General features: G+C 36.8%; 1 protein-coding gene across 2 annotated transcripts; it reads right to left on the bottom strand.

Annotated features, from left to right (window-relative positions):
* Positions 1-52,700: 52,700 nt before the first annotated feature.
* Positions 52,701-112,911, bottom strand: NOX5 (NADPH oxidase 5). Of its 2 annotated transcripts, none has more exons than XM_074234496.1 (17): positions 112,714-112,911; positions 95,735-95,858; positions 93,079-93,229; positions 90,301-90,511; positions 88,328-88,562; positions 86,437-86,590; positions 81,292-81,470; positions 80,305-80,487; positions 79,162-79,294; positions 61,645-61,787; positions 60,361-60,540; positions 59,702-59,746; positions 58,577-58,701; positions 57,146-57,230; positions 54,119-54,218; positions 53,632-53,798; positions 52,701-53,094 (listed from the first exon to the last, which is right to left on the bottom strand). In XM_074234496.1, exons 1-17 carry the CDS (start codon positions 112,725-112,727, stop codon positions 52,963-52,965), a joined length of 2,361 nt encoding a protein of 786 aa, XP_074090597.1. In that variant the 5' UTR covers positions 112,728-112,911; the 3' UTR covers positions 52,701-52,962. The 2 variants fall into 2 exon arrangements, with proteins under 2 accessions (XP_074090597.1, XP_074090596.1); XM_074234495.1 differs by lacking the exon at positions 112,714-112,911 and adding an exon at positions 100,741-100,968.
* Between the last annotated feature and the right edge of the window lie 15,693 nt (positions 112,912-128,604).

Here is a 128,604-nt window from a genome sequence, read left to right as displayed (position 1 = left end):
GAATTCTCAGAGGTAACCAGATCAAACCATAAGACATCTGGGTTTTTTTTTCCCGAATTAAAGGGAATAGTCCTTGTACTTTGTTCAAACTCCACAGCTCCTTATCTGGATACAGATGGTACTCTCCTTTGCAGACAGCCCAAAATTGTTCCCAATTGTTGCGCTGATGGAATGAGCAAGTCCTTCAAGGTTGAACATCACTCCCATGTTGCTGTTAGGGTGTACAGTGTTTTTCTGGTTCTGCTCATCTCACTCAGCATCAGTTCATGCAAATCCCTCTAGGTTCCCCTGAAATCCCATCCTTCCTGGTTTCTAATAGAACAATAGTGTTCCATGACATACATATACCACAGTTTGCTAAACCATTCCCCAATTGAAGGACATTTACTGGATTTCCAATTCTTTGCCACCACAAAGAGGGCTGCTATAAATATTTTTGTACAAGTAATGTTTTTACCCTTTTTCCTCATCTCTTCAGGGTATAGACCCAGTAGTGGTATTGCTGGGTCAAAGGGTATGCACATTTTTGTTGCCCTTTGGGCATAGTTCCAAATAGCTCTCCAGAAGTGTTGGATGAGTTCACAGCTCCACCAACAGTGTAGTAGTGTCCCAGATTTCCCACATCCCTTCCAACAATGATCATTATCCTTCCTGGTCATACTGGCCAATCTGAGAGGTGTGAGGTGGTACCTCAGCAAAGCTTTAATTTGCATTTCTCTAATAATTAATGATTTAGAGCATTTTTTCATATGGCTATAGATTGCTTTGATCTCCTCATCTGTAAATTGCCTTTGCATATCCTTTGACCATCTGGCAATTGGGGAATGGCTTTTTGTTTTAAAAATATAACTCAGTTCTCTGTATATTTTAGAAATGAGTCCTTTGTCAGAATCATTAGTTGTAAAGATTGTTTCCCAATTTACTACTTTTCTTTTGATCTTGATTACATTGGTTTTATCTGTACAAAACCTTTTTAATTTAATGTAATCGAAATCATCTAATTGGTTTTTAGTGGTCTCCAACTCTTCCTTAGTCATAAACTGTTCCCCTTTCCATAGATCTGACAGGTAGACTAGTCCTGGATCTTTTAATTTGCTTATAGTATTGTTTTTTATGTCTATGTCCTATAAACATTTGGATCTTATCTTGGTAAAGGGTGTGAGGTGTTGGTCTAATCTAAGTTTCTTCCATACTAACTTCCAATTATCCCAGCAGTTTTTATCAAAGAGGGAGTTTTTATCCAGGTGGTCTGACTCTTTGGGTTTATCAAACAGCAGATTACTATAATCCTTTCCTGCTTTTACACCTAGTCTATTCCACTGGTCCTTCACTCTATTTCTTCACCAATACCAAACAGTTTTGATGACTGATGCTTTATAATATAATTTTAGATCGGGTAGTGCTAAGCCACCTTTGTTTGTATTTTTTTTTTCATTAAGCTCCTGGCAATTCTTGACTTTTTATTTCTCCATATGAATTTACTTACAATTTTTTCTAGCTCATTAAAGTAATTTTTTGGAATTTTGATTGGTAGGGCACTAAACATATAGTTTAATTTTGGTAGAATTGTCATTTTTATTATATTAGCTCTACCTATCCATGAGCAGTTGATATTTGCCCAGTTATTTAAATCGGATTTAATTTGCGTGAGAAGTGTTTTATAATTGTTTTCAAAAAGATTCTGAGTCTGTCTTGGCAAATAGACTCCCAAGTATTTTACGCTGTCTGAGGTTACTTTGAATGGAATTTCTCTTTCTAGCTCTTCCTGCTGTTTCTTGCTAGTCATATATAGGAAAGTTGAGGATTTATGGGGGTTTATTTTGTAACCTGCAACTTTGCTAAAATTGCTAATTGTTTCCAGTAGTTTTTTAGATGATTTCTTGGGATTCTCTAGGTAGACCATCATGTCATCTGCGAATAGTGAGAGTTTTGTCTCTTCCTTCCCAATTCTAATTCCTTTAATTTCTTTTTCTTCTCTAATTGCTGATGCTAACATTTCTAATACAATATTGAATAGTAGTGGTGATAATGGGCACCCTTGTTTAACCCCTGATCTTATTGGGAATGCCTCTAGCCTCTCCCCATTGAGTATAATGCTTGTTGATGATTTCAGATAGATACTGCTAATTATTTTAAGGAACAGTCCATTTATTCCTACACTCTCTAGTGTTTTTAATAGGAATGGATGCTGTATTTTGTCAAAAGCTTTTTCAGCATCTATTGATATGATCATATGGTTTCTGATAGATTTGTTATTGATATAATTGAGTATACTAACAGTTTTCCTAATATTGAACCAACCCTGCATTCCTGGAATAAATCCTACTTGATCATAATGTATTATCCTAGTGATGACTTCTTGTAGTCGTTTTGCTAAGATTTTATTTAGGATTTTTGCATCTATATTCATCAGGGAAATAGGTCTATAATTTTCTTTCTCTGTTTTAACTCTTCCTGGTTTAGGTAACAGTACCATATTGGTTTCATAGAAAGAGTTAGGCAGAGTTCCATCTTTCCCTATTTTCCCAAAGACTTTATATAGGATTGGAACCAATTGTTTCTTAAATGTTTGGTAGAATTCACTTGTGAATCCATCAGGCCCTGGAGATTTTTTTTTAGGGAGTTCACTAATGGCTTGTTGAATTTCTTTTTCTGAGATAGGGTTGTTCAGGTATTTAATCTCTTCTTCATTTAACCTGGGCAACTTATATTTTTGTAAATATTCATCCATTTCACTTAGATTATCAAATTTATTGGCATAAAGTTGGGCAAAATAATTTTGAATTATTGCTTTAATTTCCTCATTGGTGGTGAGTTCACCTTTTTCATTTGTAATACTAGCAATTTGGTTTTCTTCTTTCTTTTTTTTAATCAAATTGACCAGAGGTTTATCAATTTTATTGATTTTTTCATAATACCAACTTTGGGTTTTATTTATTAATTCAATAGTTTTTTTGCTTTCAATTTTATTAATTTCTCCTTTGATTTTTAAAATTTCTAATTTGGTATTTGATTGGGGATTTTTGATTTGTTCTTTCTCTAATTTCTTTAGTTGCATGTTTAGTTCATTGATTTCCTCTTTCTCCAATTTATTCATATAAGCATTTAGAGCTATAATATATCCCCTGAGAGTTGCTTTGATTGAATCCCATAGGTTTTGGTATGTTGTTTCATTATTCTCATTATCTAGTATAAAATGGTTAATTCTTTCTATAATTTGTTTTTTGGTCCACTCATTTTTTAAGATGAAGTTATTCAGTTTCCAGTTTGCTCTGGGTCTATATCTCCTTGGCCCAGTATTGCATATGACTTTTATTGCATTGTGATCTGAGAAAGATGTATTCACTATTTCTGCCTTTCTGCAGTTGATCATTAGGTTTTTATGTCCTAGTACATGGTCAATTTTTGTATAAGTTCCATGTACTGCAGAGAAAAAGGTATATTCCTTTCTATCCCCATTCAGTTTCCTCCATAAGTCTACCATATCTAATTTTTCCTAACAATCTATTTACCTCCCTAATTTCTTTCTTGTTTGTTTTATGATTTGATTTATCTAGATCTGATAGTGGGAGGTTGAAGTCTCCTACTAGTAGAGTTTTGCTGTCTATGTCTTCCTGTAATTCTTTTAGCTTCTCCTCTAAGAATTTGGGTGCTGTCCCACTGGGTGCATATATATTCAATATTGAAATGACTTTATTGTCTATGGTACCTTTTAGGAGGATAAAGTTTCCTTCCTTATCTCTTTTAACGCTATCTATTTTTGCTGCTGCTTTGTCTGAGATAAGGATTGCTACCCCTGCTTTTTTTTACTTCAGCTGAAGCAAAATATATTTTGCTCCAACCTTTTACCTTTACTCTATATGTATCTCTCTGCTTCAAATGAGTTTCTTGTAAGCAGCATATTGTAGGATTCTGGTTTTTAATCCACTCTGCTATTTGCTTACGTTTTAAGGGAGAGTTCATCCCATTCACATTCAAGGTTATGATTACTAATTCTTTATTGCCCTCTGTGCTATCTTCCCTCTGTTTGTATTTTTCCCCCTTTCCCCCCCTTTTATCCATATTCCCCAGTATTTTGTTTTTGAATACCATCCCCTTCAGTGTGTTTGCCCTCCTATATCACTCCCTACCCTTTCTTTCCCCTTTCCCTGTTCCCTTCCCTTCCTTTTGTTATTTCCCCTTATTTCCTTCACTCCCCTTCCCTTTCTCTGTCCCCCCTCCCCTTTTCCCCTTTTACTTCTTGTAAGGTTAGATGTTTTATAAGTTAACTGAGTATGTGTAGGTTGACTTTAAGCCAAGTCTGATGAGAAGAAGATTCAGGTGTTTGTCCTCTACTCCCTTCTTCCCCTCTATTACCATAGGTTTTTTGTACCTCTTAGTGTAATGAGATTTGTCACATTCAATCCCCTCCCTCCTCCCATCTCTTTCCTGTCCCCCTTTTTAGGGAGGTAGTGTATTTTTTTTAGATCATTCTATCTAAGTCATAGAAAATTCTGAGTGTCTGTCCCTTCTAGTTCAGTATATTCTGTTGAATAGAGTCCAAATTCCTGAGAGTTATTAGAGTCTTTCTCCCCAGTGGAGTTAAAGCCAGTTACATCCCATTAGATATCAGTCTCATGGATAGGTCATGGATGTCCAGCATTTCTGGCTAGGTATATTCTCTCTGTTAGAGTTACATTTCTCAGGATTCTCAGGATTTATGAGAGTCTCTACCCCCCCCCCCCCCCCCCCCCCCATGCTGGGATATAGCCAGTTTCAACTTGCTGGATTGCGTTTTTTTCCTTTTACCGCCCCACCCCCTTTTTACCTTTTCATGTGTCTCTTGAACCTCCTGTTTGATATCCAAATTTTCTGTTTAGCTTTGGTCTTTTCATCAGAAATTTTTGGAATTCTTCCATTTCATTAAATGTCCATCTTTTTCCCTGGAAGAAAAGGCTCAGCTTTGCAGGAAAGTAGATTCTTGGCTGCGTTCCAAGCTCCCATGCTCTTTGAAATATCTAGTTCCAGGCCCTTTGATCCCTTAAAGTTGATGCAGCCAGGTCCTGCGTGATCCTTACTGTGGCTCCTTGATATTTAAATTGCTTCTTTCTGGCTGCTTGCAGGATTTTCTCTTTTATCTGATAGTTCTGGAGTTTGGCCACAACATTCCTTGGTGTTTTCCTTTTAGGATCTTTTTCTGGTGGGGATCGATGTACTCTTTCAATAACTACTTTGCCCTCCGATTCCATGATGTCAGGGCAGTTTTCCATCACTAGATCCTGTAATATTAAGTCCAGGCTTTTTTTCTCTTCAATGTTTTCAGGAAGTCCTATAATTTTCAGGTTTCCCCTCCTCGATCTATTCTCAAGGTCAGTGGTTTTGTTGATGACGTATTTCACATTTGCTTCTATTTTTTTCTATTTTTTTATTTTGTTTAACTGACTCTTGCTGTCTCGTGGAGTCATTAGTTTCTGTAGACTCCATTATTTTTGCGGGGGAGGAGTTTTCTTCATTAACCTTTTCCAATTGGTAGATTCTACTTTTGAAAGAGCTTTCCATTTGACCAATTGAGGTTTTGAGAGAATTAATTTCTTTTTGCATTTGCTCATTTGAGGATCTGAGAGAATTATTCTCATTTTGTAATTGTCCAATTGATGATCTGAGAGATTTATTCTCCTTTTGTGTTTGTCCAATTGTACTTTCTAAGGTTTTGTTTTCTTGTTGCAAGGTATTAATTGTCTCCCCCAAATTTTCCAGTTGATTTTTAAATTCCTTCATTATTTCTTCAAGGAAGTCTTTCTGTGCTGGAGACCAGATTGTATTCTCCTCAGATGTTCCAGGTCTCTCTGGGTTGGGGTCTTTCCCTTCCAGGAATTTTTCTATGGATCCACCTTTCCGCTGACCCTTCTTCATTATGCTAAGACCTTGAGTTGGGTGGGGCTGGTTCACCTGGGCTTGTGATCTCTAAAGGCTATACTGAGTGCAGTTTCTCTGGCTGGCCAGTAGGAGGTGCTGGTTGCCCTCTCTGGGGTGTCTGTGACCTTGGTTGGGAGGCCTTCTCCCTTTGCTTGAGGGAGGGAATTGGAGCTATTGAATTCTTTTGCCTTCAATCAATGGTGGGCTTTACCCTGGCCTGAGGTGATTCCTCAGCTGGGCTGGTTCTTTTGCTCACACACCTGGGCCTGAGGCAGAAATAATTTGCATTTGTTTGGGAGGAGGCCTCAGTGCATTGGAGGCATGGGCTCGGAGTTTCTCAGACCTGAGGAGCCCAGGGATGGTGTGCGCAGCTCTCCTGCACCAGACCTCTCCCCGCAGCCCCTTCCCCAAGCTCCAGGGAGACAGTACCAACACCAGCGCCTCTGCTTCCCTGCGGACCCAAGCCCCCTTCGTCCAGCCCCACCGCTGATCCAGCAGGTCCAGTTCTCGGGCCCTCAGACTCCTGGTTCTGATTCAGCTGTTGATCTTGCTGATCTTCCCTGGGAGCTCAGACTCACCTGCCAGTACTCAGCCAAGGCTGCTGCCGGAGACAAATCCTGAGGTAGATTTTCCTCTCCTGGCTTTTCTTTCTGGGTTTCCTGGTTCGGATTTCTTTTAAGAGGTTTGTTTCATGTGATAGACGGGGAAGAGATCAGGAGACTTTAGAACTGTGCCTGTCTTCTCTCCACCATCTTGGATGGAAGTCCTCAATCATTGTTCTTGAATGAATAAATGGATGAATAAAGTCAGGATGTCTGCTTCATTTCAATTCAACAAACATTTCATAAAATTCAGATATCTATCTATAGATATAGATAATTCATATTGCTAAAGCTCTTAGCTTAAAAATACCAAGGTCTCCAACTGCATCCAGGGCCGTTTCTAATCATCCTCATTCAAATCTAACTACTGGACCCAAATGGCATGGGAGAAGAAAGTGACTCTGCATAGCCCTCCCTCACTTAAATCTAACTCTCTTATGTGTCATGGTATTACCTCCCTGATGGCATGGTCTTGCGCAGTGGATAGAGCACCAGCCCTGGAGTCAGGAGTAACTGAGTTCAAATCTAGCCTCAGACACTTAATAATTACCTAGCTATGTGGCCTCAGGCAAGCTACTTAACCCCATTGCCTTGCAAAAACTGAAAAAAAAAAGAACGAAGGACAAATAACGACATGCCATCCCCAGCTTAAGCAGTGAAAGCCCTTGTTTTACTAGGGAATGGAACATGGTTGAAACTTAATAAAACTTTGATAAATGGATGAATTCTTGTGGATCTTTTTATGGAGAGCCTATAAATACCTAAATGTAATTCCTTTCACTGATTCTGTCCCTTTCCTTTTTCTGGGTAAGTTGGTTACAGAGTCAGAGGGCTTAGGACCAGGGAAAAGAAGGTCAGAAGAGTAGACAAGTGTATATTCCTATTTGTCTTCTTGTCTCTACATCAGACTTTCAAAGAAATATAGATGCCCTTTTCTTAAGATAACAAACTAGGGGGGCAGAGCAAAGATGGCAGCATGAAGGCAGGATTTCCCAGAAGCTCATTCCCCAAAAAACTCCAAAAACCATCAAGTTATGGCTCTAACCCAAATTTAGAGGGGCAGAACCCACAGAAAGACTGAGTGATACAATTTCTCAATCCCAGACAACCTAGAAGTTCTGAGGGAAAGATCTGTTTCACCAGGACTGGTGGTTGGAAAAAGCCACAGCTATAATGCAGCACAGCCTAGGGATCACCAGAAACAGCTTGAAGGGGTGGTGAGAGAACTCTGCTACACTAGAGTGAGTGGGGAGTGAGTGCTGGCCTTAGAGCAGCCCTTCCATAAGAACATGCAGTGGGAATTGGGGAAGCCAGTCTGCACCTCCAGAGTGTATCCCACAGATGGTAAGGGGGTCAGGTTAGACTGCAGAAATCCCTCTGATCTCCCTGGGGCAGGACTCTGCTGTTTCCTACACTCAGATCCAGGTTGCAGTTTGTGCTTCCATACTATGATAGTAGATAGCTGAACAGGGACTCTCCTCACAGCTCCAGGGCAAAGGGGAGGGCCTGTGGTCATCCACATATCAAAGCACAGGCAAGAAAGCAGTCAGAGCCTTTCCTAAGATTTTGGAGGAATTAAGGTCCCAGTGAGGTGTCCCCAAAACCCCCCAAACCTTGGAAGTGTGGTAAATCAGTAATAGGCTGAGGAAATGAGCAAACAAAAAAAAAAAAAAAGAAGAATCTGATCATAGAAAATTACTTTGGTCCCATGGAAGATTCAGAAGATGACAAACCCAAAGCTTCTGTACCCAAAGCCTCCAAGAGAAATAGAAAATGGTCTCAGTTTATGGATGAGCTCATAAAAGGCTTTGAAAAGAAATTAAGGGAGGGAGAGGAAAAATTGGGAGGAGAAATGAGAGCCATGCAGATGAATCATGAAAACCAAATCAGCAGCTTGGTGAAAGAAATACAAAAAAATATTGAAGAAAATAATATGTTAAAAACCAATTTAGGCCAAATGGAAAAAGCAACACAAAGGGCAAATGAGAAGAATACCTTAAAAAACAGAAATGGTCAGCTGGAAAAGGAGATAAAAAAGTTTTCTGAAGAAAATAACTCCTTCAAATGCAGAATGGAACTAAAGGAAGCTGATGACTTTGTGAGAAATCAGGAAGAAATAAAACTCTTCCAAAAAAGCCAAAAATTAGAAGAAAATGTGAAATATCTCATTGGAAAAACAACTGACCTTGAAAAACAGATCCAGAAGAGATAATTTAAAAATTATTGGGCTACCTGAAAGTCAGGACCAGGAAAAGAGCCTACACTTCATTTTTCAAGAAATAATACAGGAAAAATTTCCCTGAGATCCCGGAAGCAGAGAGTAAAATAGAAATTGAGGGAATTCACTGGTCACCTCCTGAAAGAGATATCAAAAGAAAAGCTTCCAGGAATATTATAGCCAAATTCCAAAATTCCCAAGTCAAAGAGAAAATGTTAAAAGCTTCCAGAAACAAACAATTCAACTACTGTGGCTCTATAGTTAGGATTACACAGGATCTGGCAGCATCTACATTAAGGGCTTTTAGGACTTGGAATATGATATTCTGGAAGGCAAAAGATCTTGGTTTACAGCCAAGAATCCATTACCCAGCAAAACTGAACATCCTCTTTCAGGGGAAAAGATGGACTTTCAATGAAACAGGACTTTCACACTTTCCTACTGAAACAACCAGAGCTGAACAGAAAGTTTGATCTTCAAGTATAGGACTCAGGTAAACCATAGAAGGGGTGGACCTGAAGGGCTAACTATGAGGAACTTAATGATGTTGAACTGTTTGTATTCCCGCATGGGAAGAAGATACTGCTAACTCATGAACTTTCTCATTTATAAGAGAAGTTAGAAGGAGTATTTATAAAAGGCACAGAAAGGAACTGAATATAATGGTATAATATAGTAAAAAGATGTCATCAATAGGTGATAAAGGAAAGTACTGGGAGGAGGAGAAAGGAGAGGAAGAAGGGGCTAAGATATAAAAGAAAAAGCTTTTTCAATGGAGTAGAATGGGGGGGGTGAGGACAATGAGTGAGCCTTCATTCTCATCAAAAATGGCTCAGAGAGGAAATAACATATACACTTATTAGGATATAGAAATCTATCTTACCCTAGAGAAAAATGAGGAAAAAAAGGGATGGGATAAAGGAGAATGGGGGGGGGGGGGAAGGGGGAATAGGTGATAGAAGAGAGGGAAGATTATGGGAGAGGGTACTCAGATACAACATACTTTTGAACAGGGACAGGGTGAAAGGAAAGAGACAATAGAATAAATGAGAGTGGGAAGGAACAGAGTGGAGAGAAATAAAGTTAGTAATAGCAACTATGGGAAAACTAATGAAGCAACTTCTTTGGTGGACTTATGATAAAGAAGGCAATTCATCCCAGAGACAGAGCCATTGGAATCTGAACAACAGACTGAAGTATATTTTTTTCCTCTTTAACTATTCTTGAGGTTTCTCATCTTCTTGGAGGGGAAGGGGGTTTATGTTTACTCTCATAACAAGATTATTGTAATAATATAAAATAAATAACCCCCCCCCCCAAAGAGAAAAAGAACAAAGTAAACTAAAGAGACCAGATTGGGAAAGGCTAGGAGAAACTGAATTAGGGAAACCTGAAGTTTTCATTTTCCAAATTATTCCTAATGTTACTTAGCCCACCAGGCAGTGAGGATTTATTACAGGTCAGTCAGGTAGTCCATATACATTTATTAAGTACTCATTATGGGCCAGGCATAACACTAAGTCCTAAGGAAACAAAAAGAGACAAAAAACAGTTCCTGCCCTCAAGGAGCTTGAAATATAATGGATTATAGGATCATATATATATTTATATGTATGTATATGCAAATACACACATATGTGTATAGATGCATATGTATGTGCATATAAATACAAATATATTTCATATATTTGATGATTCAATGAATCAAGGACTAGAAGTTATCTTACTGGTTATATAGTCCAATCTCCTGATTTTACAGATGAAGAAACTGAGTTCTGCAGCTACATTCCATTTATCCCTCTTCATTAACAAGTCTTAGAGGCAGTCTCTTTGAATATTCACAATTTAGGAGCTACAAAGAACCTTAGAAGGCATACACTTTCTTATTCGAAAAATGAGGAAACTGAGGCCAAGAGAGGTGAAGGGGCTTGTCCAAGGATCTAAACCTAGGACCTCTGACTCTAAACCAGTGCTCTTTACACTGGACTATGGCTACTTTTCATTCAAAGAAGAGTTCTTGAATTAGGAGAGGTCTGCTGTGTAGGGCATAATGGCCACTTAATATGAATTAGAAGGTGGTAACCGGGGATTGAGGGAGGAAGATAATACGTTATTTGAGACTGAAATTGTTTGTTTCCCCTCTTTTTTACTTTCAGTGTGGGACAAAAAGGGTGGGAGGGAAAGAAAATAAATATTTGTTAATTAAAATATAAATACATGAATAAAAGAGATATACAATAAAGGACTCTGTAGTCCCCAAAAGAATGTCATTACTGACATACTGATCTGGGGGATTAAGACAGGCTATGGAGAATCAGTGTAGTTGAAAAATAATAATAACTGGAATTTATATAGCACTTTAGAGTCTGCAGCTCATTTTATCTCATTTAAGCTTTGCTTCACAGTAACTGTCTTCTTCATTCCCTTTGGTAAAATATAGTCTGCTAGCAACTGAGCCCAGAGCCTTCCTAGGACACAAGACACAAAATACTGCTGCCTGTGGCAGCCCTTGCTGCATGATGTACCATTAGACCCCCACTGCCATGGGCAAGGTGTTCTGGAAAAAACCCTTTGGTGATAGTTAATATGCAGCAGGGACCTTTTTTATTTCTTCTTTTAATGGCATCTTCTAGGGGGGGGGCCTGGATGGCAGGTGGAAATGTGGTTGTAGGTACATCCTTTATGTTAACTGGTGAATAGCAGAGACATAAAAAGCTGAGGAGGCAGCCAAGAACTGAGCTAATTAGTTAGTAATTAGCAGGTTAATAGCTCACATCATGGCTAATGTAGGACTGCAGCCATATGGCCTGGAAATCATTTGAAGTTCATCTGGCTCTTTGTATGCCCTCCTTTCCTAATGTTTGATGGGGTTTTGAAGCCCTCCCTTGGAAGGTATATTTCATACTTGGTTTCCTTCCTCTGAGAAGGGGCCACAGGGCTCAGAAAACTCTGATTCATACTGCCATTATCAAGAAATCTTAATATATCTTTTAAAAAGGAGAGGAGAGGACCAGAGAAGGGAAGGGAGAAGATAAGAAGAGAAGAAGAGAGGGGAAAGGGGGAAAGGAGAGGAGAGGAAAGAAGAGATGAAGGAGAAGGGAGGGAAAGACAGGAGAAAGAGAAGAGGAGAGGAGAGAAGGGGAAAGAGGAGATGATAAGTGGAGAGAGAGGAGATGATAAGGGGAGAGAGGAGAAAAAGAAGAAAAGAAGAGGGGAAAAGAAAGGGGAAAAGAGGAGAGGAAGATTAGAGGAGAGGAAAGAAAAGGAGAGGAGAGAAGAGAGGAGAAAAGAGGAGAGGAGAGCTAGCTTTTCATATCATCATTCTCATGTCCCTCCAAACAAATATCCTTTCCTGATTCTTGCCCCCCCCCCCAGTCTATGTCAATAATTTTCAGAGTGTGGTCTGGGGTCTCTCTGGAGATCCTCAAGACATATGGAAGGTGAGGGAGGTCCATGAGGTCAAAGATATTTTAATAATAATAATAGTATGCTTTAATTTCTAATATGGTAGATATTGATAAATAAAACCCACTTTGTTTTTTTTTTAAGTTCTTTGGGATCATCACTCATATCTTTAGAGTATAAATGGATCCTGAGATCAAAGTTTGGGAATCATTGCTTTACTGTCACATGTGTCCTGTTGTTTTCCTCTGACAGAATGTAAGTAAACTCCCTGAGGAAAGGAACTATTTGTACTTCTGTTGTTTTGTATCTTCAGCCCCAGCTCAGTGTTTGGCACTTAAAAAAAATCAAGTGGCATTCAGTCTGAGGGACAGTTTTGAGGACATTGACTTGAAAATGTTAAGTTGATGCCATGTCTGAGTCTTTGTTGATGCTTGAAATCTTAATTCTTTCTCCTTTTCTCTTTACTTATCCAGAGATCATTCCTTTTTTTTTTTTTTTTTTTTGCTTTAGAGTGCAATTCCTTTTCCCTTATTCCATATTGGGATCTAGCATAGCAATCCTCAGTATATATATTTAGATGTTACTTTATAGTTTAGGATGTGGGTTTATTATGACAATCCTATGCATTATCATATCCATTTTGTAAGTAAATAATCTAAGCCTCCGAGTGATTAAATTATTTTTTCTAATATCACACACCTCTTAAGAGGTGGGACCATGACTTGAAACTTGGGTCCTCTCCATTAACCAACAAAGCCTATCAGAATTTAGCTAAATTATTGTTGTTTGTGCACAGAAGATACACACACACACACACATACACACACACACACACACACACACACACATGCATCAGTCTTCATCACCTACAAATGAACTGACATTTGCAAATTGCTAAGAGCACTTAATTCTGTCAAAAGTTTAGAAAAAGCTAAGCTTAGCTTCTAGCTTTCCTCTTTTCCTAAAATAATTAGTTGAAACAGGAAGCTGGCAGATGCCTCACTTCCACCCTAGCTAAATTCCAGATAGTCTTCTATCTACAATCAATACTTTTTGTACTATTGTACAATCCACTGACTTATTCATAGTCTTTCTTCTTCTATCAAAGGAATTTCATAGTCTTGAGGATCAACTGACCAAAAAGACTAGGGTTAGATCACTATGGAAAATCAGAAGTGGGAGGGAAAGGGATATCCATCCCTATCCTAGGTGAAGTAGATTCTGGCCAGGTCATGTCTTATACCCCACCCCAACTTCTGAGATCTCTATTCAATAGGAAGATATTTATCTTCCTTTTGTGAAATAACTCATTAGGTCCTTGGGTGGGTTTCTCTCTAAACTAGATTTGTCTTTAAAAGTTATTTAAGGGGTGACTAGGTGGCATAGTGGATAGAGAACCAGCCCTGGAGCTGTGTGGCCTTGGGCAAGCCACTTAACCCCATTTGCCTTGCAAAAACCTAAAAATAAAATTAAAAAAGTTATCTAAGACATGTTTTATAGTGCTTGTCCCAGATGTTTTGTGAAGTTGCTTCAGGAGTCACAATGGCTATTTTGTGAGTCTCCTGGACGTGATGCTTCTTTTTTTTTTAATTTTGATTTAATTTAATTTTTTTAATTTTCATTTTGTACAAATTTTTTTTACATTAATAAAATATTCTTGTTTAAGAGTAAACAAAAGACCCCTCCCCCCCATGAATATAGATTTGCTTGGGCGATAAAGTAAAGGGGAGAGAAAAAAATGAGGATAAAAAAAATAATAGTAATAATTGTAGCTATGGCCAGGACGAAGCACCAGCCCTGGAGCCACAAGCACCTGAGCCCACATCCAGCCCGCACACCCAACAATCACCCAGCTGTATGACATGCAAGCCACCTGATCCCCACTGCCCTGCAAAAAACAAAAAGAAGGAAAAAAAAGACCCAAAATAAAATTAAATAGTAATCATAGTAGGGGTGGCTGGGTGGCAGACAGAGCATTGGCCCTTGAGCCAGGAGCACCCGGGTCCAAATCCGGCCTCAGACACCCAAAGATCACCCTGCTATGTGGCACCAGGCAGGCCACCCAGCCCCATTTGCCCTCCACCCTTCCCCAAATAATAATAATAATAATAATGATAAATGTGCTTCAGTCTTTGTTCCAACACCAACAACTCTGTCATGGGTGGATCACATTCTTTATGATAAGTCCATCACAAAAGTTGCTTCCATATTTTTCCAACGTTGCCATTGCTGATGGCAACTCCCTCCTTTCTTATTTCTCCACTACCACGTACTATATTTTCTCTCTCCTTTCACTCTGACTCTGTTGTAGGGTAGCTGAGTGGCACAGCAGACAGATCCCTGGTCCTGGGGCCAAGAAGCCCTGAGCCCCCATACCACCCCTTAGACCCAGAATCCACCTGGCCCTATGGTCCTGGACAGGCCATCCAATCCCAGCCCCTTGCAAGAAGTAAAAAAGAAAATGTGTTATATCTGACCACTCTCCCCCCATGGTCCATCCTCTCCTCCTTTATTCACATCCCACCCCTTCCCCTTGCTCCCCCCTCCTTCTTACTCCAGATGCCTATACCCCATTGAGTATATATGCTGTTTCCTCTCCTAGTCACGTCTGATGAGAGCAAAGGTTCCCTCATTCCCCCTTGCCTCCCCCCTTCCATATCATTGCAATAGCTCATTGTAATAAAAAAAAAATCTTATTATATGAAATATCTTGGCCTATTCCCCATCTCCTTTTTCTTTCTCCCATTACATTTCCCTTTTTTTCTATTGACTCTATTTTTACACCTATTTTATCTTCGAATTCAGCTTTCTCCTGTGCTTCAATTATAAAAGCTCCCTCTACCTGCTCTATTAACTGAGAAGGTTCATATGAGTATTATCAGTGTCATTTTTCTGTGCAGGAATACATGCAGTTCATCAACATTAAGTCCCTCATATTTTCCCCCTCTCCTCCAATCTCCATGCTTCACCTGAGTTCTGTATCTGAAGAGCAAACCTTCTGTTCAGCTCTGGTCATTCCAAAAGGAACATTTGAAATACTCCTGGTTCATTGAAAGTCCATCTTTTTCCCTGAAGAGGACATTCAGCCTTGGCTGCATTCTAAGCTCTTTTGCCTTCAGGTATATTGTATTCCAAGCCCTACAAGCTTCCAATGTAGTTGCTGCTAAGTCCTGTGTGATCCTGACTGCAGCTCTATGATATTTGAACTGTGTCCTTCTGGCTGCTTGTAATATTTTCTCTTTGACTTGGGAGTTCTGGAACTTGGCTATAATATTCCTAGGGGTTGGTTTTTTGGGATCTCTTTCTCAGGGGGATCTGTGGATTCTCTCCATTTCTATTTTGCCCTCTGCTTCTAGAATATCAGGGCAATTTTCCTGTAGCAATTCTTTGAAAATGATGTTAAGGCTCTTTTCCTGATCATGACTTTCAGGTATTCCAATAATTTTTAAATTATCTTTCCTAAGTCTGTTTTCCATATCAGTTGTTTTTTCAATGAGATATTTCACATTTTCTTCTAATTTTTCATTTTTTTGGTTTTGAAATATTGATTCCTGATTTCTGTTAAATTCATCAATCTCCCTGAATTCTATTCTTTGTCTGAAGGATTTGTTCTCCTCAGAGAGTTTTCTTATCTCTTTTTCCATCTGGCCAATTTTGCTTTTTAAGGCATTCTTCTACTCAATAACTTTTTTGAACTGTTTTATCCATTTGACCTAAGCTGGTTTTTAGCATGCTATTTTCTTCAGCATTTTTTTGGATTTCCTTGACTAAGCTGCTGACTTCATTTTCATGTTTTTCCTGCATCTCTCTCCTTTCTTTTCCCAGTTTTTCTTCCAACTCCCTCGTTTGATTTTCAAAGTCTTTTTTGAGCTCTGTCATAGCCTGAGCCCAATTTCTGCTTTTTCTTGGAGTCTTTAGGTGCAGGAGCTTGTGCTTCCTCATCTTCAGACTGAGAGTTTTGATCCTTCTTGGGCTCATATGCAAAATATTTCTCAATGGTCTTCCTCTTGTTTCTCTGCTTGCTCATTTTCCCAGCCTGGGCCTAGTTTTGGGGTGCTTCCTGAGCTGTTGGGACACTCCCACAAGGGTCTCAGTGTGTAAGGCTCTGTCCTCCCTCCTGGTCTGTGAATGACCATAAGTTCCCCCCTCTGCCATGGGGCTGAGGTGGGGGGGCCCTGCTGTTCTATGTGGGGGACCTAGACTGGGATCAAGATCTGAATGTGGTCAGAGCCCCAGAGTCCTGTTCCAGGGGCAGAGGACAGAGCTCTGCAGTCTCTCTTCACTCCCCTCCCTCAGATCAATGGGCTCATGCCCTGGAGGCTCCTGCTTACCGGCTCCGTCTGCTTCTGTTTCTAGATCTGGGTTTCTGCTGGCCTGGCTGCTTGCTGTGTGCCCTGAGGGCTGGGCTCCACGTGCTTGCTCTGGCAGAGGTCTCCCCATTGTTCCCCCACTTTGTGTTCAGTGCTCCCCGGGGTGTAGCTCAGGAGACTCCCCCACTGTTGTGAGCCGTGGCTCCCAGTACCCTGGGGCTGCCTCTGGGAGGCTGAAGTTCTTTTGCTCTGGTGGGAAGCCCCTCCAACCCAGGGAGCAGAGCCTTTCTGCTCTTTTCCAGGTTGCCTTGAGTGGGAGAACTGCCTCACTGGGTCCCTTTGTGGGTTCTGTCTCTTGAAAGTTTAGTTAGAGTCCTTAGTTTCAAGTTTTATCAGAGAGCACCTAAGACTTGATCCCTTCTTGTCGCCATCTTCGCCATGATGCTTCTTTCTACCATTTTCTGAAAATTTTCAACACTTAGATTTGAGCTCCTATTTGATTCATCTAGACCTCTCACATTAGCTACTACCTAGCATTTCCATTAGTGTGACATGAGAGATAGGAAAGTAGGCTGAACTAAACTCTGCTCTCTTGCAATAAACCTCATGGCCTTTCATTGATTTCAAGAAACTGCCCTAGAGTACAGATGATTGTGATTCGAATATCCTGAATGCCAGCCAAGAGGAAGTGATGAAGAGCTCAATGGAACTGGTTGTGCCACATCTGAGGACTTTAGCCTAAGGGACCATTATTGATCTCCTTACATTCTATCATGGTTAGAGACCAGAGCAACTGAAATCCTGGCAAATAATCTGCTTTCTTCTCTTCCTTGTTGCCTTTTTCCCCCATATTCTGCCTCCAAAATACTTTGTTTTAGACTCTAAATCTTCCCATGTACAAGTTAAAATATGCAATAATAAAAACCCATTGTTTTATGCATTATTGGTCTGTCTTCTTTTTTTAGAAATATTCTCTTAGTCCTATCACTGTTAAGGAGTAGGACACAATCTAAAACAGATACTGACAGGAACAAACATTTAGAGGACACACAGGCATTTACCAACATAAAGCAATTAGATTAATGGACAGTCACACACACACACACACACACACACACACACACACACACTCACATATATATATGTCTCATCAAGCAGATGACCTACATTCCTATGGTGATAGGTACAATGACAAGAACCTTCCCTGGTCACATATTGCTAAGTATACTTCACTGGAAGAAGTGTTGGTTTGAATCCTAGCTTGGCAATTCTTGGTGACCTTGGAGAAGTCATTTTTATTCTTTGGACTATACTCATTTCTAAAATGAGTAGTTTGGATTTGTTAATCACAGTTCTAAATCTATGATCCTATGCTCCCAAGCAAAAAATTATACACTCACATACAAAAATATACATACACACATATACATTTATATACATATTCACATATATATTATACTCATAAATCATTTATCTCTTCCACATTGTGACTTTTGTGGTTTCAATATCAGAGGTTGACATAAAAAATTAAATAGGCATTTTTGGGAGTTTTGTGGTGCCTTCAGATGACACATGATTGCTATAGAGCCTGTGGCCAAATATTTAACCCAAATTTTACAACAAGGGATTTTAAACACCATTAAAAGAAAAAGAAAAAATTCAGTTTTCTGGTGTGGAGAGTCAAAAAAATTTTATGAGAATTTTCCAGATCGTGGAGATGCCATGCCCTTAATAACCATGATGTGGAAAAGATAACTTTATAAAAGTATAAAATTATTAACTTTGTATGTGCAAATATAATTACTAAGTGAAAGCATAAATGAAGGTGCTTTAATCAGGGAAGGCTTCCTGGTACAGGTGAGTATAATAATAATGATAATAATAGCAATAATAATAACTCATAATTCTTCTTTGGTGCTTACAAAATCCTTTCCTGATACAACCTTGTGAGGTAGATAGTCTAGACTTTTCCATCCAATTCCTCATTTTTCAGAGGAAGAAACTGAGGGCTAGGAAGGTAAAGTGAATTTCCCAAGGTCATACAAATAGCAGAGCCCAAAGTGAAACTCAGAACTGAATGTCCTGCAAGGTGACATCATCCTTGGTAGTCAAACCTGCCTCTCTATTTGGAAGGTGGAGAAAAAGCTCCCTCAAGAACCCCATTAAGGAGGAGGCCCAGAGCAGCCATCTCTTCATTTCCTATTGGCTATACATCCCTTGTCTTCTCCACTATTCTATGTCGAATGGGTACCTTTCCTTCTCACCCTATGCTCTTACAGGGAGGCAGAGGAGGCAGAGCTGAACCTTACTTCTGAATGCAAAGATGTATACACTCAGTCCTTCACAATCAAAGATGAGGCACATTTCTGTCCCATCTCCCAACCACCATTTCAGCTTTTTTTTCTGGTCTTGTCTTCTCTTGCTAGATTGTAAGAAGTCAGGAAATTACTTTCTTTTTCATATTTTTGTATCCCTGTGCTTATCATAGTGCCTAACATACAATAGGGACTTAATAAATGTTTTTTGAATGATTAACCAATTCAAAATATAGTAGAACCTCCTTGTACTATACCAAATGATTTCATTTTCTTGGCTGCTAGGTGGTGCAGTGGTTAAAGAGCTGGGCCAGGAAAACAGGAAGATCTGAGTTCAAATTTGATCTCAGACATTTACTAGTTATGTGACTCTAGCCAAGTCACTTAACCTCAGGTTATCTCTTTTCCCATCTGCAAAACAGAGAGAATATTCATACCTATTTCCCAGAGTTGTTGAGAGGATCAAAGGAGTTAAAAATGGTAAAGTATTTAGCATTAGACCTAATAAGGGCTCTCTCTCTCTCTCTCTCTGTATATATATATATATATATATATATATATATATATATATATATATATATATATGTGTGTGTGTGTGTGTGTGTGTGTGTGTGTGTGTGTGTGTATTAGTTATTATATTAGCCAATATATTCTGTAGTCTCTTTTATACCAAAAGGAAGTAATGACCTGATAAATGGGGATTTGACCCAGAGCATGAGGGCCAAGGCAGTAGGCAAGGGTCTGGCTAGTTGAAAAGAGAGAGTCTGAGAGTGAACAGAACTCTGGATTATCAGAACTCTGGACCTGCATTGGAGTCCCAGCTCTGCTACTATTTATGTGACCACAGGAAAATTGCTTTACTGCTTGGAGACTCAGTTTCTTCCTCTGTAAAATGAAGGAATTGGATTAGATGATCTCAAAGGTACCTCTTAGCTCCATACCTATATAGCCTCATGTTGATTGGGAAACCTTTTGTCCACTGTTCCAGGCACTACAAGCAAAGACCTCTTTCATTGAAGATCCATGCTTGAGCTTGTAGGGCCATTTTGAAGGTCACTGACTTCAGGGTAGTCAGTAGATACCACACAGATGAAAGAGGTCAGCCCTGCAAAAAACTGTAAAACTTGGTCTCTACCCCCCCTCCCCTCCTCTCCATCTCCTAAAGGCCCATAGCAACTGCAACAAACATCAAGTACCTGGTGAATTCTGGACACTGTGCTAGGGGCTGGAGGAATTACAAAGAAATAACATAGATCCTACTCATATGAAACTTCTAGTTCAGCAGGCAGATATGACACATACATAACTATACATAATACTATATAATTTACATAGCCATATACTTTGTTATAGATGCAGCTTACAACACATACAATGTTATATATTATAGAAAATGTTAGAGCTATATCACAACATATGCTATATATAATTTATAAAATGTTATATATGTATCACATAACTATATAAAATTTTATATATCATATATTTATATTATATACACACATATGTAAAATAATACTTGATAAGTTGATCAAAGAAGTTGAAGCCAAATATTATGCAAGGAGGAAAGAGCAGAGGAGGGTGGGAAGCATTATTGATTGAGAGGATCAGGGAAAGCTTCACTTCACATTTAAATTAGGCCTTAAGAGATGGGTAAGATTTCCTAGGTTCTTTCTTAAGTGATCCTTTGAAGGGGTTGGGGGGGGGGGGAAAGGGTGCAGTCAAAGGGATCACATAAAATCAAGCTAATGACTTGCAGGGAGGAGCAGCATTTAAAACTAGAACCCAGATGGGGAGGATTCTATTTAATCTAAAGTAAGGGTGAGGAACCTTCTTTCTGCCAAGGGTCATTTAGATATTTATAATATCATATGAGGGTTATATTTGGTCAAGCATTTAATTCACTCAGGAAAAGATCCTAGATTTATTGAATTTCAAGTCCCCACCTGTGCTTAACTTGGCAATGCTACACCAGTATGGTCTGCGGATAGGAGTCTCCCCATCCCTGAATTCTAAAGGAATAAATCTCTAATGGTAGAATTTTAGATTTCCACTGATGTCTGAGATGAATTTGAGAAGTCTCTCTTGAGGCCCTTCAAATCATACTCAATTCAGTATTTATTAACTGATTAGGATACAAATGCAAACTGAATCAGTCTTGTCCTGTCCAGAAGGTATTTATATTCTTCTCCCTCTCCCCCTTTTATATTCTAATTTATTATTTATTTATTTAGCATTCTTTTTTTTAATTTGAGTTCAAAATTTTCTCCCTCCATTCCACCTTCTCACATTTTTCCATATTTACCATAGCTTTGGGTTGTTTTTTTTTTTTTTTAGGTTTTGCAAGGCAGTGGGGTTAAGTGGCTTGCCCAAGGCCACACAACTAGGTAATTATTAAGTGTTTGAGGCTGGATTTGAGCTCAGGTCCTCCTGACTCCAGGGCTGGTGCTCTATCCACTGTGCCACTTAGCTGCCCCTATTAACCATAGCTCTTTTTTAAAAAGTATGAAAAATAAGGAAAGTCAGAAAATTATACTTCAGTTTGCTCTCAGAGTTCATCAGTTCTCTCAGGGGAAGAGCAATTTTTCATCATGAATCCTTTGGAATTGATCAGAGTAACCAAGTCTTTCACAGTTGATCATCATCACAACATTGTGATTAATGTGAACAATCATCTCCCCCTTCTTCCCCTCCATTTTACATCAGTGCATAAAGGTCTTCCCATGTTTTTTTTCTAGAAGCACTACCTCCCCTTGTCATTTCCCACAGCATATTAGTATTCCATCACAATCTTATGCCATAACTTGTTCAATCATTCTCCAATTGATGAACATCCCCCTTGATATCTAATTTTTGCCCCCTCAAAAAGAGCTGCTGCAAATTATTTTTATATATATAGGTCCTTTTTTTGTTTTTTACATTTGACTCTACACAAAAATATCATCCTTGATTTCTTGACCCTTAGATTTTCTCATTTGTCTTTCTCTTTTTGAGTTATTTTTAAAAATTTTCCATTTATATGTAGAGTTTTCAACATTCACTTTTTTTTATAAAATTTTCTCTCTCCCTCCTTTCTCCCCCCCTCCCCAAGACAGCAAGCAATCTGGTATAGGTTATATATGCACACTCATACTAAACATATTTACATATTAGTCATGCTGTGAAAGAAGAATCAGAGCAAAAGGAAAAAATCATGAGAAAGAAAAAACAAATTTTAAAAAATGAATTTCATTTTATAAAAAACAAAAATGATCTGCTTTGATCTGCATTCATACTCTAGAGTTTTTTTCCTTTGGATGTGGTTGGCAGTTTTCTCATTTTCCCAGAAGTACAATAATCTCTCCTCTCAGTGTGGTGAAGTAGGAAGAACAATGGATTTGGAGTCAGGAGATTCAGTTTAATACATCCAAGGTTTCTTAAACACCTACCATGTGCAAGGTACTATCTTAGGTGCTGGTGATAAGACAAAAAGAAAATAGTTATCTGTCCTTTAGATACCTAGAGAGAGAAAAATAACTTGTAAATATAGCATACATCTATCAACTGATATCCTTTTGTTGAATGCCTGTTCTCTTCCAGGTACCACCCTAGAGGACAAACAAGGAAACAAGTCCCTGCTTTGAAAGAGCTTATGCTGCAAAGTAATGAGGGGGAGAAGAGGAGAGGTAGGGGGAGGAGGAGGGAGAGAAGCAGCTATAGGAAGAGCAGGGAGAGGAGGAAGAGGAGGAGGAGAGAGAGGAGGGGGAGGGAGAGGGAGAGGAGCAGCAGGGGAAGAAGGAGGAAAGGAGCAGGAGGGAGAGAAGAAGGAGGAGGGAAAGGAGCAGGAGGGAGAGAAGGAGCAACAGGAAGAATAGGGAGAAGAGGAGGAGGAGGAGGGAGAGGAGGAAAAAGGAGGAACAGCAGAAGGAAAAGCGGGGAGAGGAGGAGGAGGAAGCAGAAGTGGAACAGGAGGAAGAGGAGGAGGAGATGAAGAGGCAAAGGAAGAGGAAAAGGCAGAAGAGGAGGGAGAAGGGAGAGGAAGAGGAGGAACAGGAAAGATCTCTTGGAGCTGAGCCTTGAAGTCAGCTGGGGTGGGGGTGGGGAGGGAAATCGTTTTAGTCTCAGGGGATTGCTTGTGCAAAGGTGCAAAGAGGAAGAAGGTGGAATATTGTGAAGCAGAAATAGCAAATACTATAGTCCTGTTTGTTGGAGTGTAAAGTGAGTGAAAGAAAGCAATGTGCACTCAATCCAGGGAGATAGCTTGGAGACAGATTGTGAAAGGTTTTAAAGACTAAATAGCATTTATATATCACCCAAGAGGCAATAGGGACTCCCTGAAGCTTCTTGAGCAATGACCTAGTCAGAGTTAGGGAAGAAAAAGGACCGGAGGTATTCCCTCCTTCATGCCTGTCTTTCTCTCTAGAATCACAGAAATGAAGGTACATTTGGATTCTCAAAGGAATAAGAAAGCATTACTATTTTCCTAATTAAAAAAAAAAGAAAACCCAATAGGAAATGGAATCTAAGCAAACTTAGATGCCCACTGAAATGGCTAATTTCCCCCAAATAAAAGAATTCTTACCTAGCTAATAAATCTTACCTAACTCACCTACTAGAGCCAGGATCAACTCAGCACACTTGTGAAGGACAGAGTCCAGGATTCCAGGGTTAGGAAAGAGGTTGGTGAAGTCATTTGGTAGCAGCTGAAACATCTGCCCAGGGTTTGAGGGCAAGTGCAGCTGAGCCAGAGGTCTCTTTCTCTGGCTAGAGGATTAGCAGTCCAAATATATTACCCAGTTTGTGCAGGGTATTAGAGTTCTGGGATTTGAATCTTGGTTTTCCTAATTAAGTTACTTAACCTCTCTAAGCCTCAGCTTCTTCCCCTGCAAAATGAGAAGATCCAGCTCTAAATCTATAATTCTATAAGTCAAGGGTGAGGTCTGGGTGGGCACTGAGAAAGGCAAAAATGTATCAGAGAAATCATTCAGTGAATAAACATGTATTAAACACCTACTATGTGCTAGTCATTGTACTAAAATGCCGATGATATTAAGAAGCAAAACAGTCCCTGCTCTCTAGGAGCTTACAATCCAATGGGGGCAAACAAAGAAGTTGGCATTCTTTTTGATGCCACTAGACCTTTAAAATCCACCCCCCAATTGTATTTGTTTTTTCCTTTTCTGTGGGAGAGGAGAATTAGAATGGAGGCTGATGTAGACTGGCACAGATGTGATAAACGCAGGAGATTTTAGAGGCAATCAGAAGAGAAAAGAACATGCATTATCCCTTGTATTCACAATGCAGCAGCTAATGAGCTGGAGGAGTTCTGATTTGATCTCCTCCTGACTCTTGCTTCAAAGGATTAGCTGGTGTTTGAAAAAGAACAGAAGGGGGGAAGCTCAAGCTAAGGCTTCTTATTATAAATAAGGTAATTCTGCTCGTGTAAATACATCTGGCAGTTCCAGTCACCTGCTGGCTGGCTGGCCGATGCATCTCAAGAGCCAGTGATGCTGAGCTACTTGGTGGTCAGCAGTGATTGGGGGGAAGTGGTCAAGGAGCCAATGAGAATGGAGCCACCCTGATGTGAAAGGATTCAGGGCTTAACTGAATAATATCTCAAATCCAGCATCGAAGCAATGGGCCAGAGAGAGACAGACAAGCTTGGGGCTAGAGGAAGGGAAGGAAGACCCGACTGTGAGGTTATCCTACCCATAAGTCTGCAGGAATCTGAAGGATGGTCTACAGAGAGAAAACTGCCCAGGATTTCATAACAATTCCTAGATCCTCATGTTCCAGTTGGTTCAGGGATCACACAAGAGGAGGGGTCAATTGTGTAGCCTTTCTCAATCTTGCATCCCATCAATAAAAATTGTTGGAGCATGCACCAACCAATAGGTATATATTTCTTAAATAGAAATTATTGATGTACTATTGTTCTAATAAAGTTTTGTTAAACTTTAAAACTTTGAAAAAGAGATTTTAAAAGGATTAAACAATATTTGGTCTAAAATGGAAGTCTTTCATTTTTCTTTTATTCACTTTTATTATGCCATCCTTCCTGTAACAATTTGGTTAATTGAAGCCTGTTTTCTGTTAATATCAGCTTCATCTGGCTAAAAACAAAAATCAAATCTGACTCATGGAGTGTTAAGAAAAGACTTTGGACATACCTGAGAGAAGAAACCAGAGAAAGATGAGAATATAATATTTTTAAAGCCTCCTAAAAAAGATTGTATTTGTGGAAGAATTTCCCTTTCACCAAGCTTTTGATTATCTTTGTGACATGTGAATCTTTCTTTAAAATGCAGTTATCATTTTTGTAGATGTAGGATTTTGCAAACTCAGTGTTTAAATCTGTAACTTAGTCTGTTTACTAATTTCTTTCTTCTAAGTAGTAGTCAACCTTAATTGAAGGAAGCAAGAGATGATGAATCTGTTTGACTAGGCTTATGTGACCTGATTATTTTAAATTTAAAAGAATGATTTTTCTCTCTGATGAAATTTTCTTTATAAAGTCTTGTCAGAAACTCCAATCTTTGTTCAATTATTTTTCCAAATCCTGATCCTATTTTTTTTGCCACTGTAATTTCTTTGTTGTGGCAGATTAATTCAGCTATAGTAACCTATCATATGAACTCAGAGGAGATAACTTCTCCCAGAACAGGTCATAGGGTGTCACTTGAGTTTATTGAGCAGGAGAATGACATGATCATACCCATACTTGAGGAGCTCACTTCAACAGCTGTGTGGAGAATAGATTAGAGAATGGAAAGATGAGTAATTTTTAAGCTTGTTTGTGTCTTGTAGCCTCTTTGGCAGTCTGGGGAAATCTCATATTGATATTGTGAAATGCATAAAATAAAATACACAGGATTCAAAACAAAAACAATTATATTTAAATACATGATGTCCTAAAAGCTTAAAGTTGAACCAAAATTTTTGGTATGTCCTATATTATTAGACTATATCTGTATATAATGTATGTATATAAAAATGTACATATACACATGTACTGTATGTAAGTATGTATGTATGTTTGTACATATATACACATAAGATCCTAGATCCCAGGTCAAGAACTAAAGGGAAGACCACCAGGATAAGAGAGAAGACGACCAATTAGGATCCTTTCAGATTACATATAAGTAGAGAGAAGGAGGGAAGAAGTGAAAGACATGAGAGTAGAAATAAGATTTAGTAATTAATTTGGTATATAAGGTTAGGGGAAATTGAGGTATCCCAGATAATACCAAAACTATGATTCTAAGGGGAGGGTAGCCATTGATAATAATAGGAAAATATGGAAGAGAGGAGAATTTAGGAAGAAAGATCCCAAATTGAAAACTTCAAACTTTCATACATTATCTATACCTGCTCATTTAATGTGTCCTACTATGCCCCATTGGAAATCCAAAGACTTTTACTCAATGATTACTCTCCTGGAGCACAGTCCCTCTCTGAAGGATGCCTACCATCCAGATAGAGATTCCATTATAACTTACTTGAGGGGCAAATAAGTGTGTATTTGGGTTTCCAATGGCATCAGTATCCAGGTAAAGATTCCATTATAATTGCCTTGAGGGACCAATGCCATACTTAAAAATTGAGGAGTTTGCTAGCAGAGGATGGTGTTGGAGGAGTGGAGTTATTGTGCATAAAGTTAGATATGGTTGTATTGAAATCAAACTCCATGATTGGTTATTATCAGGAGAGTGAGTTGTCTCATATTTTTACCCTGATTAGTTAAGTCCATCCTTTGGACTCAGATCCTAATCTTGAGTCTCCCAGGTGGGACTTTGGAAATCAATGACACTAGTTTTATGACTGTCAGCCTATTTAAGTGATACGTTCCTCATCTGTGAAATGGGTACAATCCTGGGCAGTATTGTCAGGAGAAAAGTATTCTCCTTTTTCCTTAAAAAAAATTCAACTTGTGATTTAATTGCAATAGAGAATTCTTGGCAAAGGAATACTTACTGCCTATCATGCTTTTAAAAAGATAACTATCTTGTATATCCATTGTGTTTGACCGAATGCACATGTTTGGAATTGGAGAGAGAAAACCCAGAAGGAAGATCTAAAGTACTGATATTTATTTCTATAAAATATGCTGACATCGCCAAAGCAAGATTTCTAACTGGGGTTCAAGGAGTCAAGTATTAATAGCCTTTTTTTTGAGGGAGAAAGAGAACACCTTTAGGACCAGATACTCCTAGCACCTAGAGTCTAGGAACAAAAGTGTGCAGGCAGACAATTCCTTTGCCTAAAAACTCTACTAGGATTGTAAGGGAAGGAAAAGCCTTCAGAGGAGGAACTGCCAGGGAAGCTCTCGCCCTCCAGAAGGGAGGGGGAGGCAAGTTTTGTGAACATGCCCAGTAGGTCTCCTAACTCAGAGGATGATTGGTGGCTCAACTTACTTTGCTCATCAGTGCCACCTGGTGTTTTCATGATCTAGTTTATCCACAAAAACAGATGAATTAATGAATAAATGTTAATTGCATAATTATTTGATAGGGAAGAGGACAACCATATCAGGATTGAAAAAGTCATGATAGGCTAGGTGGCATAGTGGAAAGAGCATGGGCCCTGGAGTCAGGAGCACCTGAGTTCAAATCCAGCCTCAGACACTTAATACTTATCTAGCTGTGTGGCCTTGGGCAAGTCACTTAACCCCATTTGCCTTGCAAAAACCTAAAAAAATAAAAATAAAAAAAAGTCATGGTACAGGAGAGGCACAGATGTGTAAGTTACATTGGGAGTAACAATAACAAGAGCGAAGGAGAACTCTATCCTTCCTCCTAAAACTGGAGATAACTAAATAGGTCCATTGTGTGAACTTAAATAAAGTGGAATTGAGAAATAAAATGATGAAACTGTAATTTGTCCACTAGATTACAGTTCATGTCCTGAGATTTACAGACATTGTAAAATAGTCTTTCACTCTAAGGTACTGAGAGTGTGTATAATATTATGTGTTGGGAAGTATAATATTAAGACAAAGTCTGAAACCTCGGGATAGTAGAGGGGGAAATTGGCAGCACATTCTATTCTATGATTTCCATGTATTGTTTTCTCACACAATGGCAGTCTTCTCTTTTGTCTAGGAAGTGGATGGTACTTTAAAGAGAGTCTGAGAGTTCATAGAAGGAAATGGCAAACCATTCCAATATTATTGACTAGAGCAGAACATGATTGAAAATGATTGAACATAAATGAGAGTCCATAAGCCAGATGGTGCAGTGGATGGAACACTGAGCCTAGAGTCAGGGCTGGGCCTAGAGCTCAGAAAGATCTGAATTCAAATGTGGCTTCAGAGACTACTAGCTGTGTGACCCTGGACATGTCAATTAACCTCTGCTTCACTTTCCTCAATTATAAAATAGGGATCATGATAACCAGATCATCTTAGTAAATATTTCTTTCTTAAGTCTGAGTCATGCATTTATAACTAATATCTACTGATCTTCATGGTGGGATATATATATATATATATATATATATATATATATATATATATATATATATATATATGTCAGTGGAGGCTCCTGAGCCATAATATCAGTTAAATGTCCACCTGTCTCTCAAGGCTACTCTCCTGAGGCAAGATGAAGCTTGCCTTATTCTGGGAACCCAACTTTTAGTATATATGGGAATTGAGATAAAATCCCTCATACACTATGAGAAGTTAGAAAGGAATTGACCTGTAGACTCTGAAGGCAACGAGTGAAATCATAGCAGAAGTTATGCCTTGAGCAGGACTGGGGAAGCTTTTTTCTGTCAAGGGCAATTTGGATATCTATAATATAATTCATGGGCCATACAAAATTATTCACTTAAAAATTAACCTACTATATTTGGTCAAACATTTAATTAATTTACCCCTAAGAAGCTCATAGATCTATTGAATTTTGAGTCCTGTCGGTGGTTGCCCTGGTAGTGGCAGACCTGTGGGATTGATGTTCTCTTCCCCTGATCTAGGAAAGCAGTGAAGGGCATAGGGACTGCAGATAATGGTGAGTTCAAAAGAGTTAGGAAGATTGAGACAGAGGGGAAAATTGAAGCATTAGAAATCGAATTGAAGGAGCTTAGTTAAGGAGAAAAGACAACCTCATCTAATAATTAATGTTATCATGTACTAGCCCTTACTTGAACAGAAGTGATTTTAGAAGGCATTGATCAGGTACATAATTTATGCTGAACCTGAATGAATAACTCAACACAGACCACTCCTCAGGCTTCTGACTGTACTGGGATTTCCAGACAATTGAACAAATGCAACAACAGATGTGCATAACTTACCAAAGAGACACAGATGGTACACATCCTGTTAGTTACCCTTTTCAAAGATGGGAGGTATCCTATAGAACTCAGAAGCACATACCCAGATAGGGGAGAATATCTCTAGGGACCCCAAATTGAGACAGTTGAACTTCTTCAATCTTCCAAGAACCCATAAATAGTCACTCATTCAATAAGTATTAAATCCCTACTATATACCAGTTATTTTTCAAGGGTTGTAGAAGAGCCATACTAGCAATTATTGTGCCCAAGGAAAATTATATATGGGTGGAAAGATGTGGCAGTGACAGAAAAGAAGGTCTGCCCACTAGTCCAGTTGCACTGGATAAAACTATGGTGTTCTCTCTCCCAGAGAATTCATACCTTCTTAAAATGGTGGAAGGGGGAGGAGAATAAGAGGAAGGGTGCCTCAGCAATGAAACCCTAGTGGTAATGGCATAATAGTGTATGCAAGGTATGAATGATGGAGAGTAGCAGGGTTCCATGGGGAGATAGCTTGAGATTGGAAAATGCATTCCCTTTCCTTTGCTTCGATATAGCAACACAAAAGATTTTGGGGGGAGAAAGTCTGAAATGATAGAGTAGAAAAATCCCAAACTTGGAATTTGGAGATCTAATTTCAGGTCCCAGCTTTGCTCTTAAATGGCTATGAAATGTGGAACCTATTTGCTTCTTTCTTGGGTCTGTTTTCTTCTTTGTAAAGAATTAAACTGAGCTACATAATAATAACAATAATTAATAAAAAGGAAGAAGGAGAAGGAGGCAGAGGAGAAGGAAGAGGAAGAACATAAGAGGTGGAGAACAAGAACAAGAAATATTTGTGCAATGCTTTAATGTATGAAAAATACTTTAGATAAAGTATTTCATTAGGATCTCAGGACAAGCCTGACAGGTAGGTGCTACAGATAATATTGCCCTGATTTTAGAAATAAAAAAAAAATAGCAGCTCAGTGAACCTGAAGGATCAGAGTCTAAGATCTCCCAGTTAGTAATCATCAAAGATGGAATGACCACTAAAGGCTTTTTCACTTTATATTTTAGGATTTTCAAGTAATGAGTACTGAGTATTATCTATAAAATGAGGTGTGTGTGTGTGTGTGTGTGTATGTGGGGGGGGGAGTTAGTTTATTATTATTAGATTAGGTGACCTTTAAGGTCTCTTTCAGTTCTCAGTCTTTAGTCCTGCAATTCTAAAGTTGTTGTTATCATATGATCACATCTCAGAGGCAGCTGTCAAGACGTGTTGATCTCCCATGTTCCCACTGGGACTAGAACCAAGCTGCATCTTCCCAATTCATCCTGTTCTGAGTTTCTTCTACATATTGCCGAACTCAGCAATCTCAGAGAATGAAGACAGGTTTCTCTAGCTGCTGACCCACGGCAGCCCGTCTCACTGTCAGAATGACATGAACCCCTGGTGCAGGGGACAATGAGGATAATGAAGATAATGGGAGCAAGAGAAAGACATGGTCTCTAAAAGCCATTATATTCAGTTGGTTTGAGTACTTAGGAGAGTGAGAAGTCTAAGGCTGTCTCTGGTCCTCAGGGAAGCATTGACTATGCCAAACAAATACTCATATTAAACAGCCATTCCCGACAGATTGATGTGACTTTTTATGACCTGCCTTTACAATATGATGACTCTATCTTTTTAAAAATAAGATTAATTCAGACAAGACATTTATTTTATGGTGAAATCTATCCCAGGGGATAAAAAAATTTTTTTTTCACATACTGCTTGCAATGAGATTGTTGGGGACTTGGCTGGAATAAGCCTGGAAAACTTCACTTCCTATCTTCAAGCACACATTCACCAAAAATGAACGGGCTGTGTTGATTCCCATCCAAGGACAAACTGGGTCATATCTTACACTTCTATTGGAGTAGGAATGGGAATAAGACTTGCTGAAATGAAAACAGAGGAGAACAAATTACTAACCTGGGGGAAAAAACCCAAATATATGTTTTCCAGCTTGTTTAAAAAAAAATAAGGCCCTTGGGGCTACTGAGGGGTGTGTGCTATGTTAACATATCTGGGATTCAGTAAATTCAGAAAACTCAAAGTTCTGAAGCCCTGTTTTCATGAGAAAGAGTTTAGTGATAAGAAATTAAATGGAAATCAGAGATTCTGCCAGAAAAAAACACCCTTTATATGATCTGACCTGGGCATGAGAGATTTATCTCATCTTTATGCATGGTACCAATAGGGAAGATTCTTGATCAAGTACCTTGACTCCAAGACCCCCTGGGTCCTATGAATCATCAAAGCAAAATTCATTTACACTTAGTTTAGTTTTAAAATTAAATGCTTTCTTGTTTCTAAGGACCTGCCCTATTTCTGTCCAGCTTTCAGCCCCTAAGCTGCCATTCAGGGAAGTTACCCTGGTGGAGAACAGTTGAACAACTATCCTATAATATCTTTTTTTTTTTTTTAGGTTTTTTTGCAAGGCAAATGGGGTTAAATGGCTTGCCCAAGGCCACACAGCTAGGCAATTATTAAGTGTCTGAGACTGGATTTGAACCTCGGTACTCCTGACTCCAAGGCCAGTGCTTTATCCACTACACCACCTAGCCGCCCCTATCCTATAATATCTTTTTTCCTCAGTTTCCTCATCTGTAAATTAGGAATATCTCCCAGGATTGCTGTAAGGGTCAAATGAAATAATTATTGTAAAAAACTTAGTAAATATGTGGCACATGGTAAATCCTATATAAATATTAATTATTATTATTTATTCTCTTGGAGCTCTGGATTTGATTTCTTTTATGTTCACTGGCTAATTTCTTTCGGATATTACACATTGCTAGGGAAATTAGTAAAATAACACCTTTCCTAATCCCCAAGTATTGGTGGAAAAGACTCCCCTACCACACAGACATTCAGAGAATGAAGATCATCGGTTCCTATAGCCGCTGACCAACAGCAGTCAGTCTCATTGTCAGCGTCCACTCTAAGAATGGGGTTCTGTCTTCCACATACTGACTCCTCTGCAGTCTTTCATTTTTATAGAGTAAAAAATAAAAGTGTGAGAGGATCATTTGTAAAGATGAATGGTGGTCTGCATTCTGAGGGGTGTTTAAGAGAGTCTAAAGAAATGCACCTGAAAAGAGGAGGGGAAACTTTTCTTTTATATCCAGGAGAGTGCTAAAACAATTGTTAAATTGTCAATGTGAGCATTCATATCTCAGATATTGATCCCAATCAGGATTTGATTTATTATTTTCTTTGTCTTTACTTAAATGTTGAAGAAAATGATATGGCAGATTAAACTTGAAAGAGAGTTATGAATACATTTTTTCAGAGAGCTGGTTGTTAAAATTTTATAAGCACACTCCTTAGAGCTATTATCAGAGGAAGAAATATCTCCTGGTAGATCTGGGCTCCAATACCTATGCCACTCAGCTGGCCTTATCCAGAGAAGTGTTTGTAACCTTTTACCAGTTCTTTGATTTCCCTCTTGGCTGCACTTCAGACTGTCCAGACTTCAGTACCATGCCTAATCTGTGATTTCACCCTGGAACCTTTCTCAATGTCTAGGACTTCCTCACCCTGAAACATTCATCATGTATTAAAGGTTTCTCCTCCTGAAACAATCCCTTCTCCCTTTTCCCTTTTGCTATTGGTTCCTCTCAGGGTATCCATTTTTGGAAAGGAGCCAGATCAGCTAACTTTCATTTCCCTTCTGGTTGCTTCACCATCAGTGCCTGAAAGGGTATGTTCTTCAACCTCCAACTCCTCTCCACACCTTCTTTTCAGGTCTCTTTTATATGGAATTTTTTCCCATTAGAGTGTAAGCTTCTTAGAGGCAAGAAATGTCTTTGCTTGTAGTTGTATTTTAAGTTGACAGCACAGTGTCTGAGCAAACATTTAATGGGTGCTAACTGCCATGCCCTCTCTTGCCACATTATCAACAATACTTTAATTTTGTGGGCTGCTCCCTAGGATGTCTTCAGTGTACTTATACTTCTGGGTGTTGCCAGATGGGAATATTTCTTTTCCTTACCTGATTCTCTGCCCAGGGAGACATGGCATGATAAAGGAGAATAACTGATATTTCTATAGCACATCAAAGTTTATAAAGTACTTAAATCAATCTCATTTGAACCACATAACAACTCTATGATATAGATACAACATATTTTTTTTTAATATAAATGAAGAAACCAAGATTCACCAAAGTTACGTGACTTGTCCAGGTTCATACAGGCTGTTCGTATCAGAGGCTAGATTTTAACTGTTTCCTTCCTGACCCCAGGTCCTTCATTCTAACTACAGTGATTCATGTTGCCTAAAGGAAAAGCCCTGGATTTGATATCAAAGTACTTGGTTCCAGTACTAGTTCTAAAAGTATAGTGGATAGAAGGAGAGCAGTCATGTTCTCAGATAAAGAAAAAGTATAAACAGACCAAAAAAAAAGTATAAACAGACCTAATTAAAATGGATAGGCATGGAAACTATATCTTGATAAAAGATACCATAGTCAATGAAATATCAATACTTAAGCATATACCTACCAAATGACATAATACCCAAATTCTTAAAGGAAAAGTTAAATGAATTACAGAAAGAAATAGAAAATAAATCTATACTAGTGGTAGACCTTGATTTTCCCCCTCTCAGAGTTAGATAAATCTAACCATTAAATAAATTAGAAAGAAGTTAAAAAGATAAATACAATCTTAGAACAAATTAGATTTGATAGATCCCTGGAAAAACATGAATGAAAATAGAAAGGAAACATGCCTTTTTCTCAATTGTTAAAAAAATTCACAAAAAACTGACATACAAAACCAAATGCAGAAAAGCAGAAATATTAAATACACATTTTCAGACAATAATGAAATAAAAATTAAATTCAATAAAGGATAGTGGAAGAATAGATGAAAAATTCATTAGAAACTAGATAATCCTAAAGAATGAGTGAGTCAAAGGACAAAAAATAGAAAAAAAAAATCAATAATTTCGTGAGAGAAGATGAGAACAATGAAACAACATACAAAATTTGTGGAAAAGCAATACTTAAGGGAAATTTTATATTTCTAAATGCATATATCAGTAAAAAATAAACACATCAATGAATTGGGCATGCAATTAAAAATAGCAAAATGGAAATTCTCAAAATCAAAGGAGAGATTAATAAAGTTAACAGTAAAAAATATCCCAAACCATTGAATTAATAAATAAAACTAGGAGTTTGCTGTATGTGGAAAAAAATAAAATGGATAAACCATCGGTTAATCTGATTAAAAAAAAAGAAAATTACCAGTATCAAAAATGAAAAGCCCGAATGCACCACCAATGAAGATGAACTTAAAGCAATTATTAGGTGTTATTTTGCTCATTTATGTGCCAGTAAAACTGAAAAATTAAGTGAAATGCATGAATATTTACAAAAATATAAACTTCCCAGATTAAAAAGAGATAGGATAATTACTGTCTTAGAAAAAAAGAAATTTAATAATTCATAAATGATCTCTCAAAGAAAAAAATCTCCAGGACAAGATGTAGTTATAAGAGAATTCTACCAAACATTTAAGGAATAATTAATCATAACACTATAGAAACTACTTGAAAATAGGAAAAGAGAGAATCCTATCAAAAGCAAATATGATTTTGATACCTAAACCAGACAGAGCAAAAACAGAGAAATAAATCCACAGACCAATTTCCTTAATAAATACTGAAGCAAAAATTTTAAATAAAACACTAGCAAGGAGATTACATATAAAAATCAAACACTGTGATTGGGAGGATTTATATCAGGAATGTAGGGAAGGTTCAATATTATACTATGAGAAATGACAAGTAGACTGATTTCAGAAATACCTGAGGAGACTACTAGGAACTCATGCAAAGAAAACTTAGAACCAGAACACTGTACACTACAACAGCGAAATTGTCAGAAAGATCAACTGTGAAAAACTTAATTACTCTGATCAAAACAGTGATCTAAGACAATTCCAAAGGACCTATGATGAAAAATGTTATCCACCTCCAAAGAAAGAGAACAGATAAACTCTTGAGTGTAGATTGAAGCATATTTCCTTTACTTACTTACTTACTTAATTAATTAATTAATTAATTTATTTATGTATTTTAGTTTTTGCAAGGCAAGGGAGTTAAGTGGCTTGCCCAAGGCCACACAGCTAGGTAATTATTAAGTGTTGGAGACCAGATTTGAACTCAGGTACTCCTGACTCCAGGGCCAGTGCTGTATCCACTGTGCCACCAAGCCGCCCTCTTGTGTTTTTTTGAGGATTTTTTTTTTGTAACGTGCTTAATATGGAAATAAGTTTTTCATGACTTCCCATGTATTAATACATCAAGTTGCTTGCCTTCTCTAGGAGATTAGAGTCCAAGGAGGGAGGGAATTTTGAACTCAAAATTTTACAAAGTGAATTTCAACATTATTTAAACTTGCAATTGGGAAATATTTAACAAAATAAAAGTTTATTAAAAATAAAATCTATGATCTTGGTCTCTGAGGCTCAAAGGGTCTGGACTGGACTGAGGATCCCCCAGAACTAGGGTTGTAGTGTAAGGATTGTAGCTGGGTCCTTTGTGAGAATTTAAAACATAGGTACTATTTTAAAAGGATGATTTAGGGGGCCTTTTCAGTGCAGGAAAAAAAAAAAGAAAATATTCACCATACATGTGTTTATTGGATTAATTTGTATGTTCTGTAGTTTCTAAAAAAAAGTCTAAAGGTAGAATATTGACCTTATGCAGTCCCCAGGATTTAGTTTTCTTTGGATGAGAAACAGATTCATTCTTGATTTTCTCTCATAATAAATGATATTTTTTATAGTGTTTTGAAGTTCACAAAGCATTTCACATATATTGTCTTATTTGATCTTCAGGTGTTGTTATGATCCCCATTTAACATAGGTAAACTGAGGTTCAGAAAACTTAAGGGACTTGCCCAGGATTAGGCAACTAGGAAGTAGTTAAGGCAGGATTAGAATTCAGATCTTCCTGACTCCAAGTCCAACACTCTCCCTATTATGCCAACGAGCAGTCTCTCATTTATGAGGGTCATTTCTTATCCCTGAAGACAACAGGAATAGGAAAAGTTCAAATGCATTCTGCCTATAATTTAAGAACAAAGAGTTGACTCCATATCCCTAGCCTGCATATCTCCCACCCCTGATAGAACATTAAATGATTAGAATGATGTTGTTGGCAGCCTAAAGATACAGATGAATCTGAATCTGAGAAAGAGAAACAAGAAAAAAGAGAGTAATTTTCATAGTTATTATTCAGAGCAGCACTCCAGAACCAAGTGTGAGCAGGGGCCCAATCAATCACTCAGAAATGCTAAGAAATCTCTCTCTCTCTCTCTCTCTCTCTCTCTCTCTCTCTCTCTCTCTCACTCACACACACACACACACACACACACACACACACACACACATACACATGACACACTCAGTAATTTATAGAGGTTTTTGGTTTACGGACAATGTATATAAGGGCAGAATCTGAGGCTCTCTTTTCTAGAGCCAGTATCCATGGAGAGATATACAAATCTCAGCTGCCAACAGCTGGAATGAGACAAACTCCAGCCAATAAGAAAAGGAAGAGAAACTGGGGGAACATTTCTAGAAACTGGAAACAGAAATCACTTCATCCCTTGACCCCTTCCATCCTGTAGAAACTCTTGAGGTTAGGTTTCCTAACTCGAAAAAGAGAAGATAACATTAAATGAGAAGAAATAATATGTGTTAAGTCCTTTGCATACTTTAAAGTACTATATAAATTCTAATTATCATTATCATTATCTTCATCATCTTCATTCTCATCCTCATCATCAACTCTAACTCATACTCCTTGTAGGAGAGGAGAAGTCATTAAGACAGAGGTTGGGGGTAGGGTCTTTTTGCCCTTCTTGTGGAGCCTCTAAAAAGGGTTAGGCAAATTATTTGTTCGGTTTTTCAGTTGTGTTCAATTCTCTGTGACCCCATTTGGGTTTTTCTTGGCAACGACAGCATAGTGATTTGCCATTTTCTTCTCTAGTTCATTTGAGGGGGAGGCTAGATGGCACAGTGTTTAGAGCACTAGCCTGGAGACAAGAGGACCTGAGTTCACATCCAGCCTCAGACACTTAATAACCTAGATGTGTGACCTTGGGCAAATTACTCTTAACCCCATTGCTTAAATAAATAAATAAAATTTAAAAATAATTATAATCCAATTCATTTAACAGATCAGGAAACTAAGGCAAATGGAGTGAAGTAACGTGGTTAGGAAGTGTCCAAGGTCAAATTTGAACTCAAGGGGCAGCTAGGTGGCACAGTAGATAAAGCACCGGCCCTGGAGTCAGGAGTACCTGGGTTCAAATCCAGTCTCAGACACTTAATAATTACCTAGCCGTGTGGCCTTGGGCAAGCCACTTAACCCCATTGCCTTGCAAAAATCTAAAAAAAAAAAATTGAACTCAAGATGAGTTTCTTAACTCTAGGGTCAACATTCTGTTCATTCTTCCACCTAGTTGCTCCAAAAAAGCAAAGATCAACGATCAAGAGATCAATGTAATCTTCTCTCTGCAGAGAAGGCCAACTGAATGTGTAGGATCTGAGAAGTATGACAAAGCTTGAAGAGATATGAGAATGTCCCTCCCTCCTTTCTTTGAAGAGGTAGAAGATTCTGGGTGTGGAATAGTCAAACTTATGTTTTGTGTTGCTTAGTACTGTTTTTCTCCTTCTTTCTTATTCTTTGGCATTAGGGATAGAACTCAGGGCAAACAAGAAGGAAGTGTTTATTAAGAACCTACCATGTCCTATGCACTTTATAAATGTTATCTCATCTTACAGAAATCCTGGAAAGTAGGTACTACTATTATTCCTATTTTATAATTGAGGAAATTGAAGCATTCAGCTATTAAATGAGTTACGTAGATCACATTTATTCATACTTGTTTTTTGTTTTTTCTTTCTCATGATTTTTCCCTTTTGTTCTGATTTTCCTTTTGTAGCATGACAAATATGGAAACATGTTTCACATGAGTGTGCATGTAGAACCCTATAATCATATTGTTTGTTGTCTTGGGGAGGGAGGAGAGAAGAGAGGAGGGAGAAAAAATTTTACATAAATGAATGTTGAAAACTATCTCTAATGTAACTGGAAAAAAATAAACTAACAGCAACCACAACCATACTCACAAGGTCAGGTTAAAACCCCCCTGAGTAAATATATGATCTCTGATGAATGTGTTATAAAACCAAAAAAATAATAACATTGATTTTGTTTCAGATGGTAGAAGGCATCTCCTCCACAGCTCACCTAAGCAGCCTCTATTATATTCAGTCCTATATCCTCCTTATGTCATTCCTGCCTCCATACTTTTGTTCACTGTTGTCCCTACCCTCTCCTCTCCTTTTATCCAAATCCTGCTTCAGGACTCAACTTGAGTATTGCTTCTTTTATGAAGCTGTCTCCAACTATTTTAGCCCACATTGATCTCTTCCTTTCTCTGAATCCTTTCTACAACATTCACAGGGTTATTGATTATGATCATTTTGACACTTGATTGCCTATTGACTTTCATTCATCTTTGTGTTAGCACAACAGGAAAAACGGCACAAATGAATAGAGAGATAAAGAAACAGGTACAGTCCTGCTATATCAGAGCTCCAAACTGTTTATGTTGAAGTCATAAGTTAGTCACCCCCCCCAATAAAAGGCAATGCATGCAACCAACAAATTAGAAAGGAAAGAAACAAATATTTATTAATCGACCCCATGTTAAATATTTTACAGATATTACTTTATCCTCACAACAACTCTGGGAAGTAGAGGCTGTTATTATCATCCCCATCTATGATACTTAGCATAGGGTTGAGTAAATGGCAGCCCCTAAAGAAGATAGGGGATAGGTCTATAGAGGATGATAACTTTTTGGAAACATATCCATAGAGGATTGCAGAGTGTTATAAGATGTTTTCTCAGAGTCACACAGGTAGACAGATTTGGTACTTGAATTCAAATTCAAAGCCAGTTCTTTCTCTGTTAAACTACACTATCTCTTATGTTCCATAAAGACTGTATCTTATCTAGGCAGGATTTGTTCCATATGATCTTTCACCATCTGTTTTCTTTATACATGCCATAGTGTTATTGACTTAAGCTCAGATGAGTCCACAGGATGGCCAACATCTGAATGCAAAGTGAAAAATGAAGTCCGGCCGGATGTTTTTATTTGCCTGAAGGATGCCAAACATCTGGATATTTGGGAAGTATCCAGACAACTGACTGAATTTTCCTCTTTCAGCCCAGATGGTGTAGTCCCAGAAGGCAGGAAGTAGGACTGATTAGTACTTTCTCAATGAAGGCTAGGCTAGCATTGTGTATGGTTGAAAAAGTTCTAGAGACTTTCTGAAGATGTGGATGGTTTCCTGATGGGCCTTGGGTTCAGAATCTGGGGTGCAAGAGCAAGTAGTAGTCAACAGGGATAAAATGAATCCATTTTATTTTGAATAGACAGAGGAAGCATTTGCCTCTATACTGTGAATCAAAGAAGATAGAGAAACTCTCCAACCCCTTAACATTCTATTGGAAATTCTTCACTTGGATACATTGCCTAAAGTCCTACCATTAGAATGTCATTCTTTTAGATAGAAATACTTCCCCCTATTTAAATGAAAATCCATCCTAGGAGAGACAAAATCCATTAAGCCTTCTTGGTTATAAAGACTTTAATGTGAATGAGTTCATTATATCTTTTCTGTCCTGGTAGGAGATTTTATTTCTATGTCTCAAGTCTTTTCCTCTTTTATTCAGTCTCTGAGTAACTGGCAAAGAGATTTTCCTTAAAGGAGGATCTTATCATGTAACTCCTTTTCTTTATCAATATGGTCCACCATAGCTCCCTATTGCCTCTAGAATAAAAGAGAAATAACTTTGCTTTTTAAAAACCTATTCAACCTGACACCAGCCCCACAATACTTTCCCCCCACACTTTGTGGTCCAAACAAACTGGCCTCCTTTATGTTCCTCAGGATTGAGTACTCTTTGTCTCCAATCTCTATTACTTTGTACTGGCTGTAATCCCCTTCCTCTCTCTCTCTGCCAAGGAGAATCTCTCCAAGTGACTCACTCATCACCCTTATACAAAACTACCCTTGATAACATTTTTTTGCTGGTGCCCTTTATCCATATCTTATATTTATTTTTGTATTTACACATTCTACACTTATATATGTATATACATATATAAAATATGTATATATCATATACAATTTTATGTATAATAATAATAATCTTAAAGATCATTGAACCCCAAACCCTTATTTTGCAGGTAAAGAAATTGAAGCCTAAATAGGATGTTCCTTCCAGAGTCTCCATTCCTGGTTAAATGACTTTGCCAAGGTCAAGCAGCTAGAGTTTAAGACAAGATAAAAGCCTAAATCCTAGTAAAGAGATCTATTCATTACACCAAATTGACTTTCATTTTGTTGTCTCCTCAACAGAATATCTCCTTGAAAGTGGGGATTTTGATAATTTTGTATCTTGGTTTTATTTTTCATTTTTTGCAGTCTTTAAATTCTTATTGCCTAAGATAGTATTTTTCATATACAATCCACCCTAAGTAAAAATGTGTTGATTTGTTGAATGAATACTACTAACTTTAGTTAGAGGATGATAAATAAAAGAACTTGGCCCAGCAGGAGGACACTGCTGGGAAAGGGAATGAGGCCAGTGAAAGAATGAAAAAAAAAAAAGAGAATAGAAAAGGAAAGCTCAATGAACCTATTAAGAACATAGCCAACTTTCCAATTTTATCCAGGATAATCTGAGGAATCATGCTAGTTCACAGAATCAAGGGCTTAGAACTGGAAAGGATCTTTTTGGTTGTTGCTATTCAGTTGTGTCTGACACCCCATTTATTTTTTTCTTGGCAGAAATACTGGAGTGCTTTGTCATTCCCTTCTCCAGTTCATTTTACAGATGTGGAAGCTAAGGCAAAGAACATTAAATGACTCTCTCAGTCACACAGCTAGAAAGTATCCGACACCAAATTTGAACCTAGTTCTTCCTGATACCAAACCTGTGCTTTATCTACCATTTTCCTATCCAGACCTTAAAGGTTACTTCATCTAACACATTTTACAGATGAAGAAACTGAGGTCCAGGGAAATCAAGGTCATTCATTATAAACAGGGATTAAACTCAGATCCTTTGATTCAAGAGTCAGTGCCCCTTTCACTGGACCACTTCCATCATGGAATCTTTCTGATGATCCAGGGTTTTTTCTGTCTTTCTCCTTTCCCAGGTAAGATCACATGAGAGAAAGAATGACTCTAATCCTTTACTCTCAGCTCCCAGGGATTCCTGTGCAGACATTATTTGACTTGGTATCATTGACAGCTATGGGACATGCTTCAGATACATTACTTAGTCTCCTCTGCCCTCTAGTGAGGACAGTTTAGTACTGTGAAAAATATGGAAAATCCTAAAATTATTTTTGAAAGACTATCTAATCATGGTATCAAAGATTTAAAGCTAGAAGTGGCTTTGGAAATCAACCAACCCTCCGATTTTACAAGATAATAACAAAAAATATTTTCTCATTTTACCCTCACAACAATCCTGGGAAGTAGGTATTGGTTAATATGGGTCAATTATTCCATAATCTTTCCCAGTATTTTTTTTTCTATTATTATAGCTTCATTACTGAGATTGAATGAGTTAATATCCCATGTTAAAAAGTAAACACTCTAGAAAGGGATAATACTGAACTCTAGTGAAAAGAGTAATAAATTATGTAGTCAGAGTTCAAATCTGACCTTGAATATTTAATAGCTGGGTAAAAACCTCTGAGTCTCAACTTCTTCATCTATAAAATGAGGTTATTGTTTGAGATGATCATAGAAATCTCTCCAGCTTTAAGTAAATGATCTAGTTTATTAACAATACCAGTATTTTATTGAGATTAATTTATTAGATGCTTTCCAGCTATTTGGAAGAGAGCAAAGCATTGAGAATTAAAGACTTTAAATGTACTCCATTCTTATAGCCCCTGTCTCTAATTAATTTAAGGAATTTTTAAGGGAAGTGTCCAGATCAACCAACTCTTTATAATTAGTAGTAGCTAGCACTATGGCATTTTAAGTTTTATGCTTTATAAATACCATCTCATTTTATTCTAAAAACAAGCTTAGGATATAGGAGCTAAAGATTTTCTTCCTTTGATAGATGAAGAAGTTAACCTACCCAGTGATACAAGTAATGTCTGAGACTGGATATGACCTCAGATTTTCCTGATTCTAGTCCTATACTCCATCCACCATGCCATCTACCTGCTTCTTCAAGTTTCATTTTTGAAACTCCAGATTTTGTCTACTATGTCCTTGTGCATATGCCTTTGCTTTTCCTTGTCAGTTTCTTTCCCCAATTGATAAATGGTCAAATGATATGAATAGGCAGTTTTCAAATGCGAAAATTAAAGCTATATATATATAATCATATGAAAAAATGTTCCAAATCATTATTGATTAGAGAAACGCAAATTAAAAAAAACAATGAGGTATCACCTCACACCTATCAGATTAGCCAAAATGAGAAAAAGAGAAAATGATCAATGTCAGAAAGGTTGTGGGAGGATTGAGACATTGAGGCATTGCTGGTGGAGTTGTGAATGGATTTAATCATTCTGTACCTCATTTACATTTTGCAACTCCTTTTCCAATTTGTCAATTCTATTTTTGTAAGAGTTTTCTATTTGACCAATTGGGGTTTTGAGAGAATATTTTTCCTGTTGCAAGGTGTTAATTTTCTTTTCCAAATTTTCCAATTGATTATTTTTAGGTTTTTGCAAGGCAAATGGGGTTAAGTGGCTTGCCCAAGGCCACACAGCTAGATAATTATTAAGTGTTTGAGGCTAGATTTGAACTCAGGTACTCCTGACTCCAGGGCCGGTGCTTTATCCACTGTGCCACCTAGCCACCCCTCCAATTGATTTTTAAACTCCTTCCTTATTTCTTCAAGGAAGTCTTTCTGTGCTGGAGAACAGGTCATATTTTTCTCAGAGGTTTTAGGTCTCTCTGAGTTAGTGTCTTTTCCTTCCAAGAATTTTTCTATAGACCCTCCTTTGCACTGGCCTTCTTCATTATCCTAAAACCTCGTGTTGGGGAGGGGCAGGTTCACAGAGGTTTGGTGTCCCTGTCGGTATCCCTAGAGGCTTTACTCACTGAGTGTAATATCTTCAGCTGGTCAGTAGGTTGTGTTAGAGGTTTTGCTCACTGAGTACAATATCTTCACCTGGCCAGTGGGGGAGTGCTAGATGTTTTGCTCTCTGTGTGTAATATCACCAGTTGGCCAGAAGGAGGTGCTGGTTGCTTTCTCTGGAGTGTCTGTGACCTTGATTGAGGCCCTCTCCGTTGGCCTGGAGGGAGTGGTTAAAGCTGCTAAATACTTTCTCTTTGATCAATGGTGGGCTCTGCCCTGGGGTGAGGTGATTACTCTGCCTATTGTCAGTTGAGGTGGTTCTGCTGCTCAGCTGCTGTAATTGTGTTTGTTCTGGGAAGAGGCTTCAGCTGAAATGGAGGTTTGGACTCTTTGAGTTCCTCCTGACCAGAGGGGCTCAGGGATCATCTCTGCAACTCTCCTGCTCAAGAACTCTCCTTCCAGCCCTGACACCAATGCCTCTGCTCCCTAGTTGACCCAAGCCCCTGTGATCAACCAGGCTCTAGCCCCACCACTGATCAAACTGGTCAGTTCTAGGGCCCTCTTACTCCTGGGCTCCAGACCCACTGCTAATCAGGCTAATCAGGCTAATCCACAGCTGATCCAGGCTCCCAAGCTCTCACTGGTCCTGTGCTCTGGGCAGAGTCAGTCCTCTGTGCTAGCCCGGACTCACCCATGATCTTGTAAGACAGATCCTGAGGAGGATGTTCTTCTCCTGGATTTTGTTGATTGGATTTCTTTCTTTCTTTCTTTCTTTCTTTCTTTCTTTCTTTCTTTCTTTCTTTCTTTCTTTCTTTCTTTCTTTCTTTCTTTCTTTCTTTCTTTCTTTCTTTCTTTCTTTCTTCCTTCCTTCCTTCCTTCCTTCCTTCCTTCCTTCCTTCCTTCCTTCCTTCTTCCTTCCTTCCTTCCTTCTTTCTTTCTTTCTTTCTTTCTTTCTTTCTTTCTTTCTTTCTTTCCTTTCTTTCTTCCTTTCTTTCTTTCTTTCCAAATGGGGTTAAGTGGCTTGCCTAAGGCCACACAGCTAGGTAATTATGATAATGAGACTTTAGAACTCTGCCTGTCCTTCTCTCCGCCATCTTGGCTGGAACAGATTTAATCATTCTGGAGAGCAATATGCCCAAAGAGCAATAAAAATGTTCATTCCCTTTGACCCAGAAATTCCAATTCTAGGCCTGTATCCAGAAAAAAAATCATAAAAAATGGGAAAAGTTCCACATGTTCCAAAATATTCATAGTAGCTCTTTTTGTAATGGCAAAGAATTGGAAACTGAGGGGATGCTCATCAATTGGGGAGTGGTTAAAGAAGTCATGATACATGTATACTATGGAATATTATTGTTCTATAAGAAACCATAAATGATCAGATTCTAGAGAAGCATGGGATGAGTTTTAGAATCTGATGCTGAGTGAAGGGAGCAGAACCAAGAGAACAATGTACACATTAACAACAACATTGTGAGATAATCAACCTTGATGGAAGCAGCTCCTCTCAGCATTTCACAGATCTAGGACAACTCTATTAATGTTTGTCCTTTTTTTGTATCTATTAATAATTCTGTAATTGGGGATATTTTGATTTTTAATATGATTAATTATGTTGATTGATTTCTTAATGTTGAACATCTCTCGCATACATTTCATTTGAATATAATGAATGAATTATTTTGATAGATCACTGTAGTTTTGTTTGATAGATTTTGCTTATAATTTTTTAAGCTAATATTTATTAATGAGATTGTCTAATAGCTTTCCTATTGTGGTTATCTTTCTCTGGTTTAAATATTAGGAGTGTATTTGTCTCATAAAATGATTCTGGTAGAGTGGTTTTTTTTCTCATTTTTTCATGTATACAAATTATTTTCTAAAATTTTCTAAAAGCTTGGTAGAATTTCCCTGTGATTTCTTTACAACTGGGTCTATTTTCTTCTCTGAGTTTGGATCATTTGAAATCACTGGTCTTCTCATAGTTGGGAATTTTATATTTTTGAAGATATTCCTCTATTTGTTAGTATTCAATTATACATGATATATTTTGCTTGTTATCACTTCTGGTTTTTTGTAATTTCACCTTGCTCATTTGCTATTTTTTATTTGATTATCTACTTTCTTATTTTTAATCAAATTAGCTAAACTAGCCAAATAATCAGCTTTTAGTTTTATTTATCATTTCTGTGGGTATTTTTGTTTCTAATTTATTTCTCTTCTAATTTTTAATATTTTATCTTTTGAGCTTATTTTAGAACTGATTCTTTGTTGACTTTTTTTTTAGTATTTTTGCAAAGCAATGGGGTTAAGTGGCTTGCCCAAGGCCACGCAGCTAGGTAATTACTAAGTATCTGAGGCCAGATTTGAACCCAGGTACTCCTGACTCCAGGGCCGGTGCTTTATCCACTATGCCACCTAGCCACCCTGCAAGTTCCTTGTAGTTCTAAGAAATGTGTATGCTCTTTTGTAGCACCATTAGATCTAGTTTCTTCATCAATTTGTTCAGTTCCATATTTTCCCTTTTGTTTATCTTTCTGTCAGACAATACAAAACTGAGACAAATGTTAAAATTTTCTCTCACTATTGGGTTATTGGTTATTACCTATATCTTTTTATATCTCAGATAATTTTTCTTTATGAATTTAGCTACTAAGGCATTTAGAGTGCTTATTTATTATGGTCACTGTATTTTTTTAATTTATAGCTCCTTTCAGCATAATGATTTCTTTGTTTATCCCTTTTTAATTTTTTTGAATGTTTGTTTTGGTTTTATGAGATAGTATGATTGCAAATCCTGTTTTTTTATTCACTTGATATATAATAAAATAATTTTCTATCCCCTCAGATTTATTTTGTGTATATCTTTTTTTTAGCTATTTCTTGTAAAAGCAAATTGTAGAAATTAAAAGATAGTGATTTTTTTTGTTTTCTTAGCTAATCTATTACTCTTTACTTTAGTGGATTATTTAACCCAATCATATTTAAAACTAATTTGTATTTTCCTCTATTTTTCTCTAATATTTTTTCAAGTTATTTCCCTTCTCTTCCATGATTCTTTCAGTGACTTTAGTTTAATTGTTTTTTTAAGATGACCCAATTCCTATTAGCTTTCTTCCCTCACCCCCAATACTCCCTCCCATTATCCCTTTCCCTTTGAGGCTTTGCTTATTATTCTTCTTTCCTGATTTTATCTTATGATTTTCTGCCTCTTTCCCCCACTTCTAGTCAAGTAGTTTCCTATTTCTCCTTTCCTTCAACTAGTCTTGTTCATCAGTTGTTTTAATTCCTTCTTTTACACCCATTTACTGAGAGAATTTCTTTCATTCTCTTCACTATCTATCCTTTCTCTCTCTGTCCATTCCAGACTCTCATTCTCCAGTTCATGATCCCTATAATTATCAGGTCTCTCTATTCTCTATATTCCTCATGTAATCAGAACTTCCAAGGCACTTCAGTCGCTGTTTTGTAGAGTTTGCCCAATAGATTCCCTTTTTCAATTGTGCCTTGGTCCCAGAACACTGTCAATTCCTGCAGTTGATAGAAAGGATAATGCAGAGTGCTCCCTGCTCTATATTCCTCATTATGCAGACCACCATTAATCGATACTCTATCCCTGTTTATCTTTTTTCCATTTGCCTCAAAATTTTTACTCTGGGTCTTTGCCTTCTTGTTCCCCAAGGTGGCAGTTGCTCCCTGGAGCTCCAGCTCTCTCCTTCACCTAACATAGGATAAGTAGTCTTTTCAAGTACCAAAAATATTTAGGACAAGATTCCAATCTCCCTTTATAGAACATTTCTCTTTTTTTTTCCCCTAGGACCATTTATCACCTTCCCTTTTCAGTCAAAGTAAGGACCCCTTCTCCTTCAACCCCATTTTCAATCCCCTCCACCTCCTTATTCATTGTAGACTTTTCTGTTTCTGAGACCCTTGCTATTCTTCATTTTGACTTGGGCACATCAGATTTTCTTCTTTATTTTCCTGCTTCCCTCTCCCCTTTCATGTATCCTTACATTTTCTAATATAGATTCACAAATAACACTGATTCATCTGTAGGCATGATGTCATAAGATTCTGTTTCTATTGTCCTAGACCTACCTCTCTACTGTTACCTTCATCTGATTTCCACATTTACCCAGGTCTTTCTGTATACATTTGGAAAGAAGTCTTTTATTGTTTTTTTTCTGTTGTCCCTCTGTTGTTATTGTGCATCTTGGAGGCTATATTCATTCACCCCCACCCCCACCCCTGCATTTATTTGGTATGTTTAAAAGATAAGGAATCTCATCATCCGGTATGGTTTTCTTTCTAAGAACATTTTAAACACCTTTTTATTATGGAATGCTCATCTTTTTTCATTTTATGATTTATCTCAGATTGGCAGGTCACTCTGGACTGCATTTTGAGCTCCATTGTTCTTCAAAATACATTATTCTATTCCTGACTGCATTTTCTGGCAGGTGTAGCATGGTCTTGTGTTATTTGGATTTTTTCTTTGTATTGGCAGGTCTTTTTCCTGATTGTAGAACTTAGTGTTTCTGAATTGAATTGCTAAATTTAACCAGTAGATGTCTTGGAATTTGCAGTCTTATTTTTTTTCCTGGAGGCAATCTATGCTTTCTTCCTATTGATATTTCATTTTCTACTTTCAGGAGTACTGAGCAGCTTTTCTGAATCATTTCTTGCTTTATGAATTTTAGATTTTTTTATTTGTTATACTCTTCTGGGAGATCTATAATTCTTGTATTGTCTGTGAATATTGTCTTTGATAGCAGGATGTTTTAATTGAATAAAGAGTATTTTCTATTAATGGTATTTTTTTTTTTGCTTCTGTTCTTATAGATCGGCCTTCACTCTGAGTATTTGCATTTCTAATCATTTTCATTTTTGTTTCTTTAGTGAGATTTGCCATCACAAATTCAAGTTTTCCTATTCTGTCAAATATTTTGCTTTCCAAATCATATAATATGCCCTCAAAATTCCTGTTTCTTTTTTAAACCATTCAGGAACAGGTTACAGTATTCCATGTTTTCTTCAAATTCAACAGGGTTCTCTGTGTCATCAAGTATTGAATCATTTTCCTTTGTTTTTCAGACTTTATTCATAAATGCCTGAATTCATCTATTATATTTGGAGGTCATATTTCCTTCTGTTGTTAATATGTTCACTGCTAATTTACCTGCTTCCATTTATGGTCTTTGAGTTTTCTTCTTCAAGAGGTCTTTGATCATTTTAGTCTTCTCCCCCTTATTTTTTCCTGCTGGTCTCTTTCTGATGCCTTCCTTTCTGATGGTGCAAACATCTAAATGATTTCCCTAAGGACTATATCTTAAAGTATCACAACCTCCTTTCATGTTAAGCAATTCACAGTTCAATAGCTTACATTTTTGCCCCAATTAACATTTTAGGGGACAGAATTGAGTACAGCAGGATATTGGACTCTTCCCTAGAGATTTAGTGGAGTTCTGCAAACTGTCCCATCCCCACCTCTTTGTGTCCTGTCCCATTCTCTCTTTTCCTCCGTTCTCAGTTCCTCATTTGGTTATGATTTCCCCTAATTTATTTAACAGCAAAGGTTTTTAAGCTGAGGTCTACCATATATTTAACATATATTCAGCAAATGTATTTAGCATATATTCCAGTTTAGCATATATAGAATATATTTCAGCATATTCATGAATTGAATGGGGGAAAATGCATTTTTTTCATTATTTGAAAATTAGCACTTTCTTCAATCATGAATGTAGGCAGGCAACAAAAATTAGCACTTTCTTCAATCATGAATGTAGGCAGGCAACAAAAAAAATCGTTTGGCAGGCTTCATCAGCCTGCCAAAGGAATCCATGACACAAAAGGTTAAGAATCTCTCTGCCTTTGAGAGATAATGAGGTTTTCTGATGGCCAAATCCAACATCAAAGTCAACTGGTCTTGCTACTGACAGATTTACATAATAAAGGCAGGACTTAAGACTGGGACAGTGGAGCTCTAGCATATAGACTTAAGACTGGGACAGTGGAGCTCTAGCATATAGACGGTTTTACTTAGCTTTTATTTTGGCTCAAACTCATTTGAATGCCAATCCAGAATAAAAGGAGCTTCTATCTTCATTGAAGCTCTGCTAATTACAACCCATATGACCTTGGTCATTTCCTTCTGTGGACCTCAGCTTCCTCATACCAAAACTGTAGTTTTTGGACTGGTGAGACACAGAACAATATATGAGGAGAAATGGAACCAAAAAATATGAGTTAGAAGCCCAGCTTAGGCTCTCTGGTCTCCACCTATGTCTGGTCTTAGATCTTTATAGCATGTTCAATAGATTGCACCTGCTCAACCCAGCCCAGCACAACCCAGTGTCCCATGGATTCCCATTATTTATTCAGGTCTCTTTAAAGTCCATTTTGTCCACCCAAGAACATATATGCCATTTTTAGTTCCTTTGAAACAATTCTTCTTGTAATTTATTTCATCAAAAGTTCTGTTATTTTTTCTTTTATCTTTTTTTAAACAAGTAATCTGCAATATTAGATGGGTTTAGAGATATTTTATGATGAAATAGTCAGCCTTAGAGCCACTATATCTTGGATTCAGGTTCCTCCTCTGAGACAAAATGGCCCTTGACATGAATATGTCTGAGACAATACCCTTCATGGCTCAAAGTTACTCTCTCATGGCATAAGCTATAAAGCAGTTGCCTCTCTGAATTGGAAGAAAGTATTTCTGTACTGAGAATCCCCTATATCAATTAAATGATAGGGCTGTATAAAAAAAGCAGAGTATTCCTGTATTTCTGAGTCTCAACAAATAGAAGTCTGCCAGATGCAGACAAATATGGAGAGATGTGCCTGAAATAGGAAGCCTCCTTTGTTATCATCCACTGGACATCATGATCATTCCAGGATGAATTCTAATAAAAAAGTAAGAAAGACAGATATCCAATTGGGGAATGACTGAACAAGTTGTGGTATATGAATATGGTGGAATACTAATTTTCTGTAAGAAATCATAAGTAGGCAGATTTCAAAAAAACCTGGGAAGACTTACATGAACTAAGTAAAGTGAGTAGAACTAGGATATTATACACAGCAGTTATATGATGATCAACTATGATAGATTTAGTTCTTCTCAACAACAGTAAATAAAGACAATTCCAAAAGACTTGTGATAGAAAATGCCATTCACCACCAGAGAAAGAACTATGGATTCTGAATGCAGATCAAAGCACATGAGTTTCATTATTAAAAATTTGTTGTACATATTTTTTTTATTTCTCATGGTTTTTCCCATTTTTCTGATTCTTCTCTCACAACTTGACTAATTTGGAAATATGTTTAACTTAATTGTACATGTATAATGTATATCATAATACTTGCTTCCCGGGAGGGGGTGAAAGAGACAAAGGGAAAAATGTGGAACTTAAAATCTTACAAAAATAAATTTTGAAAACTATTTTCATTTATAATTGGAAAAAATAAAATACAAAAGAAAAAGAAAAAGAAAAAGAAAGGCAGATATCTCTCATAGAAGCTTTAATAATTCTGGCATCTTTAGCCCACACAATCCTCTGGAAGTATGTAATATAGTCTAGTAGACATAACTAACTTTGAAATACAGTTAAATTTTTATTAAAATGTAAATTTTATTACAATTTCAAGGCACAAGCTACATACAGTTGAAAATGAACTCTGTTAGGCATCCCTACTTGTTAGTTAGCTTAGTTCAAATTAAGCTTATAAGTACTCACAGGATGGCACTTCTGATTGTAGTTGATGCTGGGAACCTCAGTGTAAAGTAGAATGCAGAAGAATGGGCATCATCAACTAACCAACTCCATACACTACCTCAATTTGGGATAATAGCGACCTGTAATTGTATCCTTCTAATGCTGGATGACACTGGTGCTACCAGTGCTAAATAGTGAAGGGACCACTTCAGCTAAACTTCAAAGTGGAAATCTAAGACTAAATGAAGTGGATTGGGGATAAGAGTATTCAGGAGTGAATTATCAGTGAGTTTTTTTTCTCAACCAGCAAAAAGTATAACAAAAAATAACAAAATAGCAATAACTACGTGGATGGAACTAAATAAATTCCTTCAGAAGACTCTTTCCATCCCCTCCAGAAGGGTGGTGTGTAACTTTTGGTAAGTCACTTAACCTTTCTGTGTTTCTTTATCTGTAATATGAGAAAGTTGGGCTAGATAATACCTCTATCACTTTTGCTCTCTCTCTATATATAAGCCTATGATATTAGCCTCTCACTCACCTCCCACCTCCACCCCATACTCTGCCTTCTTGAACTAGACTTTTTTTTATTAGATTACCTTCTAGCCTGCAGATGATAAAAATCCTTAACTATTTGGACTCAGAGTTTGCCCCCTAGTCTTTCATCAGTACCATAATGACATTTCAACCAATCTCTTTTACCATTGACTCCAGTCCTAGGAATTCCTGGATTCCTCCATCGTCTACCATCATGTTATCCTAGCACACAGGTCCTTTAATGACTCCACAGACTCATAAAATTGAAGGTTTGGAAGGAACCTCAGTGGTCCTGTGTTCCATCCAACCTTATAGAAAATAAACCCTAACTACAACTCACCTTGATAAATGCTCCAATACATGCATCATTGTCCTTCCTGTTTCCCTCTTGTCCCCCTCCCTTTTCTTCCCTCCTTTCTTTGTTCTTGCCTTTCCTCCTTCATTCTTTCTTTCATTCCTTATTCCCTCCAATCTTTTCTTTCTTCCTTCCTTTACATATACATATATATGTATATGTTTGTGTATGTATATATATATGTATGCACACACACACACACACACACACACACACACACATATATATGTATATAAAGAGAGACAGTGACAGAGCCATGACAGAGAAAAAGACAGTGACAGAGATGACTAAGAACATTTTGAGTTTTGCAAAAGGATTTCTATGCAATATTTCATTTGATCCTTATAATACCAGGTAAGAGAGTTTTCCATTTTGCAATGAAGAGACTGAGAGTTAGATTATTCTACTTGTCCAAAGTCACACCATTAGTAATTTTCAAAGAGGCATTCAAACCCAGGTATTCCTGACTATAAGTTCAACATTTCCTTCACTATGATCTGCTTCTCAAGAAAGAGAAAAGGAGAGAGACAGACATATCAAAAAATTGAGAAAGAGAAAGACAAAGAAATACATGGAAAGACACAGAGGAAAATGATAGCAAACAATATAAAAAAGTGTAGAGATTTTCACCACATGAACTGAAAATATCTTTCCACTTATTTGTTTGTCTGAGGGAGAGAATGGATTAGGCACTCATTAGGGATTTGGGAGAGGGTCTTTCCAAAGACTACTTTTAAAGGTAAAATTTCCCTGAGATCCTCCCTGTGACAATTTTCCAGTATATATGTATATGTATGTATGTATGCATACATACACATACATATATACATATATATGTATATATATACATATATATATATATATTATATATATGAAACAAATATAGAAGCACTTCCAAGGTCTAGAATACCATCTTTCAACAATATATTTTCTATCACATTGTGTTCCAAATGAAATCCATCTGATATTGGTCTCTTCGGTTCTATCAGGTCAAAATAATGAACATAATATTATCCAGGTAGCCTATGTGTCCACAAATTTAATCATAGTTGGCAGGTTTTGATATCTAACAATAACAATAAATCATCATTAACTCACTCCTCCAAGAAATTGCAGTTTTCCAAATCCTAATGAAAAAGAACTTGCAGGACTGGGATTAGAAATTCTCTTTGAAGAAACTGAAGTTGAACTTTTCACAATGACTCTTTAGCACCTTGGCCAGAGCTGGAGATCCACAGAAAAAAACCTGGACTTTGCCCTTGTTCTCAGCAGCCAACTTTTGGAACACCTGAAGCAGGGGAGGAGAAAGAAGAGGAAGGGACAGAGGAGATTGGTCACAGATTTAGAGCGGGAAGGGAAATTGGAAATAATTTACTTCAACCTCCTAATTTTATAGATGATGAAATTATGGTCCAGAAAATTAAAGTGGATTGAAATAGGAAGGAAGTCTTAAAAACAGAAAATAAACCAAATCTCCTTTCACTAACTCCAAGCTCCTCAAAAAAGGCACATAATTTTAGTTCCTAGGTCTTTTCCTTCTTTCTCTATTGGAGTGGTCCCCTTTCTCCCCCATGGGCTATAGAACTAATAGGGACCATAAATTTGTCTTCCCATAATCTTAAATTATAGTCAAAGGCTTGCTGTGAGTCCAATGCATGATCTCATTTTCCCCACTTTATAAATGAAAAGATCATCCCTTTTTTCCTTGGGATAGAAGAAATGTGTCTCTATGGGTAACTTTCTAAATGAGAAGAACCACAAAAGTGCTAGTGCCTGTGATTATTTTAAATAGTATTATAATTTTATGATGCCAGCAGGTCCTTACTTTACTCCAGTCTGGTCTCCCTGGCTGGGTCCTTGTTTTCAATCCAGTGATGGAGTCTTTATTTTCTTTCTTGGACAGGAGATCAAGTGCCATCTGTAGACCAATAGCCTTCATATCATTCTTGCTCAGGGCTGAAGTCATGTACATGTGCAACTCCAGGAAATGGCCTGGGGCAAGAGAAGAGAGAGAGTGCTTTGAGGAGAGGCCAGTTCAATACAATTCAATTCTTACCTGTTAAGGGTTTGAAATAGCAATGGAAAGGTCCTGAAATTCATTTATTTAACCAATTCATAATTTAATACTTCAAATAGTTGTGGTTTCACAAATGTGGGTATCCTTTCCCAAAACAGATCACAATTCCCCTAGCATCTTCCTTGATCTTCCCTGTCCCACCCCATTCCCAATATCTGTTTATTAGGATGCAACTAGTGCCACCTCATTTGCAGGCCATATGAAACCCTGATGCTCCCTGATCATCTCAGCTTACCTCCCAGTTTCTCATCCACCTGATCCATCTCAAGTTTGGTCAACAAACTCACAAACCATTCAAATGACCTCTGGTCTCGATTGATCCAAATGAAGTCCACCTAGTGATATTAATCCATCAGGTTAGTAAATATGCCATTAATTTTTTAAGGAACTTTTAGTCCAGTTGGTCACCTGAGTACTTACTATTTAGAAGGTTCAGGGTAAAGAGTATTTCACATTTATTCTCACATTTGCTCCTTTAGAGAACTACTTGTGGTATTACTACTACCTCTACTACTGCCACTGTTGCCATTACTACTACTACTACTACTACCATTGCTACTATTCTAATACTACTGTCACTGTTACTATTACTACTACTACTACTACTACTACTACTACTACCACTATTACTATTACTACTACTACTACCACCACCACCACTTCCATCAATACTACTACTACTACTACTACTACTACTACTACTACTACTAGCTAGGTAGTATTTGTTTGCAAAGTACTTTACAAATATTATTTCATTTTATCCTCACAACAACCTTGAGGAATAAGTACTAATATTATCCTCATTTTTCGGTTGAGGAAACTAAGCAAAAGGAGGTTACTTGACTTGTCTGGAGTTACACAGTTAGTAATGTCTGAGGTAAGATATAAACTCAGGTCTTCCTGCCTCCAGGATCAATGGTCCACCTAGATGTTAGGATTCCCTTATATTCATTGACCTATGATTACTATGCTTATTTTTCAAATAAGAAAACTGAGACCCAAATAAATCAAAAGATTATAAAAATCACATATTTTGAGTCAGACAAGACTTTGGAGGCCTTCAAGCTCAACCTGCTCATTTTGAAGATGAGAAAAGTGACATTGAGAAAATTAAGTGATGTGTTCAAGCTTAGACACAAACCTGGATGTCATGGCTCTTGACTCTTGCATTGGAATACCCAAGACTGGAAACTCAGGCTGATTTTGTGTGTAGGGGTCAGTCCATTTGATTTGTTGCATGTGTAGCACAGCATGTCAGACCTGGGTTGTGGAGGGCTGGTTGGGAAATCTGGTTGTCTCCTGGATTAGACTGTAAGTTCCATGAGGGTAAAGTCTATCTTTTTGTATTCCCAGGATTTAGCATTGTGTTTGTTCATAAATGCTTATGAATATTTGTTAATAAAAATAATAAATGCTTATTTAATTGAATTAAAAACAGGAGAATAATACTTTGCAGTCATAGAGTAGTTGTTAGGAAGAGGCTTTGTGAGCCTTAAAGTGCTATCTAAATATGCTATTATTATTAATTGAATAGGATCAGGTCAGTGATCATTCTCTCTTAGTACCAGCATGTCATCTATTGTATTTAGAACAATGACCTCTGAAAGTCAGAAATCATCTAGTTGATCCTCATTTGTTGGTAAAGGAAACTAGGGCCCAAAGAAAAGTAGCCCATCTAAGGTCATACAGTTGATTGGCAGCAGAACTGAGCCTAGAACCAATATCAAAAATCACAAATCTAGATCTGAAAGGCATCAAAGGCCATAAAGTTGAACCTCTTCATTTTATGCATGAGGAACCTGAGAGCTAGAGAGGTTAGTGACTTATTTAAATTCACTTAACAGAATTTGAATACAAGTCTTTCAACTCCAACTTTGAATTTTCCACATAATCATAAGGCTTCTCTTGACTAAAGGAAGTCTCCTTTCTGACTTAAGTACTTAATAAAGAAGGCATCTAAAATTGCTTTGGGTGCAGTAACTGAGTTTGAAGAATGTCATTGTCCATCTCCCAGAGTTCCCAGTCTTCTGCGCTTGCCACCATTTGCACTCAGTTCACAGCTGTGGTCACATACCCTAAAACCTTGGCATAATTCTGCACTCAAGAATACATGGGAAACTCATCTATTCTCTGTCCAAATTATTTCAAAAGAGGTTTGGGAGGTATAGGAGTGGAATAGACCTTTTTTTGCAAAATGGAAGAATTTGAGTATGAATTTTTAACTTTTTTGGTGGCATGGACCTCTTTGGTGAAGAAGATTCCCTTCTTGAAATAAAGTTTTTAAAGGTATGAAATAAAATAAAATATAAAGAAAGTCAAAAAGTAGTGAAAATAAGGATGCAATTTTTTCTATTCAAGTTCATGGACTCTCTGAAGAATCCCTAGCTAAAGAGAGTTTCAAAAGAGACTATGGGAGCCAAAGAAACCCTCCCTCCACCACCACCACCACCACCACCACCAAAGCAAATAGGATCTGATTTACAAGGGGTAGGTGATCACATAGTCAGTGTATTCAAATGGTTAAGGAATACGATCTTTCCCTCTATCCTTTCTTCCTAATCAATTCACACATTTCCCCATTATAAACTGATTTCTTTCTGATGATATATTTCTTGCTTTCAAAATGAGACACATAATCCTTTCTTTAAACCTTAGTAAGCATTAGGATCATAGACTCTTCCAAATCTAATAGAGCCTCTGACTCAATGCAAAAAACCCTCTCTGCAGTGTCCTTAACAAAGATTCAAATGCTTCTCAAGACAGAGAACTCCTTCCTATGAAAGCTATATCCCTCATTCTGTTTTAGAACAACTCTAATTGCTACACATAATCTAAATCTTCCTCTCTTCCTCCCTGGATTATATGCACCTGCTAGTCCTAATTTTTCCCTCAGAAACTACACAGAATAAATCTGATCCTTCTTCTATATGATAGCCTTTCCCATCTGTTTTGATTAGTTTAATCAGATGCTTTCTTCATTGAAAGGTAATTAAGATCCTCTCACAGAAAGGATGGATGGAATGGAGGAGGGAGAAAACAGGTTCTCAGGGGTAAGGCAGCATGAAAATATGGAACACCTGGGAAATGAGGATGGGAGAGGCTGAAAGAGGCTTTGAGGAAAAGTAATGAAGGGTTCCAACAGGTTAAAAAATTCTTTTTCCCTCCCCCTTCCTCCATAAAGGATAATCTGACTCTGATTTTTTTACATAATTAGAGAAAGATGTGGGCCCAACTGTCCCACCCTTAGAAAAATATCACTTACCTTTTGCAGCTTCATCTCATCATCCTTAATATCCTCACACCATGAATAGTGACAATTGGGGCAATTTTTCTTTCTCTTTTGGTGCCTAAGTAAAGCAAACCAGAGAAGAACAATTAGGAAGTTTGGAATCTGGGATATGAAAAATATATGAAAGAGGAACATAGGACAAAGGGAAAAGGGAAGAGAAGAAAGGGGGTAGTGGACCAAAAAACTGATGGAACTGGATTAGTTAACTTCCTACATTCCACAATGCCAACTGTGACTATCTTGAACAAAGAAGCTATAGAAGACCTGGGGCACTTAGGGTTCCCTTTGGCTCAATGTGACAATCTGGGACTGGTTATGACCTCCTTTGGGATGAGCTCCTAAGATCCTGGAAAACCTCCTGCTTTTTAATTTTCTTGTTGCCACTTTTATTTTTCTGAAATGTAGGGGGCAGCTAAGTGGCACAGTGGATAGAGCACCGGCCTTGGAGTCAGGAGTACCTGGGTTCAAATCCAGTCTCAGACGCTTAATAATTACCTAGCTGTGTGGCCTTGGGCAAGCCACTTAACCCCATTTGCCTTGCAAAAAAAAAACAACCTAAAAAATCTGTTTTTTCTGAACTGTTTTTAATTGTCTTGGAAACTACTTTTATCCCTGGGGTATCTGAATATGTTTTTTTTTAAATTTTATTTACTGAAGGCAATGGGTTTAAGTGACTTGCCCAAAGTCACACAGCTAGGCAATTATTAAGTGTCTGAGGTTGGATTTAAACTCAGGTTCTCCTGACTCTAGGGCAGGGCTCTATTCACTATGCCACCTAGCTGCCCCTGAATACGTTTTAAGTAAAGAGGAAATTTATTTGATGCCCCCCCCCCAGGCTGTGAGTGATCCAATGCATCAAAAGTGGAATCCCAACAAGGATAGGTTTAGAGTAAGAAAAACAGAAGGAAGAAGAAAAGAGGACTAGTCTCTCTCTAGACTTCAACATATTATGCCTGGTATGCCTGGTAAAATCTGAAATAAATGAGGAAACAAAGATTTGAGCTTCTGAACATATCAATTTATTAACTAATGCATGTCAGTTATATAACAAAACAGGACCAAACCTTCTCACCTTGACATTGGACCCTGAATATGGGGAGGGACAGGTTTTTATACATTAAAAGAAAACAGTTAACAGGATATAAACCAGGACACAAGATTACATAATATGGTTCCTAATTAGAGGAAAGATTAGGGACTTTCCAAGTTGGGAAAGGGGAGAGCAAGAAGGTGGATTTTCTGTGATGTGAAACAGGATATCATTTAGTTCCCATGATTAGTGAGCAGGTGGAATTTATGGGAAAAATGAAACCTAAGTCTCAAAATAGTCAATTTTAATATGATGGAATCAATTTGATGCACACAATTCCCTCACTGGCAAGTTAGTCTAAGATCCCTACTCACCTGTACATGATGCTCTGCAGAATGGAGGCAAAAGGAGTGATGCCAATACCAGCTCCAATCAACACTGCATGTTCAGAAGCAAAGATTCTTCGGGTTGGAGTTCCATAAGGACCATCCAGGTAGCACTGGAATGAGAAGACGGAAGGGGTAGGATTTTATCCTTCTCTTGGATCTGTGAACATTTCAACCCCTGGATTGCTGAGCAGCCCTGACCTAGGCTAATGACTCTCCACTACCACCCCCCACCCACACACATACTTTCTTGGGGAGGAAAGATCTCTTTGGAGAAGTCATACAATCACAGTTACACAGAAATTCAGATCTGGGAGAGTTCACCTTGTCCAACCATCTCACTTCACAGATACAAATTCAGAGTTAGAAGTGCTTTGTCTATGGCAGCTATGTCATGCAATGAATCGATTTCTGGAATTAGAAAGTGCTAAGTCTCAAGCCACCCTCTGATTCCTGACAAATCACTTAGTCTCTGTTTGCCTCACTTTCCTCATCTGTAAAATGAGGAACTTGGATTATGATACCTCCAAGCTCTAATCCCATTATCCAATAGCATGGGCTGATGGAAGGTTTCCATTTGTTATGTCCATAGGATATGATGTTGTAAAGTTATGGATTTAGTGCTGAATAGGATTATAGAAGTCGCATAGTCCACCACCACCCCCCTCATTTAACATATGAGACAACGGAGGTCTAGAGAGATGATTAGCCTGAGGTCATAGAAATAGTAAGTGACAAAAGTGGAATCTGAATCTATTTACTGACTTCAGAAACAAGGTATCTTTCTATCCCTTCGTTCTGTTCCTCACTTTATAGATGAGGAAACTGAGTCCCAGAGAGGCTATTGGTTGTACAAGATCACCTAAGTTAAGTGATGAACTCAAGTTTGAAGTCAAATCTTCTAATTCTCAACTTAGTGCTCCATCACCCATGGGGCTAAATCTTCTAAAAGAATCTCCATTATAGCTTTTGTCATCCCCATCTTGATCGAAAAGAATGACAATTTAGATCCTCTCACAACTTCTTTAAAGACTTTTCCCTGACCTCCCTCTTTCCCTCATGTCCTTGCCTCTTTGAGTCTCTTAACTTGATATAACAGAATTGGTCTCTTACCTTGATGTTACAGAATTGGCGGTTTTCATTTAACAGAGGAAGGACCTATAAGGAACAGAAGTTACACTGATCCAGAGGGCTACATTAACTGTTTTCCCTGGCCATCACAACCCATTTCTAATGCAGGATTTGGGAGGAGGCTAGAGTGGTCCTACCAGCATTTTTTTCAAGTTCAGATTTTTAAAATATTCCAACACTGAACACGAGGGTTATTGTGGGGATATTACATCTATTCCCTTTGGGAGAAATGCTTTTTCAGGAAGTTAGCAAGAAAAGGGAAAATGGATATTTTGCTGCAGCATGAGTGATATGGTTTATACACACACACACACTCTTATCTCCACTATGAATGGCCCATTCTTCCTCTTCCTCTGCAAGACAGGCAGGACTTCTCATTCACTATAACCTATGTCATAATATCTTTATTTGACTGAAAGAAGGGACAGGGTTTTACCCTTCTTCTCACAAATGGATGAAGAATTCTACCTTGAGGACTTTTAAAACTATCAATTTATCAGAAATGAATTTTAGAGGTCCCTGGAGTAGAAGAGCTAAGTGTCCAAAGTACAGTCCCCAGGGAAAGAAAAGTAATCAATCTCTCTCCTCTTAATCCTTCTATCTCCTTTCTCCCCCCGACCCTTCAAGTCCCAGAAACTCACACTTCTTGTCTGTGGTTTCTCTTCTCTCTCCTTTTCACAATCAATAAAGTTTTCCTTCTCTTGCTGGAACAATTTCTCAGTCTTATAGGACATCGGTTCTATAGTTTCCTCCATGTGAGTGACCAGGGCTCCTTGAGTTGTACTAGCAGAATGAGCATTTAAGTTCTGGACCTTGGCTTCCTGGAAACAATAGTTTTCAGTGTACAATCTTCCAATTTGTTTTCCTGCTTAGAAAGTCACCTCCATTGGACAGTCTTATCTGATTGGGCATATCCAGCTCTGGCTCCTTCTTTTTCCTTCCCTTCAACCACAAGATGTGGTTTTATTTTATGCTATTGGATATTTGCACCTATATGAATGATCAATATGGAATTGATCTGATGGCATTTCATGGGTCTCTCTTATCTCTGTTGCAAGATCAGAAACTCCCCAGGGGAGACAAGGATGGAATCTGATCTCCTTTCTCTTTGTTATCTTACATAGGACATATATATATATATATATATATATATATATATATATATATATATATATATGATATAAACCATAGGATCAAAAGATCACAAATGTATGAATCAAAGAGTTATTGTCCTCCACCCCAAACCTCTCACTTGCCAGATGATGAAACTGAGGGCCAGAGAGGCTGCATAACAAGAGGCAGAGCTGGGATTTGAATGAAGATTTTCTGATCCCAAATCCACCATACTTTTCACTGGACCACATTGTCTTAGGTCTCCATGTCCTCTTACTACCCCTCTTCCATGTCCTAATGATTTCTTTTCCTCCTCCCAGGACATGCTCTCAGATTTTTCATTTTCTTCTAAGGCAAGTGGTTGAAAACAGTTTATCTTATCTCTTCCCCATATTTGTCTGTTAACTGAGAATAAAGACTTAACATGAAGAGGTAAAATTTAACCAGGAAAATTTCAGACAACATTCAAAGGATCTTCTGGAGGTTGATAAATCACACATTGTAGGTAGTTATGTAAGTCTACAATCTGTGCAGACTTCCATGGCTCAGGAAATAAAATCAACTGACCTGTTCTAACCTGTTCCTTAAATTTTCAATGTAAGTATTTACATTTTGGAAATTCACAAACACTATAAATTAGATTTTGATTTATTGCTTTATTGATTGTCTAATATTAAGAAAGTGATGGAGAAAATGTTAATAATGCAGATTAAAATTTTTAAAATGTTTCATGGCTATACCCTTTTATTTTTGGCCCAGAGAGCTGGAGAAAACTTTTTGAGAAAAACTTCCTTTATCCTTCAGCAACCTACCTGGGACTTCCTCTGACTCCTTCTGAGTTTCAGGCTCTGTGTCAGCCTCTTGGCACCAACACAAATGGGATCAGGAGTCTGGAAGTATTCATACAGTCTATTTGTCCACTGTCCCTGAGATCTGATGTGTAGCCAGATGGTGTCTGAGAAGGGGATGAAGCCAGTTTAATTCCACAGGAAAGAAGAAAAAAGAAATAAGCATTTATCATAAGAATTTCCTATGTGATAGACACTATGATAAATGCTTTAAAAAGTTTAGGGATGCCAAGATGGTAGAGTAGAGAAGCACTCAGCTGAGCTCTCCCAAATTTCCCTCCAAAAAATTCTAAAATAATGTCTCAAATAAAATTATGGATCAACAAAACTACAAAAGTTCAGGTGAAATAATTTTCCAGCACAAGACAATTTAACAAGTCTCTAGGACAGTTCTGTATCACCAGGTAGTGGTCAAGCAGGACTAGAATTCAGGGCAGACTGCACAGCTTGGCATGCTCCTTGGAGGTAAGTGTACTAGTGGCAATAGCAGTTTTGGGAACTCTCAACCAATGGACACTGAACATATTGGACAACTGTTTGGAAGGAGAATTCAGGGAACCCTTGCTGGTACCAAATTCAGGACCCTTCTTTTATTGCCCATATGCAGTTCAAGGTTGTAGTTCTAAGGCCAAAAGGACTATAGCTGCATAGGAGCCAGGGTCCTGGGTCATGCATAGATCTAGGATGGAGAGGAGTCCTTGGAGTCACTCATGAGTGAGTAAAGACCCTGGTCTCTGTTTTAAGAGAGAGGGGAGCACTGGCAATTAAGACTGAAGAAGAGTATGGAACCTGGTCAGTCTCAAGGTCAAGAGGCATGCTGGTGTTGCTAGCAACAAGGGAACAAGGTCTCTTTCTGGGTAGGAGAGCAGCAATCACACCTCTCTCTAGGTCAGGGACATCCAACCTTTTAGCTCTTCTAGTTCATCTTGCCCAACAAAAACCCTTCAAAGGTTGCATACAGAATTCAATACCCATTCATTAATACAATGAGACCCATACAATCAAAGAGCATAAGCACAAATACAATGGGGGAGCACTTGAATGAGCCCTTGATCTGAAGTTTGAATTTATCTACCTTAGATTATGCCACCTTGGAAACACCAAAAACTAGTTCTGAAAACAGTAACAAGAAAAGTCTGAAGTTTAGAACAGTGCCCTTTAACACAAAGTTAAATGTTCATCAAGGCTGGGAAAATGAGGAAATAACAACAAAAAAGAATTTGACTACAAAACAGGGAAGATCAAGACATAAATCCAGAAGAAGATAACAATATCAAAACAGCTACAAGCAAAGCCTCAAAGAAAAATATAAACTGGACACAAAGCTAACAAGAACTACTGGGGTAGCTCAAAAAAAGATTTCAAAAATTAAATAAGAGAGATAGAGAAAAACGGGAAAAGAAATGAGAGTGATGAAGAAAATTAGGAAAGGAAAGTCAACAATTTGGTAAAAGGCATTAAAAACACTGAAGAAAATAACACCTCAACAGAGTCAGCCAAATATTTTTTAAAAGGCACAAAATGGGACAGCTAGGTGGTGTGGACAGAGAGCTGACCCTGGAGTCAGGAGGACCTGAGTTCAAATCCATACTCAGACACTTAATAATTACTGTGTGACTTTGGGCAAGTCACTTAATCCTATTGCCTTGCAAAAACTAAAAGGGAAAAAAAGCATAAAAAGTGGGAGAGAGCCAAAATGGTGGAGTAAAAGTAGGGACTTTCCAGAACTCTCTCCCAAACCACTCCAAATACATTTTTAAATGATTCTAATCAAATTCTAGAGTGACAATACCCAAAGACTGATTGAAACAGTTTTCCAAACCAAGGATCTTGGAAAACTGGCAGGAAGAGATCCTTCAGCTTGAGAGAGGAGCAACAGCTTGGGGCCACTGGAGTGAACCAGTTCCAACCAACCAGGAGCAGACCACAAGGAAAAAAAAACAATGTCAGCAGTGGTGATTTCCAGACCTCTAAGCCAAGGGATTGCCAACAACAATTTAGGTCAGCAGGAAAACTCCGCCCCACCAAGGTGAGAGTGAAGTTTAGTCTAGGAAAGGCTTCAGTAGTGCAGGCCTGACCTGAGCAGACCAGGTAAAGACTTTGGGAGCCATTGAATCAGCAATTATGGCTGCTTCCAGAGCTTTCAGCCCACAGGAGGAGACTACAGGGCTCTCTTTGCTATCACTGAGGCAGGACTCTGATGCTTTTCTCATACTCAGATCTGGTTTGAAGTCTGGAGTGCCAATCCCAAGAAGAGGAGCAGAATCATAACAGAGCTTATTGCCTAAGTGGAACAGAGACTCTCCTCACAGTTACAGGGCAAAAAGGAGTGCTTGTGGTCATCCACAGTCCAGAACACAGCTCGGGAGACTCACAGCCTCTCATAAAACCTTGGAAGAATTGAAAACTTAGAAGTATCTCTGCTACAACCCTCAAAAACTTGGGGTAGTGTGTCCTCCATCCTGGAGGCTGAGCCCCCACCTTAACAAAGATTAAAATCAAGTCAAAGGCTAGGATATGAGCAAGCACCAGAAAAAAATCCAACTTTAGACAGTTAACTATGGTCATATGAAAGATCAAAATATATACTCAGAAGAAGATATAAACTCAAAGCTTCTCCATCAAAAAGCCTCCAAATATATGAACTGGGTTCAGGCAATAGAAGAGCTCAAAAAAGATTTTGGAAATCAAGGGAAGTAGAGGAAATATTGAGAAGAGAAAAGAGAAGGATGTGGGAAAATCATGAAAATTGTGTCAGCAGCTTGGTGAAGAAGATACAAAAACTGCTGAAGAAAATGACATCTTAAAAAACAGTTTGCCAAATGGAAAAAGAAGTCCAAAAAAGCCAATGAGGAGAAGAATGCCTTAAAAAAGCAGAAGTGGTCAAAGGGGAAAAAAGAGATACAAAAGTTAACTGAAGAAAACAATTCCTTAAAATACAGAATGGAACAGAGGGAAGCTGATGACTGTGAGAAATCAAGAAACAATGGAACAAAAACAAAAAGATGAAAAACTAGAAGAAAATATTAAATATATCATTGGGAAAAAACTGACCTGTAAAACTGATCCAGAAAAGATAATTTTAAAATTATTGGATTACCTGAAAGTCATAACCAAAAAAACCAATCTGGATATCATTTTTGAAGAAATTTTCCAAGAAAACTTTCCCCATATTCTAGAAGCCAAGAATAAAAGAGAAATTAAAAGAATCCATCATTCACTTCCTGAAAGAAATCTTAGAATGAAAACTGCCAAGGATAACATAGTCAATTTTCAGAGCTCTCAAGTCAAGGAGAAAATATTGCAAGCAGCCAGAAAAAAAGCAATTCAATTATTGTAGAGCCACAGTAATGATAACACAAGATTTAGCAATTTTTACACTAATGGATCATAGGGCTTGGAATATGATAGTCTGGAAGCTCAAAAGAGCTTGGATTACAACCAAGAATCAGCTACCCAGCATAACTGAACACACCCTTTCAGTGAAAAAGATGGATATTCAAGGAAATAGGTGACTTTCAATTTTTTCTGATGACATTATCAGAATTGAACAGAAAATTTGATCTTCAAATATAAGACTCAAGTGAAGCATAAAAAAGTAAACATCAAAGGCAAATTATAACGGACTTAATGATGTCTAACTGCTTATATTCCTGCAAGGGAGGATGATAATGGCTACTCAAATGAACTTTCTCATTTATTAGGGTAGTTAAAATGAGCTTATATAAATAAGGCACAAGTGGGAATTGAATATGAAGGAAGAATATATTAAAAAGATGGAATTAAGGGATGAGAAAAGAATGTCCTGGGGAAAAGGGAAAGGAGGTGGTAAAGTGGAGTAAGTTATTTCATATAAAAGAGCAAGAAAAGTTTTTGCAATAGAGTGGAAGGGGGAGTTGAGAGGGACTGAAGGAGACTTACTCTTATTAAAATTGACTCAGAGAGGGAATAACATATTCTCAATAAAATATAGAAATTTATTTTATCCTATAGGAAAGTGGGAGAGGAAAGATGGGAGAAAAGGGGTGAGGAGTAGGTGATAAAAGGGAGGGAAGATTGTGGGAAGGGGTAGTCAGATGCAAAACACTTTTGAGGAGGGAATGGATGAAAGGAGACAGAGAAAAGAATAAATGAGGATGAAGGGAATAGGATGGAGGGAAATGCAATTAGCAATAGCAATTGTGGGAAAAATGTTGAAACAAGTTTCTCTGATAAAGACTTCATTTCTCAAATATAGAAATATATAGAAACATAGAAATATAGAAAACTGAGTTAAATTTATAAAACTGAGAGCCATTCCCCAGTTGCTAAATGATCAAAAAATATGAAAAATTTTCAGATGAGGTTATCAATGCTATCTATTTAAATTATTTTTAAAATGTCCTGACTCAATTTTGACAGGAGAAATGTGGGGTTGGAACAATTCTGAGGTTCTATATTATACCTATTGGAATGGGTAATAGGACAGAAAAAGAAAATGAAAAATGTTAGAGGGGATGTGGGAAAAATGAGACATTATGCCCTGTTGGAGGAATTGTGAAAGAATTCAACAGTTCTGTGTAGCAATTTGGAACTATGTTCAAAGGATTATAAAACCATGCCTACCCTTTGGCCTAGCAATGCCATTACCAGGACTACATTCCAGAAGAAATGAAAAACAGGACATAAAGGGACATATATATATACATATATATAATATATTATATTATATTATATCATATATATTATATATATATATATATAATATTTATAGCAGCTATTTTCTGGTGACAAGGAATTGGTGATTGAGGAGATGCCCATCAATTGAGGAATAGCTGAACAAATTATGGTATGTGATTAAGAAGAAATGCTTTTCTATTATAAGAAATGATGTAAAAAAAACTTGCTTGAGAAGATACAATGGGAAATGTAGTACATATAAAGTAATAGCAATGTTGTAGAATAATCAGCTGTGAATGACTTAGCTTTTCTCAGCAATGTGTGACCCAAGAGAACTCTGAAGGACTTATGATAAAGAATACTATCCATCCTAAAGACAGAGCTGATGTTGTCTGAATACAGATTAAAGCATACTTTTTTCTATTTTAATTTTTCTTGAGATTTCTTTTCACTTGGAGGGGTTGTGTTTACTTTTACAATATGACTATTGTGATAATGTTTTTCATGACTATACATTTTTTTTAGGTTTTTGCAAGGCAAATGGGGTTAAGTGGATTGCCCAAGGCCACACAGCTAGGTAATTATTAAGTGTCTGAGACCGGATTTGAACCCAGGTACTCCTGACTCCAAGGCCGGTGCTTTATCCACTGTGCCACCTAGCTTCCCCTATACATTTTTAACCTATATCAAATAATTTGTTTTCTCTATTAGGGGGATTGAGGTGTGAGGAAGGGAAAAAAAATTGGAACTTAAGGGTTTAAAAATGAAGTTAAAACTTGTTTTGGAATGTAAAGGGGGAAAAATTAAAATAAAGGCACAAAAATTCATTGAAGAGTATTCCTTAAAAAAGCAAATTTGACCAAATGAAAAAAAAGAGATATAAAAACTCACTAAAAAGTTGCTTAGGTAGATAGAAACTAATGACTTATGAGACATCAAAAAGCAATAAAACAAAATCTATACTATTGGGAGACCTCAATTTTCTCTTCTCAGAACCAGACAAGTTTAACCATAAAATAGACAAGAGAAAAGTTAAGTAGATAAATAGAATTTTAAAAACTTTAAATATGCTTGACCTCTGGATAAAAATTTAATGGGAATAAGGAAAAGAGTATACCTTCTCCTTAGCTATAATGGCATCATCACAAGAATTTATTATGTATTAGGGGATAAAAAACCTTACAAACAAATGCAGAAAACCAGAAATATAAAAGTATCCTTTTCAGACCATAATCCAATAAATTATATTCAAAAAATGCTATGAAAACATAGACTAAAAATTAATTGAAAGCAAAATAATCTAATCCTAAAGAATGAGTGAGCCAAAGGAGGAAAAAAAGTCACAGAAACAATCAATAATTTCATTAAAGGACAACAATGAGACATATACTAAAACTTATGGAATGCAGCCAAAGCAGTACTTAGGGGAAATTTATTTCTTTAAATGCTTACAGCAATAAAATAGAAAAAGAACAAATCAATGAATTGAGTTTGCAATTTTTAAAAACTGGAAAAAGAACAAATTAAAAATCCTCCAATTAAGCAACAAATTAAAAATTCTGAAAATCAAGATGGAGTTGAGTAAGATGGAAAGTAAGAAAATTAACCTAATAAATAAAATTAGAAGCTGACTTTATAAAAAACACACACAATTAGAAAACCAACTTACCAGTATCTAAAATTAAAATGGTGAATGTGCTAACGATGAAGATGAAATTAAAACAATTATTAGGCATTATTTTGCCAATTATATGCCATCTAAGTGAATTGAATGATCTCTACAAAAATATTACAATATTACACAATAAATAATCTGTCCAGATTGTCCAGATAAAAATCAAGATGGAGCTGAATAAGATTACAAGTAAGAAAACCACTAACTTTACAAATAAAATTAAAAGCTGACTTTATTTTTTAAAAATAACACAATTAGGAAACCAACTTACCAGTATCTAAAATGAAAAGGATGAATGTGCTACCAATGATGATGAAATTAAAACAATTATTAGGCCAATTATGTGCCATCTAAGTGAAATGGATGAATATTTACAAAAATATTTTAATATTTCAAAAATAAATAATCTGTCCAGATTAACAGAGTCAGGAATACACCATTTAAATAATTTTATCTTAGAAAAAGAAATTGAACTTATAATGAGTTCAATACAAAAAGATCCCCAGAACTAGATGGATTCATAAATGAATTCTAACAATTAATTCCAATAAAATATAAAGTATTTAGAAAAATCAGCAAAGGAGTCCTACCAAATTTCTCTCATAACACAAATAATATTTTAATATTAAACAAGACAGAACAAAACAGAGAAAGAAAACTGTGTCAATTTTTCTAATTAATATTGATGCAACAACCTTAAATAAAATGATAGAAGGAGATAATGATAATATCACAAAGTAAATACACTAAGATCAAGTAAGAGTTATACCAGGAATCCTGGACTTGTTCAATATTAGGAAAATTAGCAGAATAATTAACTTTATTAATGACAAATCCAATAATAATAATATTATTTCAATAAATGCAGAAAAAATTGACAAAATACAATACTCATTCCTATTTAAAATGCATAGGAATAAATGACACTTTCCTTAAAATGATAGTGTATCTATCTAAAATCATCAGCAAGCATTGGATTACTATGATCAATTTCTACTGTATATTGTGGTTCAGTAGAAGAGATTGGGTACATAATGCACAAAGTGATTGACTATAATAATCAGTGTTTGACAAGTAAAAATATCCAAGATTTTGAGACAAGAAGTCACTATTTGACAAAAAATTTTCTGGGAAAATTTGCAAGCAGTTTGTTAGAAATTAGGTAGAGACTAACACTTCAAAATGTATACTAACATAATACATTTATTATAACCTGATTTAGAAATAAAGGGTGACATCATAAACAAATTAAAGGAGCATGGACTATTTTACCTGTCAGATTTATGAATAAGGAAAGAAGTTATGGCTAAACAAGTAGTAAAAGTCATTATAAGATGCAAAATGAATAATTTTGATTATCAAATTAAAAAAGGTTTGCACAAGCAAAATTAATGCATCCAAAATTAGAAGGAAAGTAGGAAATAAATTTTTTAAATTACCAAAAGTTTCTTTGATAAAAATCTAGTTTTTCCAAATACATAGGAATCGAGCTAGTAAGAGCCATACTCTATAGGATAAGTGAAGAATATGAACAGTCATTTTTTTCAGAGGAAGAAATCAAAGCCATCTACAACCACATAAAAAAATGCTCTAAATCATATTGATGAGAGAAATACAAATTGAAACAACTCTGAAGTCATCTCACACTTATCAGACTGACTAATATGTTAGAAAAGGAAAATGACAAAAATGTAGGAAAATTGGGACACTAATGCAGTTTTAGTAGAATTGTGAGTTAGTTCAATCAGTCTGGAGAACAATTCAGAAATATGATCAAAGGACAGTAAACTTTAATCAGCAATGCCACTTCTAGGTCTATACCTCAAAAAGATCAAAAGAAAAAGAAAAGGACCTATAGGCACAAAAATATTTATTGTATTTTTTTTTGTGTTGACAAAGAATTGGAAATTGAAGGATTGCTCCTCAGTTGGGGAATGGTTGAACAATTTATGGTATGTCTTTGAGATGGAATACTGTGCTTTAAGACTGATGAGCAGGATACTTTCAGAAAAAAACCTAGGCAGACTTACATGAGTTGATACAAAGTAAAATAAGCAGAACAAGGAGAACATTGTACCCAGTAAAAGCAAAATTATACAGTGATCAATTGTGAATGACTTAACCATTCTTTGCAATTCAAATGACTTAGAAAAATACTATCTACCTCCAGAAAAAGAAATGATGGAGTCTGAGTGCAGACTGAAGCATATTTTTATTACTTTTTTATTTATTCGTTTTTGCTTGCATTTTCTTTTGTCACAAGGTTTTGTTTGTATTTTCTTTTGTCACAGGGCTAACTAATGTAGACATATTTATGACAGCATATATATATACATATATATATAAAATCTATATTAAATTGTTTGTCTTCCCAAGTAGAGGGAATGGATGGGAGAAAGGGAGAGAATTTGTAAGTTAAATATTTTTGAATGAATATTAAAACCTTTTTGTTTACATCTCATTGAGAAAATAATAATGATGATGATGATGATGATATATGCAAAAAAAATTCTTTGGAATGTCCTCCAGGGGTAGCTAGGTGGCACAATGGATAGAGCACTTGCCCTAGAGTCAGGAGGACATGAGTTCAAATCTGGCCTCAAATACTTAATATTTACTTAGCTGTGTGACCTTGCAAAAACCAAAAAAAAAAAATTAAGAATGTCCTCTAAATCAGCCCATCAGTCAATACTATAAGACACATGGAAACCTCCTTTCCACTGATCACATAACCTACTAGAATCTACTTTATCCCAGAAATGCTAAGCTCTCTTATTAACTTCCCACAGTAATATATTACATGGCACGGGAGTCCTTTTATTCCTGTCCACTTTCTGTAGCCACCTCTGTAATGGAAAACTGCAGTCTTCTAGGGCATTTCTCTAATGGAGAACCACAGTCTTCTCCATTCAAAGGCATTTCAAGATCAATGTTTCTCAAATAATGTGACTATGGAAGATTCTGGGGCTTAAAATATAGCCAAGAAATGCCTAACTACTAAAACTAATGATCTGTAATAATCTTAGGATAAAGGATACTTACAGAAATTTTAGAGTAAAATAGGAGAAATTAAGTCTCCTTTCATATTTATTTATATTAGCATAATTTGATATTTAATGTAACAAAAGAATATGTAAAATAGCACTAGAGAACCTCTAATCATGTAGAACAGTATCAAGGCAATGAAGTGGCACAATATACAGAGAGCCACTGGACTTGGAATCAAGAAATTCAAAGTTCAAATCCAACCTTAGACACTTACTATCTGTCTCAGTTCCTTTCTCCCTAAAATGGGGGCAATTATAGCACCTATCTCACAGAGTTGTTATGAAGATCAAATGAGATAGCATTTGTAAAACTTTTCAAATCCTAAAGAATTATATAAATGGCAGCTATCATTATTAATATCAATGTATTGTGAATTGGTGAATTTTGCTTTTGATCAATTCCAGTTCCTAAGGAACTTGAATTTTGCTTTTATTTGATGTAATATCATAGGATTTAAAGCTAGAAGAGAAATAAAAGATTATCTAGTCCAACCCTCTAACTTGAAAGATGAGAAAACTAAGGTTCAGAGATAGGAAATGATTAACCCAGGGACATAAAGATAATAAGTTGGAAAACTGGATTTCTGGCTTCAAAACTTTTGACCTTACTACTAGAGAGGAAGCAAATTAGAGTAAGAAATTATCACAAAGAATCAGGATTTGGGAGATGGAAGAGAGATCTTAAGAGCCAGCTTGTCTAACCTCTACATAAAAGGAATCCTCACTATAATATACCTGATTAATCATTCAGTAGTTGAAAACCTCCAAGAAGGGAAGAGCCCATTATCTCTCAAGATAGCCCAGTACATTTTTGAACAACTCTAATTGTTAGGAAGTTGTTTTTGTTGCTTCTTCTACTGCTGCTACTTCCATTGTTGGAATCTGCAACATTCACCAATTACTCTTTGTTCTATTCTCTGGGACTGAGCAGAAAAAGTCTAATCCTTTCTTCATATGTCTTCATACCAAATACTTTAATACAGTTGCCTCTTCTATAATCTAAATATGTTCAACTCCTTCATTCCATCTTTGTTTGACATGGATTCAATACTCTTCACTTCCTTGGCTGCCCTATTCTTGACTCTCTTCAATAAGACTAGAAGAACCCTAAAACTGGAGCTATTTCCTCTCTTAGAATAGAGTGAACTGTGTCTTCACCATTCTTTGAATGCCTATTTTTCAACCCAGTTCAAGGTTCTACATAGACCCATACTGTGGACTATTTGATTCTTACTCTGGGGAATGAAAGTGGGTTATTCATTTCATCTATATCCAGTGACTGAAAGAGGTAAGTCCTGGTCAATCCTGAAGTCACTTTGGGTACTGCACTAACTTCTACAAAGTTAGCCTTCCAAAGGAACAATACATATTGACCCACCCTTTAATTTCCTTAACTCATCTCTTAATTACTCCCATAAATAGTTTTTTAGAATAGTGCCCAGAAGGGGGGTCAGATGAAGCAGTACCAAGACACCCTGAAAGTCTCATTGAAGAACTTTAGAACTGGTTGTACAACATGGGAAACACTGGCACAGGACCGCCCAACATGGCATGCCCTCATCAGTGAGGGTACTGCACTCTATGAGGAAGGTAGAATTGAAGCAGCTCCAAGGAAATGTGACATCTGTGAGTTTAGAGTTCCCACCCAGGTGTTCACATGGACTGTTTGTGCTCAACATATGGTAGAGCTTTCTGAGCTCATATTGGCTTGATCAGCCACAGTAAGACACACTGCAATTTGCTCAAACATAGTGATGTCATATTGGTCTTCTTTGATAACTAAGGACAAGAAGCAACCAACCAACTACTGTCAATACCCTTGACTACTAGCAGACAGGTGTGAAAGTGTAACTATAAAGTACTGTTATCTCTTCCTTATTATGACTTTCCCCACTGAAGTTTCAATATATTGTAAGCCAGCCTAAGACATTGAATAGACATTTAGGAGGAGGTTTGTGGAAGTCACAGATGGCATAGAAAGATGACACAGAAAAAAGTTTAGAAACTCAGAAATACATAAAATACATGCATGCATACATGTATGCACACATGCATAAATTTTACAATAAGGTACTATAAATAAACCATAAAAGAAAAAGGAAAAAAATTGAGGCATTTTTCTCCAGTACAAAGAAAAGGCCAAAATAATTTTATGTAGATTTTACAGATCATGGAATACACCCTTATGATGTGGAAAGGATAACTATATAGCGTCCCATTGGGGTGGGGGTAGGGAGTAGGAAGGGAGTGAGGTGATAATAGACTACTATAAACTATGGAAACAGTGCCTGGTACAAAATGCTAAGGTAAGTGATGATTCATTTCTTCATGCATGGATGCGTTATTTCCTTTTGGTAAGGAAATGGGGTTAAGTGACTTCCCCAATGTCACGCAGCTTGGTAATTATTAAGTGTTTGAGGTCAAATTAAAACTCAGGTCCTCCTGACTCCAAGGCTGGTGTCTATGCACTGTGCTACCTAGCTACTTGAGATGCATCATTTTTTTAAATCTACTTTTATTTAGTACCATTTAGATTTAAATATTGTTCTAGTAAAAGGTAAATAAGTCTCTGATATCTGTAAAAAAAAAGGATAATTGAACTTCCAGCAACTTGAGAAATAATTTGATGTTGTAGATCGCAAAAATGATGATATTGATCACGATAACTAGTATTTTATATAGCATTTTCAAATTTATAAATCATCTTATATATTAAAAACAACTCACCAACTAGAACTTATATAATATCTAGACACCATGTCAGGTGCTAAATACTTTACAAATATTATCTCATTTGATCCTTACAACAAAACTGGGAGGTAGATGCTATTATTAGATAGATGCTATTATTATTACCTTTGAGGAAATTGAGGCAAAATATGTTTTCTGACTGGCCTAGTTAGTGTCTGAGACTGGATTTGAACTGAGGTCTTTTTGACTCCAGGCTCAATACTTTATCCACTGTACTACCTAGGTGCTTCTGTGTATTTTCTTGTTTCACCCTTACCACAATCCTGTCATATAAATGTCATTATTCCTGTTTGAGATAAACCCAAAGATCCCAGCTATTGGGGCAAGAATTCACTATTTGACAAAAATTTCTGGGAAGACTGGAAAATAGTCTAGCAGAAATTGGGTTTATAACACCTCACACTGAATAGCAAGATGAAAGTCAAGATGAGTACCTGATATAGACATCATGAGTAACAGGGTAACATCATGAGTCAATTAATGAAAGAAATTAACTGTCAAATCTATGGAAAGAGGCTGAGTTCATGACTAAACAAGAGTTAGAGAAGTTCACAGGAGATAAAACGGATAGTTTTGGTTACATAAAATTAAAAAATTATGTACAAACAAATCAAATGCATCTAAAATTAGAAGAAAATTGGAAAACTTAGAAAAATCATTATAATTTTCTCTGATAAAGGTCTAATTTCTCAAATATACATAGGGAACTGACCAAATTCATCATAATAAAATCATTCCCCAATTAATAAATAATCAAGAGGTATGAACAAGTAGTTTTAGGAGAAAGAAATAAAAGCCATCAATAATAATATGAAAAAATGCACTAAATCACTAATGTATAGAGAAACATAAATTTAAATAACTCTGAGGTACTCTCCCACCTGTGAGATTGACTCGAATGAAGAAAAAGAAAACTATAAATTCTGCAGGGGAGATGGAAAACAAGTATACTAATTAATTATTGGTGGAGTCATAAAATAGTCCAACCTGGAAAGCAATTTGGACTTCTCCACAAGAAATTATTAAACTGTGCATATCTTTTAACTTTGTAATATTAGGTCTATACCCAAAAGAAAGCAAAGGAAACAAACTCATTTGTACAAAACTATAGTAGCTCTTTTTGTGGTGTCAAAGAATTGGAAACTGAAGGGATGGCCATCAATTGGGGAAAGGTATATAAAAATGATGGAATACTATTGTTCTAAATAAACTGATGAAGATATGGTTTCAGAACTACCTGGGAAAACGTATATGAGAAGCTGCAAAATGAAATGAATGGAACAAGGAAAACAATTTGAACAGTAACCAAAAGATTATAAAGATAATCCTCTAGGAAAGATTTAGTAGTTGATCAACCCAATGACTTACCACAATTTCAAAGAACTCATGATAAAATTGAATTTTAAAAAACTCAACAAGATCTCTTTTTTTTTTTGGTTTTTGCAAGGCAATGTGGTTAAGTGACTTGCCCAAGGTCACACAGCTAAGCAATTAAGTGTCTGAGGCCACATTTGAACTCAGGTACTCTTGACTCCAGGGCTGGTTACTCTATGCTGCAACACCTAGACACCCCAATATCTCATTTTTTAATGAATTAAAAAAACTGAGACTCAGAGCTATTAGATGACTTTCACAACTAACTGAAAGTCTGAGGTAGGTTTTGAACTTGTCTTCCTATCTCCAGATTTAGCTCTTTTTCTACCTCACATGGGCAAATTACATCTCTCAGTCTATTTCTACATCTAAAAAATGGAGGTGATGATAGCATCCATCTCACAGGTTATTGCAAAAAAAAAATTGAAAGGGGGCAGCTAGGTGGTACAGGGTATAGAGCACTGGCCCTGGAGTCAGGAGGACCTGAGTTCAAAATCTGGCATCAAACACTTAATAAGTGGCTAGCTATGTGACCTTGGGCAAATCACTTAACCCTGTTGCCTTAATTAATTTTTTTTAAATTAAAGTGTATTGAATCTTAGAGTATTATATTAATTGTCATCATCTTCTTCACCACTACCACCAACATCATTATTCTAGGCTCTAATACTGACTAGAGTGGAATAAGGATTCATAGATAGTTAGCCAAGGATAAGTGGAGAAAAGGGAGGAGTTATCTTAGTAGCCCACTCAAACTGCCCTCTGCTACTTACCTCACAGAATTGTTGTGAGGAAAAGGATTACTTTTTTTTTGGTCATAAACCCAAATTTGTTGAAACCCAAATCATTGTTCTCTAATATCTTCTCAGGATGGAGAGATAACCTTGGCTTGTCTGAGGCTGTTCTAATGATTCAGAGGCCTTGGCAGGTCCTCCCAGACCAGAAAGACTCTGAGTATAACAAAAAAAGAATGAATGTATTCTGTCCAAGAACAACCACCAAAAATCTGGTCATCAGGTAGCAAATTTTTTCAGCCAAAGCAAGTCATAAGAACATCCTAGTAAGACATGAAGGATGATGATCTGCATTACTGAAGTGAGGACCAAATTCCAATCAAATTATGGATGCTCGAAATATTGAAGTATGAAAAATAAATCAAAGGGACTCCCCAACCAAAAAAAATCACTTTACTCCCCTTCAGGAATAGGGAAGTGATTTATCATCTTCCTGTACTCTATCTTCATCAGAACTCTTCAGAAGGACTGTGATCTATTTAAGGTGTCAGTGTGCCACCATTTAGGAAGTACATAGGAAAACTGGAGAGTATCCAAAGAAGAGCTAAGAGGCTTGAATTCATGCCATTAGAGAATGAGATGAATGAACCTGGCATATTTAGTCTTGAGAAGACTCAGGGAAGACATGAGAGCTGTCTTTAAGTTTTATATATTGGAAAAATTGTTATATATTGGAGAAGGATTGTTATATATCAGAGAAATTAAAATTCCTTTGTTTTCCCCCTTAGACTAGATCCAAGATCCAAGAGTAGTTGGTGGAAGTCACAAAGCAGCTGATTTAGGCTTGATGACTAGAAAAAGTTTCCTTAATAGGGCTGCCCAAAAGTAGACAGGGACAGGTAAGGGGCACAGTGAATAGAGTGCCTGGAGACTCAACTTCCTAGGTTCAAATCTAAATGGACTGCAGAAGAAAATGGCAAACCACTCCAATATCTTTGCCAAGAAAACGCCAAATGCAGTCATATAGAGTTGGACCCAACTGAAATGTCTGAACAACAATAACACCAAATGTAGACAGGGTTACCTTGGAAGGTGGTGGGTTCCTCTTTTTTGGAGGTCTTCAAGGAGAAGTTTGATAACCGCTTGTAAGGTAAGTTTGAGTGGGCATCGTTTGATGTGTGGGTTGTAACAGGTAGCTACTGAGGTCCCTCCCATCTTTCAAACACTGATTCTGTGACATTTTAGACAGTCAGGGAAGGAAAAACTTGAGACAGGATTGACCAAGATGGAGAGAACTAAAACTAAGAGATCTCTAAGTGCTAATTGATTAAGACTAGTCTACAAAATAGAATGCTGTACCTACTCTCTGCCCTTAGTATTGCCTATATGCATAGTATTTGTATCCTGATAGGTATTTCTTTCCAGTCCAGTTCCCACAGTTATAGCTGAGGACAGTTGGTCTTCATTTTGTTCAGTCTGCTCTTTCCTGTACCATATTGATTAACAATCAACTAGCATTCATTACAGTAGCTAGGTGGCAATGTGAATAGTGTTTCATGGTCTAGAACATTTGAGTTCGAATTCACCCTCAAAAATTTATTAGCTGTATGACCCTTGGCAAGTCACTTCACCCCTATTTGCCTCAGTTCCTCATCTACAAAATGGGGACATGCTGGAGGAGGAAGTGGCAAACTATTCTGGTATCTTTGCCACATAGAGTTGGATTGACTGAGTGACTGAATAGCAAGCATTTAGTTTCAGGTCCTAAGTGCTTAATGTACTACCTCTTTTAGGAGATATTTACAATTTAAATGGAATTTTGACAAAGTGTAATTGAGTAAACAATGGTTCTGGAATCAGAGAAACTAGGTGTATATCCCAGCTCTGACACTTATCAGTGTGACTTTAATCAAGTCCTCCATAGATCTCAGTTTCCTCAGCTATAAATGAGGAGCATGAACAAGATGGCTTTGGAGGTCCCTTTTAGCTGTAGCTATGTGATATCTATGATCTCAAATCTAAGATTCTTTGAGAGCTATCACTTGGTTCAAGTCAAAGGATTGAAGTTCTAACTTCAGACATGAGTCAGTGGAATCAAAGTCTTTTGGACACACTCCGTGTCCCAGGGCTAACAGCCAAAGAGCAGGCTACGCCCTATGCTTGGAGTAACTACAATCCTTTGCACACTAGAGGACCCTCTGGCATAGTGTTTCATTTTGTCAGCACCAGATATTCAATGAGGGATTTATGATTTTCACTTGTTCTACTTCCCAGAAATCTGATAGTCAACATTCATCACATCTCTTGACATGTTCACAATCCCTGTTCCTTGTAACTGCTAAGTGAAATGAATCTGGTACTGCATCCCTCTTCCTGTTAGTTTTATTCCCCACTGAGAGACAATCAACTTGGAGACTGGTTCCTACAAGACCCAGTAATGTCTGCATTGTCCATGTGTGAGACTGTTGTGGAAGAGCAACTCAAGACCTAAAAATGATTATGTCATGGTCCATCCCATTTGTGATTTGTATGAATATAAACTCTTCCTTTTCTCCAGCAAGATAAGTCCTTCCCCTCAGGAGGATTTTTGCTTGCAGGAGTCATTCTCTTCATCATGAAATTAATTAAACTTTTGCTTGATCCCCAATTTTCCTGTCTCTAGCTTGCGCTATTCATCTCCAGCTATTCACAGATTAGAGGCCAGTTCTAGTCTGATTGACAGTGGGTAGGAAGAACATGTTAGGGGACAGAGAGTCCTTCCCAGAGTTCCTGAAATCATCCTCTATAGGTGGACACTTATTCTGTCTATACATTAGCCTGCTTCTCTCTATTCTAAGGCTGTTTTAGACCCATCCCAAACGACCAACCTGAAGAAAAGATGTGGAAGATAAAAAGTGATATCTAAGGGGTGGCTAGGTGGTGCAGTGGATAGAGCACTGGCCCTGGAGTCAGGAGTACCTGAGATCAAATCTGGCCTCAGACACTTAATAATTACCTAGCTGTATGGCCTTGGACAAGCCACTTAACTCCATTGCCTTGCAAAAACCTAAAAGAAATGTGGTATCTAAGAGGGAAGAAAAAATTTTGGTTTTACAATTTCCCCTAAGCAGAGTGAACAAGAATAAATTAAGCAAATAAGGAAATTAAAGTATCAACATTTTGAGTTAAAAGTTTGGTGTGTACAGAGTCAGTCTTGCAGATGAAAGATTGGTCAAATGTCCCTGACACAGTCCATTCCTACCTTTCTGCTCTGGAGCACTGCTGATGGTGAAAGGGTGCCATTCATACTTGGCAATAACTGGAATGTTCAAATATACATAATCTCCAGGCTTATATTGGAAAAAAGAAGGTCGTCTGATCACAAGGTGAGTGACCTGGGATTAGAGGAAATAAATTGGGTCAAAAAATTATCCCATTGAAACAAGGGAGCTTTGTGGCAATGAAAGTATAGAGAATATCCTAATTGAAGACTTTTGCATTGTTTAAAAGTCATTGAGTCTAAACCCCCCCCACCCCAGTACAGAAAAACTGAGGAAAACAGAAAAACTGAGGAAAACAGAGATTAATGACTTGCCTAAGGTTCCATTAATAGAAAAAGTCACAGACTAAATTTGAAGTCAGGTCTTTCTGATTCCAGATCCAGAGCTCTAACCACTGTACCATATTTGTCATGGAGAATGCCAATTACTAACTGAGAGAAAAGCAAAGGGAGCTAGGACCCTAAGGGGTCAGGGCAGAAATTAAAGTGAGGCATGATGAGGAAGTAAAGATTTGAAAATATTCCAAAACTTTTTGAAAACATACTTCCTTCAGGAAACCTATCCCAACTACCATAGCCTGCTCTGATCTCTCTCTTTGTAGATAGGAGCATGGTCAAATGGATAGATTTGGATCTGGCATCAGAAAAACTTGAATCCAAATCCTGCCCTAATTTAGGCAAAAATACACTATATATGCCCTCAGACACTTTCTAGGTATGTGACCCTGAATAAATCTGAGATCTCAGTCTCAATTTCTTCTTCTATAAAATGGAGATAATAATAACAACTATTTCATGAGGTCATTGTGAGGACCAGATGTAATAATGTATGTAAAAATCTTCACAAATTTATAGTGGTCTATAAATCTCAGCTATTATTATAAGAACTCCTTTATCCTTTATAGCCTATGTCTTATAATCTAACCTCAAATTTTGTGATGACTGACATCTTTCTCTTATTTAATAGAATTTTTAGATTTAGGACTAGAAGAGACTCTAGAGGTTATACATCCAATCCAATTTGAACTTTCCCCTTCCCACTTCTGTTCTCTTAAATCTTTGCTGTGAGAAGTGGGAGTATAGCACATAAAAAGGTAAGGTTGATAGCAGACAGGACCAATCTACCTTGGAGGAGAGGAGACTGACTTCCATAATGCATAGGGATGTCATTCGTGACAGCACCAGACCTACAACTTTCTCTAGGAAGAATAAGAGTCCAGGAATCAGTAGCCACTTCCAGAAATTGGGCCCATGTATAATGAGCAGCACCCAAATAAAGATGTAGGAGAGGTGGGTCCAGTAGAATACCTGTAAGAACACAGAAAGAGATGCTGGCTGAGAAGTGACTGTAAATTCAGCAAGAGACAGTCCAGTACTGACCCATGGGGGTTGGAAGGTTTGGGCAGGCAATGGGACAGAGTCTTGCCATGGCTGTTCAATGCCAATATCTTCTTTTTATTGTTGGGTTTGCCAGAATCAGGATAGCTAAAGCCAGGAAAGGCATTCATTCACCAGGAGCAATAATTTTAGCCAAAGGAGTGACAAAGGAGACTGTTCTTTTGACTTGTTGACTAGAGTAGGGTGAAGCTCCTCACAATGAACCAATGAACCCTACCTTATCTGCTGTTTTCAGAAAAATAGAAATAGTACCTATGTACTGATCTAGGGATAGTGCTGGTTGACTTGAGAAGGGAATCCTGACCTGGAAGTAACAAGGAACTCCCTCAAAAGACCTTCACTGTCCTTTCTTTCCTTCTTGGATCCTGAAACTCTTTTTTATTTTTTTACTGAACACCATAGATAGAAAGGACGTGACAATGGTATTAAGTGGATGAAAAAGATTGAGAAAATTGAGAATCCATCTAAAGTCAAACATTTTGACTTGAACATGAAAATAGTGCTGTACAAAACAATTCATGAAAATTGCACGTGAATAACATTCTATGAACAAAAGTTCACTAGGATACAACCCTGGGGAAGAGTGGAAGGGAAATAACTAGAATAAAGGATATGGAATGGGGTGGGGTAGGAAGGATTGATAACCTCAGAAATGGATGGTCCTGAGAGAATAGATTCTAGGGGGATGGGAAAACAGATATAGAGACATCATACCTCAAAGTGTCCACTCCTCCGGACAAAGGAGCAGGAACATACAAGCATGAGGAGGATGAGAAGTTGCAGAACAATGCCTGTGAGAGAAGCTGTGCCATAGACCCATCCAATGCCAGGTCGGGTGGTGAGGAGATATTCCCAGAACTTGAAAAGGTTGTCTTCCAATAGAGCCAGGCGTACTAGACAAAAAAAAAAAATCCAAGAATAGAGAAAACAGATTACCATTACCATTACCTGGGACAAACATGGATAGCAGATCAAATTCAAAATCTTAAGGTGATTTGTTCTGGAATCCAAGAGCCAGCAGCCAGCAGTGGATTTATACATTTTCTAAACCATACTGAACTTTCCTCTCCAACATAGCATTTTAGATTACACAGAATGCTAATGTTGGAAAGGGACCTTGGAAATCTTCTAGTCTCTATTCTGTCCCTCATGGTACTCAGCTCAGAAGGGACACATGGCAGACATGTTTGTTGATTTGTTTCTGTTCATAATCATCCAGATAAGCAAAACCAAGAGAATACTGCATACATTAACAACAATGCTGTGAGTTGATCAACCTTGATGGATGCAGCTGCTCTCAGCATTTCAGAGAGCTAGGACAACCCTAGGAGACCTATTATGGACAATGCTATCCCCATCCAGAGGGAGAAAAACAAAACAAAAGAGAACAACAACAAAAAACCCCTTCAGAATATAATGAACACTACATTTACTTTTTTAAAAATTTCACTTAGGTATTTCTTTTCTATCTCATGGTCTTCTTTCTTTTCTCTTAATCTTAATTCCTCAAGCAGAAAATGACTAATCTGTAAACATGTTAAACACAAATGTACCTGAGTTCTAATGTGGCCTCAGACACTTAATAATTACCTAGCTGTGTGGCCTTGGGCAAGCCACTTAACCCCATTGTCTTGCAAAAAAAAGTCAATTGAAAAAGAATGAAAAAATAAAAATAAAAAAAGGGAATCATCTAGATATGTACAGGGCTATCTCCTGCCTTTCATTTGACTGTGCTCTTGAATCCTACAGTGAGCAAATGGAAACCTGAAGAAGAGTTCCTCAAGATCACACAATTAATTAGTATCATATTAGCTTGCCTTAGATATTTAAAAGGTTATCTTGAAAATGTTGTCATTTTGCTTCCCTTTCTGATCTACATTCACTTAATGGGTGATAAGAAGAGAACCAACAATATTGCTGCCACTGAAGGGAGCCACTGACTTTTCTTTTCCCAGATAATTCTCATTGCCCCATTAGGTTCAGGATGCCCACTGCCAACTGAATGATGATCCCTAGATTCCTACTTGTGCTGGAGATATCCCAGAGCACTCTTGAACTCACTATGCTTTGTGTAGTAGAACAACCATTTTCCTCCAAGATCCTCAGGACCTTGCCATCTGCTCTGCAACTTTAGTATTACTTGACTTTTCCATTTCCCACAAACTGAACAGAAACACAAACTTTCCTTTTTGTATTATTTCCTCCAATTAGAAAATGACTTTTTTAAGAGCTATGGTTGTCCCATTTTTTTTTTTTGCATCTTGAGTGCTTATGTCTAGTAAGCTCTTAAATCTTTTTCCATTTAGTTATATTTAATGTAGCACCTCATTATGCAGTCTTTTCATATTCTAATTGTTCTATATATGTTAATATCATTTTCACAACTAAAATGCTAATCCCACAAAGACAAAGAATATGACTCTCTTTTCTGTCCCTCACAGAATCTAGGATGGAATTGGACACATTGTAGGCATGTTGTTTGAATGTTGTCCATTGTTCAAGTTAAGACTGTCTACCTCTACTAAGTGCCCTTCATCCTATGACTGTTACTATACAAGATCATATCTTACCTCTGTTTTCTAACAATTATGTGAACATGAGTAAGTTGAATAAGCTCTTGAGTCTCAATTTTCTTATCTATATGTAACAGCCATATCCAAGAGAAAAGGACTCCATGTCTTAGGTTATGAGACCCCAGAGCATAATTACTCATTGGAGGAGAGTAAGAATTCTATTTTCCATAAGACTGGATGACAATGGCACAGCTGCTGCTTAGAAGGAGAAAATGATTTCTTTTAAAAGGGACAGCCACAGGGGATGAAGAGTCTTAGCAGAGTCCAGAACAGCAAGAATTTTGGTTGTCTAGGCAGCAACCAAGTGATCTGGAGGGCAGTAATCCCGAAGGAGGAGACATCCTGGCCCTGGCAAGTTGAAGAGGATCCAATGTGAACAGATAGATGGCAACTTTGTTGAAGTTTCCAATCCTCCCATCCTTGCTGCAAGGACACTTTGTCCAAGCCTTTGCTAACAGAATTGTGATTCTTTTTGTCATTCAGTCATTTTTCTGTCATGTCTGACTCTTCATGACACCATTTAGGGTTTTCTAGACAAAGATACTGAAGTGGTTTGCCATTTTTTCCTCCATTTCATTTCATAAATGAGGAAATTGAGCTAAACAGGGTTAAATGACTTGATCAGGACCACACAATTAGGTATGAAACTCAAAATGTAACTTCCTTACTCCAGATCCCAATACTATTCCAGCAAAAAAAAGGAATGAAATCATACTCACCTGAAATGTGGATTATAATCATAGTCTGCTGATTTGCTATTCACTTCTGTTCTGATTTCATGTCCTAAGAGGGATATAGAATCTGTGGCTCCCAGAACTGAATATAATGATCTAGATGATTTTGTATGTATTTATTTTGTACATGCTGACTCCCTCTATAGGATCTAAGATACTTTGGTAAGGGTTGCTTTGTTTTGTTGTTATTCTGGATCTCCAATGCTTATCTCTGTGTCTTCTTCATAATAGCTATTTAATGAGTCTTCATTGATTGATAAGAATCCTTACTATAACATGTTCTTACTCAAGTGGTTTGCCATTTCTTTCTCTGGTTTATTTCATAAATGAGGAAACTGAGCTAAACAGGGTTAAACTACGTGCTCAGGACCACACAGTTAGATCTGAAACTCAAGAAGGCTAAAATATAAGCCTCTGCTTGACAACCATCAATGAGGGCAAATGTACTATTATTGCCCAGGGCATCCCATTCCAATTTTAAATGGCATTAATTTTTAGGAACTCTGGTCTTGCTTAGCTCTTTATAGGCCCTGTGTACAACTCAGCTTTTAAGCAGGGCTGGAGGGAAAAATACCATAGTAAATAATCCTGATGTAGGAGGTGGCACCTCTGGCAAGTGACAATGAGCAACTGTCCTTTTTTTTGAAAATCAGCCTGAAGATACTAATTGTATTGCTGCTGTGACTGAGGATTAATTTCATCATTATAGAAAGCTATATAGAATAAGGCTAAAATACATACAGCCTAAAATGTCCATATCTTGGAATTAACTATCTCACTACTAAGCATATACTAAAAGAAATTAAAGATAAGAAGATCCTACATTACTCCATCTTATTCATTAATGCTACCTTTTTGATAAAGGAATGAAAAACAGAAAAATTGCTTATCAGTGAAGGAATGGCCAAACAAATTGTGCAAGAGGCCAGCGGCCACATATCCTGTTGATCAAATAACCTTGCAGGTGAAAGTTAGTGGAAATAACAATTAGATTTGGAGCTGAAGAGAACCTGAGAGACCATCTAGTCCAATCCCCTTATTTTACAGATCAGGAAACTGAGAGCTAGGAAGATTAAATTATTTGACTGAGGTCATAGAGGTACCAGAAGTAGGATTTGAGCCTAGTCCTTAGACTCTAAATTCATGGTTCTTTCTGCTAAATCTTTAGTGTTTTTTTTCTGCATTGTGAACCTTTTAGGCAGTCTGGTGTAGCCTATGGACTTCTCAAAATATTATTTCTAAATAACTGAAGGAAATGCTAAATTTCAATCAGTTAGTCAAGAAATATTTGTTAATTGCCTACTATGTGCCAGCCAATTTAGTAAGCAATGGGGATTTAAAAAAAAAGTCAAAAAATGATGCCCTTGCCCTCAATATATTATATTTTTTATATATATATATATATATATATATATATATATATATAATCTTACAATCTAACAGGGGAGACAAGTAAAAATATGTACAAACAAACAATATACAGTATAAATAGGAAAAAAATCAACAGAGCAAAGGCACTAGTATCAAGAGGGGTTGAGAAAGGTTTCCTGTAGAAGATAAGAATTTAAGGAAGTTAAGGAAATGAGGAAGGGAAAGGGAATAGGAAGAACATTCAAAGCAAAGGGGAACAGCCAGAGAAAATGTTCAGAGCCTAGAGATGAAGTATCTTGTTCATGGAACAGACAGGAGACCAGTGTCACTGGATCAAAGAGTATGTGTTGGGGAGTAAAGTATAAGAAGACTGGAAAGGTAGGAAGGAGGTTAGGTTATGAAGAGCTTTGAATGTCAGACATTGTGTTTGATCTTGAAAGAGATAGGAAGAGTTTATTAAGTTGGTGAGTGACATGGTCAGATCTATGCTTTAGGAAAACCCTTTGTTAACTGAATGAAAGATGGGAAGAGACAAAGTATGTTAGTGGGAGAAAAAATAAGTAATTTTTCCTCCTATCCATGTTCACAGAGTCCTTGAAATCTATTCAAGGATTCCAGACTCAGAAAAATATAGTCTTTTTTTCTGAATTTGTTTCCTTTACTTGGTAACAATTCATATTGATCTTTCCAAGTGACTCTTAACATGTCATATTAGTTCTTATGGTGCTGTAATGTTCCATTACATTCTGGCTATAACAATGTAAATGGAAAGAATAATTAATTAATTAATTGGATAATTATAATAACCACACAGTCCCACAGAAGAGCTGAAAAAAATATGCCACTCTGCCTTCTTTGCAGAAGATACTACAGGTCTGGACCTTATATAAATTGTGCTATTTAGTTGATGAGTTAGTTGATTTTGCTGAAATGCTTTTTCTCCCTCTTGCTCTATTATTCTTTGTTACAAGGCAAAACTCAGTATCTCACTGAGATATTTAGAGATGAAATTGGTGTAAAAGGAAAACATATCAATAATATAGGATTAAAAGGAAAGTGTAGGTTAAAACAAAAGAATAAAAAACACAAGAACAGAGCAAAATGAGGAGACTAGAAAGGAGTTCATAATGAGATTCCAGATGGTCTTAGTTGAAGAGGAGTTCTTAGGAGTAGAAACTTACCAAAGTTGACCACATGGGCAATGGTATGTATGATTGTAAATCCAACCACCACATAGCCAATGAGCTGGTGGAACTCTACATTCTGGTCCAGTGGGAAAACTCGGGCCAACCATGTGGCTCTTAGACGTGTGAGACAACGTCGCAGCATTAGCACCTACAAAGGCCATGGGATGGGGGGATGAGGAAAGAAAAAAGAAGCAGTAATGGCTTCATACTCTTTTCCTTTGCATTTTTCTCTGGAAATATTCTTATTGCATCTTCCTAGACCAACTAGTTTCTGAAAGTACAGTTTTTTGTCATTTCTGTCCCCTGCTCAGGGACTGACACTGAGTCCCCAGAATCTACAAGATAAAGTTCAAATGATTCTTTTTGGCATTCAAAATGCCTTAGGTCTTCTAAATCCTAGGCAGAATGAATGACCTCACTCTACCTTTCCAAACATACCCCTCTACCACCTGCTCCATTATTTTCCAACATGAAATATCTATTCTTGCTAAGCTAGTCTCTCTGCTGACAATCTTGGGCCATTGCTCATGTCATCCTGCTTTATTGGGATGCCTTCCCTTCTCTACCTACTCAAAGTTTAACCAGGAGATATATAAATCTTGGAAATTCATGTTCCAAAACAACTTGCAAATATGTATACATATAATCTCAGATCTAGAGCCATAAAGAACTCCAGTGACCACTTGTCCAACCCCTTCATTTGCAGACAAACATTGATTCCCTGAGATTTTCCCAGTCATTCTAGTGGTGCAGAGCTAGAAACATACCTGGACCTGTTTTGCAATATCTGAAGTCCAGTTTTTACATAATATCATTAGCCCTGATTTCATCTCAGTTCTCAAAATTAAGGCTGTCTTGGCAGAAATGAGATAGACTAGAAGCACAAGATTATGTTCTCAATTGTGGCCAATGTGTTCATTTGTTTGGTTGACTACACTAATTTGTTACAAGGGAGTTGTGTGAGTGTGTGTGGGGAGGGTGGGGGTCTGTGTGTGTTTTGAAGGGGAGAATCCTATGTGGAGTGAGCAGCTAGGTGGAGCAGAATACATCTTTCTGAGTTTAAATCTGGTCTTAATCATTTAGTAGTTGTGTGACCCTGGGCAAATTAATCAACCCTGTTTGCTTCAGTTTCTCCATCTATAAAATAAGCTGAAGAAGAATGTGGCAAGCCACTTCAAAATCTTTGCCAAGGAAACTCAATATGGGATCACAAACAGAAGGACATAACTAAAATGAATAAACAACAACAATCCTAGGAGATGGGCAGATAGTAGTAATGATGCAAAAAATAAGACACAGAAAGAAAAGCATCAATGAAACATTAAGAAATACACAGAAAAGAATAGAAACAAGTTCAAAAGAGGACATAGATAAGCAGAATAAGGATGGATCTACCAAGTTAAATTTGACATATGCTTTTAAAAAACTGTATATATGCAGGTTCATGGTGCCATAAACATACTCATTGCATAAGGTAATAATGTCTATTGATGCATGTTAAATTCATAATAATAACAAAAGAAATTTTTTAAAAATCATAACATACTTGGAAAGAGTAGATAAGGCTACTGATCAAATTAATCTTAGAATATTTTGAAAATTTAATTCATTATTTCTACTGACCATAAATTATTGAGAATTATCTGTCTTTGAGGGAACACGTCTCCATCTTCCTTTAACTTTCTACCATCCCCACTGCTTTGTCCCTGAGTAAATTATTCTGTGTACTTCTCAAAAGTAAGGAAAAGATCTCAGCTCAGGTAGCTGAGTAATTCTGGAGTCCTAAGGCTATCTTTGAGACTTCCCCCCCCTTCTTTCTTCTTCATTCCTTCTTATCCAACTTTTTTCCCAAGACCCTTTAAAAGAAAGTCCATCTAATCCTCACCACAATGAAACTGCAGTTGAAGTTCAGGCATTGGCCACAGCCTTTGGCCACCATGATACTGACTCCAAAAGATTGGTGCTTCAGGGCTGCCAGAGTGAAGAGCAGGATGTTAAAAACAATGTAGGCTGCTAGAATGGCCAGCTTGCCACTGTTGTTAAGCCAATATGTGGAGGTCAGGTGGCGGGGAATCTGTGGCCTTTTCTTGGGAGATGGAGGCTTCAGCCAATTGGCTGCACTGTGAAAATGAGAGAAAGCTTTCATTCACTGGAGAGGGCACCTATTTGTGAGGTAAGGGAGTTCAGGGAATGAGAGAGAGAGAGAGAGAGAGAGAGAGAGAGAGAGAGAGAGAGAGAGAGAGAGACTTAAGAATGTCATGAATAATAATCAAAGTGAATAAACAAAAAATGGATAAACTACAATGGATAATCTAAGCAGTGTATCATCTACAAGGAAGGCAAAAATAAGGGAAGAAAAAAGAACAAAGAAAAGAAACATCTATTAAATCCTTCTGTATGTCAAGAACTTTAGAAATATTATTTCATTTCTTTCTTTTTTTTTTTTTTGGTTTTTGCAAGGCAAATGGGGTTAAGTGGCTTGCCCAAGGCCACACAGCTAGGTAATTATTTAGTGTCTGAGACCGAATTTGAACCCAGGTACTCCTGACTCTAAGGCTGGTGCTTTATCCACTATGCCACCTAGCCGCCCCTCATTTATTTCTTACAAGTCTGGGAAAGATGCTATTATTATTATCTGAATTTTACAATTGAGGAAACTGAGGCAAATAAAGATAAGTGATTTGCCCAGTCCCACAAGAGAAGTGGGATTTGAACTCAGGTCTTCCCTTAATATAGACTTACTACTCTATCCACTATGTTTCCATAAAACATAACCCACAATTTGGGGAAAATACAAAATGGATAATTAATAAAATTAGTAAATAATGGGGCAGATAATCTACAAAGCTTACAAACTCATGAATAAGATGATCTACAAAACATTTAGGGAGATGATCTAATGAGAATAGATTATAATTGTTGTAATTATCAGAAAGTCTTAATTTATGAACCTGTTTGCATTTGGTTTGATAGTTCAGCAGCTGTTAAAAGTATAATGTATCTTTTGAGAAGGAGCTTAATCAATCAATAAACATTTATTAAAAGCCTGTTACATTCTAGGCACTGTGTTAAATGCTTTAAAAATATTATTTCATTTGAACCTCACAACAGTCCTGGAGGTAGCAGCTATGATTCTATCCATTTTATAGTTGAAGAAACTGAGGTGGATGGCAGTTAAGATTAGCATGGGGGGTGCGGCTAGGTGGATAGAGCACTGGACCTGGAGTCAGGAGTACCTGAGTTCAAATCCAGCCTCAGACACTTAATTACCTAGCTGTGTGGCCTTGGGCAAGCCACTTAACCCCATTGCCTTGCAAAAACTAAAAAAAAAAAAAAGATTAGCATTAGGAGGTAAGAATTTTCACTCTGGAATGCCCAGTTGCCCAGGTGTCTTCTAAGGAATGCCAGACTTGGTTCCAATTCATTGCTGGTCTTCTATAATGACCCCATTAGACTTCCCGAAGCTTAGTACTTAAGTTAAGCTCTTAGATGAGCACCCCCTGATTCAGCTGTTAATGCAGCCTCCCTACCCCTAAACACTATGTAATGATATTGCATATGCCCCATATTTATTTGGTATGTTCCCACTCAATAGAGTGTAAGTTCCTTGAAAGGAAGCTGTTCACTTTTGTATCTGTATCAAATACCTAATAAGAGACTTTTGATTGATTAATTGATTGGGCTAAGATAGAATGGCATGCATAAACCCAACACAATAAACACAGAGGGACAAAGAGAAATGATAATTCAACTGAAATTTAGACAGTGAGTGATATGGAAGCATCAAATTCAGGCTGGGGTGAGGGTATTGAGGAGGGACAATTGGTCCAAGGTAGGTTCAAAGGAAGGCAATAATACCTGATAGTTAAATTTTCCTTGACCTCAGGAAAATTGTCTAACTCCTCCTGGAGTTCCTCAAAGGTGATAGAGCCATTATGGTCTTTGTCAGCTGATTCAAAAAGGGCCAGGGTGAGGTCATCCAGCTTCTTTTCTGGTAGGGAGATGGCACTTTCCTTCAGGCAAGACTTTAGCACTATGTGAAGCTCATCTGGATCAATGGACCCATTGCCTGGTGGGGTGAAGTAGGAATTGTTATGGAAAGGAGGGGTCACTCAACACCACAGAAGCATGAAATTAGAGCTAGAAGGGACTTTAAGAATCCATCAGAATCATAATTTCATAAATGAGAAAATGGAATTGTTCAGAGTCAAACCCATAGCTACTGTCCAAGGTATTCACTACTTCAAAACCTCTCACATTTGGAGGCTCCTCACAACATAAATTCCCACAGTGTCCTGGATCCTTCCAAAAATGAATGACAATGACTGCTCATACAATGAGAAGAATTTTGACTTATGCCTGGATTCACCAAGTCTTTCTGAATCCAGGATTTCAGGACTGTCCTCTTCCCTTTCCCATAGATGCCATATTATCCCATAGATGATATATTTAAAGCATGGCTGATAGAACGAGGTGCAAAGGACAATTAATTTAACAACCATTTATGAAATATCTGCTATATTTAAGAAAGGACAGCTATATGGCACAATGGATAGAGCCCTGGGTTTGGAATCAGGAAGACTCAACTTCATAAGTTTAAATCTAGCCTCATACATTTACATTTAATTGTGGGACCCCAGATAAGTCACTTAACCCTGTTTGCCTCAATTTTCTCATCTGTAAAATGAACTGAAGAAGAAAATGGCAAACCTCTCCAGTATCTTCACTAAGAAAAACCCCAAATGGGATCACAAAGAGTTGGAAATGACTGGAGTGACTCAACAACAAAATATTCAAGCTATTCTGCTAGGTGCTGAGAATACAAACTTATTTTAATGACACTTGCCTCTTAAGTAATTTACTTAAGTGTGGATGGGTTTAACAGTATTAAGTAGTTAAAATGTGGGTAGTGATGGGCAAAGACTACCCCACTACATACATGCAACCAAGAATCCCTCAAACAGGTTCCTTGAAAATTATACCCAAACTCATAATTCTTTTAGGGTCTGTCATCTATTCACATTATAGCTCTGAGTCCACTTTTCCCTCAGGCCAAACCAGCAGATTCATAATTTCAAAAAGGAAGCATTTAATGAAACATAATCACAAAGAGGTAGCAGGAATTAGGGGGGATGGGAACAAGGGTACAAAGGAAGCATTTATTAAGTGGCTATTATGTGCCAGCACTATGCTAAGTCCTTTATAAATATTAGCTCATTTGATCCTCACAACAATCCTGGGAGGAAGCTACTGTTAATATTTCCATTTTATAGTTGAGGACATTGAAGTAGATAGAAATTAAGATTATCCTTAGATAATAAGAATTCTGACTCTTTCTATAGACCAATGATTGCTTTCTGCACATGCATTTTCTTGAATTGGCCCCTATGAAATCATGGGCTTCTGTAATGACCCCATTAGCCTCCCCACTCCACTCAACAAAACCCCTGAGAATCTCCAAACCCCTGAGTCACTCAGAGAGAATAAGACAAGTAATAGTTCAAGACTTCTTTCTCTGCCATGGAAGAGTTTGAATAGCTGCCAATTCCCAGGAATCTCCTCCCTTCAGGAGCCCCAGGAATTTTCCCCTCTCTTCTTCCTCCCCATTAGCATAAATCAGCTACAGTCCCCAGATTCAGGGTCCTTACACCCCACAATGTGTGATGCTGTTTGACCCAGCTAAGAACCCTATTACAGGCTATCCTGGCTATCCTGAAGTAGATGAAATTTATTTGAAGGGTCTCTGTTCTCCTGCCATTAGCTTCCTTTCCTATCCACTTTGATGAATCTTCCTACTAAGTACTTGGTGGCTACCTAGGGCCCCCCATTTGGAGCCCAAGGGTGGTCATGGATGAGCAGAATCAGTGAATGACAGCAAGTCAATCAACAAGTATTTTTAAAATTGTTATTTGTCAGATGCTGGGAATACAAATAAAAGTAAAAACATGATTCTTGCACACTCTAATGGGGAGATGTATGCAAACAACTATGTATACACAAGATAACCTGAGGAAAAACAAGAGCACAGAAAACAAAATTCCCCTATTTCCCTCCAAAACTCTCCAATTGGTTCCTTTACCAAAAGATATAGAAAAAGATTAAACCTCAAATGGAAGTAGTTCTAGATGGTACAGTGGGCGGAGTGCTGGGCCCAGGGTCAAGAAAAGTCCATCTTCTTAAGTTCAAATCCAACCTCAGATTCTTCCTAACTATGTGATCCTGGTCAAGTCTTATGTTTACCTCAATTATTCATCTGTCAAATGAGCTGGAGAAGGAAATGACAAAACATTCCAGTATTTTTGCCAAGAAAATCACAAATGTGGTTATGAGGAATCAGACATGACTGAAAATGACTCAACCAAAAGTCTTGGGAAAAGAATCATTCATCCTCCCTGTCTATTCCTTGAAATTCACATCATTCTGCAAGAATTATCACATTATTGGGGCAGCTAGGTGGCACAGTGGATAAAGCACCAGCCCTGGAGTCAGGAGTACCTGAGTTCAAATCTGGTCTCAGACACTTAATAATAATTACCTAGCTATGTGGCCTTGGGCAAGCCACTTAACCCCATTTACCTTGCAAAAAACCTAAAAAAAAGAATTATCACATTATCATCATTATGGCTAGGTCCTTACCATCCACATCATACACCTGGAAGAGGAATTTGAGCTTGTCTGTTGAACTCCCATGAATGAGTAGATTTAAAGCTCCCAGAAGCTCTTGCAGGGTAATGGTGCCACTTCTGTCAGAGTCAAACAGGGCAAAAAACCTCTCTGCAAAGAAAGTCTGTGGGAATCAGAGAGTGTTAGAGCTTGTAGGTTCCATCATCATCATCATCATCATCATCATATTCATATTCATTTTCATCTCATTTCAATTAAAATGAGCATTCACAAAATACTTTAAAATTTGCAAAGTGCCTTACAAATATTATCTTATTTTATTCACACAATGATCCTTGAAGATAGGTTCTATGCTGGTGAAGAAACTGAAGCAGAAAGTAGTTAAGTGACTTGCTCCAGGTCATATAGCTAGCAAATGTCAGACTAGATTTGAACTCTGAACTCCAAGGTCAGGACTCTATCCGCTATATTACCTAACACTTAGGCCTCTTAACTGATGCAAAAATCCTTTAGATCATTGTCCAAATCTGCTTGAATACTGCTATCAATGAAAAAGCCAACTTCTATAGGAGACAGCCAAAATTGTTAGAAAGTTCTCAGAATAGGCAATTTGCCTCCCTTTGGGTTCTATTTTTAGGCTTAACTCTTCTCCTGAAATTACAGAGAACAAATTTTATCTCTGTCCCATATGGTAGCCTTACAGGAAACAAACTGTGAAGTCCATATTAAGGGCCCAGACAACACTGATTTTTTTTTTAAATTTCTTCCTTTTTCTTTGTGTATACCTATCTTTCAAAGGGAGGTGTTAAAATACATAGAGTTGAGATGCTTTGCTCACAACTGATTGGGCTTTCTGGCATTATGTCCATTCAATTCAATTCAGATCCCTGCATAAGAAAATGATCCACTTCCCCATAGATAGATTTCAAGGAAAACAAATAGTGCAAGCTTCATCAGATCACTGCCTCATATCCTAGGCAAGGTTAACCTAGACTCTTACTATTGTTTATAAATGAAAATTATTTAATGGACTTTGGGGAATTCTTCCCTCACAGGTTTGAACATAGGTAATATATAATTGCATATAAATACACATACAAACACACACACATACACACATACATACATACACACATACATATATATTTATATATAGAGAGGGGGGGATAGTATTGGAATAATCTGTTTAAGATTCAGGATTAGTGGCATGGGCTACTTAGGAGACACATCTGTAAAATGTTTAACAATCAATTCTGAAATAAATGTACACAGGATACAATTTTGAGTTCAATCTGCATAATTAATATTTTCTCCATCACTCTCATAACTCTAGATAATCAGGAAAACAGCAAATCAAGTCCTGATTTGTTTTGCTGATTTTGGATAAATTCTCACACTGAAATTTTAAGTAGAAGTTTTAGAGCTAGCTCAGCATAACTTTTTATGTAATCCATATGGAAGGACTACTTAAAAAGGTTGCTCTTATCCCAATGTCTTGCAAAAACAAAAACAAACAAAAAAAGTTACTCCTGGATATTAGGGATATGGTAGCATCAAATTCAGGCTGGGGTGAGGGTATTGAGGAGGGAGAGTTGGTCCAAGGTAGATGTTCAAAGGAAGGCTTTATGGAGGCATAAAGCAAAGACTGACTTTAACTGATCATAGCTAGGTGGTGCAATGGATAGTGGATATGTCCTAAGTGTGATCCCTGTTTTACAATGCCATATAATGCTGCAAATCATGAACAAAGGTCCTAACTGAGCCAGAAATAAAAGACAGAGAGAGGGGTGGCTAGGTGGCGCAGTGGATAGAGCTCCAGCCCTGGAGTCATGAGGATCTGAGTTCCAATCCAGCCTCAGACACTTAATAATTAATTACCTAGCTATGTGATCTTGGGCAAACACTTAACCCCACTGCTTTGCAAAAACTTTTAAAAAATCATCAGCAAAAGATTTATGTCTTCAGCTGGTTTTTACTAATGATCTGGTAGCCTGGAGAGTAGTATATTAGTGACAGCAACTACACTGCTGGGGAGAAAGACTTTATATATAAGACATTCTTAGCTAAACTTGGAGCCAGCAAGGAATTAGGTCTTTTAAAAACAAAGAGTGCACATAGGTTATCTGAATAGAAGGAAGGAAGGTTGAACAAAAATACTGGAAAAGAACTGAAAGAACTTGGAATGCCACCGTTCATGGTCTAAACTAAAAACCTCTGGAGGGCTATATCAGATCAGGATCAAATTATTCCTGACACTTCCAGCCCTTCTAGCAAGGAGAATATCATTATTGTTCCCACATAATAATGATAACAATAACAACAATAATAATAATAATTATTATTATTATCATTATTATATAATGCTTACTTTACAATTGCTATCTTATTTGATCCTCACAACTATCCTGGGGGATAGGAGAAACTGTTATTCCCATTTTACAGTTGAGATCTTCCTGTCTCCTTGCCTAGCACTCTAGTCACGGCATCATCTATCTGCCCTAAAGTGGACGCTTTTCATGGAGAAAAAAAGATCACAAGAGTCTCATTGGTGGGGCCCTGAGCTTTTTTGGAAGCAGTGAACAAACCAACCACTCATTTATTAAGAATTTATTGCTTTTTCTCTGGATGAAATATAAGCTCCACCTTGGGTTTATGGATAGGCACTTGCCTCTTTCACTTTCAATGCTGTCTTGAACTCTTGCAGGTCAATCTCCCGGTCTTCTCCAGCAATGACTTCAAATTGGTGTGACACCCACTCCAGCCACTTAGTATCATCATCAGCATTCATGGCACTGCGGAACCAAAGGGAAACTTCTGGTTTGTCAATGGAAAGAGGACCAGGAACTGAGAGAAGATCCTATTGATCTAAGTACCTTTGCTCTTGCCCCAATTAGGAGCAAGTTTCAGATATAGTTTCTTTTACTTCTTTCTGTTTACAATGAATACTTGAGGGCTCAGAGCTAGAGGAAAAGGAAGGAAGAAAGGTAGGAAAGGAAAAAAGGAAGGAAAGGAAGGAAGGAAGGAAGGGAGGGAGGGAGAGAGGGAGGGAGGGAAGGGAAGAAGGAATTCTTAATTAAGCACCTACTATGCACCAAGCATAATTAATGCTTAATTAAAGCAAGAAATATGAAATCCAGTTAAATGCGAATATCCTTTTCCTTGGGAAGAGAGACTGTCTTTGGTGTCAACTATTGATTTTGCTTATTTTTTTCTGATCTCCTGAATTATTCTTTTTATTTCTTTTTGTTCATAGTGGATTGACCTTTATTTATTTTTTTACTTAATAGTTTTTTCAATTAGATGTAAAGAAAATTTAAAAAATTCATTTTTATAAGGTTGTGAGTTACAAATTTTCCATCCCTCTCCACCCCTTCCCCAAAGCAGCAAGCAATCTGATATAAGTTACATATGTAAAATCATGTTAATCATATTTCCATATCAGACATGTAAAAAGAGAATCAGAACAAAAGAGGAAAACCATGAGAAAGAAAAACAAAAACAGTGAAAATAGTATGCTTAGATCTGCATTCAGACTCCTTATTTCTTTCTTTGGTTGTAGATATCATTTTCCATATTGAGTCTTTTGGAATTGTCTTGGACCACTGTATTACTTGGAAGAGTTAAATCTATCATAGTTTATCAAAACACAATGTTGCTGTTAATGTGTACAATGTTTTCCTGGTTTTGTTCATTTGACTCAACATCAGTTCATGTAAGTCTTTCCAGGTTTTTCTGAAATCTACCTGCTCATGATTTCTTATAAAACAATAATATTCCATTATATTCATGTACAATAATTTGTTTAGCCAATCCCCAATTAATGGACATCCCCTCAATTTCCAATTCTTTGTCACCACAAAAAAGCTGCTATATCTTTGTATTTGTGGATTTTTTTCCCCTTTCTTAGGATCACTTTGGGATACAGATCTAGTAGTGGTACTGCTGCATCAAAGGATATACACAGCTTTATTTCCTTTGGATATAGTTCCAAATTGCTCTTCAGAAAGATTGGATCAGTTCACAACTCCATCCAGAATGCATAAGACCAAATTACTCTCCATAATGGTTGCCATCTCCTATAAAAATGAGAGCTACTTCCAGACCCATAGCACCAAACACCATATGATAGATTCTCCTTATGCAAGGAGATAAATTCACCATATGCAAGAACTCTTGCATATCTAGATCTATATAACATAATGGAGACCTCTCTTCAAAAACAAAATCATTTATATTATGACTCCAGTGTAAACAGGGCCCTGGTAAAAATGGAACCCAGAAAAAACAACCCTCTGGGACTATGGTAAATAAAACTGAGCAAATTATATATAGGAATATCAATCATTAGGGAACTTCTCTTGAAGTAAATCATTCTATGACATGAAATGAAGGCATCTCCTGCTAAGATTAATGTTCTTTTTTGTAAGTCAGCAGAAAAGGGACAACTCCAAATAGAAACATCAGGAAATAATTTTCAGTCTTGGAACTGTAGCCTGACATGAAACACTGCTGAAATGAATTAAGGGTCTTGGTGGTAAAATGAAGAATATTTTAATGATAAGTACATGTAGAAGAATGATGGTCCCCATGGAAAATATATCTACCTACCTACTTGTATGTTCATATATATATATATATATATATATATATAAATAATGTCCATATACATATACACATTTTTGAAAATGGTAGCTGGACCTTTTCCAGACCAGTTTCAAAGAATTAGCCTCTCCCACTCCCTAGAATGCAAATTTCTTTAGGAGAGGGATTGTTTTTATTATTTATTAAACCTTCTTTGTGCTTGAAATATAAGAGAAAATAAAAGCTTATTGAATGCAATTGAATTGCAGTCTGTTTCCAATACTGATTGAGGAAATAGGCTCTAATTCTGTGACTGGTTCCTTAGAAACAATATATAGTTGGATAAGGACAATTCATCAGGTTATGCCACTTTAATTAAATTTATCCCTTAAAAAATATGCAGCAGCCTTTACCTATGCTCAACAAAAAGTATCTTGTTCTGTAATCTAGTCTCCTAAAAGGATAAAGAAATTTTCCCTCCAGGAAGGGTAACTCTTTTTCCAGAATACCAATGATGGACCTGAGATCAAGTAATGCTGCTGAGATTAATAAATTGACTGGGAGACAAACCAAGATGTCATAGTAGGAGGAAATCATACAGCCCAGCCTACTTCAAAACTAACAGTGATCCTAAAAAAGAGCCAGACTGAATAATAAAAAGGACATCAAAGAAGAAATTATAGTGGATTATCTCTATAGATTAAAAATTTGACCTAGGGACAAATGAGTAAGGGAGAAATTATGAAACCAGTTTGGGTTGGAATTATAGACTTATTACCCAGAATCTGAGGTAGGTCTGTAGCACAGAGGTGCCCAGAATGGGTCTTCAAACTAGGCTAACAACTCAAGAAGAATCTTCTAAAGGATAGGTTTAAATCCAAAGTGGTTCTTGACTGGTTCAGCAATGTTGATCACTGGAATGATGACTTAAAAAAAGCTAAAAACTATTATGAGATTAGGGATTCTCAAATCAAAAACCAAGAAGAGGAAAACTTCATAAAGCTTACAAGCAAAGCCTAAAGAAAAACTCAACTTGTCCACAAGATCAATTGGAAGAAATAACACAAGATTTTAAAAGGTAAAAGATAGTATTATAAGCAAAATGAGAATGATAGAGGAAAGAATTGGAAAATAAATTAAAACTATGAGAAAAAGCTTGAAAACGAATTAACTAGGGGCAGCCAGATGTCCCTGGAGTCAGGAGGATATGAATTTAAATGGTATCACAGACACTTAATAATTACCTAGCTATGTGACCATGGGGAAATCACTTAACCCCATTACCTTGCAAAAAGCCAAAGAAAAAAAAAAGAAAGAGAATTAAAAACTTAGACCAAGAGTTACAAAATCTTCCCCCCCCAGCAATAAGTTTCTTGAAAATTAAAATAGACAAAATCAAAGTTAATAACAATGTGAAAAAAGAAATATTAATACAAAGCCAAAGTGTCTTATGTCAAATCAGATAATAGAATGATCATTTAGTAATCATTATATGAGCTTAAAGTGATATCTGAAAAAAGAAGCTAGAAATCATGAAAGAAAACTGCCCATATTTCTTAGAATCAGAGAACAAAGTTCATTTCAAAGAATTTATCCATTATTGTCTGAAAGAAATTGAAAACTCCTAGAAATATAGTGACCAAAATTCAAAGGTTACAAGTCAAATAAAAAATATTGCAACTGTCCTGAAAGAAAGGTCATAGGAAAGAATATAACAATCAGAATCACGTAAGATTTAGTTACTACCACTATAAAAGACATCTTGGAGAACAATATTCCAAAAGGTAAAAGATATATACTTACTATCATGAATACAATTTAGAACTTTTATCCAGAAAAGGGAAATAAAAATATTACAGGGGGAAAAAAATAGATCTTTATTGAAGTGAAGACTTCTAATCATACCTAATGAAAAGACTAGTGTTTAATAAAACTTTGAACTACAAATATGGGAGTGAAGAGAAATATAAAAATTGAGCAATCAGAAATTACAAAGTGTTTATATTCAAATTGTGGAATGATGGTATAAACATTCGTTACAAATGGCAATATCAGTAGGGGTCACAAAGGAAATCAAAATGAAGCATTATGGAGTCTTTCTTTGGTTATATTTTGATGATCTTAAAAAAAAGGAAAGGAAAAAGACAAAAACCTACATAAAGGGAGAAAGAGAGAGGAATGGAACTTAGATAAGGTATACAAACAGAAGACTATACAATTGAATAACATGGCTACCATTATCAATTTACTTGACATTATATTCTCTCAAAGCAATCATTTTGTTTTGTTTTTGTTTTTGTAAGGCAATGGGGTTAAGTAACTTGCCCAAAGTCACACAACTAGGTATTTATTAAGTACCTGAGGCTGGATTGAACTCAGGTCCTCCTGATTCCAGCACTAGTTCTCTATCCACTGTGCCACCTAGGTGTCCCTGGAAGGTGATCACCTCCATGAGAGTCAGTGTGGCTTCAGAAAGGGTAGAGAAACAGTTGCTATGGTGTTTGTTGCCCAACAACTCCAGGAAAATGTCAGGAGCAGAATAGAGGTCTGTATACAATGTTTGTAGATCTGATCAAGGTCTTTGATGCCATCAGTCATGGGGCTTATAGAAAATTATCCAGAGAAGTTCATCAGTATTGCATGTCAATTTTATGAGGGCCTGCATGCCCGGGGTTCTGTATAAAGATGTTCTCGAGAATTCCCAGTCACCAATGGAGTGAAACAAGGATGTATCCTTGCTCCCATACTTTTTAGCATGATGTTTTCAGCCATGTTATTAAATGCCTTCACTGAGGATGAACATGACCTAAAGATCAGCTACCATATGGATGGCAGATTCTCCAACTTGAAAAAGCTACAAGCCGAGACCAAAGTGGAGGGAGTGTTGGTGCATGATCTTCCATTTGCAGATGATTGTGCACTCAATGCAGTCTCTGAAGCTGAGATGCAGCTAAGTATGGATCAGTTTTCTGCTGCTTGTGCTAATTTTGGTCTAACAATTAACACCAAAAAAACCACAGGTGCTCCATTAGCCAGCACCACACTATCCATATGCGAAACCATTGATTACAGCAAATAGACAAGTTCACTTACCTTAGCAGTGTCCTTTCCAGGGAGATACACATGACAATGAGGTTGACACTAACATTGCCAGAACTAGCTCAATATGTGGGAAACTTTGAAAAAAAGTGTGGGAGAGAAGAGGTATTAGACTGACTACCAAACTGAAGTTCTACAGAGCTGTTGTGCTGACCTCATAAAGAGAATGCAACTATGATGGGGTAGACACATTGTTAGAATGCCAGATGTACACTTGCCCAAAAGACTGTTTTATGGAGAACTCACACAGAGCAAGCACTCACAATGGGGTCAGAAAAAGCAATACAGAGACACCCTGAATATCTCATTGGAGAATGTTAAAATTGATTGTTCAGCATGAGAGACACTGGCACAGAATCTCCCAGCATAGCATGCACTTATCAGTGAGGGTGCTGCCCTCTATGAGGAAGGTAGAATTGAAGGAGTTCAAAAGAAACATGACATACATGGGTTTGTAGTACCCACCCAGATGTTCACATGGACTATTTGTGCTCAACCTGTGGTAGAGCTTTCTGAGTTCATATTGGATGGATCAGCCCACAGTCAGGCACACTGTAATTTGTCTCAAATATAGTGATGTCGTTTTGGTCCTGTTTGATAACAAAGGTCAAGAATCAATCAACCAACCATACAATTGGAAAAGGGGTAGGGGTAACATGTATCAACTAAACTGCATTTTGAATGATTCAAAGTGGAGTGAGAAGATCCAAGAGGGGAAAAAAATTCTACTATAGCAACATTATAAAAATGAAAAATTGTGAAAGTCTTAAGAATTCATTGATACAGTAGTCAGCCATGCTTCCAGAGAACTGACAATTTAGAGTGCTGTCTGATAGAGAAGTGATAGCCTTTATATCCAGAGTGAAACAAGTATGATTGGGCATACCAATGTGGTATTATATTTTGCTTGATTAAGCATACCTCTTACAGGGGGAATTGTTTTTTTTCTGTTAGAAGAGTGACAGGTAGAAAGGTCAAAAATGCCTGTTAAATTTTTAAAAATTGACTTTCCGACATAAATCCTGAACTATCTGGCAATATAAATGGGTAATAAACATAGCCATGTCCTTTAATGCAATAATTCCATTATCAGAAATATACCCCAAGGAAGCACTTAAAAATATTATAAGTAGGGGCAGTTAGGTGATGCAGTGGATAGAGTACCAGCCCTGGAGTCAGGAGTACCTGAGTTCAACTCCAGTCTCAGACACTTACTAATTACCTAGCTGTGTGACCTTGGGCAAACCACTTAACCCCATTGCCTTTCAAAAAAACCCTTAAAAATACTTTAAAAAATTATAAGTAGGAAGAGCTATTTACTCATGTAATGTGGATTGGAATTGAAGAAATCATGCAATCATAATCATTGAGTCCACTATAAATTCATGTTATCTGAACTCAGCTGGACCCTCAACAAAACACAGCAATCCTTTTATTCATTCCTAATTTGCTCTATCATAGTCCCCACAGAAGCCATTCTAAATTTTCTCTTCCCAATCTTCCCACACCACCCTTTTCAGTGGTGGATGTTACTTCTTTCTTTACTTTAATGAGAAAATAAAGGTCATTCAAGATGAGTTCACTCTTTCCCCATTCCTGGTTATATCTTTTAACATTATCCCCTATTTTCTTTTCCTCTACTACAATCTCTAGTTCAAAAATTGCTTTTTTCCTTGCTAAAGTCAATCCTCAAATATACTCTTAATCCCATTTCCTTATGTCTTCTCTTCTAAAATTATTTCACTTTCTAATCTTTCCCTATCTATTGCTGTTTTCTCTGTTGCCTTCAAGTTCTCCTTTCCTGCCCCACTCTACCAATATTAAATAAGTCCTAAGTCCTACTCTCATGTTCTTGTCCTTATCATACTCTCTTTCACAATCAGATTTCTAGGAAAAGTTTTCTACAATTTTTTGCCTATACTTCCTTCCTAGTCTAACCCACTTCTTTCTGACATGCTCTCCAAAGAACTGGCTACATTTTTGGTATTTTATTTATTTATTTTGCCAATACATACAACAGTAGTTTTCAAACAATCATTATTTAGCAAGGTTTTGAGCTTCATATTTTTCTCCCCCCCCCAACAGAAAGCAATCTAATATAGGTTATACATGTATAACCTTGCTAAGCATAGATCCATATTAATCATGTTGCTAAAGAAGAATCAAATCAAAATGGGAAAGAAAACATTAGAGGGAAGAAAACATGATACAAAAGATAACTTTAAAAATTTAAAGACAGTAAGCTTTGATATGCAATTAAACCCCATAGTTCCTTCTCTGGATTTGGATGGTATTTTCATAGCAAGTCTTAGAATTGTCTTTGATTATTGTATGTCTGAAATGAGCAAGTCCATCATAACTGATCATCACCTAATGTTGCTGCTAGTGTGTACAATGTTCTTCTGGTTCTTCTCACTTCACTCAGCATCAGTTCATGCAAGTCTTTCCAGACTATTCTGAAGTCCAGTCTCATGTGATTTCTTATAGAACAGTAATATTCCATCACATTCATATACCATAATTTGTTCAGCCATTCCCCAGTTGATGGGCATCCCTAAGTGCCAATTCTTTGCCACTGAAAAAAGAGTTGCTCTAAATAATTTTGTAAGTGTGGATATTCCCCCCTTTTTTGTGATCTCTTTGGAATATAAACCTAGAAATGGCTTTTCTGGATTAAAGGGTTTGCAGAGTTTTATTGTCCTTTGAGCATAATTTCAAATTCTTCTGAAGAAAGGTTGGATCAGTTCACAACTCCAACAACAATGCATTAGTGTCCCAGTTTTCCCACATCTCCAAATTGATCATTTTCCTTTTTGTCATATTGTCCAATCTGATTGATTTCAGGTGGTACCTCAGAGTTATTTTAATTTGCCTTTGTATAAATAATGACAATAATAGCTCTAAGATCTTCATCTGAGAATTGAATTTTCATATCCTTTGACCATTTATCATTTGGGGAATGACTTGTAACCTTATAAATTTGACTCAATTCTCTACATGTTTTAGAAATGAGTCCTTTGTCAGAAAGTTATAAAATGTTTTTCCTGTCAGTCTTCTTTTAAATCTAGGTTGCATTGGTTTTATTTGTGCAAAAACTTTTCAATTTAATGCAATCAAAATTCTATATTTTGCATTTTATAATGTTCTCCATCTCTTCTTTAGTCATAAAATGCTCTTATTTCCATAAATATGACAGTTAAACTATTCCTTTTTCCTCCTAATTGGCTTTAATATCACCTTTTATTCTAAATCCTATACCCATTTGAACATTATCTTGGTATAGGGGGTGAGATGCTGATCTCTGCCTAGTTTCTGCCATATTATATTCCAGATTTCCCAGAAGTCTTTTTATCAAAGAGTAAGTTCTTATCCTAGAAGTTGGAATCTTTGGGTTTATAAAACAGCAGATTACTATAGTCATTTACTATTACTTCTTTTACACTTAATCTATTGATCCATTGATACATCACTCTATTTCTTAGCCAGTATCAAACAATTTTGTTGACAGGTGTTTATAATTTTAGATCTAGTATAGCTAGGCAATTTTATTAATTTCCTTGTTATTCTTGACCTTCTGTTTCTCCATATGAATTTAATTACAATTTTCTCTAGCTTAATAAAGTAATTTGGAAGTTTGATTGGTATCTTTTTCCACTAGCCCAACTGTGTTTTTGAAGAAATTATTTTCTATTACCCAATTTTTAAAGGATTTGTTTTCTTCTGTCACTTTTTGTTCCAAGATGTTAATTTTCTCTTGAATATCTTTTCCCAACTTTAACATTTGATTTTTAAAATCTTTTCTGAGCTCTTCCAAGGAGTCTTTCTGGGCTGGAGATCAAATCATATTGTCCTCCAAAATTTCATATCTAGTATCTCTTCTGTCCTCCTTTTCTGAACATATGTTTTGCCCATTCTTATCTCCAAGGTAACTTTCAATATACCCTGTTCTTCTCTGACACCTATTCTTTTGGGGAGGGGGTTGTTATCAATGTTAGGAACTCCTGGGGGTTGCTCAGTGGACCTAGAGGTACATAATACCAAAGGCTCTCTCACTGAACTGTCAGTGCTGAGGATGTCAGCCACCCAATCCCTGGACCATTGGGAAAAGTGGGAACACCTGAGGCTGTCTCTGAGTTATCTGTGCTGGGGAATACCAGTTAGGAACACCAGGGGATCACCATCTAGGATAGGGTATCTAGACCAGCTGGGCTGTTTGAATGGGGCACTAAATGTAGCACTCTCAGTCTGCATGCTGTGCACCTGATCTGATTCCACATTTGGAAAGTGTCCACTGCAGAGCTTCCCCCCACAGCTGAGGATCTCCGGTTAGTCCCCACCTCATCCTGGTGCTGATGCATTGTTCTCTGTCCTAGATACACTCAAGCACCCCTTGTGACAAACTTTGCTGGAAGATGTTCCACTCTGTCCTTTTAAGTGTTCTATTTCTACAAAATCTCTTAAGAGACTTGATTAATATAATTTCTGAGAGGAAACTTAGGATAGCTTAGGAAAGTTCCTGGCTTCTCTCCTCCATTTTAACCAGAAATCAAAAGTTACTTTTTAATTACCAAATCTAATAGTCTGTTCTAAGTCCTCAACCTCCTTACCTTCTCTATAACTTAGACATTGTTGACATCCTTCTCCTCACGGATAGCTTCTCCTCTCTGAGTTTTCATGACATTTTCTACTTGTACCTTTCTGAGTATTCCTTTGTTGGACCACCATCCATATTCTGCCTAAATGGTTGGTCCCCTAAGGCTCTGCCTTGAGTCTTCTCCTCCTCTTTCATACTCTCTCTTGGTGACCTCAACATTCCCCATGAGTTTAATTGCCATCTTTGACTCCAGATCTACAAATTTAGCCCCAATCATGTGTAATACAGTTCTGCAACACCAGCTATCTCTGGGATATCCCATAAGCATTCCAAATATAACATATCCTTCCCACCTCCAACAATTCCTCTTCTGAACTTTCCAGTTTCTACTAGATGTACCACCATTCTTCTAGTCATTCAGGTTTGCAACTTCAGTATCACACCCAGTTCCTCACTCTTCTCCACTCTACAATCTAATCAATTGCCAAATCTTGCTGTTTCTATATCTATACATCTTTTGTGCTCACTTAACAAGACTACCAGATCAGTACAAGTCCTCATCACTTCACTGCCTGGACCATCACAATAGAAACCTAATTGGCCTTTATTCCATTAGTTTGCATCCTACAAGCCATCTTCCAAATAGTTCCAATATTATTTTCCTAAAGTGTAGGTCTATCCATATAACACTTCTACTCAGTAAATTTCAGTGATTTTCTATCTCTATTATACACTACTCCCTTCTGTATGGGACAGTTAGGTGGTACAGTAGGTACAGTGGGTAGAGTGCTGGACTTGAAGCCAGGCAGAGTCATTTTTGTGAGTTCAAGTTCAGGCTCCAACACTTACTAGATGTGTGACCCTGGCCAAGTTATTTAATCCTGTTTGCCTCAGTCTTGTCATCTCCAAATAAGTTGGAGAAGGAAATGGTAAACAGTTCAACACTAAATGGACATAAAGAATTCTTTATGAATAAGATGATTGAAAACCCCCTTTTGCATACACTAGAATCTAGCTGATCTGCTTTTCTTGCTGTTCCTCATAGATGTATTCCATCTTCCATCTCCATACTCCTGTTCTCCATGCCTAGAATTCACTCTCTCCTCACCTCTTAAGATCCTTTATTGCCTTCAAAATTCAATTCTAATACCATTTTTCATCTGAACCCTTTCTTGATTCCCCAACCACTAGGGTACTTCCCAACCAAATATTTTTTTTAATTTTTATTAAAGATATTATTTGAGTTTTACAATTTTCCCCTAATCTTGCTTCCATCCCCCACCCCCACCCCACAGATAGCACTCCGTCAGTCTTTACTTTGTTTCCATGTTGTACCTTGATCCAAATTGGGTGTGATGAGAGAGAAATCATATCCTTAAAGAGAACAGAATTCTCAGAGGTAACCAGATCAAACAATAAGACATCTGGGGTTTTTCCCCCAATTAAAGGGAATAGTCCTTGTACTTTGTTCAAACTCCACAGCTCCTTATCTGGATACAGATGGTACTCTCCTTTGCAGACAGCCTAAAATTGTTCCCAATTGTTGCGCTGATGGAATGAGCAAGTCCTTCAAGCCAACCAAATATTTTTTAAATATTTTGAGAAAGATAAAGACAAAGAGAGACAAAGACAGGAAGACAAATGACAGAGAGGGGGAATGCAGAAAGAGAGAGAGGAGGGAGCAGAGAAAGAGAAGAAAGAGAAAAAGACACTTGGAAAGATTGTCAGACCTGAGCTTTAGGAAAGCTAAAATATATAATAAGGAAGAATAAAAGGAGATAAATCTGGGAAGATGGGGTAAAGTCATATTGAAAAAGGTTTTAAATGTCAGAGAAGTTTATATTTCATCCTAAAGACAAGAATACACTAACATTTTTTGAGAAGGGGAGTGATTTTCTCAGTTTGATAGCTGTGTGGAGGATGGTTTAGAGAAGGAAAATACTGGAGGCAGGTAAAGTGGAGCCATTTAAGGGGTGAAAGACAGATGGATGTGGAGATGGAATTAAAACTTGAAAATTGAATGAATATGGGGGAGGGAAGTGAAAGTAAAGAGGAGAGGGTGGTTCTGGGTTGTAAGCCTGAATGACTGGAAGAAAATTGTGAAGTTAGTAGGGAAAATTGTGAAGTTAGTAGGAAAAGTGACTTTAGGAGGAAATATGAGTTCTGTTTTTGGACATGTTGAATCTAACTTTGTTGCTATAATGCTAATGTCCCTAAATGTCAGAGAAACTAACCCAAGATGAGAAAGCTGCAGATTGTTAGGAAGGGAAAATGTCAGAATTTCCCATGATCTGTTTTCCATCCATCATCCTTTCACAGTGTTAGTTGCCTAAGTATAACAGAGATTAGTCCAAGATAGGGAAAGCATCAAATATTAAGAAGGTAGAAAAATCGTCTAGAATTTCTCCCCATCTGTTATCCTTCACCCTTGCTCCATCAAGCCTAAACCCAGAGAACCCTTCAGAATGGAGGGGCATATTCAAAGAACCCAACTTTCCTCAATGGATTCTAGCTCTAGGCAATGATTAGCCTAATTCATAATAAGATGAAAATCCGGGTCTGGTTTAGGAATCTACAAAAGTCTTTAAAAATTCCCTTCTTTGCAACCATAAAAGTACTTAAGGAAAATTGCATATCTCTAAATGCATGCATCAGTAAAAGAAAGAAAGAAAGAGTGGATCAATGAATTGAACTTAGAAACTAAAAAAAAAAAATCTAGAAAAAAAAAGAATTTAAAATGCCCAATTAAACACCAAAATCGAAAGCCTGAAAACCAAAGGAGAGATAATTTATTAAATGTAAAAAAAAAAACATTGAACTAGCAAATAAAACAGGATCTTATTTTGTGAAGAAAAAAATAGATAAACAATTGGATAATTTAAAAAAAAAGAAAGAAAAAACCAAATTATCAGTTTTAGAAATGAAAAGAGTGAATGTGCCACCAATAAATATGAAATCAAAGCAATTATATGAAATTATTTTGCCCAATTATATGCCTGTAAAACTGACAATCTAAATGAAATGGATGGATATTTTTAAAAATATAAACTACTGAGATTAACTGAAGAAAAAGAATACCTAAATGAATCTATTTTAGAACAAGCCATAAATGAGTTTCCTAAGAAAAGAACATCAGGACTATATAGATTTACAAGTGAATTGTACCAAACATTTAAAAAATTATTAATTAATATTAATAATATATAAATTATTTGAAAAAATAATTTTTTAAAAAACTATTTACAAAATTTAAAAAAATCCAACTACTTTTTTTTAACTCAAATATGGTTCTGATACCTAAACCAGGGAGACTTAAAACAGAGCAGGAAAATTACAGATCAATTTCCTTAATGAATATCAATGAAAAAAAAGTTAAACAAAACACTAGCAAGGAAATCACAGCAATAATACAAAGAAAATACACTATGGCCATGAAGTATTTATACCAGCAGTGCAGAGGTGGTTTGATATTAGGAAAACTATCAGCATTATTGACCATGCCAATAACAAAAGCAACAAAAAAAATCGTATGATTATTTCAATTGATGCAGCAAAACTTTTAATTAGATATAAAAGATATATAGGTATCAACAGAATCTTTCTTAAAATGATAATTAGCACATATCTAAAACCAAGAACAAACAGAAACCTATTCAATAAGATAAAGGGTGATGCTAGGATGTTCATTATCACCACTATTATTCGATATTGTTCCAGAAATTTTGTAGTAACAAGACAAGAAAAAAAAAAATAAGAGGAATAAAAAATAGGCAATGGGGAAACAAAATTATCACTATTTTCAGATGATATGATGTTATACTTAGAGAAACTTGATCATCAACTAAAAGCAGGTTGAAACAATTAACTTTAGCAAAGTTGTAGGATATAAAATAAACCCACATAAATAATCAGCATTTCTATATTTTGCTAACAAACCCATTGGAAGAGAAATAGAAAGAGAAATTTCATTTAAAATTTCTGCAGGGATGGCTAGGTGGCGCAGTGGACAGAGCACCAGCCCTGGAATCAGGAGTACCTGAGTTTAAATCCAGCCTCAGGCACTTAATAATTACCTAGCTGTGTGGCCTTGGGCAAGCCACTTAACCCCATTGCCTTGCAAAAACCTAAAAATAAATAAAAAATAAATAAAATAAAATAAAATTTCTGCAAACAATGTACCTGAAAGTCTATCTGCCATGATAAAGCCAGGGTCTATATGAACAGATTTACGAAATCCCTTTCACACATATAAAGACAGATCTAGACAATTAGAGAAATGTTAATTGCTCATGGGGAGGCTGAGTCAATAAAATTACAAAATGACAATGTTACCTAAGTTAATTTACTTATGCAATGCTATACCATCCAAACTTCCAAAGGATTATTTTTATAAAGCTAGAAAAGATAATTACAAAATTCATCTGGAAGAACAAAAGATCAAGAATATCAACTTTAAAATGTAAAGAAAGGCAATCTAGCAATACCAGATTTCAAACTATATTGCAAGGAAGTAATGGGGAAACAATGTGGCACTGGCTAAGAAAGTGGCAGAGCTAAAGAAAAAATTAGATATACAAAACACAGTATTAAATGACCATATTATTCTAGTGTTGGGCGAATCCAAGAATCCAAGCTTTGGAGACAAAAGCTCACAATCAAAAGAAAAAGCTAGAAAAACTGGCAAAGCATTTTGGCAGAAATTAGTCATAAACCAATATCTCACACTACATTCCAAGATATGGTAAAGATATATAAATTATTTAGACAAATAGTAGATTAGGGAAGCATGAAAAAATGGATCTGATATATGCATAAGGGAAAAGTTTATGATCAAATAAGAAAAAGAGAGAAGATCATGGGGAGTAAAATGACTAATTTTGATTACAAGAAATTATAAAGATTTTGAACAAATAAAACTAATATAACCAAAATAAGAAGGAAAACAGGCAACTGGGAATAAAATTTCAGAGCAAGTTTTTCTGATAAAGGTCTAATTTCTCAACTATATAGGTAACTAAACCAAATTTTTAAAAATTCAAGCCATTCTCCCATTAAAAAATGAACAAATGTCATAAACAGGCAGTTTTCAGAAGTAACCAAAGCTATAAATAGACACATTTTTTTTTTTAGTTTTTGCAAGGCAAACAGGGTTAAGTGGCTTGCCCAAGGCCACACAGCTAGGTAATTATTAAGTGTCTGAGATGGGATTTGAACCCAGGGACTCCTGACTCCAAGGCCGGTGCTTTATCCACTACGCCACCTAGCCACCCCGACACATTTTTAAAATGCTAAAATTACTATTTATTAGGGAAATGCAAATAAAAACAACTCAGAGATACCACCTCACACCTATCAGATTCGTAACATGACAGAAAAATAAAATGACAAACTGGGGAGAAGATGTGGAAAGATTGGGATAATAAAACCCTATTCGTGGAGTTGTGAATGTGTCTCATTTTTCTGGAGATTAATTTGGAACTATGTCCAAAGGGCTATAAAACTGTGCATATCCTTTGACACAGCAATATCACTTCTAGAGCTGTGCCCCAAAGTGATCAAAGAAAAGGGAAAAGAACCTATTTGTGCAAAAACATTTATAGAACTCTCTACCCATCAACTATGGAATGGCTAAACAAATGGTGGCATATAATTGTGACAGACTACTAAGATGCTAAAGGAAATAGCAAACAAAATGGTGAGAAGAAAATCCTGGGAAGAATGATATGAAGTCATATAAAGTGAAGTGAGCAAAACAAAGAGAACAATGTATCACAGTAACAGCAATATTATAAAAATGATCAACTGTGAAAGACTGGATTACTCTGATTAAGACAATGATCTAAGATAATTCTGAAGGATCCATAATGAAAAATTCTATCCATCTCCAGAGTGAAGGGATGGAAAAACTTAATTTTTCTTTGGTCTTCTTTGTGTGTGTGTGTGTGATTTCTTTTGCAACATCATTAATGTGGAAATATGTTCTGCATGACTTCACATATATAAATAATAGTTTATTGCTTACCTTCTCAAATGGTTAGAGGAAGAGAATTTGGAACTTAATTTTTTAAATGAATGTCAAAATATTTATTTTATAAATTACAAATTACAAAATATTTGTAACTGATAAATATTTCATGAAATAAAAAAATATAAAAATTGTAAACCAGGAAGTTTTTCAGATATGGTCAGCATTCTTCTCAGTATTATATTATAGAATTTAGAACTGGAAATAGGCTATAATGATCTTGGGATCCTAGGAACTTATATCTAGAGCTGGAAGGCTATCTTAGAGGTCATCCACTTCAGTCACTTATATTTTATAACAAGTGCTAGGGCTGTGATTTCAACTCAGACATCCTGAATCCAAATCTAGTTCTCCTTATGACTTAAGCTGACCTCCCTCACCTTAAAGAATATGAAACTAAGATTTGGAGAGAACAAGGGATTTGCTCAAGATTGTACAGGTAGTAGGTGATAGAGATGAAATTCAATTCCAAGTCTTTTGAAGGATATAGAAGAAAATTAATAGCCAGAGTTGTCAGGACGTTTCTCTACAGACTAGTCCAGGGGTAGAGTGACCAAAGGCCAAAGCCTTTTTGTTCCCAATTGTACCAACCCCTTCACACACATATCAGATCCCTAAAATAAAATGGTCCATCTATCTTAAATAATTTAAGAGGTCAAAAAGGTTTCCTGATCCCATTACTTTCCAGAAATTCTTTATTAACTTCCTCTTGTCATAATGGCTAACATTCTATCAATTATTACTCTGCCTTTGAACAGCTACACTATTATGAATTGGCAAAACATAAAAAGTAAAAATTAACAAACCCCAAGAGGATTAAGGTGGCTAAGGGGTTTTTTAAATCACACCTGCCTACCCTGAGAATATGAGAGTTTTGATATGCATGGTGGGGAAAAAATAGTAAATACAATGAGGAAAAAGTGCATCATAAGATTTAGAATTAGAAGGTATTGCAGAGATCAAATCCAACCCTCTTATTTAACAAAGAGAAAATGAAGACCCAGTAAGGCAAAATGATTTGCCCAAGGCCTCATAGGTAGTAAGCAACAGAGTTAGTATTCAAACTCAAATCTTATGATTCCATGTTCTTTCCATTCTATGTGAGTGGGCTTAGGATGATTAGAAGGAATGTGGCACCAAGAGCCACAAAGGGGAATATAAAGAAGTAGGAAGGTATCTAAGGAAGAGTTTGCCAACTTTGAAATTTTTCTGAGGACACACACACACACACACACACACACACACAAACATTTAGTAAGTTTCCTCTTTTCCCCATCTACCTGGTTTCCCCAAATCTCTAGCCTACCTGTATCACAGAAAATGCATCTAAAACGATTTTAACACTTACATTATGCTCTCCATGGTTTCCAGTTCTGGTTGGTCCACTTTTGTATCCACGCTGATTTTTTCTCCCTAAACTCTACTGATATTACATCTGTGAGTTTTTATATTTTTGTGACAAATAAGGAAGATGTACTGCTGATCTCTGAACCAAATTTTCTTGCCAACTGACACACCCTCAATTTCTTCAGAAATCTACTGGCTACCAAGTGGTTTGGCTGCTTTCACATTGTGCTTCCAAGAAGTCCATTTCATTGTTTGGGGATGGAGTTGGAAGAGGACTCTCATTCAGATGGAAGTCATTGCTCATTTACCTTTTTTCCTGTTTATAAACTGTTCCCAAAATCCAAGATCTGGGTTTACAAAGATTCAAATAGTTTTCTTTGGCTCTTGTCTTCACCCAGGGTGACCTCAGGGATCTTCACACTTTCACTAATTTGGCCCTCACTTGGAACTCTTCCCAAGGAACATCAGAATATATATACACACATATATACATATACTCATACATACACTAATATATACATATATATATATATATATATATATATATATATATATACATCTATATGTGGGGAGGTATAGATAGATACAGAGAGACAGAAAAACAGAGAGAAAGAGAAAGAGATTCTTTTAGTTGGAGAGTGTGACAAGTCACACTCATACAAAGGGCAGCTAGGTGGTGCAGTGGATAAAGCATAGGCCCTGGAGTCAGGAGGACCTGAGTTCAAATCTGACCTCAGACACTTAATAATCACCTACCTGTGTGACCTTGGGCAAGTCACTTAACTCCATTGCCTTGCAAAACAAAAAAAAAATCACACTCATCCCAAAGTCTTTGAACCTCATTGAGAAAAGGCTAGTCTTGCTAAACGGAAAGATAAAGATGGCTGAGGTAACTTCTGCAAAGAATAAGAGACTGACAAATTCAAAGAACTTCTCCCAGAAACTATAGAAAATTATTCTTTAATCATTTCTCTTGAATATCTCCTCACCTCCTCCCTGGAGACCAAATCAACAGAAGGACTGAAATGAACAAACAATAAACAACAACAAAATTAATATGTTATTTTCTAAGTCCATATGAACCCACGGGAATGCTTAAGTATATTTTAGAGGTCCCATTTCTTTTCTAATATTAGTAATAGTAAATAATAATAGTAAAAAGATGATTGCACAAGAATCTGCCAGTCTATTATACACAACTTGCTATTCCTTTCAAAATAATTGAACTTGGCATTACTGCTCTACATCAGGGCTCTATTTCTTGCTCCCCTAGCTCTAGTTCCTACACAGTCTTTGGCTTCCTCTGCCTGGTTCCAGAAATCTTTTATATGTTCCCTGTACAAAGAAAGGACAGGGGGTGGCTAGATGGTGTAGTGGATAAAGTACCAGCCTTGGAGTCAGGAGTACTTGGGTTCAAATCTGGTCTCAGACACTTAATAATTACCTAGCTGTGTGGCCTTGGGCAAGCCACTTAACCCCATTTGCCTTGCAAAAAAAAAACTAAAAGAAAAAAGGAAAGGACAGAGTCTAGGCTTGCTCTTCTACATTGAGGTTCCATCTTTTGCTGCTACTTGACTTAGCATGTGATCCCCTTGGTTTGTCCATCCAACAACTTGTCCAGGTGAGGAGCCTGAAGAGAGATGAAGAGATTTGCCCCAGGTTACACAACTAGTGATTGGCAAGGTGAAGATCTGAACTAAAACTAGTTGTCTCCAAACGCAGTGTTCTTATCACTCTGTCTCATTGTGTCCATAATGGAGAGTATGATTCCTCAGTTGTCTCTCAATATACTGGCATTAGAAAAGAGGAAAAAGTTCTCAAAGCAAAAATAATTATGTAGGAAAGCTAACACCAAAACATTTATGTTGGCTTAGAAACATGGAATTTTCTACTCTTTCCTGTTATTCTCTACCTCCACCTCCACTACTACTTTCTCACAGACATAGAGACACATGAACACACACATATGCACGCACACTATTTGCCCCGATCCTAAGCCCACCCATCTAGATAATCCTGGTGGGAGGCCCTAGGCTAACTGAAGGTACACTCTATTACTAATCAATTTGACTTTGGGAAGAAAGGATTAGAGCCCCATTACCTTTACCCAATTTGCAAGGAGTATAAACCAAATGAATTATTAGAGGAGTTATGAATGTAACAAGAAACAGAGGTTGTAAGAAAATTTGTTCTGAGATCAAACTATTGTTTCAAGTCTTACTTGTCTTCCACAGCAGAGATAATCAGTCTATAGGGAAAGGTAGCATATATATCTCATCCCCTTTTCCTTTTTAATACCTATTAGTTTCCAGGTAACCTGTCTCCTTAGTTCTCCTGACTTCTGATTCCCTCTGATGTGAAACTCAGGGTCAGGAGGAGCCCATCCCCTTTTTAAAATATTTACCTTTTAGGATTGTCTTTCCTTTATTACGAAATTTATCTTTAAAACGTGGAGAGATTTGAATTTCATCATCTGGTCTTATTTGATCTGTTTTTACCTTGGGTACTACAATGAACTCCTTTTACTTTTCTCTATCTGGATTTGTTTCATTTTTGAGGGCAAAGGTCTGAACAGAGATTTTTTTTTTAACAGTTGAAAGAACTGGGATAAATGGGGTTTATTTGTGGAGGTGGAGTATATGGGCATGGAATGTTACATGTACTGTCTGATTTAGTTAATATGTGAGTAATTGAACTGATTTTTTTTTCTTTTTCCTTCATTTCATGATGAGTTGGGGAATAGGGAGATATGTATTTGGAAAAATTGTGATGTAAAAACAAAATATAAATTTTTTTTAAAAAATTGGGTTTGTAGGAGCAGCTAGGTGGCACAGTAGATAGAGCACTGGCCCGGGAGTCAGGAGTACCTGAGTTCAAATCTGGCCTCAGACACTTAATAATTACCTACCTGTGTTACCTTAGGCAAGTCACTTCACCTCATTGCCTTGCAAAAAAAAATTGGGTTCATAGGACTGCAAATTAATGAGTACAAATTCTGAGTAATTTCTATTTTTATCTGATCATTGTTCACCCTACATACATAATAATTCAGGAGTTTCCTAAGATTTAGAACTGTCCAAATCTAGATTCACTCATAATTTAATTGAATTTTGTATCTCCCACAATACTTGACACACTGCTATACAAATAGGAAGTGCTTCATTAATAGTTGTCAATTGATTGACTCCAAAGAGAGGTTCCTTGGATACAGAAATGTATTAGGAAGAAGTAATGTATTTGTTAAGCAGCAAGACCTTGGTCTTACAAATATACACTGAATTTCAACTTTAGACCTTGCATGACACTTTTGCAGAGACTCTTGCAGAAATTTGAGAACTTCTTAAAAAATAAAATTTTATTATAATTGTATTTTGATAAAATTGGTTTCTTTTATAATCCTATTTATCTTATTTTGATGAATTTAAAACATTATTCTCAAGAGTCCAGAGACCACCAGATTAAATTCATGGTCCACAAAAAGGTTAAGAATTCCTGCTCTAAGATTAGTCTAATGGTGGTCTAGATCAAGAGTTCAAGAAGAAAAATGTTCATATCCTCAGTCAGTAACTCACAATACGCCTATTCCAGTTACGAGAATGACTTCCATGAATTATGGGAAAAATCCAAAAGTTTTGAATCAGAAACCAGGAGATTTTTGTTCAATTCCCTAATCCTGTTACTAAATAGTTGTGTGATATTTAACAAGTCATTCAAACTGTCTGGGTCTCAGTTTCATTACCTGTAAAATGAGAATAATAATCTTTGTCCTACTTCACTCACAGAGGTCATGAGAATACAGCAACAGAAGATACTTATAAACATTTGATAAAAGAAAAATGCTCCAAGCATGAAAGGTTTTATCATTATTATGTAAAAGAAAAGGAATTTACAGAGATGTTTTCTGATTATTTGATACATAGCCTAACACTCCTCTCCTCCTCCCCGCCCCTTCTCTCCAGCAATTTACAATCTCAAGAGAACTAAGAGATGGAACAGGCAAGTAATATCTATAATGAAATTTAATATGTTTCTTTAGAATGTTGGGACAACATCCATGAAGCAGAACAAGAAAATTCCTGTACTCAAGTACACAACACTGTTTCCAATTTCATTGCTATCTTGAATGGTTATTTAGATTTTTTTTAAAAAATGTTAAATTTTGCATCTGTCCATGTCTCCCCTGAGCCCATAAGCTCTTCAAGGAGTTGGGCTGTGTCTTATTTGTCTTTGATTTCAATTCTGCACCTAGAGGCTAAAGGGGAGGGGATGAGCATTTCTAGAGTACTGCTATTGCTCAGTACTTGCTAAGTGTTTTACAAATATTTTCTCACTTGATTTTGATAATAACTTTGCAAGGTAGGTGCTATGATTATCCCCATTTTATCACTGAGGTAACTGAAGTAGAGAGATTAAGTTATCCCACCCAGGGTCACATAGCTAAGTAAGAAGGGTGTGAAGCTGGATGTCAACTCATGTTTTTCTGACTCTAGACCAAGCACTCTATCCTCTCTACAACTACCTGCCTAGCACTTAGGTGAATGAATGAATGAAATTGCTCTTCCTATTTGGACAATCATCTGGGGCTCAATATATTGCCCTTCAACCTATCTCATTGATTTGAGAACTGATTTCTACAGAGAACTGTGGTAATCATTGTTGGAAGAAATAAAAAAAAATAGGAGAAATGGATTCCCACCTTGAAGAGATTTAAAATGTCTTTGGGTAAACATTACACATAAAGTAATGTGGGAAAAAATTAGAGAACCAGAGTGATTCCACTTTTCTCATTTTCTTCATCTGTCAAATGACAGAGTTGGATGAGATAGCCTCTAAATTCTCTTCCAGCTTGAAAATTTTCATCCTATGACTATTATTCTCCCACACAGTCTAAATGAGCTCTCTTCACTATATTTCAAGCTCAGCTTAAGAATTCTCTTCCCTCAAGCCTTTGTTTATTTCACTGTCTCTACCTAGAATGTATTTCCATTCTTGGCTACCCATCCACATCCTCCATTCTTCATGTCCAGCTTCTCTGGAAGACTTCTCTCACCATCTGAACCCATTAAGCTATCCACCTCCCTGAACTCCCAAAGTACTTTAGTGTCTGTACTGTCCATTTGACATTTATTAGTGTACTGTTACTCTATGATATCTCCAAATATCTTGTACTATCTCTGGCAATTAGGTGTCAGAATGGGCAGAACACTGAGCAATGAAACTAGAGTCAGGAAGACTTGGAATTCTACCTCAGGGACTTACTAGCTGGGTAACTGGAAAAGATACTACTTAACCTCAGCTTCCTCATTTGTAAAATGAGTATAATAAGAATACCTCTCTCCCAGGACTGGTACAAGGATAAAATGAGATATTTGCAAACTATTGAGTAAATCTTAAAATGCAATACAATTACCATTTGTTATTTATTATTATTAATTCTCTCCATCAACACTATTCATCACTTATATAGTTTCTATTATTATTGATTATCATTATTTATTGATTATTATCATTATTGTTATGTATCAGTATTGTTATTAAGAGGAGGAGGAAAATAAGTTGTAGCAGCTAACATTTATTGAGTGTTCACAATGTATCAGATGGCTATATCTCAGCATGGGAAAAAGATTCTCATAACTCTTGAGAATTGTAACACTTAACAGAGAGAATATACCTAGTCAGAAGTGATGGACACTCATGATTTATCCATGCGACTGCTATCCAATGGGATGAAACTGGTTATGAAGCTACTTGGGAGAAAGACTCTAATAACTGTCAAGAATTGTAACTCTATTAGATAGACTGTACTTAGCTAGAAGTGATGGATACTCAGAATTTTCTATGACTCAGATAGAATGATTTAAAAACACAATGTACCAGGCACTGTGCTAAGCACTTTACAATTATTATCTCATTGGATCCTTGTAAAAACCCTGAATGATAGATATTATGATCCTCATTTTACCAATGAGAAAATTGAAGCAAAAAGAGGTCAAGGGACTCACTTAGGGTCGCACATAACTGAGGCTGGATCTTAATTCCAGTCTTGTGATTCTAGATCCAAGGTTCTATTCACTGGGCCATCTAGGAGCATACTTATGCTAATGGTTGGGAAATTCAGATGGCAGGACAGTGAAATGACTCCTCAAAAGGGTGAAGGAGGTAACTTTTCCCCATTTTCAGCATTCCTATGCTCTTCTTACTTCCAACAGCCTTGTATTTTAATAGGACAGAAAAAATGTTGCATAAAGGCTAAAAAGGGTGATTAAAGATCTGGGGAAGAATTTTTTTCTCCCAGTGCTAGTCCTTCCTTCATCAGTCCCATCCAAGAAAAGATAAAGGGATCACACATGCTTCCTTGTCACCTCTAGTCTTTAAAGTTAGAGCTGAGAGAAATTTTTTTTCCAGTTTTATTTTCCAGTCATCTGACTTCTCCATTCTCTTTATGGAATAGACTCTTTGGAAGACACCATACTTTGTTCACTGCTCTTTGGTGGCAAAGTGGTGAAGGTGGGACATAGAGGAGAGAGGCATCAAGGACCATAGGAAGGGTCAGGAAGTGAAGTCAGTTGCCACAGGAATGTCAGTCCCAGAAAGCAGAAAACAAAGACAGAGTTTATTGACAGCTCAGCCCAGCTTCCAGACCACTGGTGTAGAAGTGACAGAAATAATAACAATAACAATGGCAATAACAATGGCAATAATAATAATAATAATAATAATAATAATAATAAACAATTTAGCATTTCTAGAACCCTTTGAAGTTTGCAAAGAGTTTATGTGACGGGGTGGCTAGGTGGCACAGTGGATAAAGCACTGGCCCTGGAGTCAGGAGTACCTGGGTTCAAATCCAGCCTCAGACACTTAATAATTACCTAGTTGTATGGCCTTGGGCAAGCCACTTAACCCCATTTGCCTTGCAAAAACCAAAAAAAAAGTTTATGTGACAGCATATTTAGAACTCACAATGACCCTATGAGGTAGGTGTCATTATTATACTCAATTTACAAGTAAGAAAACTGAGATTGGGAAAGGTTAAGTGTCTTGCCCTGGCTCACACTGTTAAGTGTGAGATGGGATTCAAAACTCAGGACTCCCCCATTCCAAGTCAAGAAACAAGCATTTATATCTAGAATTGCAATGAGAGAATTTCTGACTTTAGTCAAAAGTGAATTTTGAGAAGATTATAATTGACTCTACTTTGTTCTATATTCAATATTTTACTGTATATTACCCCTCAATGAACTTTAGGATCAATTGTCTTCAGTATCTTTCTTTGCTCTCCAACTGGTGCAAAAAGAATAAATTGATTGAAAGAGAGAGGGAGGATTTCAAACTCTGGAATGTCTCCCTCCCTAATCTAGCCTGTTACTTCCCTTTGATTTAGTGAAACCAGCTATCCCAAGGATACATACTTTATCTATCTCCTGTAGCTAATGAAATACATTCTCCTTAACAAGCATACTTTAACTGACAAATTGCTTTCAGTGGGGGGGGGGGGAGTAAGATTGGGGGGGAAATTGTAAAACTCAAATAATATCGTTAATTAAAATAAATTTAAAAAACAAGCATACTTTACTTCTTTGTATAATGAACAGTTATTTTCCCCCCTTTGTTTCATGTAGAATTTAAATACAACTAGCTAAATTGTGAAGGTTCCATTCTCCCATCACCTGTTAGTCAAGGTTATCACATATACTCTGAGTGTTATAAAACTTGAGTGCTGAATAGTACCAGCCTCTTGTTAGTTAAACGGATGTCTAAATTCACACAACAGAATCATAGGTTATTAGACTTTAGAGAATCTTAGCAATCACCACCCTTAACAGCTAAGAAAGCAGAAACCAGAGTGATACTTGCCCAAAGTCACCCACATCTCTATATCCCCAGTCTCTTTCCACAATACCAGTCTGATAAATACATGAATAAAACCCAAGTCATATCTGAACCATTATAGAGGACAGAATACCAATTATTTGAACAGCCCTATTTAAGTACTATTTAAGTAACTTTGGAAACTCCAAGGGTCAGGGTTGAACAGAGAAAAAGGAGCTTAGTGCCTAATCATAACTACTGGAAATTAGGCTCCAGTCACACTCAACCAACTAATAGCTGACATTCAGTCTGGAAGCAAAAATTTTAGGAGGGAAGAAAAGATCTTAGTGAGGTTCTATCAGGCTAATCACCTCAGGAAATGACTGTGAGGATCGAATTTTGAAAACAAGAAATTAGTATATACTTGAGTCATTATTCGGACACATAATGGGATGATGGAGGATACAATGGTTTCTGGTCAAGAGACTGGCTTTCAGGCTTAGCTTTGACACTTACTAGCTCTGCCAACCTGGGCAAGCCACCCAACTTCTCTTGAGTAAAACTTCCTCATCTGTTCCAAAACAAAATTAAAAAATGCAATCTGGGAAAAATAATTTCTTTACTCCCTGTTTCATGGAATTGTCATAAGAAAAGCACTTTGTAAATCTCAATGTACTTTATAATCCTAAACTATCATTACACCAGAGAAAAAGAAAGAATCAACACTATTTCCATAACCCAGGCTGGAAAAGACTGCTCCTGAAAATTGAGAAGTTCATTCTTGATGGCCTTGATCCACTTTAGGACATCCTTTCTTACCATAGACTCCCATCACACTAGTTTAGGGCAACCTAATGGCTTGTGCTTTGTTCCTCCTCATCATTCCAATGTTTTTTCTCAGAAAAGACCAATTATACCCTAGTGGGCATTTGTCTGATCTTATCTTATGGTTAAAATTCAACCAGTTAGTGGGTGAGGTTCAATGATTCTACTCAAGGTCTCTGAAATTAAACTTGGCTTTGGTCCTGAGTCAATGCTAGATTAAGTATAGTCTATATGTGAGCAGGTATGTTTTTGTTTCCCTTCCTTCTTCTGCTCTTTTCACTATAGAGGTCAAATATCAAGTACCACCTCTCTATATTTGACAACAACCCTTTGAATTCTTAGGTTGTCCAGTTCCCTGAACCCTATGACTAGGGCTTGGGTTTAAATTCCAAGATTTCAGCCTGAAATTCAAAAAAGCAAGGCCTATTTCTGATACCACTCCTCCAAGCAACCACACACCACTGTTGCCTAGTTTGATATCAAAGGAAAACTTATGAGTGAGAAAAACATTTCTTCTCCCAGTTCTGCCACACTGTGTGGTCTAGGGCAAATCTCTTCTCCTCTCTAGGGCCCACTTCCTTTAACTGTAACACAAGAGGTTTAGACTAGACAGTTTTTCTCTAGAGCCCATTCTGGCTCTAAAGTTATGATCTAGGATTCTTTTGACACTCAGATATTTCTTACCCTCTTCACATTCTTTCCCAATTTTCTTGGCTGGACTGACTTCTACTTCCCACTTTCCTTCTCCACTCCCATATCACATCATTGAAAGACTACTTTGGTGAAATATTACTCACTCCCTATTGTGTTCCACAAGAAATCTCATATTAATTACTAGTATTATTTATTAATTACTACTTACAACAAACCAGCCAAAAGCATAATCATTCTCTTAAAGGTTTCAAAAGTTAAAATATAATCATTCTCTTAAAGATTTCAAAAGTGAAAAAAATCAAATTGACATTGTCCCCATTTTTGTACTTGATTCTGTTCTGTATCACTGCTAGCATTTTGCATACTGCCTAAATCATGTTTTTTGTCTATGAATTAAGCTCAGAGGGTCATCTTTCCTTCTGAGTTTAGAAGTTGTGTTCCTGCAAATCAATGTTCTTTTCTTTTGTCAAAGAAATTTTTTATGCTTGAAAGATGCAAGGTGGATACCTAAAAGTCTCATCTGTTCTCTTTGCAACACTATCTATCCTTCAAGAAAGTCTGATTTGTTTCCACTGGGACATTAACTAGATGTATAGGTGGACACAGAAGGAGTGATTGTTGCTTGCTCTGCATTCCTAACTTTCATCATATTGTTTTCACACCTATGATGCTGCCTTCTAGCTTTGGTTACTCCATTTTTGGTCATAAAAAAGAATCCGACTGCCCTCAATCAGAGTGTTTCTTACTTTCTGAGAAGCTAAAAAAATAACCCACCATTCTCTTATTTTTTCTTTTTCTTTTTTGGTAAGGCAATGGGGTTAAGTGACTTGCCCAAGGCCATACAACTAGGTAAATTTTAAGTGTCTGAGGCTGAATTTGAAAAAACCGCACTTTCTTAGTAACTGTATTTTTATTTAAAAAAATCATGCTTGGAGCTTTTGTCTCAGTTTACCTTAATTTCAATTATAACAGCTTGGCAACCATGAAGGGACTGGGGGTGGGAGGCTGTTCCTTGAATTAATCTCTGATTTGGCAGAACCACCCTTCAGAATTCTCAGATGGAATTTTCACTGAGGTGGGAGGATTTAACAGAGGATTGCACCAGAGACCTAATTCTCTGCTCAATCCCAACTCTTCCAAGCTACAATAAGCTCCTGCAATGTTGGAGAAGCTGTCACTTTGTCTTGTGCTGTTTGTATTTGGAGCAATTGTTTGGTAATAACTGGCAGTAGACAACATGGGAAATCCTCCTAGAAAACTGTCTCTTTGCTTTTTTTTTAATTAAATTTTATTAAAGATATTATTTGAATTTCTCCCCAATCTTACTTCCCCCCCAACCCCCCACAGAAAGCAATCTGTCAGTCTTTACTTTGTTTCCATGTTGTACCTTGATCCAAATTGGATGTGACGAGAGAGAAATCATATCCTTAAAGAAGAGATCAGACAAAAAGATATCTGTTGTTTTTCTAAATTAAAGGGAATAGTCCTTGAACTTTGTTCAAACTCCACAGCTCCTTATCTGGATACAGATGACACTCTCCTTTGCAGACAGCCCAAAATTGTTCCCAATTGTTGCACTGATGGAGTGAGTGAGTCCTTCAAGGTTGAACATCACTCCCATGTTGCTGTTAGGGTGTATAGTGTTTTTCTGGTTCTGCTCATCTCATTCAGCATCAGTTCATGCAAATCCCTCCAGGCTTCCCTGAAATCCCGTCCCTCCTGGTTTCTAATAGAACAATAGTGTTCCATGACATACATATACCACAGTTTGCTAAGCCAAAAACGGTCTCTTTGTACCATTGACCCCCATCACCACCAGTTTGAGATGACCCAATGGCTTGTGTTCTGTCCTTTCTCATCATCCAACTTCTTTTCTTAGGAAGGACCATTCATGAGTTTTCCAATCCTAGTGAAACTCCCTGCTCAGGCCTTAAAGTGATTGAAGGGAATATGCACTATTGACAACCCTTCAAGAACACACTATAGAATTGAAATACCCCCTTGAGAATTTGCCTTCTTCCATTTCAAGAAGTTGAAGGGATAACAGGAAACAGAAAATCTTCCCATTCAAGAAGGGATGGGGGCATCACCATGTCACAAGTAACCATTATTGGCCAGTGGCATGGCTGGCAATCACAAAAAAAGCAGAGTGGACAAGTGACTGATAAAACTGGAAATGGATTCTTCTTAGTCAAATGGATTCTTCTTAGTCCAAAAGACAGAAGAGTTCCAAATTTGGCCTGAAAAAAGGACTTCTATTTGTTCACCCTGACTTTTAAAGTATTCTTGTGTATGCCTTGTCATATTATTTATATGAATTAGACTAGATTTTTCCTGCAGCTTCATCAGATGAAGGAGGAGTAGAAGTAGTATTTTTTTTCCTTCAGAAAGAAATCTTTTCTCTCTGTCTTTTTTTTTAGGCTTTTGCAAGGCAAATGGGGCTAAGTGGCTTGCCCAAGGCCACAGAGCTAGGCAATTATTAAGTGTCTGAGGCTGGATTTGAACTCAGGGACTCCTGACTCAAGGGCTGGTGTTCTATCCACTAAGCCATCTAGCCACTCTCTCTCTCTCTGTCTTTTAATTCTAGCCCATTTAGAACCTTTGTTCATGATTTACAGCATTATATGGCATTGTAAAACAGGGATCAAACTTAGGACTTAATTTCTCTGCTGTGAATTTCCAAAAAAGGGTTTTAATAGCTTTATAAAGCCTTGCAATGTTTTAGTAAATTTTTATTTAACTCCCCATAGAATTTGCTTTGAGAAAAAATGAGAATAAATTGTGAAAGAGAAACCAATATTTAGATCTTTTATTACTCTATTCCTTGGATGGTGGTTTATTTATTTGTTTATTTGTTTGTTTGTTTATTTTAGTGCAAGAGAAAAGGTAATTTCTTGACTCAGAAAAACCTGAACCAAGATGTTGTTTTGAATATTTATTTATCTGTGTGACTAAGTATTTTACCTGTTTACCTCTGTTTACCTCAGATTCCTCATCTGTAAGGAGGAGGATGACCTACCTCCCATGATTGCTGTATAGCTCAAAATGTCAAAATAATTGTGAAATACTTAACAAAGTGACTGACATATGGTAAACATTTTTTTAATCACATTTTAATGTGATTAATAAAAACTAATAAAGGTAAGCAAATGAATGGTTTCTAAGTTTTCTTATATTGCAATTTTGGATATTCCATTGTATAAGGAATATTGTTAAGAAGATAATGCAATTGTATCATTGAAAAATTTAACTCTTTATATCTGAATATTGTGAAATCATTAGTTAAGCTATTAATTAAAGCCTAGTGTTATGATGTTAAATCTATGAAGCATTTAAATGGGTATACTTTAAGAGAGAAGAAGAATTACTTTGTGGGAAGGGAGGGAAAGAGAAAGAGAGGGAGATTGAGACCTTACAATCTCCTTATTGCTAATCTTGTCAGGTTTCTTGGGACAATCTGCTTGAGCAAGGTCAGAAAATCTTATCAGTCCTTTGAAAGAACTTGTGAATTGATTTGCTGATAAAATAAGATCCCTCTTTTATTACAAGCATTCCTTCACATAGTGGGAGGATTTACAAGTTTGTTTGTAGTATAGAAATGATTTATATGACCATTGTGATTATGAAAATTATAAAGTTATTCCTGGAACAGTTCATATTGAAGATACCTCTTGGTCTAACTTTGTCATAATGGAGTTCAGTCTCAAAGATTTAATTTTGATTTGGGACTAATATACAATACCTTAAAATATGAATGTCTATTAGTCTGAGAGAATATTCTGGTAAGTGATTTTTTCCCTGGTTGTTTTTTTGATTGAACAATCATTTATTCACTATCTATGTGGAATCGCAGATTGTAATTACTTTTTAGATTCCTAATGATTGATTTTTATCCCCAAATAAGTTTAAACTGGAGAAGAAAAAGAAGAGGGTATTGAATGGCATGGTAAATTTTTTTAATGCTAACTGGTATTGCAACAAGATGAGTGAACAATAATAACTGAATTTAACCTTAAACTATAATTAGAGAAACTTGCTGTGATTAGAGAATTATAATTAAAATTACAGAAATTTACAGTTTTGGGACTGTAATTTGATTTTGTTTTGAGTTTGAATACAGTTATAAATGTCTGAAACATCATTAGGTCAATAATTCACCATTTGAAGGAAATGCCACAAGTTACTTTAAGGCAGTTCAATCTGAAAATAGCTACAGGTGGATTTCTGAGTCTGGGAAAGGTTGAGGGAATCACCTTTGCATAGTCAAAAGTAAGAGATTCTTAACTCCTATTTCCTTTTTGAACAACTGTTTCTCACCTCCCAAGCCTGGCTATGATATCCCATGAATAATGTGAATGTTTGCATGATTATCTATTCCAAAGGTTAACCAGTACTCTTATCTTAAATCAAACAGAACCAATGATTCTGTATCCTATTCAAACTATATTAAATCATTATGTGTCCTTAGGTTTAAAGCTGGAGGGCCAGTCTTGATGTGCTTACAATCATATCCTTGCTTCTTCCTTTGCTATCAAATCTCTCTAAACATAGCAAGTAAATTTTGGGGTCCTTTTAAACATAAGGAATATTTTTACTACAATACTCCAATACCTCTGCACTACCAGAAGAGACTACTAGTATGAAAGATCTTATCATTTTCTATCTGAATTGGTAGGCAAATCCATATCCTAAGTATTTAATAAATTAATTTTGTGATTTGCTAATAATTATATATTTGCTTATCAGATCAGGTTCATGAAATATTTTTTCTTTCTGGGTAATAAGGGGGTGACATCTTCCTATGGGGAGAATTATAACAAAGATGCAATTTTTTTATAAGATAAGAATTTAAAAGTTTTCTAATCAAAGTAGTAAATTTTCAGAAAAAAGTCCATGTGATTCTGATGGGAAATTCAAGAGTGGAATATACTTTAGTAATAAGTTTTCCACATTGTATTAAGAATCTTACATAGAAAACTTGCATTGATAATTGTAGAGAGGGTGAAATTACTTTTTTACTATTTGAAATATCTGCTAATTTAAGAGAAAGAAGAACCCAAATTCAGGTTTTCATAGATTATTTTGGGATTCTTCCTTATGTCTATGTTGGAATTCTATATCAGGAATAGTGTTTAGGTAAAGATAGAAATACCAAATGGCATGAAAAACTAAAGTTCACTGAAGTTTCAGGTGAATTATAGGTCCCTAATTTTATGTCTCTCTTTTAGATTTGTTGTTAAGATTTGAGCTGGTTTTCACCACATGAACTAGTTATTTTTTTAGAAAAACAAATTTAGGAGGTTATATTAATGTATTGATTCTTGCTATGGTCAGATTTTAGCAGAATTATACAGGAATCTCTATAAACAGAGAAACACATTTACTGAAGAGGATTCCATCTTCAGAGCTTCTCCGGGAATGAGATCTATTTCAGAATGTTCAAGAGAAGACTCTTCTAGGGATCAGACAATCACATAGGACATCTATAGTTCAAGATGTAATGTGTTGTTTAAAATGGTCATCAGGAGTGGGTTACTAGAATACAAAGAGATTTGATATTAGTTAATATTGATGATCATTATTTGGCTTTTTGTGTCATAGTATCTATGTTTACTAAATTTTCTAGGTTACCTTGGTGACATGCAAATTCCCCCCCTCAAGAATTAGTTCATAGTTTTTGATATTCTTTTTTTATTCAAGAACAATTTTATTTATTTTGAGTTTTACAAATTTTCCCCTATTCTTGTTTCCCTCTCCCCACCCCACCCCATAGAGGGAAGTCTTTATATTATTTCTAAGTTGAATGTGATGAGAGAGAAATTATATCTTTAAGGAAGAAAAATAAAGTATAAGGGATAGCAAAATTACAAAATAAGATAATGGGTTTTCCCCCCTAAATTGAAGGTAATAATCTTTTGTCTTTGTTCAGACTCTACAATTCCTTCTCTGGACACAGATGGTATTCTCCAACCCAGATAGTCCAAAGTTGTCCCTGATTGTTGCACTGATGGAATGATCAAGTCCATCAAAGCTGATCATCACCCCCATGTTATAGGGTGTACAATGTTTTTCTGGTCCTGCTCATCTCACTCAGCATCAATTCAAGTAAATCCTTCCAGGCTTCCCTGAATTCCCTCCCTCCTGGTTTCTAATAGAACAATAGTGTTCCATGACATACATATACCACAGTTTGTTAATCCATTCCTCAATTCAAGGACATTCACTTGATTTCCAATTCTTTGCCACCACAAACAGGGCTGCTATGAATATTTTTGTTCAAGTGATATTTTTACCCTTTTTCATAATCTCTTCAGGGTATAGATCCAGTAGTGGTATTGCTGGATCAAAGGGTATACACACTTTTGTTGCCCTTTGGGCATAATTACAAATTGCTCTCCAGAAAGGTTGGATGAGTTCACAGCTCCACAAACAATGCATTAGTGTCCCAGATTTCCCACATCCCTTCCAACATTGATTATTGTCCTTTCTGGTCATATTGGCCAGCATGAGAGGTGAGGTAATACCTCAGAGATGCTTTAATTTGCATTTCTCTAATAAGTAGTGATTTAGAGCAATTTTTCATATGACTAAGGATCACTTT

The sequence above is a fragment of the Macrotis lagotis genome, chromosome 4 (genome assembly GCF_037893015.1).
Source record: "Macrotis lagotis isolate mMagLag1 chromosome 4, bilby.v1.9.chrom.fasta, whole genome shotgun sequence".
NCBI classification, from domain to species: domain Eukaryota; kingdom Metazoa; phylum Chordata; class Mammalia; order Peramelemorphia; family Peramelidae; genus Macrotis; species Macrotis lagotis.
The sequence above is the reverse complement of the archived record's forward strand: the minus strand, read 5'-3'. Positions and strand labels throughout refer to the sequence as shown.

Excerpts from the sequence above, each read along its gene's own strand:
- NOX5 (XM_074234495.1), bottom strand. The coding sequence starts at position 100,772 with ATGTGTATCTCCCTGGAAAGGACACTGCTAAG. Across the intron at positions 61,788-79,161 it reads CAGTGCTCCAGAGCAGAAAG|ACACCATCTGGCTACACATC; the intron begins GTAGGAATGGAC and ends TCCCCTTCTCAG. Across the intron at positions 58,702-59,701 it reads GCCAATTCTGTAACATCAAG|TGCTACCTGGATGGTCCTTA; the intron begins GTAAGAGACCAA and ends TTCTCATTCCAG.